At 35.9% G+C, this 144179-nt stretch overlaps 1 protein-coding gene across 1 annotated transcript; it reads right to left on the minus strand.

The window, feature by feature from the left end:
• Nucleotides 1–21705: 21705 nt before the first annotated feature.
• On the minus strand, nt 21706–121314 carry LOC138706205 (uncharacterized). The gene is made up of 3 exons (XM_069835231.1): nt 119494–121314; nt 26068–26249; nt 21706–22557 (listed from the first exon to the last, which is right to left on the minus strand). The coding sequence occupies exons 1-3, from the start codon at nt 119885–119887 to the stop codon at nt 21895–21897; spliced, it is 1239 nt and encodes a 412-aa protein (XP_069691332.1). The 5' UTR covers nt 119888–121314; the 3' UTR covers nt 21706–21894.
• Nucleotides 121315–144179: the final 22865 nt, after the last annotated feature.

Below are 144179 nucleotides of genomic sequence, written 5' to 3' on the forward strand. Positions count from 1 at the left end.
ACCAAACACGTGGACACTCCCGACTTTTCATCAAATATAAATGACTCTTCCCATAATAACATTCATTGGCGTGGATGGCCTATCGGACATCCCTTCTGACATTTCTGGTCCGCCACTGTGTACTACAGAGAACGAACTGTGTCCGTGCGCCTGCACAGACATCGCTACACAGCAGGCGAGGCGCTGCACTTAACTAGCGCCACGGTCAGTTGAGGACGCCTGGTCTACGAGAAGATTCGGGTGACAACGATTGAGTTCGGGATTTTCAAGCGCTGGGAAAGGCTGGTGATTTCTTGTTAGTGACGTTAGTAGTACTGGTCAGTGAGAAGCTGTTGTAATGACGAATGTACAAACCAAGTTAAATTACGAAAACTATGTGTTCATTTGTTCTCTTTCACTATTTTTGTGTCTTTCCATTAATACAAGTTATGCTTTCTTCAATTACATCGTGTCTTGTGTTTTAGGTATAGGCCTATCCTTACGTTTCTATTTTCCACTAGAAACCACAACATATTCACCTCCATTACGACGCACCTCTCATTTCAAACGTGATTTACTACATTTTCCAACAATTTTTCTTCCTCCAAGTATATCGCTATAAAATGCTTACATTTTCAACTGCATCTCAAAAAATTCCTTATAAATTCAAGGATTTTCACTTCTAAAATAACTACAATTGTGCGCTAATTTATGTAATATCTCGTTTTTCAAACATAACACTCGTATTTTGCCTAAGTCCATTCCTTTCTGAAAAATAAAATATGATGAACGACGCTATTCAGCCGAACAGAAAAGACAAACACAATGCAAGGTTATAGTTCGCAATCCGCCACTTTCTGATTACTTGGGTTGTGGACTTCTATCTCTAACCCCTTCTCTCCCTTTACTTCCCCTGCTACCCCTAACGCTCCCAACCCTGAACTAAGGCAACGTTGGATTTGAGACTGACAGCGCACAAACATCCGTGACTGAGGAGAGACTGAATCCCGAAACCGGTAAGGCTAGCGATTTAGCTGTTGCTGCAAGGCCAGCGGATAACGTAAGATTCATTTAAGTAAATAAAAGTGAAGCGAACAGACTGAACTAGAGAGTAATCCATTAGCTACATCCCAGGATTGAAACTATGTGGGACGCGAAACAGTGAATGTTTGCTGTAAGTACAAATTAAAGCAAATTATTATGATATACATTTATACAATATAGCACATGGTGCGCCATTACAGGACTGTATTTGTCGTGGATACTTTGACATTTAAAACATCTCGTAAATATTGAGGATAATTGAAAGTGAAAATAAGGTATTAAGCTACTGAATTACGTAATCTGTACTCCAGGTTGGTATTGTGAGGTTATCGAACAAGTGAATTTCTGTGATAAATACGAGTATAAATGTAGCCGTAGTAGCAACATATCAGAAGACTTGTTTGTTACACCATTGCTGTGTTAAATTCATGAGGATAAAATACGAATGGGCATCAGGGTATATAAAAGATGAACGCTACTTGAGTAAACTCACTCTCGATGCTATTCCATGGTGAAATTTATGGGGATAATTGTGCGGTTAAAAAACTAATGACATTTACTAATGACATTTTAGGTTAAATATAAACTAACTCACTGTTATGAGATAGAAAGGGACCTGTTCTGTATGCCATTTCATGATTAAATTCGTGGTATATATTATGAGGTAAAAATGTGAGGGGGGGGATAAAAATGAACGCAAGGGTTAAGGTAGTGTGATCCACTCGCTACAACGTGTCAGTATTAAAATTAGAGGAAGTTATTGAGAGATTTATGAAGGACAAATATGCTACGGGTAATTTCTTATTCTCTAGATAATTTCTTACAGGGTACTGAAGAAAAATCGCGAATAAGTATATTTGTTATTATTATTATTTATTTTTATTATTATTTAGTCTGTGTATATTATTTGTTATTATTCATAATAAAATTATTTATCGTAATTATTTACATTAACAGCACCATGAGTTTACCGTACTTTGCACATATTAATGGTTAACATCGCATCGCAGTTATCATGTTCCACCATATTTTTTCCGCCGGCGCGTATTTTCGTAAAACACTATAAATACTTCGAATTAAAGGTTAGGTTAGGTTAGGTTAGGGATAGATAAGTGACATGAGACGTGAGGCCTAGGAATGTGAGGTTGGAGTGGGTTAGGTGAAGGTATAATTAACAGACGACAGAGGACTGTAGCAAGGTTAGAATGGGTTAGGTGAGTTGATAGCTAAGTGTGATAAGGCCGAGGAATATGACAAGGTTAGACCACAGTCTAGTTAACAGTGGTCGTCAGCACAGAGCACCCTGGGGCTAGCGTCGCCTACCCGCGGAAAACGCAGTGCACCATGGTGCACTCGTAGCTGCTAGCGTGTATGCTCTCTATCTCTTCCTGCTGCACGACGGTGCACACGGGACGGCACCGCTTACACTTTGCACATTTCAGCGAGTGCTGACGACCACTGGCTCTAGTATATACAGACACGAAGCTCAATACGTAGTAAATATGCATCCATAGATAGTTGCTAACCACTAGAATCCCTAATATCGCCTCATTACAGACAATGCGAAATAGTACCGGCACAGTCAATTTTTCCTAGCATCCTCACAACTCAAGCTTCGTGACTGTATATACTAGATTGTGGTTAGAATGGGTAGATGAGGGGATATGTAACAAAGGACTGTGACCAGGTTAGATGATGGATAGTTAAGTGATAGGAGACCGTGGACGTGGAAAGACTAGGGTGGGGTTGATGAGGGGATAGCTAAGTGGCATGAGGTCGAGGTCGAAAAATGTGAGAACGTTGAGTGGGTTAGGTGAAGGGATAGGTGACATGAGGCTGAGGAATGTGGCAAGGTTAGAGTGTGTTAGGTGAGATAATACTGCATCTGGCCAGAGTTTGTGTCGATAAAGTAAACAAATACCAGATTTGAAGAATATAGGCCATTGTGGATATTCCGGCCGTAGGATTCATCCGTCATTTTCCTCATTGCTCGGCGCTGCACTCTTCTTCCATTTATAATATACTTAATTATTAATTTTTGTTTACAAGCTGAACCTAATTCCTTTTGTATTCTGCTATTTTATTACAGCAAGAATTACTTTCAGCTATTACAAAAATTCATCGTTTGGTTTGAAGTCAATTGTATTCTGCTGTACGTCACATAAATGTCATCTCGGCTTTAATAGCCCAAATTTCACAGCTATATAATAACATAGAAAGGATTATTGTATTGTACAATTTTACTTTTATATTTTTTTCGGATATTAATCGTTTTAGTTCTTTTAAAAAGTTTGAAATTTTACTGTCAGTGTTTCGTTCATTTCAATTTAAAATTCAGACACTTGAATGTACAGTATTTACTTGCTCGATAATCTTGTTGATTAATTTTTTTATTGTCTTTGAGTTTTATCTCCAAACGTCAAAACTAGAGTCCTGCGTTTGGTTACGTTGGATAAGCTACAGTCTTAGAAAAAGTTTTGCCGCTCAGATACTTTATAACTTCCAGAAAGGAGGCATACAACGAAACCAAACTAATTTTATTACCACAACTAGTCCTTCTCTTGTGAACCAGGTCGCTCGTCCCCAGATCATGCGCACTGCCTCTTTTGTGGAACTTATAAAGCATCTGTGCTACAAAACTTTTTTCTACGACTGTACATCGATCATACTACAGTATAAAATAGCTTCGTATGGAGACAGTCGACAGTTCACGCTTCTGTGAACCAGGGAGTCTTCTCTCATGCACCAGTACTGATTGTCTACATCTGTTTATTTGTGTGTGGAAGTTGAACAACAGGAATATATCACTTTTATTTAATAACAACAAGACAAAGTACTGTATATATTTAAAGGCAGCTTATATGGAATAAAAAATAATTTTACTAGGGATAGACGAAACTAAAAAATAAAAAAGAAACAACAGGAGCCAGCCCCTTTATTTTCGGGACCTGCTACATTTCGTCCAGACATACAATAAGCGCTAAGATAAAGATACATATACTGAAATATACTTCTATTAAACAATATCAACTATGTAAGCAGTGCAAACACAGGCTCTCAGAGATGCTCTGAAGCAATATCTTCTATACTAATAATAAATCTGTAGCCAAAATTTTTCTGGTAATTTTCGATTTTCCGAAAATAATTGGTGTTAACATGTATAATTAGCCATCCTGAAACCGAAAATCGCTTTTTTGAAATGTTTGTTTGTATGTCTGTCTGTCTGGTTGTTTGTTACCTTTTCACGCGATAATGGCTGAACTGATTTATATGAAAATTGGAATATAAATTAAGTTCGTTGTAACTTAGATTTTAGGCTATATGGCATTCAAAATACTGTATTTAAAAGGGGGGTTATAAGGGGCCTGAATTAAATAAATTGAAATATCGCTCTTATTATTGATTTTCATGAAAAATATATATTTCTTTAAAAATAATGTTCGATAACTTTTATCCCATGCAAAATTTTGATAGGACTGATATTTAATGAGATAAATGAGTTTTAAAATTACAATAGCAACGCCATCTAAGACGCTCCAACTTCATGAGGACCTGGGTCTCGAAACCATCCAAAGCATCATAATCCGACACATCACTCATCTCTACGGCAGATATCTACAAGAGCATCCAAATCCACTTCTCAACGCTCTTGGAAATTATAACATCATAGGCCCACACAGATGTACAAAAGCTTTACTAGCCAATTGATCCAATAATTTTTGTTGTGTATATGTAACTTTTTTGTTAAAATGATTTTGTATTATTGGAGGCTGGCCTCCTCATGTTTCTTATGAATTCAGACAAGGCAAACACCTAAAGAAGGTGTGTTACTTGAAACAAATTGCATAACTAAAGTTATGCGTCACGTCATGTGATTGGTTGGTTGGTTCTAAGGCGCTGTGCTGAAATAAAAACAAATGACTTCGTCTATAAGGGGCCTTGGACAACAATAATCGAAAGCTATTAAACATAGCCTAAGAGAATGTTTCTGTGTTTGTATGAAGTAATATCGAAAGCTACTTAATTGTTTAATTATTATTTCACCATTGGAAAGTGTAGTTTCTCTAGATGAATATAATTCTACAATGTTATTACAGTAACTTCTGAAACATATAGCAAGTAATATAAAGTATACACATTAAAACTAAATGATATGTCAATCTTCATTAAACTATGGTTGCATGTACTAACAATTAAGAAACATGTTAAAGGAATTGTCATTGCACCAATGAGTGGTCTCTGGACCAAAATGTCCGCATTTTAATTATTTAAGTACAATTTAAATTAAGTAACATATTAAACAATTTATCCTTCTATCAAACAAGAATGTTCCCTGGATCAAACGTCCTATTTTAATTATGTAATAACTTTATATTTATTTCTAACAGGTGCTGCGGAGCGCACGGGTACGGCTAGTAGGACAATATCTTTAGATGCGAAACAAATGTAACGATATTAATTTAAAAAGCATATTCTAATTTCTTCCTACAGCCGCTTTTTTCTTTATATATTAGTCGTAGTGACATAAAAGAAATCAAGGTCGCAAATAGCCATTGCAGCTGACGCGCCCTTTTTAAACCCCACCATCTATCTGAAAGAAATCGAAGTCTTAAACAATTTTGAAGTCAATAAACAATTCAGGCGCCACATACAATTTTTAGTCGTCATGGCTACCTGGCGCCCGGAATTTGTATATCCCTGAGTTTTACAATAAGTAAAACGCATCTAATTACTTTAGATCTAATTAAAGTTTGGAATTAACAAATTAAAAAATACAAATGTCAGCACAAACTTAAATAAAACACAGTATGAGTGCGTGCTTTACGAGTCTTTATGCATTACAATCATTGCCTGTAAACATTTTTTAAGTGTTTCAAATAAACAGTTTTTCCTTCTTTCTGATAAAATACATTTCTTTCTTTCCTAATGACGTGCTAGCTACCAAATTTTTCTGTTGTAGCACCTATTTCCAACCGTCCATCTTTGTTCTTTTTTTCTTATGATCACTGAACAGCAGACCTGAACTAAGTAGAGTTGGATAACATGAAACTATACTCCATACATAACTAACTGTTATGGGCTGTTTAGAGACTTTAGATAACCGAACGCAGGACTTTAGGCATTACTTTATATTTTGCTGTTGAAATTTTTAAATCATCGCCTTTTACAATTTTGTTTAATTTGTGATTTCAAATCTGTAAGTCACCTTCTGAATCTGATATCATGAGTTTATCATCTGCAAATATCGTAGTTGGAAATTTTCATCGCCCTGGTAATTTGAATTCCTCCAATACTCTGCTCTGCAAACTTGTTTAGAATATCATTCATTTAAATACTGAAGATATACAGGGACATCATTTTATTTTTACTAACATTTCTAATATTAACCTGGCTATACCTTTGGACTAACGGTTGAGGACCGGAAACACTATTTGCTACCCCTTTCCATGACTGGAGTTCGATGATACTGGCGTAAAATACAAACAAATCACTTTACTAGGTATAGGAGGGAAGAAAAGTAGTTCATCCATTTACGTAAAGTAGAAAATATCGCGATTTTGAGTTTGATCATTTTTATTGTTTTTTTTTAAATCAAAATACAGTACTGTATAAAAAATAAGTGTTTTTACTCACGAACTGAGCTATCAATTCGGATGTATTCATTATGCAGTGTACATTATACTGTCTACAGCACATTAGCGTACAATATAGAAGATGAAGTTAAATTGAAAATAATCATTATATGGATATTTAAACACTTCCTTTTTTTTACTTTTGAGGGCATTTCCACTTGTCAGCAGTTACCCTGTATTCCCATCTTCCATACTTCACGGTCCTGCCAGTCCCCTTCCTTCAGATTATGTTGCTTCATCGTTTGGACTACACCAGACTTACATGATGCTCTCGGCCGTCCACGCTTTCTTCTTCCAGAAGGTGACCAATGGAGGAAAGTTTTAGGACGTCTTTCACAATCCATTCTATTGACGTGCCCATACCATTGCAGAGTTCGTCTTTCAATTCTCTCGATAACAGTTTCCTCCATTTCCATTAGCTGTCTTACATCTTCATTTCTCCTTCTTTCAAACCTAGATATCCTAGCCCCTCTTCGGATCCCATCCATCTCTACCGCCAATATTCTAGTACTTTTCTGCCTCTCTACTAACGTCCAACCCTCAGCACCATAAGTTAAAATACGGTACTCTCAATGACTGTTTGAAGGATTCTCTTCTTTGTTTGTTTACTAAGATTCCTACTCCATAGAATCCCATTCAGCATTTTTATCGAGCTTCTTGCCTGGAATATTCTTCGATCTACATCAGCATTGCAGCCACAATTTTGAAAATAGTGGCCGTTCATTTCGGTACAGGCTTCAATTCTTTTGTGTATATTATCGCACTCTAGACTATTGTACCTAATTCCAATTACCAGTTTCGTCCTTCGTACTAGTAACTCATGTTGAAATAATTCTGTACCTACTCTATAAAAGTGTACCTTACGTACTGTAAATTCAATATTCACTTCTGCCCGATCCGAATAGATAAAATTACTCAAACATGCTATCTACTGACCGTCCAAATGGTTTTGTCGCAGGGTCTTAAAAAGGAGGAAATCACGTGACAATTAATTAACGAGGCCCATTTATTTGTTATTTCAAACAGTTGTATAATAATACGTAGACGTCCAATTCCTAATAGAAATTAATGTTTTCAGAAAAGAGCTAAGACAGCCCAGCCACTAGCCTTTATAGAGGGGCGAGCAGAAGCGGGTAGGGGAAACCGGGATGCGACATAGGCAAACGGACGACAGTACTTGTGCGAGAATATGATTCAATATTGAAAGTTCTTTCGTCACTGTAAACCGCGAACATATTTCTGGAACGTACTATACTGTGTGTGTTTACTATGCCCTTAAGGCGACTTTGTATACGGTTGGTTCTGTGTGAAGAACGGTTGAAAGTTTACTAGTAGAGGAGGTGGGAGTGAAGTGCATTCAAAAACTCAGGTACGATAAAAATTGAAGTAAAAATAAAATGATGTCTCTGTACATGTCAAAGTACTGTCTGCATTTCTTCGTTTTGAAGAATATTGAAGACGCATAAACACAACCACAACTTAAAAGGTTAAATAATACCGTGTCGTGGTTTCAACATGACCGCTGTTTATCACTGGAAAATATATGGGAAACCCGTTTCATATTGTATACTGTCGACATTTGGAATGATAGTGATAATGGTTTGTCACGGTGAAAGGACTCCGTTTAAAAGCAAGTCCAAGTGACTTTATCACAGTGTTATTGTTATTATCTTCATTTACGAATTGTAAACTGTTTTGAATTCTTAAGTTTTACGGGTATGTTACTATGTCTTACGAAGCCTCACAGCAGACAAAATCCTTTAAAGTGAATTATTAAGTAGAAGAAAATATGCGTTCTAGTTACTGCGTTGACACGCATGTACAGGGACATCATTTTATTTTTACTTCAATTTTTATTGCACCCGAGTTTTTGAATGTACTTCACTCCCACCCCTTCTACTAATGAAGTTCAACTGTCCTCGACACAGATCCAAGACCGCATATACAGTCATAGTAGCCTTACGGTCATAGTAAACGGTACGTTCCAAAAATATGTTCACATTTTCCAGTGACGAAAGAGCTTTCAATATTGCATCACTTTCCATTTGCCTACGTCGCATCCCGGTTTCCCCCACCTGCTTCTATTCGCCTCTCTGTAAATGCTAGTGGCTGGGCTGTCTTAGCTCTTTTCTGAGAACATTAATTTCTGTTAGGAATTGGACATCTACGTAATATTATACCTATACAATTGCTTAAAATAACTTAAATAAAAGGACCTCGTTAAATAATTAACTGTCACGTGATTTCCCCCCTTCTACGATCCTACGACATAACCACTTGGACAGTAGATAGCATGTCGGAGTCATTTTATCTGTGCGAGTCGGGCAGAAGTGAAGATGAATTTACAGTACGTAAGGTACTCTTTTATAGATTAGGTGCAGAATTATTTCAACGTGAGTTACTAATACGAAGGACGAAACTGGTAATTGGAATTAGATGCAATAGTCTGTAGTGCGATAATATACACAAAAGAACTGAAGCCTGTATCGAAATGAACGGTCACCATTTTCAAAAAGTGTTTAAATATCCATATTATGATTATTTTTCAATTCAACTTCATTCTTTATATTGTACGCTAATGTGATGTAGACAGTATAATATACACTGCATAATGAATACGTTCGCATGGATAACTCAATTCGTGAGTAAAAACACGTACTGTTAATACTGTACTGTATTTTGATTAAGCAAAAACCTAATGAAAATTATCAAACTCAAAATCGCGATATTTCCTAGTTTACGTAAATGGATGAACTACTTTTCTTCCCTCCTATATCTAGTAGAGTGATTTGTTTGTATATTACTCCAGAATCATCGAACTTCAGTCATGGAAGGGGGTAGCAAAAAGTGTTTCCGGTACTTAATTGTTGATCAAAAGGTATAGCCAGGTTAATATTAGAAATATTAGTAAAAATAAAATGATGTCCCTGTATAACAGCCATTCTGTTGTCACGGATGTTATATTTTTACTATTTTCAAACTCTATACCAGCGGCCATCAGAACACTGCACTCTCGGGCTAGCGTCTCTTACCCGCTGACAAGACGCTGCCCCAGCGTGCATCCGTGGCTGCTGGTGGGTATGCTGTCTCTCTATCCCTTGTGCACGACGGAGCGTATTTCCCTACCCTGCATGCACTCTACTCTATTCAGCGAGTGCTAACGACCACTTCCTTCCTTTCTTTCCCTTCTTTCTCCTTTTCTTTTTCTTTCTTATTTCCTTCCATTATTTCCTTTCTTTCTTCTTTTATTCTTCTTTCTTTCTTTCCTTTCTTTCTTCTTTTCTTTTTCTTTCTTTCTTATTATTTCCTTCCTTTCTTTTCTTTTCTTTCTTTCGTATTATTTCCTTCCCTTTCTTTTCTTTTCTTTCTTTTTTAATATTTCCTTCCTTTCTTTTTCTTTTCTTTCTTCTTCTTCCCTTCCTTTCTTAGTATTTCCTTCCTTTCGTTTTCTTTCCTTCCTTTCTTTCTTATTATTCCCTTCCATTCTTTTTCTTTCATTTCTTATTATTTCCTTCCTTTCTTTCTTTTCTTGTTCTTTCTTATTATTTCCTTCCTTTCTTTCTTTTCTTGTTCTTTCTTATTATTTCCTTCCTTTTTTCTTTTCTTTCTTTCGTATTATTTCCTTCCTTTTCTTTTCTTTTCTTTCTTTCTTATTATTTCCTTTCTTTCTTTCTTTCTTTCTTTCTTCTTCCCTTTCTTTCTTTCCTTCTTTCTTAATATTTCCTTTCCTTTCTTTTTCTTTTCTTTCTTCTTCTTCCCTTCCTTTCTTAGTATTTCCTTCCTTTCGTTTTCTTTCCTTTCTTCCTTTCTTTCTTATTATTCCCTTCCATTCTTTTTCTTTCATTTCTTATTATTTCCTTCCTTCCTTTCTTTTCTTGTTCTTTCTTATTATTTCCTTCCTTTTTTCTTTTCTTTCTTTCGTATTATTTCCTTCCTTTTCTTTTCTTTTCTTTCTTTCTTATTATTTCCTTTCTTTCTTTCTTCTTCCCTTTCTTTCTTTCTTTCCTTCTTTCTTAATATTTCCTTTCTTTTCTTTTTCTTTTCTTTCTTCTTCTTCCCTTCCTTTCTTAGTATTTCCTTCCTTTCTTTTTCTTTCCTTTCTCCCTTTTTTATTATTCCCTTCCATTCTTTTTCTTTCTTAGTATTTCCTTCCTTCCTTTTTCTTTCCTTTCTTATTATTTCCTTCCTTTCTTTTTCTTTCTTTTCTTCCTTTCTTTCTTTCATATTATTTCCTTCCTTTCTTTTTCTTTTCTTTCTTTATTCTTCTTCCCTTTCTTTTTTCTTCTTCCCTTTCTTTCTTATTTCTTTCTTTTCTTTTTCTTTCTTATTTCTTTCTTTTCTTTTTCTTTCTTATTTCTTTCTTTTCTTTTGCTTTCTTTCTTTCTTTCTTTCTTTCTTTCTTTCTTTCTTTCTTTCTTTCTTTTATTACAACTCAGCTATCGTTGACGAATCAAGCGGAATTACAGTACCGATAGCTGTTTTCTAACGACCTCAATAAGTAGGTAGCATACCCCTTCTCAATCTAACTTACATTGTTTCGTCCGAAGATAAAGATAGAGCCAATCTTCGAAATATTTCGTTTTAACTTTTCATTGCGGCAATGGAAAATGCCCACCATATTACTTGTACCAATGACATAGATCAGACAGTAGCGCGTCTGCTTGCTGACGGGTGTGAGTTCGATTCCCGCTTTAGTCGATTATATGATTTGATATTTTCAAAGGTTTTCCCCAAATGTAAGACGAACATCAAGTAATCGCATGGCGAATCAGCCTTATTTCGCCAAATACCACTTCGCTAACACCAATCTATTGACGCTAAAATTAACCTAGTAATTGTTACAGCGTCGTTATACGACCAATCAAAGAAAAATATCAATGCTATCAGCTATATTTTACAACATTGGTTGTTCTATCAGGGACAAATTCTAATACCAAAATAGCAACAAGGTGAATCGTAATATATTCGTTTCCATTTTTATTTAAAATCAGTCAGAGTTTAAATATAACTTTTTTATCAACTTTTGTTCTAAAATTGTGTACTCTGTCCTTCTAATAAGACGTTAACAACCTTTCCACTCTACTTATTCGTTCCTTGCCATTGAGAATTAGTTTCCACTACTTGAATTATTACTCATTCTGCGACCTCTAGTTAGAGCTTTGACAAAATATATGTAAATTTATACAGACTGACTGACAGGTTATGTTATTTAATACGCTCGACTCAGCTTGTTCATAGAGGCCATGGACAGTTCAACATAGCGCGACGTCGTCAAGCGGGTAGTTGGCTCCGTTGCTGTAACTATACGATATCTATTCCAGATACAAAACAAAGAAAGTCAATGAACATGTAGAAATGTTGGTTTCCGTGTGATTTATGTTTTTGTGATATTCTAGTATTGTTCCTGCTTATGTAACAGACTGTAATCTGTCACGAACTTCACAATTTTAATTTAAAAACAGTTTCGCTTACTTCCTTAAGAATGTTTGAGTCCTATGTCCATCACGGCTACATGTTGCACGAAGTTTCGGCATGTTGTTCTTAGTGGACACATGAGGTCCATTGATTAAATTGGAATTTTGAAGACCTGCACCATCAATTTCCTATTTTCTGTTCATATTGTACACTCTGCACCTTACATTCAGCTCAAGAGACATTTATTTTTATTTAATGTGTTTTTTTTTTCCATCTTTCATCATCAAGCTAACGATTTATGATGACATATTATTTGGTTTACGATTTCGAAATAATGCAGTTACTTTTTTCATGATGTAACTAACTTAATATTTTTCTGCTTAATATTTTATATTTCAGAAAGAAACATATACAGGGTGTATCTATATATGTGTCCATAAATGTGGGGGCGTGTTCCTGACACCAAATCATAACAAAAACTTTATATGAACATGGATCCGCAAACTCTTCGTTAGGGAGTTATGGGTTTATTGGTAATAGTACATGTGATGCATTTAACAACACATATTTACAAAAATTGCTCAAAGTTACCTCCTCCTGCTTCGATGCATGCCCTGAGCCTGCGTTCCATGCTTTGCCGTACTCTGTGAAAATTTGCTACCGTATTCCTATCTGCTAGGCCATAAATGTAGTGCATATCCATCATTTCTCTCACTGAATACGTCTTGTGATGTGATGAATGTTACTGTGAATAACACAAAACAGAACAAAAGGCAATCAGACAAAAAAAAAAGTCATGACCAACTGTAATGAAGAAAGTGGGAAAAATGTAAGTTTGAGGTGAATTACATGATCAGGGGTCACTACAGGAAATTCCTTTCATAACTCCCTAACGAAGGGTTTGCGGACCCATGTTCTTATGAACCTTTTGTTATGTTTTGGTGTCAGGAATACGCCCTCACATTTATGAACACATATATAGATACAAGTAGCTTCTTTTCAAGACAGTAGGTCCACTATTTGTTTTTTTTTCTCTCTGAGTTGCAGTTCTAGAATCCGCATTGCTCAGTATCAACATCTTATCCAAAATATTAAGCCTTATTTTTTTTTTCAGTAGGTTATTTTACGACGCTTTATCAACAGCTTAGGTTATTTAGCGTCTGAATGAAACGAAGGTGATAATGTCGGTGAAATAAGTCCGGGGTCCAGCACCGAAAGTTACCCAGCATTTGCTCATATTGGGTTGAGGGAAAACCCCGGAAAAAAAGTCAACCAGGTAACTTGCCCCGACCAGGAATCGAACCCGGGCCACCTGGTTTCGCGGCCAGACGCGCTAGCCGTTACTCCACAGGTGTGGACCTTATTTTGTTGTTTTTCTTAAAGTTTGAAGGATGAAACTTTGCACACTGTATTCTTTTACTTATTTTTAACTCATAGGTTTAAGTATATTATGAAAAAAAGCATAATCATCATCATAACCCTCCAACATGTGTTAGGCCATGTGGCATGTTACGGACTAGATCCATCTTTTTGCAGGAAGTCCTATTGATCTTTTCCCTGGCCATCTGTAACAGAAGATCATTTTTGGGATACTGCTCTTATCGCATTTCAGCCGCTATTATTCTTCTCTCATCTCTTTTTCTAATTGTCCATGCTTCAAAAAAATAAATAAATACTGCGCTCCTGGTTAATTCATTGGGCGAAAAGTTATATTTAAAACAAACTTTCATATTGCAACCATGGCCGTATTTTCTTATGGACTGACAAGGATCAGGATGAAGAATTGCTACATATCATTGCACTTGCTTGTATCAGTGTTGCCGAATTATATTGACCAGTCTCAGCGAGTGAATAAAGAAAAGAAGGAAATTATGAACTCGAATGAGATTAGGATTGCCTTATATTAGCTCATCGAAATGAGGCCATATTTTAAATTTATTATATATAATTTACCTGAAAACATATGATGAAGGAGGTACATAAGAAATTAATCATATTTTAATTTAAAATTTCAACATACAATATGTAGAATATTTCATATGCAAAAGTAAAGTAACTTATTTTATACAAAATGAGCAAATTATCTCCCGGCCGGAAAACGGCAATTCAATCGGCAGGTGCGTTGCACACGCTTGTTCAGGAGACAGTGCATTATCGGTGTTATTGGCAAACTATAAAAGGTCCAGGGTTCGATCCCTAGTGGTGACGGGATTTTTCTCGTTGCCAAACTTCCAGAACGACCCCGAGGTTCACTCAGCCTCCTATAAAATTGTATACCGGGTCTTTTCAGACGGTAAAAGGCGGTCGGAGCGTGATGTCGACTACACCACCTCATTCTAGTGCCGAGGTCATGGAAAGCGTGGAACTCTACCTCCATGCCTCCCAAGTGCCTTCATGGCGTATGACGGGGATACTATAAATGTGAAAGATTATGAAATATATAAGCCGCTAAAACATCATTTACTCACCAGCATTAGCAACGAGAAGCTGAAATACACCACCTTGTTGTTCCCAGCATTTGCGATGTATCATACTCTGCAGGTTCTATTGAGGAATGGAGCCGATGTTTTACGGATGCCATTTCTAATTTCTTCTAGGGTTTGCATTTTATGTACACATTCTCTTTTTAAAGTTCCTCGGAGATAACGTCGGGGAACTGAGGTGGTGTTACCTACTGACAGTTCTATTCTCGAATACCATACGAGTCCTTCCATTCTTACAGCAGAGTCCGTATAGGCAGTTTCTATCTTATGCTTTTCCAATTCACTGCGGGCTAAAGCAGGGAGATGCACTATCACCTTTACTTTTTAACTTCGCTCTAGATTATACTATTAGGAAAGTTCAGGATAACACAGAGGGTTTGGAATTGAACGGGATACATCAGTTTCTTGTCTATGCGGATATAATTAGGAACATTAAATCCAGACGTTTGAGATGGGCAGGGCATGTAGCACGTATGGGCGAATTCAGAAATGCATATAGATTGTTAGTTGGGAGGCCGGAGGGAAAAAGACCTTTGGGGAGGCCGAAACGTAGATGGGAGGATAATATTAAAATGGATTTGAGGGAGGTGGGATATGATGGTAGAGACTGGATTAATCTTGCTCAGGATAGGGACCAATGGCGGGCTTATGTGAGGGCGGCAACGAACCTCCGGGTTCCTTAAAAGCCAGTAAGTAAGTAAGTAAGTAAGTAAGTAAGTAAGACCTTCCATTCAGCGTCACTAGCCTATTCCAATGACTCGAAACCTTTGTCTAGCGGGGATAGCGACGTCCCTTCCTCACCACTCGCTCTGACATGTTCGGCGACTCTACTTTGCTGCTCTTCAGTCGTGCTGCGGATTATGATCTGCGATATCACTCCATCTTTTGTGGTACCTGTTATATTAGTCCATTTTCGGCTTTTCGCCTTCGAAAATGAAGTTCCTTCAATGAAACGACGAAAAACGAAGTAAGATAAGTGGCCATACCGCTTGTGGCTCACATAGATTCCTCATAATAGACCCAAATTCCCTTGAAAGGATGCGTAATAGAGTGCCTTTAAATTGTTTTTCCTTCTCTTGCATTCCATACGATTGTTTCTGCTGGAAGTGTCGTCGAAGAATTTTGCTGAAAAAAGTACGCCTCCTCAGCGGTAACTCATCAGATTCTCGTTTTTTAATAGGAGTGAGTTAAATGGCGTTTCTAGTGGTTATACCTGTAAACATTAATTGTTTGTGATTTGTCGAATCCCCGATACTGCGCTGTCTCCGTAACCGGAGTGTGGGAGAGTGCCCTCCGCTAAGCAAAGTTGCCGCTTTCCGATCGGGAGATAGTTTGCCAACTCTGTACTTTAAATTCCTAAAGCTATTCATATTTTATGAACTCGATAATTTCCATGTTTTAAAATGTAACCATAAAATTATTCAGTGGAGGACTTTGTTTAATGTTACTGGTAATGAAATTAAGTACGGTGGTGGTTTTTCTCTGAAACATTGTAATAAAAGCATAGTCGAAATACATCGCTTGTTCCGTTTAAGAAGGTAATAATGTACAGTACCTACTCTTTATCAAATTTGTTTTTACTTTCCTTACAATCGAGATTTTAACGATTTCTTTTCCTTTTCGGGTAGAGCACATGCTGAAGCACATAAAATAGGGCCAATTCCAATTTTCGAATGTTAGTAACGATAGTTGGGATCAATATTTTTCATAAAAGATTTTATATGAAAGATAATGGCAATGTAAAATACGATCGTCTACCTGGGTAGCGTAGTTGGTATAGCGCTGGAATTCTGTGCTCGAAGTTGCGGGTTTGATCCCGGCCCAGGTCGATGGCATTTAAGTGTGTTTAAATTCGACAGGCTCATGTCAGTAGATTTATTGACATATAAAGGAACTCCTGCGGGACAAAATTCCGGCACACCTTCGACGCTGATATAACCTCTGTAGTTGCGAACGTCGTTAAATAAACCACAATTTAATTTTTTTTAATACGACACGTTTGCAGCTGTAACATACGTATTATTGCACAGAATATAACATTTATCTACAAGGCAGACTATTCTTCACTGTTTTAAACTTATTGAGTGTAAACAAATCATAGGCGTATGGTGTTGAAGTCCTGTCACACTTCCCCTTCAGAAAAAAATAAGAATACCGTCCATAATATTTTACATGATTCGTTTGTGAAGCTAGAATATACATTTTAGTAATTTTCTATATATCTTTCAAGTGCATTTTGTCATAGCCATTATTTTGAAATAACGTTCATCGTCAATTTAGCCTAAGAAGTACGGAGATCTATGTAGAAATAAAACAGTTAAATACATTTTACAGTGAAATGTCGGTATAACACAATTTCAAATAACCGACAAAGTAACTTATCCTGAAGGTATCCTACAGTCTCAGTGCAAATTCACTTTTCTATTACCATATGAATTCTTCTGATTATCATTCTGTATTATATACATGTGTGTGTTTTATTTCATATGTTCTCCTGAAAAATAATTAATTAACGACGCTCGCAACTGCAGAGGTTATATCAGCGTCGCCGGTGTGCCGGAATTTTGTCCCGCAGGAGTTCGTCTACATACCAGCAAATCTACTGACATGAGCCTATCACATTTAAGCACAATTAAATGCCATCGACCTGGTCCTGGATCGAACCCACAACCTTGAGCACAGAAGGCCACCATTATTCTGACTACGCTACCGAGGCCGACATGTTCTCCTGAATCTTTACTTTTAAGGCGTCCCTCTATTTTCATGCACAGTGTACTTACAGAGAGTAAATAACTTCGTAGACTGGTTAGAGTGGCAGTATTGTGCACTATTTCGATGAATACATTGTACAATGTGGGCCAAGAAATTGCCAGCGTTGAAATCATTAAGTCCTAAAGCTAATTTCACATGAACTATGGAAAATTGCACATCAGATGTCGATATGTGCTCTTACATGTAACTAGTTATTAAAAAAGTAAGGTTACAAGAACTCTCACGGATGACATATTCCCTCTCTTGTTCGAATTTTCCGCCACGGCTGCAGCAGCAGCCCACAGCTTCATCACGCAGCTATTAGATGTTGCGCAATATCAGTTGTAAAAAAGCTGCGCGCACGGAAACATGGTCAAACGTGGAAGTGCGTAGTGTGACCCGGTTTTTGCGTCTGAAGGGCACCTCACCAGCAGAAATTCATAGTCAACTTGTTGAGGTGTACAGTGCGAATGTCGTGTCACGGAAACGGCGCTTCCGGTGGAAGGTACTGGACCATCCTTCTTACAGCCCGAGCTAGTATCCAGTGATTTCCATCTCTCCGTTGAAGAAGCATCTGGATAGCATGCGGTTTAACACGGTTACGGCCGATCATAAAGTCATAATGACATGGCTTCAGGAACTTGACGCAGATTTATTTCTTCTATGCCGGATCGATGCCTTGCTTTACCGTTGCAACAAGTGTTTGGACAAGCATGGTGACTATGTTGAAAAGTAATGGGTACCAGTGCCCTACTACAGTGTATCAGTATATCTGCCTCTGAAATAAAGTTTGTCTATGAGAGCTCTTGTTACCTTACTTTTTGAAGAACTCTCGTAGTTCAGATGAAAACGGTTATATATCTTTTATATGCGCGCTGTAAAACGCGTGATTTCTTGTGTTTTGATTATCGTAATATCGGAAATATTTAGCAAGACAATCACAAAACACACTGAATTACATTGAAGAACACATTCATAAAAAAATAATTCTAGCAGGACTCGAACACGGAAACGGACACGTTATATGGTCACAAGTGTTGTGTACAGCCGCTTTTGACTATGAGTATGATTGCAGATGTTCTACGAGTAGTTGGCAATCTTTTTGCCTGCCTTTTTACAGAATATACAACTGCTACTACATACATCTACATACTGTTTATCAACGAGAAGTGGTTGTTCTACGTGCGTTGTGTAGAGCCTCTTTTAGTTTACACGAAGCATGTTAGAGTGGCGGTGGTTTAATCTACTTTGTCAGCACTGGAAGAGCGCCTGGATAAAACATTTTGCAACGATAAAATGAAAACGATAACCGAAACTGAAAATCATCCAACACGAACAATTTACAGCAGAATTTATATCCTCGAATGCAGCATGCTTAGCCTACACTGTCTGAAAGAGGAAGACTCTTAATGGAGGGGATGTGTGGAATTTTGATCACTTTTGGTGAAAAAAATGGTCAGTTTTTACAATGAAAGGGAAGTAGTAATAATCGGTGACCTTTCATTAATTTATATGTTGACCAAATTTTAACAACGTGATCTTCCTAAAATATAATGCTGTAGTTATATTTCACAATTATAAACAGGCTTTCGTGCTGGAAAATCGACTTTTTATAGTCATTTTATACACTTTTTTTTGGTGCATACTAGTTTGGTCCAATCAAATAGACACCTGAAATATACAGTAGGCCTACCTTTTCGGTTCGGGGTTCATAAAAGGTACAGTACTAGTTCGGTCCGGGGTTCAGAAAGGTACATTACTAGTTCGGTCCGAACTGTGCAGGTATAGACAAGTAATAGATGAGGTAGAATCAAAAAGTGACCTTAATAATTGTTTTATTAATTGAATATGTACAATAAGATTACAAACACTTCATCACTTTTCAACATAGTATAACAGGAACACTTGCATTGAACGTAGTGTTGAAAAGTGATGGAGTGTTTGTAGTCTTATTGTACATAGGCCTATTCAATTAATTAAACAATTATTAAGGTTACTTCTTGACTCTGCCTCGTGTGTGTGTGTATACACCTCAAGTCCACACCTGTGAAGTAACGGTTAGCGCGTCTGGCCGCGAAACCAGGTGGCCCGGGTTGGATTCCCGGTAGGGGCAAGTTACCTGGTTGAGGTTTTTTTCCGGGGTTTTCCCTCAACCCAATATGAGCAAATCCTGGGTAACTTTCGGTGCTGGACCCCGGACTCGTTTCACCGGCATTATCACCTTCATCTCATTCAGACGCTAAATAACATAAGATGTTGATAAAGCGTCGTAAAATAACCTACTAAAAAATAAAAATATATACCTCAAAGAGACTGTTACAGTATATATTATGAACTAGCTGCTTTATCGAATCCGACATGTTTTCATGTTGGTATGATATCGATACTGAAGTGTTTTGATATTGGCACAGTATAGGATTATGAACTAGCTGTCATATCTAATCCGATATGTTTTCATGTTTTATTATGAACTCGATAGTGACGTGTTTTGATGTTGGTACAGTATACATTATGAACTAGCTGACATATCGAATCCGACATGTTTCCATGTTGATATGATATAGTTAGTGACGTGTTTTGATGTCTTTTTGTTGATTTTGTAGTTTGCTGTCTCGAGTCACGAATTTATCCGTCCCTGTCTTATGACAGTCTTAAGCCTGCATAGAATGGAAAGGAAAATGTTTATTTCCAACCAGTACTGCTCTATTTTCGATGAGGGACCGAACTAGTACTGTTACCTTAATGACCCGGGACCGAACTAGCATTGTTTACTTCTTGGCTGCGGGTCGAACTAGTAACTTATATATTTTTGACCATGGGACCGAACTAGTAATCTCCGTTTTATTTTTGCTGCATTTGGGCCTACTAGTTCAAAATAATATTATAGGCTCCAAAATATTTAATGCTAAGAAGTTGACATTTTTACTGCATGTTCTAAAAAATATGGCTAATTAAACTACAAAGTCTTTTTTGGATAAAGTACATACTTTAAAAATTAAAACATAAAATATGATGTCCGGAAAGTGAACAAATTAAAATTTTTAAACTGATTGGAATATTTTTTTTCAGTCATTCTCACATTCAAAATTCAAATTATGGCTTTGCTGTTAAATTATATTTACGTAAAAAAGGCTGTACATTTTTTAGGCCTATAACTTACACTTTATCAGATTTTTCAAAAGAAATTTAATAACTCAAAAACTATTAAACTTAATGGCATTACTATTAATAACGAGATGTTACTGTATACAAAACATAAAGTCTGTAGCTTAAAATATGTATAAAATAGAAAGTTCACCCTAGAACATATATATACCCAGATTGCTCTGCGTTATAGGCTTTGACGGTAATAACTTTTGTCAGGTTTACTATGCTGCCATCTAGTTGTTACATAAGGAGTCACATCGTAACTCCCATTAGCGACTATACTGCCATCTCGTGTTCGTTTACAGCAGACGGATGACGATCCTGGCGGTTGTTCTCTTCAAAGTGCAACCGATTTTAACATAGGAATGAATAATCTATAATATGTGATCTGGGATTTCGTCCATTTCATCCTTTAATCGTAAACTGACTTGTGCTCACCTCCAGATTAATTTTATTAGGCTGACTCCCCCATGCACAAGGCAGTGTTTTAATGCTGTTTCCCACCGATCGCCACATGATTTCAAACGAATGATACATGTTGAATACAAATTCAGTAAAAGGTGTGGCAGCAGCTACTATATGCACCAGAGCGACGTTCTGGGCCTCACATTAGCGATAGTGAGCAGAAGTATTGCTATAAATAGGAGTTTTTGTCGGTGTGATCTTTTCAAGCCAAGTTCGCTGGAGGATACGTATAAATGTCACTATAAGTCTACTAGCGCTGACTGAAGTGTTGCAGTAGATTATTTTGAAAGGGGATGAGCGAAGAATACCACAAAGATGTTATCTGTCTTCAAAGTAACCGTAGTCCACGAAATTATTGACTCTGCTACTCTTTACTCACTTTAGTACAGTGAAAAAATGTCATTTGCTGATGTTCTGTAGTTTTATTTTATTTCCATTTACGTTTAAGACTTTGTGCTGCATGGATTTTTACAATATGGTGTATTATCTTTGATAATTTTATGCAAAAAAATTGAATTGTTTAATTTCAAAACCGGACATTCCAGTTTTTAACACTACTTTTAGGAGAGGAAAGAAAAAAAGCGGTTACGACATCGTACTTCTTTCAAACTGACCCAATTTTGATTCATTAGTTGCTAATTTATATTTACGTTACTAATACTTTCCTTCATATAACATGCCCTATGTGTTACGACGCATGACAAAAAAATTCGAAGTTTGAATTGTCTGGTTTTGAATTTAAACGTTTCAATTCGATCATAGTGGTGAAAGTAACTTAAAATTCAATATTTGGAATTGATATGAGCTTATAATTTTATTGTGTAGGCTATACATATACATTTATCTGAAGATATCGAAAGAAGCTCTCTTACGCTCGAAAAATTTCGTTGTAACAAATGGTCGCTATACCGACATTTTGCTGTATTGAGAAATTGCCGTTTACTACATTTCTAAGAACCGACACACACACACACAATTTAGTCCGTGTATTCTTCCGCGTGCGATAATAGACTTTCTATGCTAAACGGATTCGATCTCTTGGTTACAGGTGGCCTCGCAGTCGGTGAAGGCGACAGTCTTCTGTCAGAAGCCGATAGTTCCTGAGACACCCGCTTGGAGTCATCACGGTAAGAAATAATCACGTCACTTCCTGGTGTAGTTGCTATGCTCTGTTGGTTTGCCACTGTCGCCGCGTTGTTCTGGTTACTCTCCTCGTCGGACGTCACGTTGACGTCATGGTAACGCGTTTCCGGGATGTTTTTGTCCGTCGTGGAGTCGTCCTCGACGTCGATGTCGGTGTCGTCGTCGTCGGGCCGCTGCTGTTGGCTGTCGTCCGCGGACGAGGAGGTGCCGACGCCGACGCTTCCCGATGCCGACGCCATCTCGCGCTTGGCCTCCCACTCGCGGCGCAGCGTGGCGATGTCGACGGCGATGCCCTTGGCCGCCAGCTTGCGCTGCTGGCGCTCCAGCGACTTGAGCAGCTTCTTCTCGCGGCGCTCCCGCTCCTTGCGCACCAGCTCCTCCTCCGGGATCGGCTCCCCGCTGCACGTCTGCGGGTGCGCGTTGTGCGCCGGGCGCCCCGGCCCCTTCTTCGTGTGCTCCTTCTTGCGCCACTTGGCGCGCCGGTTCTGGAACCACACCTGCAACACATGATTTTGTTTTTGACAGTCTCTTTTGTGGGCGGTTTTACCTGCTATGATCGAGACATTTAAGTTATTAGGAGAATTGGTTTTATATTCAGCAAGATTTTGCATGACCTTAAGAAACGCAGAGAACAAGAAGATATTAACATAAAATAGTAACTTAACGTTTTTTTCTTTTTTTTGCTTAAATCATAATATAGTACAGCCTCGCTGATACAAGCCTCGAAAATCCGTTAAATTCGAGACATCTACATCATGCAAATGCATGTTGCCGTGGATCCCCCGATTCCTTTCTATCATAACAATAGCAAGCACCCTGTTACTCAAGCGATGGTGTTACTGCCGCTCAAAAAATGTGCAACATCCTGAAGCGGAAGTTCCTTAAGGACTTCTTAAAAAATAACCTCAATATTGTTGTTCCTTTTTAGATAAAACAATCAAACTGAGTCATAATACTGTAAAAAAGAACAGTTTAATTCATTTCCTTTATTTGTAGCTTCAGTTACTGGTTTTATTTCTTGTCTCCCGATTTTTTCTATAACGCTCCTGTAGTCCTTGTTATTCCAGATATCCGAGGTATCCTGATCCCCATTACCTGGGATTACCAAGATTCTACTGTATGCTATATTGTTACTATTCATATTACACTTTGTATATCAATGCAACGAGAGATGGACTATGACGGTACCTGACGTCTACTTCGAGTACGAAACAGCTGACCAGAATAAACCAAGGAGGAAAACATAACGTGAGGCAGATATAAAACACTGCGGACGAAGGATTAGGGAAACAACTGGTAGTGTCTGAGGTCAGGAGCATAGACAAGACTAATGGAGGAAATGCAAGAGAAGACATGAGAAGAACGAGTGTAGGAAGGAAGCGACTACCAGATATTAGTGATTGTGAGGACTGAATAGATAGGGCGTTGGAGAGGTTATAGCGAAGAAGAAGAGTGCTAAAAAGTGAGTGCAGAAAAGTTAGGGGTGGCAAAAGTGTAAGAAAAGGAACAGAGAAGAAAGTGTTAGTGTAAGAAGATAGGGTAAGAGTGTAATAAGATAAACTATCAAACAATGAATACAATGATATCTGAACAAATGTGAAGTGGAATGAGAGAGAAATTGGAAGTGTAATTTAAGTGAATTAGATATTTGATGTTTTTCAATGTTTTAGATTGGGAGTAGTAGCAGGGGTACTATAACTGTAGGAGTATTATCGAAATAAATATATGGATAGGGGTAATAAAATAGGAAATTTAGGAATGGAAGGGAAACAGTCTAGGTAGGAGGGAGAGAATAGAAGAGGATAGAGGGGGAAGGACATATAGCAATTCAGTCATAATAGAACATTAGAAAGCAATCAAGAAATTCTCGGCAAAGAATACCTTAATAGAAAAGTGTTATATGTATTAAAGGGATGGTGGATCGAAAAACAGAAATGTGAAGGTCCACCATAACTGTGAATTGTAAAGTTGAATGACAAATAAATATCAATATCAATATCAATATTACACTTTGTTTAATGGATTCATGCAGAGTACAAAGGAAAAAAAGTTATTCTGTCATTCGGTAACGAATATTAAATTTAAAGTTGAGTCGTTAAATAAATTGTAATTACAGAGTATTGCTTAAGGAATATTCATTGGACCCGTACTTATCTTTCAATAAGTCATTTAACTCTGTATTTCTAGCGGCTTTAGTCACACAAATCCTAAGACAAGTGGCACGACTATAAAATTGAAATTTAATGCAAAATGTCCACAAACCTATCTTTCGATACCCTAAACCGACACAACAAATCAATATTCTCATACTTGTCTATCAGATTAGATCTAGGCAATACTGCAGTTTAGCCCTGAAAATGACCCGTTGTCTCAGAGAATAGTTTTCAGTTTCACCGCCGGATGTTTATATTGATTAGTAAGTCTTTTAGGGCCGATTTCACCACGTTTCATTAAATCAATCCAAATGAAACATTAAGTAGTGAATATTAAAATATTTAACGATTCACTAAAATGCGAGCTGTTCACCAACCAAAATTTCTTAACATTTAATGAGCATTGAATAATGGCTCATTACGGATAAATAAGTGCGATCAATGAATTTTTCATAACTATATGAGAACATCTTTCTATGAAACCACAGTCTACTATATCGCAAATCATGTACAGTCTTAGGAAAAAGTTTTGTTGTGTCTCTTGGTAGTGGAAATGTTCAAGTTTTGACTCGTGATTTACTGTATGTGCGCTGTCTCCATAGGCTTCAAGCCGAGCACAGTATAACGATAATATATAATGTATTTAAGTTCGGTAAAGAAGAAAAAAGAGTAATCTAGCTATTCCTTTGAAGAACTTTGGAAAGAACAGCGAAAGCAGTGGGAAAGAGTGAAAAATCGGTGAGAAATATAGCAAAAGAATGCGAGAAAGCTAGCATTTCAGGAACGCAGTTTGTGAGTATAACGTAGCGCATTATCCCAGCAATGGATAACATTTTCATATGTAGTAGTATGTGTTACTTCCTTCGAGTCCTCTTTTCTACTACGATTATATCTTCGATGTAAGTTCACGCTCCGAGTTATTCATACATGTTTCGGGTAGGTAGGCTACTGCATTTTGGCAACTTGTGTACAAGCTCTCTCTCTTCCCCTCCACTCCCCGATTCCGCCGTAACACGCATATAAACATGATAGTGTCGCCCTGGAGATCAGCGGTATTCATATTTGCCCCGAGTAATACATTATATAATGCAAACATGCGAGGTGACAAGCGATATTACATATTGAGACTTTAGAGCAGAAGAAAAGAAAGGAGGAAACTCAAACCCACGAATAATTCTATGATAATTCTTCTGCACATAACGAAAGGTACGTAAAATATATCTTTGTAATGCTATGTAGAGTATATTTACTTTTAGAGCTGTCCAGATTTGTTTATGTGCACCTTGTTATTCGCGTAATCGATCGCAGAACCAAGTCAGTGTCCTCGTACTAACTCACGTCCCCGGTCTATGTACAGCTTGATTCAGGAATTTTTGCCCCTGCAAAAAGTAAGTAGATAGACTAAGAGCGAGTTACTCATCACTACTGGCGGGCTGGGTCGCATAGGTCAGGCCGCGCAGTCATAACACCTAACACTTCCTTCTCATCATATCGCGGTACACTCCGTTTTAAAACACAGTATTCTTCCACACGCCCTGTTACTAACCACTACGTCTGTTGACTAAACAATGTCATGATGGCATATTTTCTTGACATAAGTGCCTCTCAGCTACGAGCATATATTACTTTGATTCTTCCTCTTTCCTCTTCCGCTCCTATGCACATTTGTGATTAAATTTATTTCTTATGACGCAACACACAGCTCGCTCACTAGCCAAACAACCAAGGACAGGGGCCAATAACGTTGAATCGAGCTATACCATACTGCAGTCAACTTGTGTAATCGGTCCCCGACACTACAAGCCTAATGATCACAAAGGAGAAACTGCATCCGTGAACGCCATGGATACTCACAGCGACTCGGGACTCCTTAAGGTCCAGCCTCATGGCGAGGGCCTCCCGCATGAACACGTCCGGGTAGTGGGACGCCAGGAACGCGCGTTCCAGCTCTTCCAGCTGCCAGCTGTTGAAGTTGGTGCGCGATCGCCGCCTCTTGCCGCCTCCGCCGCCGACGTCATCTGCGCCCGACGTGGATTCTGCACACAAGAGCATTGCACAAACTTCTGTATACACGATGTTTCATTTACTTTGTTACAAACTTTGGGGATGTGGTAGAGGTGATCAGTATGAACAAGTCTCATATAGGGTTAATCTTAATTCAACCGACAAACTGTGTTGACTGATAAATATGCTCCTGCGTTTGATTACCTAAAGCCTACAAGCAAGTGTGTGTGTGTGTGTGTGTGTGTGTGTGTGTGTGTGTGCGTGCGTGCGTGCGTGCGTGCGTGTGCGTGTGCGCGCGCGAGACTTCGGCCATCCTCAAAAGAGATAAGAAAAGGCTTCATGCGAAGCTGACATCAACAAAGATGAATTTATTACTGGCTATTTCGTTTATATGACGCCATTCCATTTTCGACCAATGAAGTGTAATAATGAAATTTTGAATTCCAACCAGTCACAGTCAGACATCGCGATAATTTCTGCAGCTAGATTTATCGCATGGTCGTTCTTTTGTTTAGTCAGTGTCGCCAACTGTTCCCACGTAAATCGATGAGCATGAATCCATTAATATGCATCTACAAGGTTAAACTTTTCTTTCAACTTTACGCATTTAAGCAATGGAAGCAATATTGATATTTAATATTAATTAATATATTTACTCAGTGAAGACGACGTTCAAAACGGCGCATCATGTAGACACAAAATCTTCCTGCATCTTAATTGAACGTACGTTTTAAACTTGATTCTTTCAATATTCTTCCCAGATTGCATGCATACGCGCATGGAAAATTGAACTGTGTAGATGAAGCTTAGATCCTTTACATACTACAGCGAGAATGCGTTTGTCGAGCTATGGAAAATGCTTTTCTGTAGCACGGAATAACGGTCGAAATAAGGCATAGTTGACATTGGTCCTGCTCCCACAGGTAACCTGACCTAACCTAACTTTAGCCTATCAAATTTGGGAACAACTGGATAATACGCACGGCAGACCAATATCGATAGTCAACTCTACTCGCTGGCCACTAGTCACCGGGCCGTACCGAGCCCTATCAAACAAAATATAATCGAAATGGTGGTAGTCAAATTCGCGACTATATTCTTAAATAATTCACTCCATTAGTCAAGTTCAAGGTTTTATGTAGTACAACGGCGGTTTTTTTAATGCATTAAATGAAAATGAAGATGTAATGAGATAATAAACTAGGTTATCACAAGGAAATTAACAGGAAAAAAGGCGTGTTTCACGTAATACAATTAAAAAGACGGAAAGTAAATTTCCGGTTAATGTTCGCCAAAGCGTAAAGTACGTAATTATGACGGCGTTGCTGTTTTATTTCTGGCCTATAGAAAAATACCTAGCCTTTTACGGAAAAAAATTTAAGGACCATGAAATTATTCACCGCTTTCATTATAGGCCTATTATTTTTTAACAATATTACGAATCAAAAACTGTCATATTATATAATTTTAACCACTACATGGACGAACCAAATCAAGCTAACCTAACCTAACCAAAGCTAACCTAACCTAACCAAAGCTAACCTAACCTAACCAAAGCTAAGCTAACCTAACCAAAACTAATCTAACCTAACCAAAGCTAATTTAACCTAACCTAAGCTAACCTAACCAAAGCTAACCTAACCTAACCTAACCTAACCAAAGCTAAGCTAACCTAACCAAAACTAATCTAACCTAACCAAAGCTAATTTAACCTAACCTAAGCTAACCTAACCTAACCTAAGCTAAGCTAATCTAAGCTAAGCTAACCTAACATAACATAACATAACATAACCTTCGTAAATGCAAGGCCTGTAACCGGAGCAAGAAGGGATCTCAATCATTTAATCTGCAAGTACACGCAAAAATAAATTCAAGTAAGGATCACGCTCCCACTGCATGAGAGGTCCGCGCATGCGCTACAGCAAAACTGTTTCTGTCCCGAGCCTCTCATCTAAGGCACTCGTCATAATTTACTCGCAATATTTACGCAAATACACATTGTCGCTAACAGTGGTGCTATCTCTCAATAATGTTCAGAACGAAGGAGGTAGACAGAGAGAGAAAAAATTTCTCCCGCCAACTACGCCACACACCAACGTCACGTTCTTATGTTGGTGACATTGTGTATTTACTTAAATTTGGTGCTAAACGTAACGGCACGGTTCAAAGTGACCGTGCTAATTCTCCAGTATAGCGCAAATTTGTATTACGTGAATGAAATTAAACAATTAATAGAAAGTCAGATGTTCAAATCAGCGCATATCAAACCCAAAAACCTTGTATAGTATTATATACAACGTCTTTGATCAAACTGCTTTCCGTATGGCGTAATAACATTTGTGTTTTACTTATCTGTACAGAGATGATGTAGCAACATATGTCTCGCTGGGTATGCCGTCTATCTGTAGTGTGAATACATAAGCATTGCTAGCTATCTCCATACATATTACATAGTTCATAATTCTCGGTGTAGTGTGTAACGTAACAATGAAGTACTAAATAAAGTGCGAAATCCTACTTCCACATCTACATCTTCATCTTCTAATTCCATGTCCATTGTAAGCTATTTGAAGAAAATTACACTCCTTCATTCAGATTTGATAACTGCGTTTTCAACAATTCTTCATTTAATTAATGTACTGTATTAATCAGGTTACTTGCAATTATATTATAAAATGTTTAAATTAAATTATTATTTCAGCAGATAATGAAAATGTATTTCTGTTATTATAATTTAATAAGAGAAAAGCGTAGTACATGTAATTAACATTGTTAAACCTGTATTTCACTTTTCGCAATTGGTATTACTGAATAACATCCAGTTTCTTTATTGCAGTAATCGATATTCACCTATTTCAACTTCACATGTCTGAATAGGTTAAGTGTTCGTAAACATATAATTATTAACATTTTGTGAGCGAATTTTAGGGATATATTATTTACATTTCTATTTTATTCACGAAATAGTCCTAATAAATGTCACTCGAGATTACTACAGATTATTTGATGAATTGCTTTTATTAACAAATACAATGCCACTTTATTACTAATGACGGTATAATTAGTAAAGTAGACATAACGGGTGATTCAAAAAGTTGTACTGAAACTGAAAGAGCTTTTAGAGGGGTCGAACTATAACATTTTTGGAATAGGAACTTGTGGTCCCCAAAGTAATTTATCAGCCAGTAAAAGCCCGTAATGCCAGAATTTCCACCGCATATTTAATCATACTTTGTACCTTATTCTGCCACAACTTTTCAATGGGGAGATTTATAACACTTGCAACAAGTTATTTTAGAGTTATTATCTTCAGTTATTGTGCGTCAACAGATGTATATGTAACAGAATGGAACACCAGCACAACTTATTCTTGCTATACTAGACTCTCTAAGTCTCGCATATCTCGTAAGCTGGATCGGAAGAGGAGGTCCCATTTGAATGGCCAGCTCGCTCGCCTGATTTCAAGTCTCTTGGTTACTTTTTTTGAGCATATCAAAAGCCTCGTTTATGTGACACCGGTGAAATATCCAGAAATATCCATAGCTAAAAACTTGCAGCGTCTGATGTTCGGTGGTATCTTGAGTATTTGGAAGAGTGCACTAGAGTTTCCATCGACACTGCAATGCCTGCACTGAATGTGGTGGTCGCCGATTCGAACAAATTTTAGTATTAAGTTCATGTAATTTTTATATATTAAAATGTTTGCACAAATTAGGCTACTATTACTTCATTGATATGTTGTTTGCTATGTAGTTCCTCATATTCACAGTCTTATACTGCCTCAGGATTACTTCCTAGACCGTTAGTTTCTATTGTGAAATTGTTACATTTTAACCCCTCAGGAACCTCCTTCAGTTTGAGCATATGGGTATAATACATGGTGATTCAGTGACTATGTTACAAACTCTTAGGGATGATATAGGAGACAATTATGAACAACTTTTATATAGGAACCTATGTCCGGAAACATTCTGTTTGGTAGTTACAAGCCTAGATATGGTAGTCAGTGTAACCAGCTAGAATCAAACTCAAGACCACCCTTTTGAAGTTTTGTTGCAGAAAACCTGTTCCTGCAAACGTTGGTGATTTCTCATAAACATGGTATAATCTAGTTGGCATCGTAAATTATATTTTGACTGATTAAATCTTGCAAATTTCCTTCCATTATCTTTTGCTCTTCCATAAATGAAATGCATAACAGCAAGTTGCGAGGAAAGTTGCAAGATTTAATCAATCAAAATATCATTACGATGCCAACTAGCTTATACCATGTTTATGAGAAATCACCAACGTTTGCAGGAACGAGTTGTCTGCAACAAAACTTCAAAAGGATAGCCTTGAGTTCTATTCTAGCTGGTTACACTGACTAACATATCTAGGCTTGTAACTACACACAGAATGTTTCCGGACATAGGATCCTGTATCTTCTATCATTCCTAAGAGTTCGTAACATAGTCACTGAATCACCCTGTATTGCATCCGTGAATCAAACCGCTTACTTTGTAACAGGACGTTAACTATGAAAACGGACAGAATTTAAGAATGTAAGTTCTATAATGTATATGGAAGATATAATTTTATTTTAAACTTTTTAATAATTTTTAAATCTTAAATATGGAAATCCGTAAGCAAAAATAAAATATTACAATAAAAATTACAATATAGCCTATTAATATCCGTCTCGTGTGAATTTGCTACTATTTGTGCTTCTATCGAGTGAGGTAACAGAGTTTGACTGCAACTTGTGGTTAAGCAGGCAGGAATGTGACTGATAGTATTAGATACTAAATTATTTCGAAATAAAGTATACAGTATGTACAGAGTTCTCATTTTATGAGGAAACTTATCATCATTCCGCCGCCGGCCGACTTCCTGCTTTCTCGACCACAGTATAGAAAGCCAGTTCTACAAAACATCCCAGCAGTTAGTTAAATGTCTTGTTTTGCCGGTAGTAACGGAACACGCTTCCCGTCGCAGCAAGCACGACACGCAGGAAAATATACGCCGGGGTTCTGCTGTAATCTAGTTTCCTCGTAAAATGACAGCATTGTGGTCCGTCCCAGGAATCTGCAGAGTAGAGAGAAGAAAGAAAACTTCTGTGCAAGTGGTATATGGGAAAGCTAGGACCAAGGATCGCTCTGGGGGGAGATGTTGGTTGGACGAAGCGAGCAATCGCTTGCAGGGAGAGGATCATTTCTACCAGAAATCTACTCTACAATCTGCCATGAGCATCTTTACCCCTTAGCGGCCTCGCTAATGCTGCCCGCAATACACTCCGGCACAGTTAGACTTCGGCCCCATATGCGTGAAGTTACTGTACAGATACCTGGGACGGATCATATATTATGAGTAATGAAAAAGTCTGTGTCAATATTGATAGCACTACTTTTATTTTATTGCACTTTTGAATATAAGTAATGAAGTTGATAATGCATGATGATTTATATCAGTAAACATATACGAGTACATTGTAAAAGCAAGGAATGTAAAACGTGTTTAATAGGCGGGTCTATTTGACACCAATTGGGTCGGACAAATATTATGAGTAATGAAAAAGTATGTGTCAGTCTTGATGGCACTACTTTAATTTTATTACAGTTTTGAATATAAGTAATTAAGTTGATAATGCATCCTTATACTGCTTGTTTGAGGCTTGAAAGTAATGTAGTTTTCCCTAAGATAGGTTACTCTTTTAGACCGAAAAAGGAATGAAGAAATTTTAGAACAATTAGAAGTAGAGTCAGTAGAAGAAAAAATCACCAGATACAAATTCAATTGGCTAGATCATGTAAGAAGAATGGAAAATTCAAGAATCCCAAAAATTATGATGCAATATAAACCTAGAGGACATCGTCGACCAGGAAGACCGTTAAGAAGACTGCTAGATGGGGCCGAAACAGGTCTACAGAGGCCTAATTCGTGAAGGATGATGATGATGATGATGATGATAATGCATGATGATTGATATCAGTAAACATATATGAGTACATTGTAAAAGCAAGGAATTTAAAACGTGTTTAATAGGCGGGTCTGTTTGACACCAATTGGGACGGACTCAAATATTATGAGTAATTAATATTTGAGGAGAAATAATAATATGAGTAATGACAAAGTATGTGTCAGTCTTGATGGCACTACTTTTATTTTATTGTAGTTTTGAATATAAGTAATGAAGTTGATAATGCACGATGATTGATATCAGTAAACATTTACGACGAGTACATTGTAAAAGCAAGGAATTTGAAACTTGTTTAATAGGGGGGTCTATTTGACACCAATTGGGACGGACCAAATATTATGAGTAATTAATATTTGAGGAGAAATAATATTATGAGTAATGACAAAGTATGTGTCGGTCGTCTTTATGGCACTACTTTTATTTTATTGCAGTTTTCAATATAAGTAATGAAGTTGATAATGCATGATGATTGATATCAGTAAACATATAGCCTACGAGTACATTGTAAAAGCAAGGGATTTAAAACGTGTTTAATAGGCGGATCTATTTGACACCAATTTCGCCCATGTATATGCAGTTCATTCGTTTAAGCATTGATCTTTATAAGTGTACGTACAGCACTAATAAGTTATCTAAGAATCTTAGCTATAATTACAGTATTTCTTACCTTGTTCCATTTCACGTGATTTTTTTCTTCGACTTATATTTATTCCGATAAAAAAAGGAACCCTTATTTATCTAACATACAGAACACCAAAACGTCATCGTCACACTTGCGTAACTTGTTGAATTTATTTCACAACCTATACTGAGATAGCCCTTTTAAAATGTGTTCGTTTACTGGCTTCAATTTTTGGTAGTGCGTGCTAATATAACCATATCACTTTAGAGTATCTGAAAATGTATTTGCATGTGACATTGACATGATTCTATTTTCGGAATTCAAATACAGTGTTATGGTCAGTGCCCTCCTTATCTGTTCCGATGTTTCGTAATAGTTACAAATTTAGAAAAACAGTTACAAATATAGAAAGACAATCGGCGTCCATATCAATAATGAGTTTCCATACTTCAGCCACCTACTTCACTTGATACAAGGACACTAAAATTAGTCATGAATTCGATAGTTCAGGTCATAAACCAGCTGGTATCTTAATGGAAATTTTTATCATAGGAATTTCGTATTGTTATAACTTGACACCTTTCCGTTTGTTTCTGGTTACGCTTGTCATCTGTTTCTATATTTGAGTAATGAGTTAAGCTTTAGTAAAGATTACATTAAATCCTGCAATCCTAGGAAGCTCATGCAAGATTCATGGTAGGAAGAGTTGTTGGAGAAACCTTTTTTTTCGGTTATTCGATTTATTTTCAAATTATATACAAATAAAGAATATAAATTTTCTCTTTATTCAGATACAGTATTTCGTTGCATATAAAGCGCTTTCTGTGTGTTACAGGTAAATACAAAAAATACATTAATCAACATTTTTTCCGCGATCATATTTTTGAAATTGCAAATACAATATATTTTGCATTGAAAATTTAGAGCAATATTATTCCAAAACCTTTCCAAAACTCTACTGTAATGGTAACTAAGTAACAATAAGTGCTCTGTAATGAGTCTATTTCAGCATACTTCTATGTTATGAAGAATGGTTTCCCTAGCAACAAGTTTCTGTGTGGTAATTCTAACTTTCATGGCAATGTACTCGTATACGTTTACTAATATTAATCCTAACAACAGTAGCTGTAATACAACAAAAATTACGATCGTGCAGAAATGTTATTTATATTCCTCACAATTACGCACCAAAATCAATCACGACAAATTTTATGCTCGAAATTCAGATTAATACAAGTTACAGGGTTTTGGCAGAGAGACTTTCTTGCATATGAGTTATACTTTTTATTTTTATCATAAACCCAAGAGATCAATTCAGATGAAACAGGAATTACATTGTAAATACTTGTAGAGATATATGCTATACATTAAATAAATACTTACAAATGACTTTTAGAGAACTCTGAGGTTCATCGCCGTCCTCTATAAGCCCGTCATCTGTCCCTATCCTGAGCAAGATTAATTCAGTCCCTAGCTAAATATCCCACCTCCTTCAAATACATTTTAATATTATTTTCCCATATCTCAATCTCTGCCTCCCCAAAGGTCTTTTTCCCTTCGGCCTCCCAAGTAACACACTATATGCATTTCTGGATTCTACCATACGTGCTACATTCCCTGCTCATCTCAAACGTCTAAATTTAATGTTTCTAGTTACGTTAGGTGAAGAATACAATGCATGCAGTTCTGCGTTGTGTAACTTTTTCCATTCTCCTGTAACTTCATCCCTCTTACAAGCAAACATTCTGATGGAGGCAGATAAAAAAGTTAATTTTTTTTCTTCCACCATGTTAATAATGTCAAAAGTAGTGCTTATACAAATTTTTACCACTCGGCTGGAATTACGAGGCCGTCCAGAAAGTGATTTCTATGGGGCCGTTTACAGAAAAAAGCACAATTACATGGAAAGATTTATTGAAACAGATACAGCAATTGTTGCACTATTTTTCAACTTATCCCCCACTGGAATTGAGACATTTGTCATGACATGGGATCGATTTTTGTACCCTTGTGTCGTAGAAGTCAGCCGCCTGGAATCGGAACCAGCGTTTGACAGCCCTCTGCACCTCTCTGTCGATCCCATGGTATGACAAATGTCCCAGTTCCCTTGGAGAAAAATAGCTCAATAATTTTTCCAATGAAATTGTGTTTTTACTGTTAACGGCCACTGGCGAATTTATTTTTTTTTACCGCTCTTGTGTCAATATAGTCGCGACATTGAAATTATTTCATTGTCCAATATCTCGAAACAGATTTTTGGCGCTTGGTCTATTATTGCGTAACTCAGCTAATTCTATCAACTGTGTTTCGCTTCTTTGATTTTCTTCTGTCGCTATTGCTTCGAAGCTTTATGTATGTGTCTTTTTTAATTTCCTTCAAAACCTCCATGAAATGATATAGTATATTAACATCGGAAACATTAAATTTCTGGTCGAATTTACCATGAAACGATTCGCAGCAGTTTATAGTCCGGTCTCCTGTTTTACCAAAATTATCCCACATTTCAGGAAGGAAGTCAGATTCACAACACACAATTCAAGAACCATTCAGGGAAGACTACCGCGTCACCACATCCGGGAGCCGATACGATTGTGCAAGGAGTAATACCGCTCCACCACACCCGGGAGCCGATACGACTGTTCAATGAAGAATACCGCTCTACATCCCGGAGCCGATACGACTGTTCAAGGAAGACTACCGCTTCACACCCGGGAACCGATACGACTGTTCAAGGAAGAATTCCGCTCCACACCCGGGAGCCGATACGACTGTTCAAGGAAAAATACCGCTCCACACCCGGGAGCCGATACGACTGTTCAAGGAAGAATACCGCTTCACACCCGGGAACCGATACGACTGTTCAAGGAAGACTACCGCTTCACACCTGGGAACCGATACGACTGTTCAAGGAAGAATACCGCTCCACACCCGGGGGCAAATACGACTGTTCAAGGAAGAATACCGCTCCATATCTGGGAGCCGATACGATTGTTCAAGGAAGAATACCGCTCCACATCTGGGAGCCGATACGACTGTTCAAGGAAGAATACCGCTCCACACCCTGCAGCCGATACGACTGTTCAATGAACAATACCGCTCTACATCCCGGAGCCGATACGACTGTTCAAGGAAGAATACCGCTCCACACCCGGGAACCGATACGACTGTTCAAGGAAGAATACCGCTCCACACCCGGGAACCGATACGACTGTTCAAGGAAAAATACCGCTCCACACCCGGGAGCCGATACGACTGTTCAAGGAAGAATACCGCTCCACACCCGGGGGCCAATACGACTGTTCAAGGAAGAATACCGCTCCACACCCGGGAGCCGATACGACTGTTCAAGGAAGAATACCGCTCCACACCCGGGGGCCAATACGACTGTTCAAGGAAGAATACCGCTCCACACCCGGGAGCCGATACGACTGTTCAAGGAAGAATACCGCTCCACACCCGGGGGCCAATACGACTGTTCAAGGAAGAATACCGCTCCACACCCGGGAACCGATACGACTGTTCAAGGAAGAATACCGTTCCACACCCGGGAGTCGATACGACTGTTCAAGGAAGAATACCGCTCCACACCCGGGAACCGATACGACTGTTCAAGGAAAAATACCGCGCCACATCCGGGAGTCGATACGACTGTTCAAGGAAGAATACCGCTCCACCACACTCGGGAGCCGATACTGTTCAAGGAAGAATACCGCTCTACACCCGGGAGCCGATACGACTGTTCAAGGAAGAATACCTCTCCACACCCGGGAGCCGATACGACTGTTCAAGGAAAAATACCGCTCCACACCCGGGAGCCGATACGACTGTTCAAGGAAGAATACCACTCCACCACGCTCGGGAGCCGATACGACTGTTCAAGGAAGAATACCGCTCTACACCCCGGAGCCCATACAACCGTTCAGGCAAGAATAACGTTTCAGACCAGGGAGCCAATACGACCATGAAGTGTAACCACGGGAGCCGATGCGACTACACCGTAGCAAGGTTTTGTGCGGTTCTGATCGTTCGAGGTCAAGTACATCCCTTGTTAGTAACGACTCAAATAGTGACCTTCTGGTAGGTGTCTCTTGATGTACGTAGTACACGGTGTTCACCAAGAGATTCTAATATTTTGAAAAGGAATATGTATACAACCATTACGTGCATGAAAATGATAGTTGTAAATGAATGCACTGAAAATGTACCGTACCGGTCCACTGAAGCTTCATCTAATTCATACACAGGGTGTTAAAAAAACCTGTAATGTTTTGAGATGTGGTAGTATTCATCAAAACAAGAAAATAAAAGTTCAATAAATATGGTCGTAAAATGAATATCTTTCTGTTATGAGTACATGTTCATCAATGCTATAGGAAATGCTCATTGTGAGATTCATAAAAAAAGATCTGAAACAGAGTTGGACTAAATAAATTCTAGGATATTTTAATGTGACGTTTTGCAATATTTATTATTATTATTATTATTATTATTATTATTATTATTATTATTATTATTATTATTATTATTATTATTATTATTATTTAGTTATCTTGAATATCAAAGTTTTTTAATTGTTTTGGCTTATTAGTATTACTTGTAAGTTCATTAGTATCTCTTCCAAGTGTAATACAGTCATTAATTTTCGATCAGACGGATATTACGTGGTTCTGACACTGCATTTAAGCAGGTTGTGAAATGTTCCTATATCATAACATTACGTTTCCGGGAGACAGTGTGTTAACACGTGGAAATTATGTAAGGTAATAATGGTATAGAATCAGACGGTCTGGCGGACAGACGGACGCATGGGGCTCGTTATGATGGCCTGAATAAAAGCCTAGGCCGGCAGATGGTAGGGAGAAGGGGAGGATGGCACATATCAATTTGTGTATGGTTTTTGCATGCATTAGTGAGAGTGCAAACAACCTCTGCCTTTAAATACACTGCAAAAAGGCGTTCGAGAGTATTGCGCAAACGCAGAAATGCAATAGCGGTTCAAGTAACAATATCCAGTGAAACCTGAAGTCTAAAGACCTCACATAATGCACATACAGAGTGGTTCAAAAATTGAAAAATTCTATTAAATTGTAGCTGGTGCAAGATGGCTATTTGGTACAGGAAATATTACATAACTTGAAAAAAATGCGTAATCTTTTCAGAGATACAATAATTTGAAGTGCAATTTGAAATAGAGTAATGCTATGATGCGATTTCTGTTACATGGGGTTGCTATTAATTGGGATAATAATGAAAACAACTTTATAACGTCAGTAAATACTTTGTTATTATTAGTTAAAAATATTCGTTCGTACCAGTTGTATTACACCACTGCGGAGCCTTACCTTTGTTTACAAGATCTGTTCAGTATTATGTATCCATAGCGACGCACGCGTGGCAGCTGTTATTGCCCTACATAATGCTTGAAATATGCAAAGATAGATCAATGTCTTAATGAAAATAATATATAATATTACTTACTTACAAATGGCTTTTATTGAACTCGAAGGTTCATTGCCGCCCTCACATAAGCTGTGCAAGATTAATCTATGCCACTCCGGGTAGCTCAGTGGTAGAGCGTTGGTACGTTAAACCAAAGGTCCCGGGTTCGATACCCGGCTCCGGAACAATTTTTCCCTCGAAATTATTCAAATCAACTTTACAGGGAGTTATACCTGAAATCTTGATTTGCATAATACACGTCACTGTTCGTTAACAGAAAACCACAACTTAAGTCACACAGAGTTAGTGTGCACTCGAAGTTGGTTGCTTAACGGTTGTCAGCCCACTTTGAGGTCTGTGGATATAGAGGGAAAAATTGGATCGGTGTCGGTTAGAGTTCCCGGGTAGCTCAGTGGTAGATCGTTGGTACGTTAAACCAAAGGTCCCGGGTTCGATACCCGGCTCCGGAACAATTTTTCCCTCGAAATTATTCAAGATTAATCTACTCTCTATCATCATATCCCATCTCCCTCAAATCCATTTTAATATTATCCTCCCATCTACGTCTCGGGCTCCCCAAAGGTCTTTTTCCCTCCGGCCTCCCAACTAACACTCTACATACATTTCTGGATTCGCCCATACGTGCTACATGCCCTGCCCATCTCAAACGTCTGGATTTAATGTTCCTAATTATGTCAGGTGAAGAATACAATGCGTGAAGTTCTGCGTTATGTAACTTTCTCCATTCTCCTATAATTTCATCCCTATTAGACCCTAAGAACCTTATTCTCAATCATCCTTAATCTCTGTTCCTCTCTCAAAGTAAGAGTCCAAGTTTCACAACCATACAATATTACATAATATTAATAATAACTAAACTGCGCTGGAATTTGGTAATTTATCGAAGTAGTTCATACTGACCATTTTCCACTGAATGTCATTTATTTTGTTTTATTGACAGAGACTTTCATTGAAATGGAGCTTCCGGGCTAAGATGCCGTGGTCTACTGGTGTAGATATTCTCAGACGTTTCGACTACTATTGCGGCAGATATCTTCAGACATCCTAGGTTGAAGTCTTCTGCTAGGGGTACCGGTGACAACTGATACGGTGACTGGTTGCCTGTCCTTATTTATAGAGCCGGGGATTGGCCTTGGTGTTCCCTTGTCGAAGACATGTACCCCTAGCAGAAGACTTCAACCTAGGATGTCTGAAGATGTCTGCCGCAGTATTAGACGAAATGTCTGGGAATATCGGCATCTTATCCCGGAAGCTTCATTTCAATTAGACACCGGCCGTGAAAACCTAAATGCTAAGAGATTTTCATGTTATATGGTTTAATATTTTCTTGCTTTTATAATGATCTCTCTAGATATTTTTAAGGAAGATTTAAATTATACTATTTTACTTGTAATTACTGTACGTTTATTTGCTTGCTTTCTTTGTTTGCTTTGCTTTGTTCGCTTTGCTTGCTTGTTTTGGTTTGCTTGCTGACTTGGCTTTGCTTTGCTAGCTTGTTTAGCTTTGATTCTTACTTTGATTGATTGATTGATTGATTGAATGGTTCCTTCGCTTTGCTTTGTTTTCTTTGCTTGACTTGATTTGTTTTACGATGAAAGAGTAGTGGAACGGAGAAAAATTCTCTCCGGCACCGGGATTTGAACCCAGGTTTTCAGCTATATATATATATATATATATATATATATATATATATATATATATTTGCTTTGTTTTGCTTGCTTGCTTTATTTTTGTGCAGTTAATGCCAACAGGCCTTCTCTTCCGCTCCCCCATAAATAGCCTACAAATACAAGTAAATCATAAACAAAACATATTAAAGAGAAAAGAAACATGTTTTGTTATCCTTACAAATAAGTACATAGGATTTCACCTGGTGATTCAGTAAAACAAGCAAAAATTAAACAGTAAGTAGGGGATGCTCTACTGAACGTCTTGAGATAGGTTACTTGGCGTCTGCGAAGCCAGATGAAGGCGGTACAACTCCATCGTCCTATAGATATTGTTAATAACTCTCAGAATGTCTTTCGTTGATACATAGAATGTTTTGTCATGTGGCAATGTAAATACGATAGACAGAATCACCTTGTGGACGATAGGTCAACAAACAAAACCAGATAGTCCATATTTTCAAATATTAAATGTAAATATTTTCAAATATTAAATGTAAATACTAACGATTTTTGTAATAAAAATTCTTACACAGACGTTTAACTGCCTTATACTTATAACTGCCTTATAAGTTTTTTTTATTACGACTAATATTCACTACATACTTCGTGTATAACAATACAACTGTTACACAGCTACGTCATAGTTTCGTCATTATTTTATAACGAAAGGTAACAGAATAACTGAAATTCTTTATTGCATCTGATAGTGTGCGCTAGTGTGCCGTGTCAAGTATCGACAGTACAACTGAGCCTGATGGATTACCAAGCTATAGTTTGATCAAAGAGTACAGTTACAGCAATATTATTCTAATTATTCTGTGCTCTTTGGTTTATTCTTATGAGGTTACAAGACAACGGTCATCGATGACAATCGATACGAATAGCTGTTAGAGAGGCAGCTTTTCTTTTTATCTGTGTAGGTTACAAGACAACGGTCATCGATGACAATCGATACGAATAGCTGTTAGAGAGGCAGCTTTTTTTTTATCTGTGTAGGTTACAACGCTTAAACAGAGGGTTTCGTGTGCATTACTGTACAACAAAGCAATTCGTGTGTTTAGTAAAACACTGTTTACATATCCATCGCTTGTCAGTGGTTTATTAGTAACGTTTTCTGTTCCAATTCTACATAACCCTCGCATAAAGATTATACACAGTTCATTAGTAAGACCGTAATAGTGTAAATAATAAGTTAAATAATAATTGTGAATACATGGAAAGCAGTAAGCTAGAGTGATAGACATGTTTAAGACTACAACGCCTTGATATGGTTTCGTAGACCCTAAGTTCCGTATCTCAAAATTTCAGTAGAGCATTTCCTATTTCGTGTTCAACCTTTGGGCGGGCGCGCCTTTTCTGGTAACACGACCAGGCGCGCGGAGCACACTGTGCCCCACACAGCTTTTAATTAAAAACCAGCCTTTTCTATAATTTTAACTGAATATTTTTAAGAGCGTTCTTATACACTTTATTATTATTATTATTATTATTATTATTATTATTATTATTATTATTATTATTATTATTATTATATTTGAATAAAATGCGAATACTCGAATGGAGGAATAGGCGCGCGCAGAAGAAATAGGAACTTATCCCCTCCACACAATCGGAAAATCACGACATGGCGTACACCGTGCGCCGCCGCGCCAGCCGGAGGGTTGACTTTTGTACTCTTTGTAATGAATTACCCATTGTGTATATTTTTATATACAAGATTGACCACATAAAGTGTTACAAGTTAGTTTCTCTTAAGTTGACCAGTAAAACTAAATTCTAATTTTTCCAAATGTCGTTAGAATGGGGGGGAGGGGACATTTCAGATTGCATCACGGTGAATCGCCCTCTTGAGACATGGGGGACAGCTTTGATATTTTCATTTATTTAATTTACTCATTTATATAACTGGCTAGCTAGTGAGTACAAATTAAATTTATAAAACAAAAATGTGTCTAGCCAGTACCGTAAGAGCCAGGCTCGTGTACGGTGTGGTCTTAGTCAATAATATAACATAAAATTTACAAGGACAGTTTACTAAATACAATAAGTAACTTAATTGAAACCAATAAATACAACACAAGAGCAAGAATAAAGAAGAAAGAGAAAAAGAGAGAAAAATACACATTTAATATAAATTGACAATTCGACAGAAGCCGGTGATATTCAATAAAAACATGAATATAGTCGACAGAAATAAAAGGTAAAAAATGCATTTGTTAATATTATATATCATGAATAATTTTATAAATTTATTTTTTAAAACCTTCAATTTTAAAATATTTCAAATTTGGAAAATGGTTTGTAATTTTGTTATAAAGTCTGGGGCCGAAACTAGCACCGCGTTTAAGAGCTGCACTTGTATGGCATTTAGGCTCAATTAATGGCAAAGCAGACTGGAATGGAATAATGTATTTTTTTTATTCTGACTTTCCTTCGACAAATCGAGCAATTTTTATAATGAAATTAGGTGAAATCCCATTTAGTTTCATTGATCTATTTAAGAGAAACTAAATTGAAACACTTTATGTGAACCATCTAGTGCGTGTGTTTCTTTTATGACGGTTCCTTGACTATGAATTCAGTTAAGTTTAACTTCGGATAACTAATTTTGAATGGCCCCTATACAGTCACTTCATGTGCGTGATCTTTATGACGTCTTCCGCAATAAGGATGAAAACAGCATTCATTCTTAAATGTTCCTAGATATCTTTATTATACCACGAGTATTATTTATATTTCATAATGTCACTCCTTCTAATTTCTGTATGAATAAATTGTTACATAAAACTTGACAGTTTTTTAATTAGCGCTTTAACTGCTTACTTTATGCAGGTTTCGTCATTTGACCTTCAGGAAAAAATGGTTACATTGCTAATTGAAAATATGTGCTTGTAGCCTGTAATTTTGTGTAACAAATTCTCAAGCCCACATAATATTAGTAGCGTATCAAAATATGACGTCTTGTTTTTTTTTTTTCTTAATTATCTCTGAAACAGTCATAATGACAATGGACTCGATTACCTACCCGTAGTGACCGTTGACCACATTTGGCAGTTTTTATCTTCCTCCAGCTGTTTAAGAGAGAGAAATTGTTTTAATATTCTACAGTATTACCTGTAATTTGTGAATTTTCCATGATACCAAGCCACTGCGAACTGAATATTTATATACAGTATAGAGGCTAACAATGTTGTTGGTACACCTCATATATTATTAAACCGACGTTTGAAATTACCTTAAAATTCAAAATAGGCTATATCAATAACACTAAATTCATTATGTTTGATGAGTTAAACACGAACAGAGTGGCATGACTAAAATTAATTTATCTGTACATACACCTGTTCCTTACATAAAAATTTAAAGTACATATTCTGTGAAATACATATATAGCAGAGCGTCTCGTTTAGACACAGTGAAAACGTAAACAAAGTGCAGGTAACGTGTGGGGGGAGGAAGAGCCATACAATAAACACGAGGTATGCACAAGGTTTTAGTTACAACATTTATGGCGGAGCATTAATTGAAATTATATTTTCCAAAAACACACAAAACAAAACAACACAAATTGCATAGCGTTATCACATACACATTTTAACAAACAAGCAATTGTAACGTTGAAATAATTCAATATAACAAATCAAATTTTGCTACTTACATGATGTTGTTTTCAAGCAGCATTTTTTTACGGTCATGAATTTCATTCTCTGTATGACTAACACAATATCACTACAGTATATCATCTGGATTCTTTTATTTTTATTACAATATTTCCATTCGGTAAGATCTCAAAATTAGGGGTTGCCTCATAAGTAGCTACTGCCAATTGTGCACGAAGGCTGACAACTGTTAAGCTTCTCCTTTGTAATTTTGATTTTGATTTAATTTTGAAAAAAAAATGTTCACAATATACATAGAACCGATTGTGGCAGCAAATGATCTAATACGTGGATATTTAGAGGTGTCAGTATTTTTAAATACATCTAAACCAACTTAATCCTTATGGTTGCTTTTCACAAAGGTGTCATTTTGGAGATCAGGAACTTCAAATTACTGTAACTCTGATCCCTGAGACGTAAACTACTGGGTGTTCATTTCAAAGTGTGTCATGACGTCACTGTTGTTGGGTCACCGATTTGAAGCGAGTTTCAGCTGATATGTTAGAGAAGTTGCCTATTATTTAAGGCGTTCTTCAATCTGAACTTGAGAACGTGTACGGTATAACTTGAACGTCGTAGCAACAGATGGCGGTCTGTATGGTCTGTGTGCTACCATAACCTCTTTCGAACTGTGTTTTGCGCCGGCAAGTCATACGCAGGGTATTTGTTATCATCGGTTGCGTACGGTAACATTCCACAACACAAATCAAATGCTCCGTGTTCATGTTGACCGTCGAAGTTAATGTCAACAAATACGTAAGTAATCGTCTTAACCCTCTCCCCATATCCCGACAGTACGTATTTCCAAACAGTTCACATTCCTGCCACTACCGGCGTTACCGTACGTATCGGCACGTACTCTTCAGAATGAACGCCGTACTTGCTAGCCAACTTCTCTGCCTCTTAGATTATACACCTGAGCTGCGGAAGTGTAGGAAGATTGAATTCTCTAGACTCATCAGCTAGCCACATGACGGCATACAGCGAGCCAAGACACATTTTGAACTGAACACCCAGTATTGACAGAAAATATCCAGATGTGGACAGTCGGGATGTCTATCGGACTAAATAACAAATATTTGATATGTCCTCCAGCTGCAGTGTGTCTTCAAAACAAATAGCAAAGAGCTATATCAATTCAGAACTCAGATTCGCTTGTCAACAACTGTTCTGGGTAAAAAAGAATAACTACAGAAGAGCGCTTACACAATTAATATAATCACAATGAGCGTCACGTAGTTGCCCAACTCCATTCCCTCATGTGGTTTGAGTGACGCAGTGCATAAGTAGGCAATTTGCAAAAAAAAAAAAATACTCCCACGAAATAAAATAATACATGCACTTTTTGGAGTAGTTAAAATCGCAATGATTTTAAATGTATCTAGTTCGCCCCTTAACCCCATTTTGTTCCAAGCCTAGCAATTGTCTGTCTCTTTGAAAATGGACGTAAAAACAATCGACCTAGGTCATTATAATAAAATTTAAAGTAAATATCACAGAGCCACCTGATGGTGAGCGTGCCAACATTACAGGGGTCACTTAAACTCAGGCAGTGAAGGGGATACCTGGTTTTGCGTACACATCGTTAGCAGTAATAGGAGGAAATGCTATCATCATCATTAAGGCTTCATATGATACGAAGAAGTGAAAGAAAGGTGCTTAGGTCCAACACGACGCGCCGTAAATTGAAAGAAAAAACACGCCAGTGTCACATTCTTCTAAGAAACTGTACGTCTAATCTCGTAGGCGGTTTTTATCAGAATTAATCTACGTGCGTACATAGATTTTTAGACACATTTATTTTTATTACGTTGGTGCCATATATTCAACTTGAAATTGCATGACGGCGTTTCTAATGAAAGGAAACAGATGTCGTTAGTTTCGATTTCCTACTTTTGGTTAGCTTTTTATGTATTTTGTAATGTATCCACATAAATACGTTACTTATAGTGCATCCAACATGCAGTCTTTATTTTCAACAGGCTAGATTTATTACACAGGATGTTCATTTTAAGTTTATGGTGTCTCAGTAGCTCAATTTTACCCACAGATTTTAAATATATTCCATAAAGAGGACCTTAAACCCACGACCATTCTTTCGCGTAAAGCAGGCCTGCACAAACAGCGCTCGACGAACGCGCGCGCTCCTTCGGAGCGGGAGAGCGGTGTTTACCGCTCGCCGAAACGGAGAGGAAGATACGTCAGAATGACATAGACTTGCTTTAGGTAGAGGAGAGGGAAACGACCACTCAGTTATCTAGTGAAGTGCAGTGTGTAGGCTTATTCTCAGTAACTAGTTTCACGTTGCTTACCTACTGCTACAGCTGCCAACAGCATAAAACCCCGTTTTGATGTACTGATAAATAAAAATATAACAAAATGATATTGTACAATTAAGTAGCTATAGAATTTCTATTACTTCTATAAAATAAATATTTATTTATTAATTAATAATAGTCCAAGATAGTTTTGTAAACACTGAACGGGAATTCATTTCATAAGCACTCGTAATAGTACTTCCTTTTGTGTATATATTGTACGAGATCCGCCCCTTCTTCCAATCCACTCTTATACAGAGCGCAGCTAATATCTGCATTCCGCTCATGAGCTGTGAGCCGACTCGGAGAGCGCAAACCTTGTGCAGGCCTGGCGTAAAGTAACAAATACTCAGCCTTTGGGTACATTATACCAATGCTAATGCGTCGAATTATGATATAAAATATCAAGGCCTATACTACTTGTACTTATCTCAGTTTTGGAAGTCGCAAACCAAGTGAATGACTTTGTACATCAGAAAGAAACCTGAAGCCAAAAACAATATTTTCAAATTTAATATGTGACACTTTCCATTTCATTTAATTATATTAATTTCTATTCCACCATATTCCAATCTGTTCTATTGTAGTGTACTTTGTTTTGTTCTGTTACATCATACCTTACTGTGTTCTCTTGTGCCTTACTCTGTTCCGTCGTGGCTTACTGTGTTCTGCCGTGCCTCACTCTGTTCCACCGTTCCTTACTGTGTTCTGTTGTGCCTTACGGTGTTCTGTTGTGCCTTACTCTGTTCCGTCGTGCCTTACTCTGTTCCACCGTGCCTTACTGTGTTCTGTTGTGCCTTACTTTGTTCCGTCGTGCCTTACTTTGTTCTGCCGTGCCTTACTCTGTTCCGTCGTGCCTTACTGTGTTCTGTTGTGCCTTACTCTGTTCCGTCGTGCCTTACTGTGTTCTGTTGTGCCTTACTCTGTTCCGTCGTGCCTTACTATGTTCTGTTGTGCCTTACTCTGTTCCACCGTGCCTTACTCTGTTCCGTCGTGCCTTACTCTGTTCCACCGTGCCTTACTCTGTTCCGTCGTGCCTTACTCTGTTCCACCGTGCCTTACTGTGTTCTGTTGTGCCTTACTTTGTTCCGTCGTGCCTTACTTTGTTCTGCCGTGCCTTACTCTGTTTCCCTATGGCTTACTATGTTCCTCTGTGCCTTACTCTGTTTCCCTATGGCTTACTATGTTCTGTTGTGCCTTACTCTGTTCCACCGTGCCTTACTCTGTTCCGTCGTGCCTTACTCTGTTCCACCGTGCCTTACTCTGTTCCGTCGTGCCTTACTCTGTTCCACCGTGCCTTACTGTGTTCTGTTGTGCCTTACTTTGTTCCGTCGTGCCTTACTATGTTCTGTTGTGCCTTACTCTGTTCCACCGTGCCTTACTCTGTTCCGTCGTGCCTTACTCTGTTCCACCGTGCCTTACTCTGTTCCGTCGTGCCTTACTCTGTTCCACCGTGCCTTACTGTGTTCTGTTGTGCCTTACTTTGTTCCGTCGTGCCTTACTTTGTTCTGCCGTGCCTTACTCTGTTTCCCTATGGCTTACTATGTTCCTCTGTGCCTTACTCTGTTTCCCTATGGCTTACTATGTTCTGTTGTGCCTTACTCTGTTCCACCGTGCCTTACTCTGTTCCGTCGTGCCTTACTCTGTTCCACCGTGCCTTACTCTGTTCCGTCGTGCCTTACTCTGTTCCACCGTGCCTTACTGTGTTCTGTTGTGCCTTACTTTGTTCCGTCGTGCCTTACTTTGTTCTGCCGTGCCTTACTCTGTTTCCCTATGGCTTACTATGTTCCTCTGTGCCTTACTCTGTTTCCCTATGGCTTACTATGTTCCTCTGTGCCTTACTCTGTTTCCCTATGGCTTACTATGTTCCCCTGTGCCTTACTCTGTTTCCCTATGGCTTACTATGTTTCTCTGTGCCTTACTCTGTTTCCCTATGGCTTACTATGTTCCCCTGTGCCTTACTCTGTTTCCCTATGGCTTACTATGTTCCCCTGTGCCTTACTCTGTTTCCCTATGGCTTACTATGTTCCCCTGTGCCTTACTCTGTTTCCCTATGGCTTACTATGTTCCCCTGTGCCTTACTCTGTTTCCCTATGGCTTACTATGTTCCCCTGTGCCTTACTCTGTTTCCCTATGGCTTACTATGTTCCCCTGTGCCTTACTCTGTTTCCCTATGGCTTACTATGTTCCCCTGTGCCTTACTCTGTTTCCCTATGGCTTACTATGTTCCCCTGTGCCTTACTCTGTTTCCCTATGGCTTACTATGTTCCCCTGTGCCTTACTCTGTTTCCCTATGGCTTACTATGTTTCTCTGTGCCTTACTCTGTTTCCCTATGGCTTACTATGTTCCTCTGTGCCTTACTCTGTTTCCCTATGGCTTACTATGTTCCCCTGTGCCTTACTCTGTTTCCCTATGGCTTACTATGTTTCTCTGTGCCTTACTCTGTTTCCCTATGGCTTACTATGTTCCTCAGTGCCTTACTCTGTTTCCCTATGGCTTACTATGTTCCCCTGTGCCTTACTCTGTTTCCCTATGGCTTACTATGTTCCCCTGTGCCTTACTCTGTTTCCCTATGGCTTACTATGTTCCCCTGTGCCTTACTCTGTTTCCCTATGGCTTACTATGTTCCCCTGTGCCTTACTCTGTTTCCCTATGGCTTACTATGTTCCTCTGTGCCTTACTCTGTTTCCCTATGGCTTACTATGTTCCCCTGTGCCTTACTCTGTTTCCCTATGGCTTACTATGTTCCCCTGTGCCTTACTCTGTTTCCCTATGGCTTACTATGTTCCCCTGTGCCTTACTCTGTTTCCCTATGGCTTACTATGTTTCTCTGTGCCTTACTCTGTTTCCCTATGGCTTACTATGTTCCTCAGTGCCTTACTCTGTTTCCCTATGGCTTACTATGTTCCCCTGTGCCTTACTCTGTTTCCCTATGGCTTACTATGTTCCCCTGTGCCTTACTCTGTTTCCCTATGGCTTACTATGTTTCTCTGTGCCTTACTCTGTTTCCCTATGGCTTACTATGTTCCCCTGTGCCTTACTCTGTTTCCCTATGGCTTACTATGTTTCTCTGTGCCTTACTCTGTTTCCCTATGGCTTACTATGTTCCCCTGTGCCTTACTCTGTTTCCCTATGGCTTACTATGTTTCTCTGTGCCTTACTCTGTTTCCCTATGGCTTACTATGTTCCTCTGTGCCTTACTCTGTTTCCCTATGGCTTACTATGTTCCTCTGTGCCTTACTCTGTTTCCCTATGGCTTACTATGTTTCTCTGTGCCTTACTCTGTTTCCCTATGGCTTACTATGTTCCTCTGTGCCTTACTCTGTTTCCCTATGGCTTACTATGTTTCTCTGTGCCTTACTCTGTTTCCCTATGGCTTACTATGTTCCCCTGTGCCTTACTCTGTTTCCCTATGGCTTACTATGTTTCTCTGTGCCTTACTCTGTTTCCCTATGGCTTACTATGTTCCTCTGTGCCTTACTCTGTTTCCCTATGGCTTACTAGGGACTGTACTACGTCCCATGAGGCTACAAGATTAGTAAATATTACTGGAGTTTTAAGCAGACGACGCACGTGCTCTAACAAGCGAAGTACTTGATTGACGGCTCACGCTATTCTTGTTTCGTTAAGTGAGGCAGAACAAAACTTGTATCACTTCAACAACTAAAGTAATATTTACAATTTAAATTATTTACACTATGTACACTAGAATACGTTATTTTTACTATTTACACTATAATAAATAATTTAGGTCTACATTGATCGAATATTATTTACAATATTAAGCTTGTGTACAGTGTTGTGTATTGTAATGCAAGGTACGAGTATTTTATTTCATAATACTGTAGCCTACTTATTTTTTAAATTATGTACAATAGTATAAATAATGTTTGCTCAATGTAAGCCTTCAGTCTTTATTATAATGTAATAATTAAAATAGCGTATTTTGGTGCATATAGTGTAAAGGACTGTCAGACATTGACTACTTTCTAAAGCCGATTGTCTGAAAGACTGCTTTCCGTCTCCAGAAAATATATCTTTCTTCAAATATTACTTTTGTAGAATATTTATTTTTAATATATCAATTTTCCTTCATTATGTTAATCATTCTTTGGATCCAAATTGTCTTATATAACACTATTGTAATAGTTCAACACTTAGAATTACATGTAACTAGACACATCTACATTTTGCCCTTATTATTATTATTATTATTATTATTATTATTATTATTATTATTATTATTATTATTATTATTGTTATTGTTGTTTTTGTTATTAATTTTATTATTATTTCATTGCTTTCTGTATTAATGTTATTTATATTTACTTTGTATTTTCATACTGGTTGGGTGGAAGAGAAGGCCTTATAGCCTTAATTCTGACAGTACCAGTAAAAACAAATCAAATGAACAAATAATTTAGTCTTTATTACTGGAATGCATTTTCAAAAGTCTTCGAGGTCTAGTTTTAAATCATTAATAGAACCTCAACTGCAGTGCGCATAAGATGGAAGTGTTATCTCACTGTACATGTGCTACACTCCAATATAGTCTGTGAACAACTAACCTTATCTCCACATGCCCTGGGACAGAATATGGTCCCTAGTAATTACCATATTTCTTCTTCTTCTTCTTCTGTTTAATTTAGCGTTGCATCTTTGAGAACAAAAATGAAATCAGGGATTCCATACTATGAATTTTCGGCAGTAAAAGAACACCGTCCTTAACTGAGATGTATCTGCAGGCTGTTTATAGTCATGTAAAATTCGCTACTATGCAAATATTAGATGCGTCTGCGAGCCACAATTATTTCTGTTGTATAATTTCTCCTGAAAGCATTGCGGCTGAGTCGTACAAAGTAGGAAACAAAGTAGAAATTATGAACGCTTGTCCAGTATACACAGTGTTACCTCCTAGGTAGCGTTGTGGTACAGCTCAAGTCTTCCTTTGTACGAAATAATTTTCGGACACTGGTGTTTACTATATGATATGTGAGGTGAACTAGTCCTAAGAATGAGAATTTTCCATTTATTCTCCTGTTTCCTCAACTTTATAAGTTTAATTCCACCAGCATTTTACATTTCATTTCATAACAGTTCATTCCATATAATATGTACATGCCGATAACCTATACGTATACAAGGTTTTTCAGAAGTAATAAGAAATCTTTATTTTTATGGAAACAAAATATATAACGACTATTTCGTTTATATGACGTCACTCCATTTCTGGCCAATGAACTGTAATGAAATTTTGAATTCCAACCAATCACAGTCATACATCGCGATAATTTCTGCTGCTCGATTTATCACTATCAATTTATCGCATGGCCGCTCTCTTGTGTATTCAGTGTCGCCAACTGTTTCCACGTAAATCGATGAGCATGAATCCATTGTACTAAATAAAGTGCGAAATCCTACTTCCACATCTACATCTTCATCTTCTAATTCCATGTCCATTATATCTAAAGAAAATGACACTCCTTCATAACAATTGCTCATTTAATGTATTAATCAGGTTATTTGTAATTATTCTATAAAAATGTTTAAATTAAATTATGATTTCAGCAGATAATGAAGACGTATGTCTGTTATAATAATACGAGAAAAGCGCAGTACATGTAATTAACATTTCTTAACCTATATTTCGCTTTTCTCAATTTGCATTACTGAATAACATTGAGTTTCTTTATTGCAGTAATCGTTATTCATCTATTTTGACTTCACAATGTCTGAATAGGTTAAGTTTTCATAACTCTACAATATTATTGTCATTTTGTGAGCGAATTTTAGGGATATTATTTTTACACTTTGTTTTATTTACGAAATAGTCCTAATTAAATGTCACTCGAGGTCTCAGATTGGCAAATCTCAGACCTCTTGTGACATTACTATAATATACAATTTTCGTGCAAGTTATGATTTCATCGAGAATATTTTTAAATTACACCCTATATTTTATATTAATATCATCTGGTGCAGTATAGCATTTTTTGTACCGCTCTGCAATCCTTCATTTGTTTGATACAGAAGCACAATGGTAGTTATGGTTATTGTGGCGATTTAATTGTTGATACAAATTCTTTAGTCCTTGTGTTATGAAAGCAGTTTTATTGATGAAGTCGATATGAAACAAATGTTCTTACAGTGTTTAATGTTTTAATTAGCGTCAATAGAAGTGTGTGACTCTGTCGATCCCCGACCAGTGATTCTTATCTTCGGCGACCTTAAAACATGAGGCGAATAAAAGAACTGAAAAACAGCACCCAGAAAATTTGCTTCATTTCTATAAGGGAACTGCAGCTAGTGATACGTCATTTCCTTATTAGATGCCTACAAATGTTTGGATAAGACAGACAATTTCTCATTTTCTTGATTTGATTCAGCAAATGGCATTTTAACTGTTTATATTTACTAATATTTTGCGTTAATAGTTTGTGGCTTCTCAATTGACCGGTATTGCTCCGTCTCTGTAATCAGCTTATGGGAGCGCAACCGTCGATAGCCAAAGTTGTCGCTTTCCGGTCGGGAGATAATTTGATCACTCAATAATAAATCAATAAAAGTTCTGAGCACTACTTTAGAGAAGTTTAGTACTTTGAGAAATCAGAATTTGGAAGTTTTACTATGATTATAGTATCAATTTGCTCCGTATGTTTAGGGGATATGAACTAGTCGATGTCCTTTCACTACGTTGCTGTGGGTGCTGCTTATACGTATTAGCAGCGAAATAAAAACAAAGAGAAACACGCAACTCTCATGTTAAAATATTTAGGTAGTCGGTTGACTTCAGTGCTGTTTAATAAAAAATGTTAGTTTGAGGTCCCCTAATGCTTGACCTGAGGCATAAAGAAGGAAATTGAAATTGTACATCAGATGTCTGTAGTGTCGAGGTAATGCCATAATGTTAACATGGTGGTGTCAAACATTTCACCGACAAGGGTACCGCAAAGAATTCTCACAAAGTCTGTAGTGCAATAAGGAGTTAAATACCACCTTGAATAGAACTTTGTCGAAGACAAGATAATATAGAACATACCTGCACAAACAGCGCTCAACGAGCGCGCGCGCTCCTTCGGAGCAGGAAACCCGTGTTTGCCGCTCGCCGAAACGGAGAGGAAGATACGTCAGAATGACATAGACTTGCTTTAGGTAGAGGAGAGGGAAACGACCACTCAGATATCTAGTGGAGTGCAGTGTGTAGGCTTATTCTCAGTAACTAGTTTCACGTTGCTTACCTACTGCTACAGTACAGTATGGAGGAATCTAAAAGACGGAACATTACATATAACGTTTAACGATTTACAGTTCGAACTTACTGATCTTCAATGCGACCTAAAGGCTAAAGATCTTTTGAATAATACTACTAGCCTGGTTGAGTTTTACAAGACTAGACATTAGCAATAATATCCACGACTACACAGGCTGGCTGTGAAAATGATTGCTATGTTTGGCTCAACATTTATATTTGTGAGCAACTGTTTTCTATAATCAACTTTAATAAATGCAGACATCGAACATCTGTAACTGATGTTTCATTACGATCAGTAGGCTACTGTTCCTTTCAGCTGCCCACAATATAAAACCTCGTTTTGATGTACTGATAAATAAAAATATAACAAAATGATATTGTACATTTAAGTAGCTATGGAATTTCTATTACTTCTGTAAAATAAAAATTTATTTATTAATTAATAATAGTCCAAGATAGTTTTGCAAACACTGAACGGGAATTAATTTCATAAACACTCGTACTAATACTTCCTTTTGTGTATATTTTGTACGAGATCGCCCTTCTTCCAGTCCCCCCTTATACAGAGCGCAGCTAATATCTGCTTACCGCTCATGAGCTGTGAGCCGGCTCGGAGAGCGCAAACCTTGTGCAGGCCTGATATAGAGTATGATTTTTGTTAAGCTTAGTAATTGCAACTTAGTACCGCATCGTAGCATCGTGGTCTAAGGCATCGTGCTTAGGGCGCTGTGCTCATTCGAGTCTTCAAGGGACGGGAATTTTCTCATCAAATTTCGGCCTATGTATGGGACAAGTACCCACCCAGCATCGTAATGAATTTTTGGAGCTACGATAATTAGCGAAATTTGGTTTCGAAAACCGGGGGAATATCGCTCAGACCACACGATACCTCCGTTCTGGTTGGATGATCGTTCACCTCTGTTGATGCATGTGTACGTTAGACCATCAGCCGGTTGGTCAGTCTTGGCCCTTGAAAGGGTGTTTCGCGCCACTGATTATTAATAGTAACTTTGGTTTTGATTCGATGGAGCGAAAGACTGATTGAGTGGTGCTAGTCTGGAGAGGAAAATGTAAATATTCTACAAAGTGTCTGTAAAATATTGTTACAGAGTTAAACTTACATTTTGAAGGCTACGGAACATATTTTTTTGTGTTTAGTACATAATATTAAGACAAACAAAAGATAACAGTTTTCTTATAGAATTTTCACTAGTAGGCCTACTGTATACCTTTTGTCGCTCGAAATTCTAATCGGTAATAGATTTCGACTAATATACATTTTCAGAACTTTTGTACAGTTATGAATGTGTGGTATGTGTTTGTGTTACGAAAGTCTCGGAGATCCTAACGAATATTTATAAACCATGAATTAACAGTAGTATTTTATTCATTGATGCATTCAACTACAGAAGTTGTTCAGCGTCGAAATTCAACATAGATCAAATGGCACACATTTTTTTTCTGTAGCCTTTTATCACAGACAGAGTTCTTTTAAATTTCATAAATCTACGATACATGCCTTTCAACTTTACTTCCCTTCTGGAGGGAGTCATGTTGAGGATTTTATCATACTTTAAAATCCATTGCCATCTGCCGTGTTTGAAACCACCAACCTCTGGTCCAAAAGTATGGTAGACTAACCGCTAGAACTCGACGAATATAAACCATAAAGTGTAGAGAGGTTAAATCAGGTGATTCGGTGGCCACACGCCTGGATCACTTCGACCAGTCCAACGTCCAGGAAGATGATTGTGAGGAAACTCTAACATTCAGAGCGCAATGAGGGTTCTTGAATGTATGATCTGAAATTTCCCCTGAAACGACGAGAAATTTGGTTCACTCAATGCCGAGACGTGTGGAAGCTGTCATCCGTGCTAATGGGCTTGCATTTAGGATACTGAAAATACATGACCTATTAATTATAAACATTAGTATAATGTGCCAAAACTTTTTTTGAATTCAGAAAGTAGATTTTCTTTTCTAATAATTATTTTACGTTATTGTTGTTATGATTTCTGTGAAAGATTTTTAGTTTTATATTATATTAAGGAGTAAACATTTTATTCTATTAAACTTACCCTTTATACAGATCTTATAGGGGAAAACATTAAGCGTGTCAATACTTTTTGGTGTGTACGTGCATGCGTGCGTGCTTTAGATCGAATTTTATAATTTCTGGATACCTTTTTAAAGTGTTAGATACAACTTACAGCAGTAAAATGTTTGGAAATATTCAACATTTTTTCCTCCATTATTGTATCTTATACAAAAATGAAAATTGGTATGTGTGAAACACTATCCTTCTGCTATATGAAAAAAATATTTTACGATGAAAAAATATATTTTTACGTTAAAAAATATTTATATTCGCTTTTTTTTTTTTTTTTTTTTTTTTTTTTTCAAAATTCAAAATGTTTGCAGTTTACTGTGCAGTGATGAAGCGTTTCCCTCATAACTTATAAACTTGTTAACTTTTTCATGTTCTCTCTCTTTTATTTTATTGCTGAAACTCATGTTTACAATATCATGCTCTTTCAACTACATTCCTTAATAAATAATATATTTTTTATTTTGTTTTAGAAGAAAATACTGATATTTGATTTGACCATTTTTTTTAAGAATATATTTTTTATCAGACAATCTATCAAAGGTGAAAAAGTGACCTTGCATCATATTGTAGATATGACACGCATAGATACACACAAAAAATTTCATCACAGAATGTTGGATAATTTTTTAGTTATGAGGGAAACGCTTCATCACTGCACAGTGAACTGAATTAAAAAAAAAAATGTAAATAATTTTTTATAGTAAAAATATTTTTTCATATAGCAGAAGGACAGTATTTTACACATACTAATTCTCACTGTTGTATAAGATACAGTAATGGAGGAATATTTCCAAAATTTTACTGCTGTAAGCTGTACCTAACCCCTTAAGGTCAAGGTATCGAATTTATGTATCTTGAGATATAATTTAATTTTAATTTCTACACACCAAATTGGATAAAAATTTATTTTCCGATTTATTTGTAGATTGCGGGACACACACACACACACACACACACACACAAAAACAACAACACAATTTCTTTCTCTACGATAAACCAGTTTAACATTGTGCATATAGTATTCTTGACGCATATTCCGATATTCAAAGGACTGCAGTTCGTGTTACTCGTACCTCGTCTGATGTGCTATAATAAAAAACAATCGAAGTAAAATTCGCATCTCTGAATGTCACATAGTATGTATATAGGTTAAGTATAAATATAAAATTACGACTGCTACTATTATTCGTGGGGCGCAAAAAGCGATATCGAGTTCTTCAAATGTTCATAAAACACTTGTTGCCACGTAAAGTTGTTGTCGTGGAAATGCGCTGAGACCTCGCCGTATTTTACAGGCAATGAAATGACGCCATCCTGATACTTCACAAGCAAATCTATAAACTTCATGAAGCTAGTTCCGATATTTTATAACGTAACTATATACACAGTGTGTGTCAATGTAATATTTACAAGTTTGAAACAGTAAATGTTCAACTTCGATATTTAAAACAAAAAAAAAAGGTCTACAATTACGTAGGAAAATGATTTCGTAGAGCAATTGTCGATTGCCCTCGCGGTCTGGTAGGCAGCATGCTGGCTTCCAGATCTGGAGGTCGGGGATTCGATTTCCGAGCTGAGTTCTGGGGGAATTTTCCTTTAAGAAAAGTTTCCAAGGTGCCTAGTGTTTGGAAATTTGTATGAATGTGAGTGTTATTGCGGGCATTCCAGGTTATTAATTTTATTAATCAATATTCGAAATATGAAACACGATATCAAGATTGTTGCTGAGCAGAAACTTGAACACATGTTTCAACATCACATTGTTGACACGTAACGCCATCAGTCAGGACGATCATGAAGCATAGAGATGCTAGGGAGTTAACAATGAATTTAAAAAAAAAGAGGAATTATCGCGCCCTTTCTTTTAAAAATGTTGTCTACAGAGTGCAACTGAATGAGTTTTACATATTCTGAGAGAGTTTTTTTTTCCACTGCTACGGTACCAAGTTGTCTTTAGAGAATATTTCTCTTGTCTCCTGGCAGTGCTCATGTGTAACTCACTTCTGAGTTGGGGCGCCTGGAAAATAGAATTACGTTGCCCCGATGTTATAGTAGGGATAATCTCTGCCAGGAGAGGCCATAAATCTACACTTAACCTAAATTTCAGACCATGGACGAACACAGGAACAGTTACCTTTGAGGAAAAATTCTTGCGCTCTAACCGGGAGTCGAGTCTCGGACTTCGTGAACTGTGATCAGAAATTTTGACCACTAGACAACGAGGCTGGTCCCTGAGGGATTGTAGAAAGACAAAAATGGCATATTCCTTTCATTCGTTTTATTTGAAGGTTTTAGAGCCGTAGTGGGCCAAGTGCCATTTATTAAAACAGAGAAAGCAAGGGTCAAAGTTAAGTGAATACCATAGTTTAATGAAGATTGACATATCACTTAGTTTTAATGTGTATACTTTATATTACTTGCTATATGTTTCCATTGAATTATGGTAATAACTTCACTGTTTTCTACGGTTTTAGTAAATGGCGCTTGGCCCACTATGGTTCTGAACCCTTCATTTCATTTAGTGTTCTTCCCAAGGGCAGATCTTTCACCGCAAATCCAGCTTTATCCAATATTTCCTATTTTCTGCCTTTCTCTTTGTTTCCTCATATGATCAATTTTGATTATGTGCAAATGTTCTGAAACGTTAACTTCGAAACGAAAGCAGTGTCAAATAGCATATCGGTGGTGTTGAACAGTAACCTCGTATGGCAAAATATTCAATTTTACAGGAGAGCGAAAATAAAAAACATTTCAATATCTTTATAACGAACAAATATCTGACGCAAAAGGATATTTAAATCTTTTCTTGTAAAATTTGCATCCATGCCTTGACTTGAGATGTGTTTGCAGAAGAAAGAAAGACTCGAAGTCCTACCCGTCAAAAGACGTTTTACGAAAAAATATATAAATTGTATCACTATTTTATATGTCTTATCTTCGCTCCATACTTCATGATATTGAACTATTTCATTAAAAATTATTATTTTTTTAATGTTATATTTAAATATTATAACTAAAAGTATTGCCTTTGCAATTTATGAAGGCTTAAAGTATTGCCTTTACAATTTATGAAGGCTTATTGGAGATAGACTTAAGTACGTAATATATTTATACAAAATTCTACAATACAGAAATAATGAAATTTTGTCTTCCACAAACAATTGAAGAGTGTGGTTTCAAAACACGTTAAGTCCATTTTTATGAAAGGACTGGTCTAGTTTTTTATCAACGGATCTACGGACTGGGCGGGTTTTTAAATGACATACACAATAAGACAAACTTTTAGATAAGGATTGACGTTGTTTTGCAGGAAAACAAGTTTAAAATATAATGATAGATGTATCAAACATAATCATATATATATATATATATATATATATATATATATATATGTTTAAATCTTAAAAATTGCCAAATCAACTGAACGAGTTTTAGGATCACACTCTGCAATTGTATATAAACGTTTAAGTATCAGATTTTATCAAAATTTCTATTGAGCATGAATCATACTCATCCTCTTTCACAATAGCCCTGCCAGGACTCTGGAATTCGCTGCCTGCTAGCATCAGGGACTGTCGATATAAAATTGAATTCAAACGCAAACTTACTAGCCACTTGGTCAGTAATTGAAACTCGTTTAGACATGGTTCCTTGTAAATAGTTCCCTTAATACATTACAAAATATTTCAGTATCCGGTAATTTCACCACTATAAAATTTTGTTATTCTAGGTTTAAATTGTAATTCAGTAAATATAAAATATTCTTTGTTTTTCTATGACTATTACACTTTTACTACGTCACACTACTTTTGACCAATAAAACGGTACGAAAGGACGTCTTTCAACCAATCATGGCTGCTTATCGCACAATTTTATCGCGTCCCTAGCATTTGTTTAATTGTATCGCGTCCCTAGCATTTGTTTCTTTGTTTGCCAACATTTCAAACTGCACTGGTCTGAAAAAAAAAAAAAAAAAAATTACAAACCACTCCAGTCGATGCACAGCACTTTCAAATATGACTCGCATTGGCATTCAAGAACAAGAATGAATAAAGATCACTGGTCATAGCTATACAGTACATCTTCCCTGAAACCCTATTTACAAATAAATGAAGAGCACCATTCGGAAATCCTGAATGAGTTGAGGAATACACCATATACATCAACGAGTTCACTTCTTTTACGCACACGTACAATATAACATCAACTGAACCACCAACCACTAAAACATTCAAATTTGAAAATTGTACTTTCAATAATTGTTTCTTTTAAAATTATTTATGTTTATTTTTTATTTCATCATCGTTAATTAAAACGTTTCTTCTTTATTTCATCATCCCTAATTAAAACTTTTCTAACACTCGTTTATATTATTTAGGTTATGTTTGTTATAGCTTCTGCTATATGATATTATGGATAGTCAAGTATCAGAGATTGTTTAATAGTAAGATTTATTAAAAACCACCTGTCAAGTGACGTTGATTACTGGGATCCGGATAATTGAAGTGGAATGCAAATGTTTTAATAAAAATGAAACTGAATCAACAAAGCCTTCTTGACTAGTAACCGTCCACAGAGTTCAGTGAAGATTCCATAGTTGGCACAACTGATAACAAGAAAACAGCTAATCATATCACACTACTGCCATCTAGCGTAATGTTGAGATGGTACAATAATACATTTAAAGACAGTTGTATTTTCGTAAGTCAATTAATATTTTATTGTATTGGAGTAATTTTTTACTTCTAATCTTTATATACTTTCTTCTAATCGTGTAATATTCAATTAAATCCCACTCGACTTTTGATTTTCTCTAGATAAATCAAAACCTTTAGTGAGATTACTGTTGAATAAGTTATATAGCTTTCATTAGTCAGGTAATCTTTTCGTACTTTGATTTTTATTGTAATTGTAAATTTAATACTAATTGTAATTTTATTCTTCATATTATAGTTGGAATCTCCTGGTAGAGAGGCAGAGAAGGCCTGACGGCCTTATCTCTACCAGGTTAAATAAATAAATACTAATACTAAATTGTCATAAGTATACAAATAGGCATGTTTAGCGCGTTATATTCTTCTTGCATATTACGTTATATTCGAGTGCGTCTTGAAATTTTCAGTTATAATCACAAATGAGTAAGTCGTAAGACACACGATGTACACCCCTGCAGTCTTGGTATTGAGTGTAACTTACTAATGGTGCTGCCTCCCTCCCCTTTTGTGGTAAATACATATTTCAAACAGCGTTGACTAATGAGTGAAGCTGTTTCCATTATTGCGTAAGCGCCCATGTGATTTCACCCATAATTCAATTTCACGTGATGGATTACGGCACAGTGGTGCCAACGTTTTGAATTAAGTGCTGATTAATAGTTGAGCGATATTGGAGTTCTAAGACAATTTGTATAATGTACCTAACTGAAAGGTAATTCCTACAAGAGGCTACATTGTGCAGTGTGTTAACACATTCTATGAAAGTGGGAAAGTTTCGAGTTAGTTCAGGTTCTATATTAGGCAGCTGGATAATACAGAATTTCCAAAATATATTGTCGGACTTTTAAGTGACTTATTTTTAAACAGAAGTGTTAAATTTAATAGAGTTTAATAATTTCATTTGACACATTTCGTTCAATTTTTTTTATTATTTACAGCACAACATTACATCAAAACTGTAGTGTGTCTGAAGCTAAATTTGCTCTCCTATGTCTAATAACACAATCACATCACAGATTGTTTAAGTTCTTACGGAGTCCTTACTTTTTGACTGGAGACTTATTTTTTTTACACAAACCCAGAAAAAAAAGTCCAAGACACTTAAATCAGGTGACGTAGGTGGCCAGTGAATCGACACTCTACCATTTCAGCTACCACGAAAATTCTAAGTAGGAAATTACAAATGCCGTCAGAGAAAAGTCCTACTGCCTCCATCAAGGAGACGGATAATGTATTGGTTATCACCATACATTTTCAACATATTCAAAAATGAATAGCTTGTTATCGTTTTTTCTGCAGACGGAAACGGCCTGATGATTAACCTGTTTAAAGTAGGTCTATAACAAACATTTATGTTTTGGATTGTCTCGCTCGTGTTCTAAAAGTTTGCTGGTAGATCTTGTGCCTCAATCAACACAGTTATACCGATGTACACGCTATGATTATGACTAGACAGTGTATGCGGGATGACTTAAGGAAAAGTGAAGTTGTTTCGTATCAGAGTATATGGCACGTGCCGCGCCGTCCGTCTTTTGTGTACCTGGCGAGTACAGCAGCGTACAAAACGAATGAACTCCGATTTGTTCATAGTAACATTAATGTGTGCAGTTGTGTTATCCTGCTCAAGTATTTAGTACGCGTTGAATAGTGTTGTGTTGATCCATTCATAATGTCGAAGGCAAAACGTTAAATTCGCTCAGAGATACGAAATGCAATTAAGAAGTATGAGAGTGACATTTTATGTATTAACGAAGACAATATCGTGTGTAATGTATGTAAAATTGAAATAAAAACCAGAATAACTCAGGCTATAGAGAAACATTGCAACAGTACATCGCACAGGAAATGCGTTGAAATGAAATCTGAGGAACCATCTACATCATCGTCGTCGTCATCATCATCATCATCATCATCATCATCATCATTTAGTTGTGCAGGTCTAACGATACGTGCAACATAATGCTCAGTACAAATATTCCTCTAAATAAATTGAGTGATCTCCATTTTAGAGGTTTCCTTCAGAAATTCTCTCTATACAAAAAACTGTTTAAGCGATAGGCGAAGACGATTCAGCTTCGACAACTTACGAGAATATATCGTCGTTTACTGCAACGCTGGTAATTGCATCAATGATGACGAGGACTGAACCTTGCAAGGTATGTACTACAGTACGTTATTTTTCTTTTCCTCTGACTGTACGGAGATACAGTAGCATGTTGACGTAGTCTGTTTACGTTTAAAACCTGTTCAGCCAATGGTCTGAATGAAAAAAATGTAACATATAGTAAACGTGCACTTACATTCAAGGATAAGTCATCCCGCATCCACTGTCTAATTATGACTAACCAGTGCAGTATTACGTTGGGTGGAAATCACGGCTATAGGTTCAGATTCTCTGAACTTCATTAATCTCTATCCGTCATTAGTCAAGTGTACCGTGTTGTCTTAGGTGGAGGTCAAACGTCGTACTGACCCTACATCAGAGGTGACCTGGCAAGTTTGTGTCTGGCGTATAAAAGTGAAATTTAGTGAAAAGATAGGACTAAGTCCTATGAAGAAAACATGACCTGTTAGTTTTGATTACGTTAGTTTAGATAGACTGAGTGAAGAGATTTCTTTGTTTGTGTATTTATTTATTTATTTATTTATTTATTTATTTGTCTGTCTATCTGCCTGTCTGTCTGTCCGTCCGTAGACTAGTTACATATTTCACTAATCAGACTTGAGGCGTATGCAACAATTGTTATTCCTCTGACACATATTATCAAGTGAGATGTCCTGCCTAGTAATAGATGTATCAGCCAGAGCCTCAATCAGAGGTAAATAAATGAGGAGTAATTTATTTTACAATATTAAAATATCTCTTGCAAGTTTGTCCTCTAATGTTATGCAATTAGTTACATTTATTGAGTAGTCATCATTCAGATTCTTGGACAAATAAAAATGAGGTCATATTGGTCTCATTTCCCCTATCGATTTTCTATTTATTCGATGCCAGCGTTGACACGGTCTGATGAATGGGGTCGCCCTCAAATGAATCTCATTACTTTTCCAGGGATCGAACGAACGCTACGACGGAGTGAATGATTGCCATTCTCAAGCATCAGAATTCCCGTTTCAAACCCAGATTTCGTTATCTTTCTCTGATTTTCATTTCTGTTTAATCATACATCATTCCAAAAATTAACTGATTAAATCCAACACTTTTTAAATGTGTTCCACAAAGAATGATACGAACTCCTCCGTGCTAGTTATATTTTGTTGCTACTACTAATTAATTTAAACATGTGTATTACAATTGGAACAGTCTTATTCTGAATTTGTGATGTCTGAAGTAAGTTAATAACAAAAACTAGTAAATAAAACTGCTGAAGTGAAATAATTAGAAAAAAAAAAGATTGGGGTCACGATAATGACACAATTTTCCATTACGTTTGTTTAGGCTTTTGTATCAATTCAGTTCCTATATCATGTTGAGAGTGACATTTTCCTACACGCTGTCAACATTTAACTCCTCCTCAACTCCGTCGGAACTTCCTAAAGAGGCAAACCTATTTGAAATTTCGACCTGATAATGTTGCTTAGTTTCCTCGTCTTTTAATTTCGGAATATTGAATCTACTAATATTAACTTGTTGCTCTACTCGTTTGGCTACTGGTAGTCTTTCTCTTAATTCTCCAATGACCAAGTAATGGTCAGAATTACAGTCTGCACCCCTGAAGGTTCGAATTTCTACTATATTAGTATGTCTCCGTTCATCTATCAAGATGTGATCTATTTGGTTTGTATCAATCCATCTGGAGAAGTCCAAGTATATTTATGTATATCATTATGGGGGAATGTTGTACCTTGGAAATTACATTTTTTATGTGGAAAAGCTGACTAACCTAATTCCATTATCATTACTAGTTACGTCTAGGCTGTCTTAGTCGGTTTAAAGTCCTACTTTAGCGTTGAAATTCCCAATAAAATTTTCATGTGATATCTAGAGAACTGATCAGAAATGTGTTCCAATTCCTTATACAAGAGCTATCCTTTATATCGTCGTCTTTCACTTCTGTAAAGGCGTGAGCATTTATAACTACGATATCGCACCATCTACCCTTAAGTATTAAATGCTATAACCTGTCACTGACAAATTCGACCTTTTTTACTGCTGATTTTATTCTTTTATGGATAAAGAATCCTGTTCCTAATTATTGATGATTATTGTTTCCTTCCCCATAATACAACAATTAATACGGTACCCTAAAACGAAAAACATTACTGTTAGCCTATATTTTGTTTCAAAACAAAAAATTTACGATTAGTATTTGCCTAGGATATAGGTTAGAATCGTCTTCATTAAAATAAATACATGTATCTGTACTTAGCTCGGGATGTTTGCCTTGTAATTTCCTCATACGCGATATTTTTGTTCATTTTTTGTGGTATTTCATAGAATCCACGGCGTACAGTCACGGGTTTAATTCATATAATTGAATTAACTCGCAAACATCTTTCCCCGACCATGACGCTATGCTTTATGTGGTTCTTGGCGCCATAATATTTTGGAATCCCATTGGTCAATTCCTTCAAAGAACTGTTAATTCTTCGATCAATTATAACGTGTTTTTGTTTACTTTCAAGACAATCAAAGACTTTCAAAGTATTCAAAGTGATTTGACAATAAATTTGTAAACTATTGACAAGTCTTGTGAAACGTTGAATTTAATGAAAATTTTATCACGTACAGAGCAGCTTTAGACTTCATTATATTAAAAAAAAAAGTATTTCTCTTATTTGTTTAAGACGATACATTGTGGGAACAATAAAATTGTTTAAACTGTTTACTATGTCATTATTTATTCTGCTAGAAAGGATTTCAGAGGATCATAAGTTTTGCTAATGATTTTTATAGCGCTTTAAAGTCCTTCGGCCAGGTTTGAACGCGCAAACTTCGGACCCATCTATCAGCAAGGTAACCTTTGTGTCACTGTGGACGTCTTGAAAACATTTTTCTAAATGGAAATTTGGTTTACTAGATTTCGTCTGTGAAGATTTAATGCCCTCTTTGGTAGAAGTGTCCAACTTTTCTACAAATTATTGTTCTTGGAAAATGTCTTATATTTTCAGCAGCAGTTATATTTAATGGACCCTTACCGACTGAATTGGCCCCTAAATATTAAATATGAACAGAATTCATGCAGCAAGGGAGAAGAACAAGGATGTACGTGGACAGAGGCATGAAACTTACCGCTTACAGTTTCCTCTTAATTTGTAAATAGCCTAAATCTCTTTTGTGCAAAATATAGTGTCCTTATACTTCGCATAATGAAAAATTAATTTATAACATTTTTTGTCAAAAAAAATTGTATACGATATTTACTCGAAAATGATATCCCCTCAATTATAAAACTCTCCTAGTTTTAGAGTAGGCTAAATTTAAAAACTGACAGGAGATTCATAGGATGTCTGTAATTGCGCGAAACCCTTAGACTATTAAGGAATAATTTATATTTCTTTGTATGGGGTTATGCAAAGAGCCTAGTTTACGCAACAGACATCACCACACCTGAAGAATTACAGCATCGGTTTGTGGATATCTTCCAGAAAATGAAGAATTGCTCGAACGCATTCTTGGGTTTTTGCGGAGAAGACTTGACAGATACAATCAAGTCCATGGTCAGCATTTTGAACACCTGCTGTAAAATTCTTCAGTTAACATGTTCATACTGTGCTGTACCTTGTTTATCCACAAACTTCACTGTTGTTCGAACAAAGAAGTTTATTCTGTCTATGTTCAATCACATTTCTGCGGTGTTGAAGCCAAAATGATTAATTTTACTGTCTCGTGATTGATAAATTAATAAAATTGTCACTGCTTTTGTTGGAATTAGTGCTTAGTGTTCAGCGGGCCTCGATCAACACAAAATGGCATTATCTCGTAAACGGTTAATTTGCGGAGCCATATTTGCTGGAACATTTTGCTTCTCTTCGTTTTTACTTCTCATCCCTAAAATTTTTGACCAACGCTTTTGAAACACCCTGTATATTATTAATAATACAATGTAATTCATTATGCTTAAACTTATAGACATGCAAAAATTAAAATTAGGACATCTTGCGCGTTGATCTGCATTTAGGTATACGTCTACCCACTGTTGACAGAGAGGTCTATGCCAGAAAAAAAAAACATTAAAAATTGATATCGATGCATCACTCTCCGTTTTAATAGGATTTATTATATCTAATAATAATTATAGTTTTATACCCAAAATAAGTGCTAGTTGTAGATGCGAAAGAAAATCATAAAAAATATCGATTACACGTTCGATACTATCAATGTCTCTCGATAAATCAAAATTTGTAGAGTATCTCCGTCCCATCTCTGTGATGACAGCGCGGATAATGGCTTAATAATTGCAGGAAGAGGTCGACGAGCCAAACTATTGTTCTGGTGGCTCATTTCATTAAGACTCTTCTTTTGATTTGAACGTTTCATTATTTCCTGTCATTTGTAAAGAGTTATTGAACAGACTTTCAAACAGCGGCCTTGTTTGTATGTCATGTAAACCATGCCCAGTTATCTAGCATGAGCTACTATGAATGTATGAAGCCAGAGCAAGAAAATTTGTTGGTTTATTTTCCAATTTTTATGTGCGATTTATCAGCATAGAATGGGATTAAATAAATTAATCGTAAAATCATGAAAATGTGAGACAGAGCGTACAGATTACTTAAGAGGTTAGGTACAACTTACAGCAGTAAAATTTTGGAAATAGTCAACATTTTTTTCCTCCAGTATTGTATCTTTTACAATAATGAAAATTAATATGTGTAAAACACTGTCCTTCTGCTATATGAAAAAAAAATTACTATTAAAAAAAAGTTTATATATTTTTTTACAAGATTCAAAATGGTGCCAGTTCACTGTGCAATAATGAAGCGTTTCCCTCATAACTAAAAAAATTTCCAACATTCTGTGATGAAATTTGTGTATGTATTTATGCATGTCATACCTACAATATGATGCAAGATCACTTCTGTACCTTTGACAGATTCTCTAATAAAAAATAAATTCATTAAAAAAAATGGTCAAATATCAGTATTTTCTTCCAACACAAAATAAAAAAAGTATTATTTGTTAAGGAATGTAGTTCAAAGAGCATGATATTGTAAACATCAGTTTCAGCAATAAAATAAAAGAGAACATGAAAAAGTTAACAAGTTTATGAGTTATGAGGGAAACGCTTCATCACTGCACAGTGAACTGCCACCATTTTTAATTCTGAAAAAAAAAAATAATAATAACTTTTTTAAATCGTAAAAATACTTTTTTCATATAGCAGAAGGACAGTGTTTTACACATACCAATTTTAATTATTGTACAAGACACAGTTATGGAGGAAAAAATGTTGAATATTTCCAAACATTTTACTGCTGTACAGTAAGCTTTACCTAACCCCTTAATAAAAGCGTTTCCATGTACTGGAGTTCTTAAAACTTCAACGTGAAATAAGTTACTATGAAAATAAGAAACAAGAGAAACTCGATTTCTTAATAATATGGACCTGTGATGAATTGCGAAACGAAGTTAAACCATAGGCCTAAAGTGACTTTCAAACAATGTATACATTGTTGAATTAAGACTTTGGGATCATATTTAGATCAAGTTCTGCAATTATGTATGTCAACTACACTATTAAGAAAGAAATATGCTTCGTCTACCCAGAGAACTTTTTCCAGCCATTGATTATCGAATCTTTGCTAGCACAAATAAAGCAAAATCGTATATTTTCTGCTTGCCAGTTTACTTTAGTGCGAAGACAGATTTAGTTTTATATGGGTACAAAATAAGATTTCTCCTACAGCCTAATTCTTCAAGCTATGCTATACCTCATTTGAGGATACCTGAGACCCTGAACTACCAATTTTATTCGTATTTCATTACTCGTCTGAAGCACCTCAGCAGCAGTGACATCATTGAATAACTTAGGTCTTCTTTATTTTTTTCTTATCAACAACAGATCCATAATAGCATTGAACCAGCTATACCCTAACATTTATTGATAGAATCATGTCTTGAAATTTGACAGTCTTGTAACAAGATGAATGTTTCAACCAAAAAATTGGTAACTCAAGAAATGCAAATAGTAAGAAATGAAAAACTCCATCGTTTGTCCAAGCCAGATGGCTTTCGCTTTTCTACCTCAAGTAGGCTATAATATGTAACGCTTTAATGTTTAAAGTAAGTTTTGAGTAAACTTATACAACAAGAGGTGAGAGAACTGTCCGAAAAGTGACCAGATCTCAGTATGATGAGCCCTAGACAGTTGTCGGCATTTATTGACTCGCGAGTCAATCCTTAATATACAAGGAGGGTGGAAAGATAAGGTATGATCTCCCTCACCTTAGCCTTCACTTGTTCGTTCAAAGTTAAGCAGTTTTGGTATCACTGTCCATCTCTGTGCACTGAAAAGATGCAATAGAGGTGTTCCCCGTCTTCTTCTCTCTTATACATCGCCCCTCCTACCTTCCACTTTGCTGTGTTTTGCGGGCTGCATTTTATATGACGTAATCTTTGCCGATAACTCCCCTAAACATTCAAATGATAATATTTTTCTCGTTTCAGATTATAGCAATCTACTCTTTCACTAGATTATGCAATTCGCTGGCAAAAGTGCAAAACCTTATGAGTCCTGAGAACCGAATTTTTAATCCTTTAATAGTCGTGCTGCAACGTTAATGGTTGCGTGGATCATAGTAATTGTAATCCATATTCTAAGTTTTTTTCACATACAACGTTATTTTTTATCTTTTCTGGTCAATTATTAATAGTTAGGCCTACACATTAACAGAGTCTAATTACTATAGTACTTCTTTCAAAATTGAAGAAACAATATTGTTTGTCCAATTACTATAATAAATTCTGTAAAACAGTAAATTCAGAGACTGGAAACATCTGTGCAGAGCACAGACGTGATCCAAGAACGCACCAGCTTAATTACGCTCCAAGGAAACACTAGCTTAACACTTAAATTACAGCAAATAGCTGAGAGGGTAGACAAATCGATGGCCCGGAACCAGACTGTTCCAAGTCCATTTTACTATTTTTTTTTCAGGAGAGTTACTTTAAGCTCCTGACATTCAAAGCTTCATGAAACAATTTGGAATAGCTTCATAGCAACCTTATGGAGAGGAATATTTACAATTTTGTTCGATTCATGTATGCACACAAGAACTGGAACACAATGAAACACAGATTTGTTTCTTATAAAAAGTTGGACTTAGAACAGTCTGGTTCTCAGCCATCGAAATATACTAACGAAAGGTACTCAGATAACATATACAATAAGTGCTGCCATTTCGGATGACCAATCACAAATAAAGTACTGGATCACTATTGCGATTCACGCGATCACTGGAGAGTTAAGAATGCAATAAGAGTAGTCTGTTAAATTTGCTTCATATATGAATAAAAGCCTGACTTATAAATTATGTGAAATAACTGAGATAATCTTATGAATCATACTTTTGTTCAAATTTAACACTGAACAGTTTCCTTGCATTACTAAAAATGTTGGTTCTCAGGACTTAAGAGGTTTTGCACTTTTTCCAACGAGTTGTTCGTTGGAATATAGCCTGACATAGTGTCTTCTTTCATGTCTGCTAGTACAACTTTTTCCGCCATCACTTTATACGGGAGTGAACTCCATAGTAGTCTCTGTAGCTGAAACGAAAAGGAAGGTCGTATTCCTTTGAAATATGTAATGAATTGTTAGGTCTACAACATTTTTATCGCAATAGTGATTCATAATGACTTGGTTCTTCTTCTGTAATGTAAATGTATAATTTTCGTCTCTGCAGGACATTGCTCCTGGAAACAAATCACAGCTTTGGAAAATAAAATAACGAATGCTGGGCATGAAACGTAGAACACTGCATTGTTCACTTGATAGTAGTTTAATTGATAGCGGTATTGTTTCCATGGCTACTGAATGTTGGGAGTGTGTAGCAAATTGTTTTCCTTGTGTTCTCTCTCCAGTCCGGAACGTACAAAGGTGAGCTCGTGAGGGCGAAAATAACCGCCGATTGCGTGATAGCAAGAAGGTGTTGAACCCCAAGACAATGCTATTATTTTGATGGATTGGGTTCCCGCGGTCTTTTTTACACAATTACAATTCCAGGCAAGGAAACTGCCGTGCTTTGGACGCTGCGGTATCAATTTTCTGGTAACTATGGCCAGACACCACAGAATAATGAATAAGATTTGAATAATTACATAGCGACACTTTACAATGTCCATATTTCGGATTATAAGCACCGTTTATAAAGCAGAATGCGGGTTATCTTTACAACTACAAATTCAGTTGCTCTGATAAATAGCTGGCTTGCTGTATTCCTTAAGGCTCCTCTGCGATATTTTAATCTATGCCAAATTAATTCTGCTTTCAGCTTATCAGCACGTATCTCTAAAATACATTTGAGAATAATGATTTTTCGAATGATGGTAATTTTGGTGAGATGTTAGCCCGTATATACGTGTTAAAAAAGTATCCATTACTTTAGGAGGTGATAGTATGCATCAAAACAAGAAAACTATGTCTAATAAACATGGGTCCTACAACACATACGTTCTAAGATCTGAACACTTGTTCATAGGAGGTGCTCAATGTGACGTCCATTTATGGCAATGCATTTCTCTGCCCTATAATACAGCAGACTACCAGATAATCATACTATAGCTGACACCCCTGGCATGGAATAATGATACGTCGCAAGGAATACTAAAAACAAAAGTCTGGTTGCGGATATGAGCGGGGTTCAGCAGAACTACTGTTGTGAATTTTCGTAATCAGCATGTGTATGCTGATGAAAATCCCCACGCAGTTGAAGAAACACGGCATCAACACCGATTCTCAATCAACTAATGGGCAGACGTTCTTGGCGATAGATTAATAGAGTCATACAGAGATTAACTGGGAATCGTTATCAGGACTTTCTTATTAACGTATTAAAACAAATTTCAAAGAGTGCGTGATTCCTTACGCCGAAGGGCAGAGGAATGCATTGCCATGAATGAACGTCACATTGAGCACCTCCTATGAACAAGTGTTCAGATCTCAGAAAGTATGTGTTGTAGGACCCATGTTTATTAGACAATATTTTCTTGTTTTGATGCATACTAGCACCTCTTAAAATATTGGATACTTTTTTAACACTCTGTATATCCGTAGGCCTACGAAAGTACAAGCCTAGTACGAAATTCTTTTAATAATAATAATAATAATAATAATAATAATAATAATAATAATAATGTTTTATTTTCGCTGGCAGAGTTAAGGCCATAAGGCCTTCTCTTCCACTCAACCAGCCTTAATCAATACAATACATAAATTGAATTACAAATATTTACTCTACACTTAAAAGGTTCTCCAGCAATATTCTTCACTACACATTTATTTAAATTTAGATAAATCTATAAGGTAAAGTAGTAACTTAATTTATGAGCTAATTTAATTCAATGAATTATAATTAATTTAATATTTGAAATAGCTAGTAAAATGATGAAAATTTAATTTAATATAACCTTACTAGGACTATGTTACAGGGAGAATACATATATTTCTATTTCTATAATGAGAATATTAATGTAATTGCCATTAGAGGTTTTGTAAATCTATTTAGAGAAATTAATGATAATAATAATAAGAATGGACAGATGTTAGTTTCATTATAAGTAACACATATTAATCAGCAATTCATCTGTTAAGTAAGAATTTATGTAATTTTGACCTAAATGAAGTTATTGTCCAACAACCCCTTATGTCACTCGGAAGCGAGTTCCAATTTCTAGCAACTGAAACTGTATAGGATGAAGAATATACATACAGTATGATTCATTTTTAATAGAATTCATATCTTATGCGCAACATAGGAACTAAAATAAAGAGTGCCATGTAGAGGACACATTCTTCATCATTTTAACTGAATTATACATTGAGAGGCAAAAAAACAAGTCGACGAAGTTTTTAGTTTCTTGGTTCCTCTCTCATGTTCGAACATTGCAGGACATTAATACAGACTACTGCTTAATGAAATGCAAGACAAGTACAGACATGCACTGGAAAAGCTGAATCGAACCGGAAATCGAACCCAGGTCCGGTTACCACGCCAACCTAGATGATGATTCGGACAGATCTCACTTATTTAAATATGTATCTGTTATTCATCTTTAGTTGAGGTTAAAAGGCATTTCCTTTTACTCGAGCATCGTTGAGATATGGAGGAAATATATCTTAACAAATGACGTTTATACCAAGCATTTCACACCAGATGCATTGAATAAATCAAGGTGAATACGTCTGGCAACATGTGGCAGTCGAGACTAGTTATTAAACACCTTAAGGTACCACGTAAGATTTAGGTGTTAACATGTTCATGCAGTCTTTTGTTTCCCATCTACGTCGTTGCTATGGACAACGGAATGGTTTTATAACAGGTCGGATCCCTTTAGTTTTCTTTTTGCCTTAGTTTCTGGGAGTTTTATCAGATAGGAGTGTAGCTCATTCAGTTGCCCTGTTCCACCCCTTTCTCTCCTTGTTTCAACCAACCCTTTTTCTTTTAATTTCCCACTGGCTGCTTTGCTTTTTTTTTTTTCCTAAACGAGTGTAGGATCATTGTAATAAGGATGTTAAGCGACTCTCACAGAATTGAAATAATTCTTCTCGTACAAGAAAATATTTCTGCTTACATTTCACCAACACCACGACACGGGACTCCTAACATTAATTGAACGGAGTTACGCAATAAGAGACCAAGCGCCAAAAACCTGTTTCGAGATATTGGCCATTGAAATAAATCTGTTTTTTTTTTATAAAACATTTTATGCAAGAAGTATTATAACTTTCATACTATTACAAAAAAAAAAAATAACACAAATAAACCAAAAAAGGCTAACCGATTTTTGATAAGAGACCAGCAGTTGAATTAATTTTTCAAAGAAAATTAATAAATTAATGTTATGCAATAAACGAATTTTTGCTTATAAATAGCAGCAAAATTCAGTTATCGCATTCTTGTTTTTTTCCGAGTTAAATTAGCCTGCCATCAACAGATTTGTGCAAATATCTCATTTTTCAAATTGTTGGTTGGTCTATTATTGCGGAACTCCGTTCAATTCACTCTCGAAGGAATCGTGCTAATGATTTTGTCTCCCTTTAAAATCTATTACCTTACGTCGGGTTTCAATTCGAGAACCTCACATCCAGCAGGAAGTACTGCCTGCAACTGGCGACAGGCGGCGGAAAGAATGGAAATTCAATGGATCACCAGTGTATCATTTCCAATAAATAGTCGCGATATGGCCTGGCATTTAAAGCGACTGTAAAGAAATCTGGAAAATCTGAAAATTATTTGCTATTTGCAGAATTATACCCCTCAATCAAAAGAGGGGCAGGGGGTTTCTGAAATGTCTTGGATTGTGTGAGAAATATTTATTTTTGATAGGGAATCTTTAGGTTAGTTATTCTATTTACTCAATCTGACAGATAAATTGAACGCGGATACTACATCTTATTCTCTATAAAAGAAAATGAGAAAGTTTGCATAATTTGCATGACTGTTTATTTGTTCCTTGATTACACAGTAACCATAATAAAAGCATATTGTTTTAATACTCACAATATAGGTGAGAAATCTTCAAAAATTTTCAAACCTTTAACAGTAGCTACAACAACTCTTAACCTCCATGTTTTTCACGAATTGTCACCTATCTGTCGCCAGCTAAGATCTTATAGTCTGTCAACGACATCCCTATTGGCCCATGCACCGCGACTGGAATGTCCCCATTTGAATTTCTAATAAAGCGTAACCATGGTAACTGACCCGTGTTTAATGCATATGCGCATGATGACGGTTCATCTTGGGTTCTGTCGAGTGTATTTTATATTGTATCTTCTGCTGAGTAGAGAGTTACGTGCATAACTCTGTCTATACGAGTAAATGCAAGTTAAAAACTCATTCAACACACCACAACACTGCATGTAATGACTTCATCGACTCCTTTATTGAGCTGCTAAAGGAGTATTTTCAATTGACCACGACAAAAATTATGATTTAGCCCACAGTTAGAACGTTTAAAAGTTAAGTACATTTGTACATAGTTCTGTTTCTTTATTAACACTAGTATGTATTTTATAACTATCTTTCTGCTTCATGACCAAAAATGACTGTCTTTATTTCATTGAAGTGCCCTGAATCCAAACATGTATTTAGATTTTTTGTATCACGTCACATTTTTCTCTGAATTTTTTTAAAAATAAGAACGGAAAACTTCAAAATGTAAGTGGATACTTATTAAGAAACGTCGGACCAAGTTTATTTTGTCTTCTGCATCCTAACAAGTTTAAACACTGACTGAAAATGGCGAATAAATTACTTATAACTATACTTCGTTCCGTAATGTCTGACAGGAGAAGTAAACATTTCCGGCAGAGAAGGAGAGAAGTGTAATTGCTATTGAACCAATGGCAGAGGCCTTATTCCGACGCTTGTCTTCAAGTTGGGCGGGGGTAGAACGCTTCAGAAAGCCAAACTTCAAGACAAGCGAGGAATTGAGACCTCTGCAATTGGTTCAATAGGAATTATACTTCTTTCCTCCTTTGCCGGCAATGTCTACATTTGCTGTCAGCCATTATAGGACGAAATATAGTGACAAATCAGGAAGATGGTACTCTTAAATGCATTCTACAGCTTACCAGTTCACCTGTACGCGCGATCCTCAGCCTATTTATTATTACTTGCTTTTGGAATCTGTTCTTTGATAGTACACTTCAACAGGAAGTGACTTCATTGAACCTCTTAAGAAACTTTCTTTTCACAAAAGAAACACAAATTTAAGAGGGTTATATCTACCAGTTCCAAGTAAAAGCCACGTACGTAAATAAATGAAGAAATGAAGTAATATTTTTTTCATCTTTTCTAGTAATATCTTGTACGAAAGAAAAATGAATTCAAAGATTCTTTGTTTATAATTCGATGATGTTCGGGTAAAGGGGGTTAAGTCATTTTTTGTGCTAATGGAGCTTTGTTTCCCAGGGGAATACACAAGTTAAATTCTACAAGTGGTTTACAAAAAACAAAAGAATACTAGCATTTGATGTGTTTTGCAGAAAGTTATTTGCAATAAGGCTCCGCTGTTTAATTTTCATTTAATTCTGAAATTATTTTTATGACTTACCGCCCTTTACCCAAACATCATCGAATTATTCATTGTATTTGGCTTTATAATATTTGTTTGATTGGATTGTGTATAAATTACCTTTTACAACAACAACAACAACATAATAATAATAATAATAATAATAATTATTATTATTATTATTATTATTATTATTATTATTATTTACTTACTGGCTTTTAAGGAACCCGAAGGTTCATTGCTGCCCTCACATAAGCCCGCCATCGGTCCCTATCCTGTGCAAGATTAATCCAGTCTCCATCATTATATCCCACCTCCCTCAAATCCATTTTAATATTATCCTCCCATCTACATCTCGGCCTGCTCAAAGGTCTTTTTCCCTCCGGCCTCCCAACTAACACTCTATATGCATTTCTGAATTCGTCCATACGTGCTACATGCCCTGCCCATCTCAAACGTCTGGATTTAATATTCCCAATTATGTCAGGTGAAGAATACAATGCGTGCAGTTTTGCGTTGTGTAATTTTCTCCTTTTTCCTGTAACTTCATCTCTCTTAGCCACAAATATTTTCCTAAGAATCTTATTCTCAAACACCCTTAATCTCTGTTCCTCTCTCAAAGTGAGAGTCCAAGTTACACAATCATACAGAACAACCGGTAATATAACTGTTTTATAAATTCTAACTTTCAGATTTTTTGACAGCAGACAAGATGACAAAAGCTTCTCAACCGAATAATAACAGGCATTTCCCATATTTATTCTGCGTTTTATTTCCTCCCGAGTGCCATTTATTTGCCATTTAAATTTGTTACTGTTGCTCCAAGATATTTGAATTTTTTCACCTCTTCGAAGGATAAATCTCCAATTCTTATACTTCCCTTTCGTACATATTCATACTGTATACTTTGTCTTTTCGGGATTTACTTCCAATCCTATCGCTTTACTTAATAGTAATAATAATAATATAATAATAATAATAATAATAATAATATATTATAATAATATATGTAATATATATAATTATGTAATTGTAGGCCTAATATTTCCTTTTGTATCTTATGATTTTCATTATACGTAGACTATACAGTACACTTAAATAATTTCAATAAATGAACATTTTTTCAGGAATTTCGAAAACCTTGTATTTCTCAAAAATTGAATCTGATTAAACTAAAGTAAGTGTGGGTTTTTTTGATTATCCATAATGCGGAACATAAAAGTATAAATAGTTTCTCTGGAGCAAAATGGTTTCATACTAGTTTAATCTTCGTTTGTTAAAGTTTATTTTTATTTACTTAATATGTATGTTACATTTCCGTCAAATAACTTATCATTAATATGTAATATTTAATTAACACACCGTTTACATTTATTTTGTTAGGTATCATCAGGTTATTTATTAAGTTGCGTATTAAAATTCTGAAAGTACTTGAATATCAGTAAAATTCTAAAACGTCTGTAGTCATTAAATACATTATTGTTTTGTTTCCTTCGATCTATTAAACAAAATGTTGTCACGTACCTAATTATCGATTGCGAATAATTTGAATTTTGAAGTTTTATCACTGCATAGTTTTAAATGTAAATGAGGAAATGACGGAATGTAAATGCACGTAAGACAATAATGAAAATTGTAATTCCAACTTATCGGAGTAACAATATTGAAATATTCCTTGGTAAAAAGATGATGTTCTCAATACAATTGAAGTCCTGATGATGATAATTCATATAGTATCCTACAAGAAAAACTCAGCTCGGACTCCTCGCGGCGCGCATGCTACCCCTCTTACCCCACTACAGTAGGCATGAGAGCATGCTCGGAACGGGAGCATACGTCATCTGCGCTACACAGTCACGCCCTCTGGTAACTGCGCACTGAGTTTTCCTTTTCGGATGCCTATAGCATTTGGTATTAACAAGACCCTTTTCATAAATAAAACTGTTTTAATTATGCAAGAACTATCAAAATGTATCAACAATTAAATTGGTTAACCATAAATGTGATACTTGTGTATAAAACATACGAAGTATTACATAGCGATACAAAAAATATGTGCTCTTTCAGATTATATTATAAGAATTGAAGACTTGTATTGACAAACATCCCAAGTCCATTGAATCACAGTATTCAGGAGAGCATAAAACCTACATATAGGCTTGTCATGTAAGAGTATTGAAATAAATATTTGTAGAATTCAAAAGCACAGGCATAGAGTAGGATTTGGGATAGGCCTATTCTTTTTTGAAAATGGTAGCCTATGCAAATCACAACATTTGTGAGGTAAAAAATCAAATTCGGTAAATATTGTACTTGCAATGTTTGTCAAACCAGATCTTCATTTACAGGAAATAATTTAAATATAGTCTCGATAACGCCATAGCTCGCATAACAATGTAACTTATGTAATGTATTTATTATTGTTGTTATCATCATTATTAACATTATTATTATTATTATTATTATTATTATTATTATTATCATCATCATCATCACCACTTAACACTATCATCATTGCTATCTTTGTTTTTCTTTCTTTTTTTTCTTGTATCAGCGCGATGAGAGCTCTATAGTGTTCTTTTGACCCTGTTAACCTTCTGTAGGGCTTTAATTTAATTTGTATTATTTTCATCAGTGTTTGTATTTTTTTATTTATGTGTGCTATCTGGTAGCGTAGAAGAGGAGGCCTTAGGTCTTAATCCTGTCAGATTGAATACATAAATAATAAATAAATAATAAAACAATGGTCGCAAAAATATTTTTCCCATAAAAACAATTCCTTTCTAAATACAAAGGTTTGGCGTGTCTGGGCTTCTTAACCAATATCCCTTCATTCAATTTAATTACAATTATGAGTTTGTTCTGAAAATTCCTGTATATCGGGTCCAGTAGTTGTATAGTCGAAAACACAGACTGAGAATCGACTTGGCATCGTATTGTCTGTAATCCGTAGAATAATAAAATTCACTCCTTTGTTCATGTTCCAGGCTATCATTAACTCAAGGAGCTAGGAATCTTGCCAAAGATCAAATAATTTTCAACAACCCTGGCCTAGCGGATATGAGCAGTAAATTTTATTGTAATCTACAATCCTACACTACTTCTCTCCAGAAATGCACTAAAATGTTGAATTTTATAACCATAAAAGAGTACTAAATCAAAACTACGTTGCTATGGATACTACGCTAAAAGCTGTAATGAAAATGTTCATTACACCATTTTGTGTAACCATAGTAACATAACTCTGGAGTCCTCATATAATTAACTAATGAAATATTCTTCAGTGAAAACGCCTCTTGTGTTGAGAGACTCATGATCGATATGAATGTGTACTTCATTACCGATATTAACGTAGCAGTATGTAGCTTATTCCATTGTTACATTAAGTGATAACCCATAACTGTGTAATATAATTAGGGCTTAAAATAATATTTTAATGGACTCTAAACTCACTATCGGTTGTGAACATCAAAGGATTAAGAGATTAATAAACATTAAAAAAAGTCTGTTTTTTTATGAGAGGGAAAATTTTGATGTTAAATACAGAACTACATGATAAGTAGGCCTATGTAAATAGTTTTTTTTTAGTTTAATGGTTATGTAATTACTACAATTTCTGAGCATTCATTAAAATGTCTCGCGGTCTTCTTTATACACTATTTATTTCTAATGACGATATCTTCCAAAAGAAACGTAATGATATTTATAATCTAATTACTTACAGTTCAAGCTATATATGCACTGTATTATAATTGACGTAATTAAATTAAATATTACCTCTGATTGAGGTACTGGCTGATATGTATATCTATTAATTTATCAGGCCATACATCTCACTTGACGATGGTACTGGCTGATATGTATATCTATTAATTTATCAGGCCGTACATCTCACTTGACGATATGTGTCAGAGGAAGAACATTTGTTTGTATGCTTCTGAAGTCTGATTAGTGTAATATGTAGCTAATCGGCGATATATGCATTGGAGGGGGAAAAGAACTGGCCACCCTACTCCATTATCTCCTGGCCTAGTTGCCTCATGAGTGATGCGTTATTGGTGTTATTTATGAGGTTCAAACCTGTCTCCGGACAGTTGACTAAACAACAACAACAACAAGGTAAATATACTTTGCGGTTTCGTTATGGTGTGAATAACTTACTTGTGTTTTAAATTATCTTTCCATAATAATTCATATTAGATTATAAGAGCCTTTTTTATGAGTTTTAGTTTCACAGAAACGGCTCATAATATTATAAGGAATTTTTATTTTAGGGATATTGACATTTAGTTAGGTTAGCCTTGACGTTCAGAAGCAAAGTAATTACCACAAAAAAAAATTGTTTTTTTATGACTGTTACACTTTTACTACGCCATACTACTTTTGACTAATAAAACGGTACTGAACGACGTGTTTCAATCAATCATGCTTATTCTAAAAATTTGCCCTACGGCCTTAACTCTGGCAGGTTAAATAAAGTCATTATTATTATTATTATTATTATTATTATTATTATTATTATTATTATTATTATTATATCCTAGCCGTGCATTATATAGTTTTGATGAGTCGACGAATTGGGTTCAAACGTAGGCAAAATCGGATACTAGGCGAACGTGTCTTCTATATTGTACCCTACATCATCATTTGGGTATGAGAAAATTATCTGCTATGTGGATTCCTAAATGCCTGACCAATGATCAAAAATGATTCAAAGTGACGATTATCCAGTTGCTTTTCCTCCGTTTTGAAGATAAATCTTCTAAGGTCGGCAGCATACCGCATCGGACATTCTGTCTTGGACAGAACGGTTTTGTCTCGGACCGTTTGATGTGACAGTGATGACACGAGTTCTTATGAGGCTGTAGCATACTGCATCGGATGAATGTCTCGGGACGAATGTCCGATTCAGTATGCTGCAGCCTCGTAACAATGTGTGTAATCACTGTCAAATGAACGATCAGAGATAAAACCGTCCTGTCCGAGACAGAATGTACGATGCGGTATGCTGCAGCCTCATAAAAATGCGTGTAATCGCTGTCACATGAACTCTCCGAGACAAAACTGTCCTGTCCTAGACAGAATGTCCGATACAGTATGCTGCAGCCTCATAACAATGTGTGTAATCACTGCCAAATGAACGAGATAAAACCGTCCTGTCCGAGACAGAATGTCCGATGCAGTATGCTGCAGCCTCATAATAATGCGTGTAATCGCTGTCACATGAACTGTCCGAGACAAAACTGTCCTGTCCGAGACAGAATTTCCGCAGCCTCATAACAATGCGTGTAATCACAGTCACATCGAATGGTCAAAGACAGAATGTCCGATGCAGTGTGCTGCAGCCTCATAACAATGCGTGTAATCGCTGTCACATGAACTGTCCGAGACAGAATGTCCGATACAGTATGCTGCAGCCTCATAACAATGTGTGTAATCACAGTCACATCGAACGGTCAGAGACAGAATGTCCGATACAGTATGCTGCAGCCTCATAACAATGTGTGTAATCACAGTCACATTGAACGGTCAGAGACGATGTCCGATGCTGTATGCTGCTGGCTCATAACAATGTGTGTAATCACAGTCACATCGAACGGTCAGAGACAGAGTGTCCGATGCTGTATGCTGCTGGCTCATAACAATGTGTGTAATCACAGTCACATCGAACGGTCAGAGACAGAGTGTCCGATGCAGTATGCTGCAGCCTCATAACAATGTGTGTAATCACAGTCACATCGAACGGTCAGAGACAGAATGTCCGATACAGTATGCTGCAGCCTCATAACAATGTGTGTAATCACAGTCACATCGAACGGTCAGAGACAATGTCCGATGCTGTATGCTGCAGCCTCATAACAATGTGTGTAATCACAGTCACATCGAACGGTCAGAGACAGAATGTCCGATGCAGTATGCTGTAGCCTCATAACAATGTGTGTAATCACAGTCACATCGAACGGTCAGAGACAGAATGTCCGATACAGTATGCTGCAGCCTCATAACAATGTGTGTAATCACAGTCACATGGAACGGTCAGAGTCAGAATGTCCGATTCAGTATGCTGCAGCCTCATAACAATGTGTGTAATCACAGTCACATAGAACGGTCAGAGACAAAATGTCCGATGCAGGATGCTGCCGGCGTAATAATTTGAATCATATTGTAAGTATGGACGAAACATGGATCCATCATTATGATTCAGATTGTTTGGAAGAACACAGACTTAGACCAAGATAAACTGTGACTGGAGCGTAACATTAGAGTTAATAAAATTATTAGCAATGTTTCGGGTAAAAATTGTGAAGAAATGTCGTGGAAAAATGTGTTGTTTTTTAAGACAGTGCACTCTTCACCAGACTCCGATTGGGTTGCAGAAATTTCCATCGAATGAAGTAGTAATACATATACAGTACTGTGGAAGATTGGTTTGCAGATCATCACAACAGTTCTTTCAAAGACTTAGAATTGTTTCATGACCATTATGATAAGTGTAAAGTGCTAAAAAATTTATTTAGTTTGAATCAGTAAAAATTTGTTTTGAAATAGCCTAGACCTACACTGATTTTTTCATGTTAGGCTAAGGATTTAGGAAAACTGCTTGGTATTTTAAGTTAATTCTCGTAGAAACTTGTAACATTACAATTTATCATTTTCTTACATTTTAATTACATTTCTATAGCAAATTTTTGAGTCTAAAGTTTTTTATATTTTACTCGTAGTAGAAATTCCATCCTTATTTTCTCGTGTTATAGTACATGTCCATATTACGTTATTGTAATAGGGTTCACGTTCTAAGTTTATTTTCTTAGGAACGTTCACTAGTTTATAATATTGACTTTTTGTATGTAGAGCTGCATACATAGTACCTCCAGCCAATTTAAAATTGACTTTGTGTTGTAAATTAAATTTCCATAGCAAATTTTACAAATTAAAAAATTGGCGTTTATGCTTCCCATAAGCATATTATATTGGAATCGAAAAATTTAAGTATTTCTTTTCTTATAATATTAGTATAGAAATTACAGTACATTACTGCCATAATCTACTCTGTCGTTTTCATAAATATTCATATAATTTTTAATATCAGCGAGCGGAAAAACTGAATGTTAAATATAATTAGAAATTTTGAAAAAATAAAATGCAGAAAATGTTGTAGCCTATTTCGCATTCACTCACTCATGTCACAACATAAACTTACAGATCTGTTTATTATAAACATAACGACGGTGTTGAACAGCAACCTCATATGTCAAAAAATTAAATTTTACAGGAGGGCGAATAACATTTTAATATTTTTAAAACGAACAAATGTGTGACATAAGGGGATAGGCATATTTAAATATCTTCTTGTGATGTTTGTATTCATGCCTTGACTTAAGATGTGTTTGCAGAAGATTAAGGAAAATTTATTTCATGGGAATCAAGTGAAATCTGATTTTGTTAATCTTTTTACATGCGAGGTTACTGTTCAACACCAAGACATAGCTAACTCTATATTAAAACTTCATAAAATACGTGGTCGCTTGTTCAAAATCACCATAGCAACTCGTAATACAATCATGTGGAAAGGTTTAATGATGGATTATATGTACTAATCAGAATATTTAGATGTTAGTTTGAATTGAAAAACTCCAATAATGTCATAAACAAATATTTTCTCTCCTTCCATACCTCTATAGCAACTTATTTATGTTACAATGATAACATTTAAATCGTTATTTAAGAAATTTACCTTTTTTTCCATTTTTATAGGGACTTAGGCCTACATAATTATTTCAATTAGAATTTGTAGCAACAAATTAGCTTTCCCTTGTTTTATATTTCCATAGCAACTTAATTTGTAATTGATGTTTACAGGCTATCCGTACACATTACAATCAGTCGATACTTCAGCAAAATTCTGCCATCTTTTATTTATTATTTCTGTAGAGGATTCCACGTTAAGAAAAAAAGCATTGAGCATATGGGGCTGTTCCATCAAATGACCAGTTTCCATAGAAAGCCTAACTATCACATAGCTTCTAAAATGTACTGAGCAAGGCCCATAAAACCAATGCTTTTTTCTTAACGTGGAAAGGGCTTTCATTTCAAAACTTTCTAGTCTGAATAACTAATTATTTAAATTGAATTCAGTGTAAACAAAAAGACGACAATTTAGATATTGAGGAGAAAGTCTGAAATCAGGCTTAATTGCATTTTATTTAAATTTTATCCTCCATCCCCAGTTTTTCCCACTTTGAAATTTCAAATGTCACTTTTATATTTTTATACTTAAATATGAAAGAGCATTCAATTGTTTATACACCTCATTCATTTTTTTCCCATAATTTGTTTTATATCGTCGCCTGGCAACCTGGATTGTTGTTATTGTTGATTAGAGCTGAAGAGAATAAAGCTACAAAAACTTATTGAGCATTTCATGTAAGTTGTGTATGTGTATTAAATTATTTTAAAATGATGTATACCCTTCAAGAGAGAACACAAATCATCCTTATTGATTAAATTTAGAGAATTACACAAAATAAGCTATGTTTTCATCCTACAATCAACTGATAATAACAAAAATCCAGGTTGTCAGGCGACGATAGAAAACAAAAAAGGCGAAAATAAATTAATGAGGTGTATAAACAATTGAATGCTCTTTCATATTTAAGTATAAAAATATAGGGGTGCCATTTGGAATTTCAATGTGGGGGTGGCTGATGGTTGGAGGGTGAAATTTAAAATGCAGTTAAGCCTGGTTTCAGACTTACCCCTCAATATCTAAATTGAGGTTTTTTTTGTTTAAATTAAATTCAATTTAAATAATTAGTTATTTAGACTGGGAAGTTTTGAAATGAAATTCCTATATACAAACTTTTATAGTCGTTCGTGTTATAGTAATATGCGTTACACGAGCGGTATGTTGAAGTTTTTATGTTCGAGGAAAAGTCTGAAAAAGTGAAACGTAGTTGAGCTTTTTTAATTTCCGAGAATTGAAAGAAAACATACCGCTCGTGTATCGTACATTATTTTGTGCGAAGATAGTTTATTACATACCTGAAAGAAGAATTTCTAATTAGTTGCAATGAAATCTCCATCTTGGCTTCTGTTCAATGACGGAAAATTTGCAAAACAAAAATATCTATCTTCAACATTGTTGCTTTAAAATGTTTTCTGTGCTTACTATACTCCAGCAGGCCGTGATATAAGTCTTTTTTTTCCCCCAGTCTATAAATGCGAACTTAAAACAAATGGCTTCCTTAATGTTACATTCATCACGAATGCAGTAACTTTAGTGGAGTTGTAGAGTTTACTTAATTTTTGCAAATATTTAAAAACAATAATTAACAGTGCAATTTAGGTGAAATTGCAGTGGTAAGTTTCCAATTTATAACTATTACTATATTGAACGTCTCTAAAAATATGTTAAAAGCCTAAATCAGTAAAATCAATATGTCACTTAAGCGGTAAGAAGAGGGAAATTGTTAGGGTATGTGTGTTAGGTTGCGAATACTGAATGTGGAATTTTAGACTTTCCGCGGATTGGTTTTGTGCGGAAACCAAGCAAATACGCACGATCTCGCACAAAATAAATTGTCTCCATTTGTGTGTGAAATAGGCCTATTTGAATACACAGTCATCCTTCCCTTGTTTTACGTTTCCATAGAAATCCAGCGTTTCATGAGATACGACATTCTATTTGAAGTTGGAGTGTAATATTTTAGGCCTACATTTTTAAATGGAAACTCGTGTATCATAATATTTGCGTATATCAGCCACTAAAGAAGACGCCTATTAATTTCGATTTGTCTTAGAATATCCACACGTCTTTCTACATGTAATTATTGATATGTTTGAACCGTGTGCTACATATTTGATCAGAAGCGCAGCAAGTTGTGTGCATGCGTGTAAAATAATAGATTAGCTTTTTGACTGACGCTCGCCGCTGTTTGACACGTGCTGATCGCCTGTCAGCAAACTGCGTGATCTTTGGCTGATAACACAATTGTTAATACATATGCACTAACAACCTGTCAGGCCGTTTTCACTTTGCATCATCGATTTAGTACATAATTGCGATTCAATATCAAAGCCAGCAGATGTTTAGTTTTTCGTGCAACTTTAGTCTAACTAGTTTCAAATGTACATCAGAGCAAGAACAGAAATTCGGAAGAGCCAGAATTAAAATAACTACAAATATAATCCATTTACAATGTTGATATATTCCAGAGCTTTCCAAACTAGGTGTCGCAAACTGTTGAGCTATTAAATCATGATAACTGAAATGAAGTAAGAAAATCGCTGATCATCCCTTGCTTACCTAGCTGCCTTGTAGATACTTTTCTTTGACAGGCGCATAGTTGTGCGTATAGTTGTAGTATACAAGTATAATATTCTAGTCTGCAAGATAAGGATGAGGCAAAATGTCTGCCTTACGACACAAGTTATCAATTTGGTCTCGGAAAGTGAAAGAGGGCAACTATGAAATGTTCCCATATACATCTCACTGTGATTCGAAGAACGAAATAAAATATTGAATTTACAACTATCTGACATTATTCGCAGATGAACTCGAAAGTTACTTCCCAGATCTGAACACAAAAGCTTATGACTGGATAAGAAATCCATTTTTGTCATGTGAAGTTAGTGGAATTTCATTAGCAGAAGAAGAAGAAGAATTGGCAGAGATTAAAAATGATAGGAACTTGGAGTTAAAACACCAAAGAGATGATTTCAACAGATTCTGGATTTCATTTGAAGATTTTCCGCATCTTGCTCAACGGGCTATTGTGGTTTTGTTGTAGTTTTCAACCACATATTATTCCGAAGTAGGATTTTGTGATAACCAATATCAAAACAGTCAAACGTGACAGTTTAAAAATGCGAGTGAATTTATCCCATATTCGTCCAAACATAGAATACATTTGTAAGATTCGCCAAATACACGTAAGGCATTGAAAAACTAAAACCAAGGATGAAAATAACTGTGATTCTTTTCCTCATCTTAGAACTGTATGTAAATGTTTCTTTCGCCTCATATAATATTTTAACAATACTGGAAATATGTGTTTATTTTATTCATTTTATGAAGGGTGTAAATGTAGCCTATTATTGTGAGGGATACTTTCATTTGAGGGATGAGATGACGCACTAAATTTTTAGAGTTTGCTAGGGTGTCACCATGTAAATAAGTTTGGAAAGCCCTGATATATTCTCTCAAAATTCCTTTAAAATTTTAGCTCAACAAACTCTCAAAAGATGTTAATAGTTTAATTTAACATCAGAATCTGAATTAATTTGGTGCATAGCGCTAAAATTTTTTGTACATTTTAGATCGCTTAGTGAAGTACCTTTTTATATTTTTGACGTAAGCTACACATTGAAAATTATGTGACATATGGATAATATTTTATTTAAATAATTATTCACGTAGTATAATTCAATACTATTATAGAATGTTCACGATAACAGGAAATCATGTAGGCTAATAACTTAGAAGTACAGAAGTTTATAATTTTATTTAGGCCTAAAAACAATTTCTTCTTTGGAGATCTTATGACTATCCTGAACTATTGTCCAGAAGTGTTTTTAATTGATTTATTAGAGGATAGTTATTTCAAATTTTATCCTATTCATGTTCAACATTAATTCTATTGTGTTAAGGCATTTTGGTGCAATATGAAGTATTTGAGTAATGACACATTTTGTATCTTGACTCATGTTTCTTTATTTATATTCAGTATTCGATGCATTGACTCTAAGACAATGTCTGTGGATGGGATGATCGATATGATTTAATAATAATAATAATAATAATAATAATAATAATACTAATAATAATAATAATAATAATAATAATAATAATAATAATGGATTTATTTAACCTGGCAGAGTTAAGGCCATAGTTCTTGAGCACCAATTTGTTCTTCATAATCAAAAGTTAGTACCGACTTCATAATTTCTTACTTTTCGAGGTAGATTCTTTTGGAAGTGATACAAGTCTTACAAGTCCTACCCACTCCTGAAACAAACTAGTGGAGTGAAAAATGTGATGGAGCTAAGTGCCAAAATAAAAAAATAAGTTATACTTAGCTAACTAAACTTTTAGTCGCGGTCATTTGCCAGGCTGTTGAGTCTGTGTGTGTGTACTCCCTTGCTAGAAATTTAATTTGACAGCACCCATAGTATATTTGTTTTGAAAATAAACGGCTATTTTTAAGTCAGTTTTGTTGCATACTGTCACTTGGTTCAATAACCTTTTCTACTCTATATATTTTATTATTTTCTAAAACTTTATGAGGATAAGGAAGGTGATAGTTTCTATTTCTTGATCACTTTAAAACTTATTGCCTTGTAAGTATGAGTATCCTTTCAAACATCCCAAGGGAGCGAGATTCTGAATTCTATGAAGGAATTCTGCGGATTTCGGTGAATGCTGTCACTGAAACTTCAGTCTGAAATATTTCTCTCTATTGTGAAAAAGAAACAAGTTCCACTTTCCCCGAAAAATTTGAACTTTCTTTTCAAAGTCCTCCTCTGAGGATGGAAATGTAAAATTCCTCATCGAAATTTTGTCCTTCGGACAATCATTGCTGCAGGATAAACCCTCTAGAATTAGAAGAATAGGCATTAATTTGAGCATCGCTCTCATCAGCTTACTTCCATAAGTAAAAGTGAACTCGTATATGTTGGTTATTGTCGGAAATATCCAGACAATTAGCAAATTTGGCAAACAGTTCGAAACAAAGATATATTCTGAATGATTCATCAATGTCATCGACCAAGAAGAAACAGTATGTTGTAATCTCTTCCAGACCGTCGAGGGCACTTGGAACTACAGATATATAAAGCTGAAAGAGGCTATGTATGTGTATCTGGCCTGTCAAGAGATTGACTTTAGTAATAATAATATAATAATAATAATAATAATAATAATAATAATAATAATAATAAATATTATTTTATTATTATTATTATCATTATTATTATTTAATTATTGTTTTATTATCATTTAATTGTTATTCATTCATTGTTTTGTGCTCAAGGGCACATTTTTCACTGCAAACCCAGCATTCTCCAATCTTACCTAATTTCTGCCTTCCTCTTAGTCTCCGCATATGATCCTTATATCTTACTGTCGTCTATCATCTGATATCTTCTGCTGCCCCAAAATCTTCTCCCGTTCACCATTCCTTCCAGTGCATCCTTCAGTACGCAGTTTCTTCTCAATCAGTGTTCCATCCAATTCCTCTTTCTCTTCCCGATCAGTTTCAGCATTATTCTGTCTTCACCCTCTCATTTTAGCAATGCTTCATTTCTTATTCTGTTTGTCCATTTCACACGTTCCATTCTTCTCTATAGCCACATTTCAAATGCTTCTAGTCACTTCGTCATAATGTCAATGTTTATGACCCATACACTGACACACTCCACACAAAACACTTCACTGGTCTTTTCCTTAGTTTCCCCCCCCCCCCAGAATTTCGTTAAAAGCTTTCTTTACCATTGCTATCCTCCTTTTGACACTCATCATGCCATGTTTACAGTTTTTCTTGGGAATGATAAATGCGATAGTTTCCGGTTGCTTTCCGCACATCACTCTGTATTTCCCATCTTAAAAAGATCCCAGGAAGCTCCAGTCAGCCACCGGCGTAGCTCTGTCGGCTAAGGCGCTTATCTACCGATCCGGAGTTGCGCTCGGGCGCGGGTTCGATTCCCGCTTGGGCTGATTGCCTGGTTGGGATATTTCCGAGGTTTTCCCCAACAAATGTCAGGTAATCTATGGCGAATGCTCGGCCTCATCTCGCCAAATATCATATCACTATCACCAATCTCATCGACGCTAAATAATCTCGTAGTTGATACAGCGTCGTTAAATAACCAAGTAAAAAAGCAAATCTTCAGTCTGGAGGTGAGAAGAGTGTATATGACTAATTAGGCCCTCCGGACTTCACCGAAATTCGCCGCAAGGGTTCAGTATAAGTTCTATGAGGATTTTTGATCAGATCAGAGACCAGAAAATCCCAATTTATTATTATTAGCCTATTATTATTATTATTATTATTATTATTATTATTATTATTATTATTATTATTATTATTATTAAGAGTATTATTTTACTCACGCGCTATATTTACTGAAATTCTCAATAGTCACCAGATATTAACATGTAAAATAGATCCATTATCGTGTGGCTAGTATAATTATAGCCACCCTTAAGATAGTACAGAACAATTTAAGAAAAGAAGCCACTGAAGGGAGACAATTTTCTACTTCTCTCTTTGAAACCGAAGTAGGGCTTGCTGATAGGCAGCCGGAAATGCTACTATAGAATGAATTTCCAGCCACTAATCCAAGTTAAACTTCCTTCTGAATAAATTTTCTTAGCAAAGAATGAACGTAGGCGTTGAATAAAGAAAAGAATGACACGTCTCTTAGTTTGTTTCTCAGCATAATACCACTTGAATACTTGAATAATAGGCCTATTGTTAAGAAAGGATATTGTTTGCAGAGGTGTTTCCAAGAACGGAAGTAGAATTGATTTTTATAAATACCAGATCATTACCACACTTAGTAATCTTTGATCGAGGAACGCTTGTTCCAGTTACTTGCCTAGAGGGCTCTGTCGATTGGTATATGATAACATAATACACCATGTAACGGCGCGATAGTCATTTCCTTTGGTTTCCTTGACACCGCCCCAAAAACAAATGAATTGTCACTGACAAATGACTGAGCAGCAAAGAGGACGTGTAAAACCATACACGGATCAGAGAGATAGCATCATAACTACACAAACATAACCTTTAATCTGTTACTTGTTGGAATTTCAATCTACTAAGAGTTTTCACCTTATGGCATGTATGTTCGACTGATGTGGGCTCAAATTCATTACAATACAGTATAATGTAAATTGCAGCGATAATGTAATTCAGAATTTCAGCATGTCAGTTTTAACTAAGGTGGAACACAACGAGTAAAAGTGTAAGAAAGTAAATTAAAATCTAATATAAGTTGCTATGGAAATTTAAATAAACAAAACAGACGTCACTATTAATAGACCTATATAAATAATGAAGAAACGAGTAGATATGGCTGTGAGAGCGCTGAGTATGTGTGCATGTTATACAGAGTGTATCTAAATATCGTTAACACATTATATGGGTTGTGAGTCACACTCACTTACAAATGTCTTTTAAGGAACCCGGAGGTTCATTGCCGCCCTCACATAAGCCCACCTTCAGTCCCTATCTTGAGCAAGATTATTCCAGTCTCTATCATTATATCCCAACTCCCTCAAATACATTTTAATAATATCCTCCCATCTACGTCTCGGCCTCCCCAAAGTTCTTTTTCCCTCCGGCCTCCCAACTAACACTTTATATGCATTTCTGGATTCGCCCATACGTGCTAAATGCCCTAACCATCTCAAACGTATGGCTTTAATGTTCCTAATGATGTCAGGTCAAGAATACAAAGCGTACAGTTCTGCGTTGTGTAACTTTCTCCATTCTCCTGTAACTTCATCGCTCTTAGCTACAAATATTTTTCTAAGCACCTTATTCTCAAACACCCTTAGTTTCTGTTCCTCTCTCAAAGTGAGTTTCACAACCATACAGAACAACCGGTAATATAACTGTTTTATAAATTCTAATTTTCAGATTTTTTGACAGCAGATTGGATGACAAAAGCTTCTCAACCGAATAATAACACACATTTCCCATATTTATTCTGCGCTTAATATCCTTCCGAATGCCATTTAGCCTATATTTGTTACTGTTGTACCAAGATGATATAATTTTTCACCTCTTGATATATTTTCAATTTTTATATTTCCATTTCGTACTATGTTCTGGTCACGAGACGTAATCATATACTTTGTCTTTTCGGAGTTTACTTCCAAACCTATATCTTTACTTTCTTCAAGTAAAATTTTCATATCTCCCTAATCGTTTGTGGATTTTCTTCTAACATATTCACGTCATCCGCATAAACAAACAGCTCATGTAACCCGTTCAATTGCAAGCACACTATTATCCTGTATTTTCTAATATTTTTAGAGCAGAGTTAAAAATTTAAGGTGATAGTGCATCTCCATGCTTTAACCCGTAGTGAATTGGAAAAGCATCAGACAGAAACTGTCTTATACGGGCTCTAATGTAAGTTTCACTGAGACACATTTTAATTAATCGAACTAGTTTCTTGGGAATACGAAATTCAATAAGAATAGCATATAAAACTTCTCTTTCAACCGAGTCATATGCTTTTTTGAAATCTATGACTAACTGATGTACTGTGCTTTTATACTCCCATGTTTTCTTCAATATCTGTGGAATAAAAAGTGAATCACACTTATAGGCCTACACTAACTTCAGAATTTTTCCATTTGTTCACCATCTTGTTCAACACATGTGAGATACTTATCCATGTGGTTTGCAGAGTATATATGGACAAATCTTGTGGAATTGCAATTACTCTTGTTATTCTCTCTTGTAGATCGTCAACATTATGTGACTTCGTTGTATTTAGACCACACGGTCTTTGAGCATACCCCACCGCCAAAAATCGCAGACAGTAAGATTCGGCGATCGTCCTGGCCATTGCACCGGTCCTCTTCTACCAATCCATCTTCGTTGAAATTTTTCGTTAAGATACGTGTTCGAACATCCCGAGCAAAGTGCGGTGGAGCGCCGTCCAAGATTTTCCATACAGTTTACTTGGACCGACCAGATTCTGCACTGCATGTCTTTTTGCTTTGCTTGGACTACGTAAAAAAGCCTCTTGTACAGCAACTATTTTTTTAAGGGATCGACCTATGCGTGGTCGACCGCTTTTCGCTTTGTAATTATTGTCAGCAACTGAGCCGGTTTGCCATAAATGCGGTAAATAGTTAATCAAGATGGTTTATCACTGTTGAAGTAGGCTTCAAATATTTTCGAACACCGCCATCCATGCCGCAATCTTTCGTCTTTGCTCCGAACTGAATCTTGTAGACATTTTTAAAATAGAGATTTAAAAAATCATTGTAACCATGGAAATACCATGACCTATCTCATTTTGATGTGTATGAATTGACCAAAGCATAGTTATAGTAAAAATCATTTTAGACGACCTAATGTTATAGATTTTCTTTATAAAAACTTAAAACATAAGCTGTGAGTCATCCGATGTAAGACCCGCTTTTAACACATTACCACGCGCACGTATTATATTAACCCTATTCCAACTTCTTAGGCCTATGTTACTGCTTAGTGATTTGAAATGTTTTTTTTTTTGCCTTTGTTCTTGATGTCGAATTTTATAGGGTTTTTCAAGAATAAGTTAAGGCAACTTTAAATCTTTCTATAGTTAAAAACGTTAAAAGTGTTGCAATATTTAAGAGGGTAATGTACCTTTATGACACCATACCGGTGTTGAAACGGGGCCCGTCTGTCATAAAGGTACATTACCTTTTTTAAAATTGTAACACTTTTATCGTTTTTAACTATAGAAAGTTTTAAAGTTTCAATCAAGTGTTAAAGTGAACATAAGACAATAAGGGACCTAATTTTAATTGCTCATATTTTCTTCATTTTCTATATAATCTTAAACATCCTGTCACCGGCGTATTACAAAAAGAAACTATTTTTTGCATCACCACCTATTGCCATAAATTCACCGTAGATGTATATGTCTACCATTTTGTTCTTGTAAGTAACAGCCTCTCTTCAACGCTGTATACTTCAGCTCTGAGTCCGTGTTCTGGAATGTCTGTCGTGGGAACACTATTCCCTTCACATAACCCCACAACCAATAATATGCTGGGTTAATATCCGGATATCTTGCAGGCCAAGTTACAGGAAAGAGCCTACTGTTAACACGATCATCATAACAATCAGAAACAAGCTAACTCGTTGTCATGGTGATGAAAACAAAATCCCATTTCACGTGTAATAAGCCAATTCAATTTAACTGTCTTAAATGACTGTGAACATGTATGTAACGTAAAAATAACATATAAATGTATTAAAACACTTGTACAACGTTGTCTTGTAATGTATTTAAGCATAAGCTAGCTTATCATCCATTGTATAGAGTAGAAAATTTTATTTAAATTTGTGGATTTGTAATGTATAATATTTTAATTGTGAATTTGTAAGGTGCAATTTAAATTGTGGATTTGTAATGTATAATATTTGAAATTGTGAATTTGTAAGGTACAATTTAAATTGTGGATTTGTAATGCATATTTTTAAATTTTGGATTTGTAATGTATAATATTTTAAATTATGAATTTGCAGGGTACAATTTAAATGTGGATTTGTAATGTATAATATTTTTAATTGTCAAATTGTAAGGTACAATTTAAATTGTGGATTTATAATACATATTTTAAATTTGTGGATTTGTAATGTATAAATTAAATTGTGGATTTGTAATCCTTATTTTAAATTTGTGGATTTGTAATGTATAATATTTTAAATTGTGAATTTGTAAGGTACAATTTAAATTGTGGATTTGTAATACATATGTTAAATTTTGGATTTGTAAGGTATAATTTAAATTTGACTCTATCTATTACAATAGTGTATTGCTAGATAACTCTGAACTATTTTACATATATCAAATTCGATTAATAATATAAACATAGTATGTAATATTGGAACACTTGTACAAAATTTTCCTGATAATGCATTTAGGCATAAGCTTTGTAACTGGCGAGCGGATTGATTCTATATAGTACATAGATAATTTAATTGTGGATGTGTAATGTGTATTTGTAATGTATTAATTAATTGTGGATTTGTAATGTACTTAAGCATAAGATTTATAATTGGCTAGTTGATCACATATTGTGTAGAGTAGATAATTTTTATTTATTTTAATTTTTGGATTGTAATATCTATTTTAACCGACTCTGTATATTGCAATAATGTACTGCTATATGAATATCAATTATGAACTATAAAATATGTAACATAAACATAGCATGTAGTATTGCAAATCTTGTATGCAATGGAACATGCTGTTTTAGCATAATAAAGGGAAAAAAAAGCCAATGCAATAATTTTAAGATTGTGTAAAAAATTACGGAAATATGAGCAATCAAAATTACCTCTCGCTTTTAAAAACCCTATACATTCAAATAAAAATGACGACACAGGACACATATTAAATAAAATATCTCAGCTATTTAAAATTATGTTTTTACAATATAAAAAATTTCATTTGTTGATAAATACATTTCACTTGTATGGAACAATTTCACTTAATACAATGCGTTGTCGTGTACTATTTTAAGAAATAATAAAATGAGAAATAATAGTTTTATTCACAGCGTATATCCAAGAAAAAATGTAAAGTACAACTCTTTCTTCCCTTGCGCCTTGATTGCTTCGTTCAGTGTTTACAAGAAGGGCGGTTTTAATTTTGAATAGACTGAAGTAGTAGGCCTACTGAGCTTTTCTCGAAACGTATTCTTTATACAAATAAATAGCACATTAATTAAAAATTTACTAGTTACTACGTTAGGCGTAATACCTGAAGAAAAATATGAGCGTGGTGAATTTCATGATTTGTTTGTGTCAGTGACAATTATTGAGCAAAACAGTCATTGCGGTTACACATTTACACACTTTGTGAAGCTCGTGCAATTAATTAAATTTAGCCGTTATTCCCTGTAGACACATTTATATAAATTCTTCGCTTACGGAAATAATCGGTCTGAATTTGATCCATAAGATTAGGGGTAAATAATTCCATACTGCCGCCGTGTCGCGTCCTATCAGGGTGACAGATCTGAGCCCCGCCTTCGTGAAATTCAATGCTGTATTTATGTGCTTACAAAAACTGCCTTACGTCACTTTACTGTAAGATACGCTCACTAGAATTCCGTGCTAAAGTGACTCAGGTTTATGGAAGGACTTTAATGCTAAGGTACGTCGTTCACACTTCCGACTTAAGTTATTTTGAAGAAATGACGTAAATGGTGTACACTCGGCTTATTAAACGTTAGTGTAACTTTGCTTATAAAACGTCAAATTAACAATAATTGTCCAATTTTAATGGTTCTTACAAACCAGAGTTTTTCGATCGATAGAACCAAATAGCGGAGGCCTACTATAATCTTTTCGTGAAGCAGTGTTTATTTAAGGCCAAGAAATACACAATGTTTCGACAATCTGTAGTTCAAGCTTTATTTTTGCAAATTTAAAGTTACTGTTTGCACCTAATTTTCTGTATTTTTTCATCTGTTGTAGATGTATAAAGACTTTGAGCATATTGAGGAGGAGATTCGACACGAGCTTATAACAGTTCCCATGTTAATTTTTAAATTATTATTAGTGAGAAGAGATTTAATAGAGCACATCAACGACTTTGTCTAGAGAAAGTGAAGATTTTTTTTAAGAAAAACATAGTTCTTGAATTTCTTAACAGCTTGTGTTAAAGTAGTTTTTTTACAGGATCTTTCAAAGTAACGCATAATTCCAATTAAAATTTAATAAGACAACAATCTCAGACACGTCAATCTTTGTATTTAGAACGGAATATTTTTTATGAAAACAAAATATTTTTGTGATTATTTTTATGCGAGTTATATCCACACATGGAGTAAAGGTTAGCGCGTATGGCCGCGAAACCAGGTGGCCCGGGTTCGATTCTAGGTCGGGACAAGTTACCTAGTTGAGGTTTTTAGCGGGATTTTCCCTCAAGCCAATAAGAGCAAATGCTGGGTAACTTTAGGTGCTGGACCCCGGACTCATTTCACCGGCATTTTTACCTTCATCTCAATCAGACGCTAAATAACCTAAAATGTTGATAAAGCATCGTACAATAAAGTATTTTAAAAAGTGCGAGTTACGACGTCGTCAGAAATGACACCTATAGCATTTTATCATCGTCTGGAAGAGCATATTTTTTGTGTCGCTCAGCAATACTTCATTTGCTTTGTACAAAACCATTATGGTTATGGTTACTATGGTAACAATTTAATTGTTGTTACACATTTTTTTAGTCAAACTCTGATAGTTTTATTGATGAAATTAACATAAAACAAGATATTCTTAACAGAAAATGAGAGAATGGAGATCTTGATGATGATGATTATGATGATAGAACTTGGTATCAATAAGATGGCGGGGCTCCTCGGGTGTACTGTTGAACCTGTTCCTGAGCCTCTTTCTACTATACTGCTTGCAATTCCATCATAATTACAAATAAATAACAATTTAATAAAAAATTGCAATAAAACAATTAAATATTAATAAATCAAAAACTAACAAAATAAAATTTTAACAAACTTAAACTGATAGTTATTATAAAACCTACACTAATCAAAAACAATATTCTGTTAGGGAATATCTGAATGAAGTTTTTTCAAATAGATGGATCGGAAGAAGAGGACATGTAGAGTGGCCTGCAAAATCACCTGAGTTTTCTCCACTTGATAACTTTTTATGGGGACATCTGAAAAGTAGGGTATTTGCTACGAGACCTAGAAATATTGACGGGTTTAAGATGAGAATGAATGTAGAGAAATGCAACCAGCAACAATTGAAAATGTTGAAAATAAGTTTACTACGCCTTAGCCATTGCCAGATTGTCAAGTGAACATTTCTAACATCTAACTGAATAAATTCAATGTAATGTTTAAACTCAGATAGGCCTAACGCAATTCATAAATTCAGAGAAATGCCAAATTAAATTCAAAAAGTGAGATACCAATTATAATAATATGACGAAGTGGCTCTACGGTAATATTGTGTATCCGGAAGAATCATAGTATCCAAAGAATATAATTATTGATAAAAATATAAAACAGCTGCATGATTTATAATATTCTCATGTTACTTTGAAAATACCCAAAAGTACGACTTATGAAAGGAAATATTGTCTTGGGCTTTTCTCCTTTCCAAACAAAAGTGTATTATGAACATTTACCCAGCGCAGAGTAAGGTTAATAACAGTCGTTTTCAGTAATATTCTTAACAGTTGATTGTGTTAATTTAATGGGCAATTCGAATAAATAATTTTTATCTCTTAAATTAATTGTCTGACAGAGTTCTCAATTGGTAGGGCTATAATTCTCTAGATAAAAATTAAATTCTTACACAGATTTAGGCTAAATTAATTATAATTCATTGAATTAAATTAGCTCACAAATTAAGTTACTAATTTACCTTATAGATTTATCTAAATTTAAATAAATGTGTAGTGAAGAATATTGCTGGAGAACCTTTTAAGTGTAGTGTAAATATTTGTAATTTAAATTTATGTATTGTATTGATTAAGGCTGGTTGAGTGGAAGAGAAGGCCTTATGGCCTTAACTCTGCCAGCGAAAATAAAACATTATTATTATTATTATTATTATTATTATTATTATTATTATTATTATTATTATGCTAATTTCTTGAAACAATTATATATATATATATATATATATATATATATATATATATCGTTTGTTGCCTGAAAATGCCCTTGATAGGAGATGAAGCTAATTATGTCAATAAATAATTATTTTTACAAAAATCATCTTGGAGACAAATACTCTCTGTATCATTTCATAAACTTTTTGTCTTGTAGGCCTATTTTATCATTCATAAAGTTAACACATAGACCTACGCTAAACAATATGTCCAAATTATGTACTATCAACAATTTCAAATATACAATTATTCTAATAACAAATTTTATGTAATACTAAGGCCCGGTTGCAGAAACACCGATCAAAATATGATTGGCAATCAAGGAGGGTTTGATTGGCCATCAGGTTCTATTTCTGTTGCAGAAAGAACAATCAGTGTTTGATCGGGGATCAGTCTTCCATCAGATTTGACCAACATATTTTTGCTGGTTAAGTCACTGATCATCGATCAAGTAGGCTATTTATGTTGTTCTGTTTATAATGCAGTTACTGTAATTATATAGTAAATAGTTATAGCGTAACAATATTGTTTTCGACATAATGGATTCTTCTGATGAAGAAATTTTAGAATGAAAAAAAAAATATTAAGAAGAAGGCATTTCCGTGATAGACATGAATTGTTCTTACGTATAATGACAGAGAATTTGAGCAAAGATTTAGGTTAAGTAAGGATTAGTGTGTTTTGTTACTTTCAAAAATTGAAACAAATATATGCAGACAGACAAATCGAAATCTTCCACTTTCTCCTATGAACCAAGTTCTATAATGCTGAGATTTTATGCTGTTGGAATTTTTCAGGCGGTCTTGGGTTATCTTGTTAGGGTTCACAAATCAACTATTTGTCCAGTAGTTAGGAATGTTACATACAAAATTGCTTTGTTATGGCAGGGTCTCATAAATCCCCAAACTTCAAACAGGGAACGATTTGAAATCCAGAGAGAATTTTCAGTCATGTCAGGATTTCCAAGAGTAGCCTAATATTGGTTGTATAGACTGCTCACATCCCCATCCAATCACCTGGTTGAAATGATGCCGAACTTTATCGAAATAGAAAAGGTTCCTTTTCTGTGAATATACAGGCAATATGTAGTCTACACCATCATTGAAATTCTGGAATGTTGTAGCCCGTTGGCAGGGTTCTACACATGACAACACAATATTTTTAATGAGTAGGTTACGAGCTACATTTGTAAACAGAGATATGGGAAATGGAATTATTTTGGGTTATGGAGGCTATGCATTTCCAATTTCTTGTCGACTCTCCTAGCAAATCCCACAACAGAAGCCCCCTCATGTTTATTTTTGTTTCGCTATATTGTAGTCTATATACAAATAGAATCCGCCTGTTTCCTTTCTACAAAAAGCAACAAAACAGCGAAACATTCACTTGAACATTCACTTGTTTTCCAAGTCACCGCCCACTTGATGCATTCGTTTCGCGACTTTCAAAGAGCATCAAATTGGCTATGGTTGCTAAATAGCGCTGTTGTCAAATGTATTTCTTTCTCAAATCAGCAATTAGTAAATTGAGACAAGTTGATTGAAGATTCACGTTTGTGCAACACAATAAACAATCAAATAAATCAGACATCAACTGATTGGCGATCAGGGACTGATTTGATTTGCGTTTCTGCAACCGGGCCTAAATGTTGTTCGGTCTAGCCACTTTCATTTTTGGCCTTACAGGCCTATTATAAAAATAATGAAGAAAAGGCTCGTGTTCGGGTAAATAACTATTTTCTGTTTTGTTATTTTTAATAAACACTTCGCAATTTTTTATATAAGGGATTAAATTTTATATGCATCATTTTTGGTTTAAATTGTTTTATTCCTATAGAATATGAAAAAATTCCGCCCAATAGTTAAGAGACATTTCTTTGCAAAAATCTAGCAGATATCTGTCAGGGATACTAAAAAATCATCTATTTCCGTGAAAATTTCGAAATACATAGTTTTATAACGTTAGAAATATGTCTTTTAATATTTTCTATAGTGAAAGAAATTAAAATCATAGGTTATAGACGCCCTTTTAAATTGATATTTATGAAGAAATTGGAGTTCTCCTTCACGGTAATATTTACACTCAAAGAAAGATTGTAATAATTTTAGTTATCTTGATGCTTACATGCACTTGGCAATCCTACGTGAGGGTGTTTAATATTTTGTGATATAGGTACAGTAGAAAGAACATTTTCGCGGTATAAAACTTTTGTTGGAACAACAGAGACGAAAGTAAGTGTTCGTAATTTAGGCATACTAAATGTGGCCTATAGCTTGCAGTGAATTTTTTTTTATTTTTTAAGTTTCTATTTTTTATATATCCGGACTTTGGTCATAAGAAATATGTTTAAGCTAATAATTTACTTCTAAGAAAATAGAAGTCATGTAAGCTACTATAAGCCATACAGATGTAATAACAGCATGCACAGCATAATTTTTCATACGCAGTCACTATGAAGCATTTCTATTCGATTCAAAATGGCGGACTTATTAATTTCTTACGTAGGTACCATTTAACATATGAATTACGAAATATTCTGTGATATTTACATAAGGATTATCACGTTCGTTGAAGATCTTTGTTAAAACCTAAAAACATCAGAATATCAAAATTTCAAATTTTACCATGAGATTTCTATCTGTTTGTAACTGGAAACTTGATACCGGGAATATAAGCCTAGTGGAAATAGACTACATTCAAAATTAATTACTAATAAGAAATATACACTAATATTCCTAAGATTGCGGAGATTGATGGTAAAAAACCTGTTCTGTGTGCAGTGTAATTTTTAATATTTGTTGAATTAGTTTTACATGCCATTATTAATATTAACTATAATATTTCGGGCTTAAAGTAAGTTTTTTTAAACTTAATTTTATGCGATTGCTAGAAGTCTTTCATACAATAACAGTGAAAGTATACGACAAATTTAATAATAAATTTACAGTAATATTCCTTATAGCCTAGATCATTTTGCGGTTAATCTTTGTAAAAAAACTGTTCTTTGTGCTTTATGATATTTGGACGGAGTTACGCAATAAAATACCAACCGACAATTTGAAAAAAAAATTAGATATATGCACAAATCTGTTGATGGCAGGCTAATTTAACTCTGAAAAAGTCAAGGATGCGATATCTGAATTTTTTACTGCTATTTATAAGCAAAAATTCGTTTATTGCATAAAATTCATTTATTTATTTTGCTTTGAAATATCAATTCAACTGCTAGTCTCTTATCAAAATCGGTTAACCTTTTCTGGTATTATTTGTGTTATTTTTTGTAATAGTATGAATGTTATAATACTTCTTGAATAAAATGTTAAAAAAAAAAATAGATTTATTTCATTGGCCAATATCTCTAAACAGGATTTTGGCGCATGGTCTCTTATTGCGTAACTCCGTCCATTTAATCTCTATTGAGTTCATTTCGTAAGCATAATTAATTACACTTCGACCTTAGATACAGTATTCTTAAGTCGCATTAACACAATATATCTATATTAGACCTATATGTGATTGCTAGAATAGGAAATCATATTAATAATGAAACTCGTTCATTGCATTTTGTTAGACAGCTCAAGTCCCTTGAGTCTGTTTTCCTGTCTGTAATGTAGCCGTGAGCATTGGTGCAACCCCAGATCTTCATCACCCTTTTATTATGGAGTACAAATGATAGGCCTATAGAAAGGTTATTATTGGCCAGCCTCCTCGACTGTGTAACTAATGATGCAGTATTGATTGCCTCACAAACACTGCTTTATAGTCAACACTCTCGTGTGTGCTCTATCATTCGTCCACACTACAGGCCTATCACGTACTGTAAATTGTTCATACAAACAGTTTGGTTTGTAAAGAATTCAGATAGAAAAGAATGGTAAATGAAGTCTAAAAATGTTTTGTTAATCGTTCAGAAGAGTGCTGCTAACCAGGAGGTTTATTATAGATCCTATATGAGCCGGCTATTAACACATTAATCCATATAATAATAATATATAATTTATTTCAAGAAATAGTCTGCCCAGGCATCCTGGGTTGCCAAAAACACAGAATAACACACATATAAGAATAGTAATGATTACAGTAAGATAGATGAGCCAAATTTAAATGTGAACTAGGAGCTTAAGTTTAAGAAATAATAAATTTGTACATATATTTGTAACAATCACACACTAACGAATAGAAAAGGGGGGGGGGTATTATGATATTCCGTATAAATGATTTTTCAGAATTGCCACAGACCCTTTAATGGTTGAAGTAATTATTTTTGGAATGATGTCATGGATTCCAAATGTTTTGATAGTGTTTACAGTTGATCGTGGGATGGTGCCCCTCGCTCCGATCATTAAACCATGTACTTCCCAGATGCCTTCCATCTGATATTTTTCTCGAAACTACGGAATAGTAGGCTCATAAATTTGTTGTTTTTCTTTGTTGACCTCGGATGGTTGGGTCTGGCTCATCTCAAATCTAACAGTTGGGTCCAGTATAAAGCCTTTACTATTAGTCTTGTCTAGAGCCACGATGTCCGCTCTTCTAATTCCGCCGCCTTCAGACGCAACGCAGTGCACCTCTTCATGGACCTCGAAGGATTTGTTTCTAAGGGCTTGTGCTATTAGTTTTCGGATGTTATGATGGCGTGAATAATAATAATAATAATAATAATAATAATAATAATAATAATAATAATAATAATAATGGTTTATTTTAACTGGCAGAATTAAGGCCATTCGGCCTTCTCTTCCACTCAACCACTCGAAGGATTTTTATAGTTATTTATTGTTAAATGTTAATGTTTCTGACTTTTTTCAAAAGGAAAACGGCTCAAAATTTAAAGTTTTGATAAATCAGTAGCATATAACTTACATAATATTTATTTATTTATCTATTTATTTATTTATCTATTCATTTATTCATTTATTTATTTATTTATTTATTTATTTATTTATTTATTTATTTATTTTTCTCTGAAAATATTAAAATATATCTGCATGAAATTTTTCCTGTAGACTTATCAGAGGGGAGTGAAGAAGTATGGAAAAGTAGGCCTACATTGAAATTCGTTAAATAGTTTGTTCACAATAAAAATATTAATTCTGGATGAAATTTTACGCAAAAATTAAAACAACGTTACATTAAAATACCATTGTATCAGATACCCATGTAGATACAGCTATAAAAATTTGCATGACATTTGAAAATGATAATAGTAATAATAATAATAATAATAATAATAATAATAATAATAATAATAATAATAATAAAAGCCGTAGGTCCCCAGTGGGCACAAGGCCTCCTGCTTGGGCAGGGGTGGCTCGAGTCTTGACCATCAGAAGAGCCGACCTGATGGTCATTGATAGAATCTTAATTTTTGCCATTTTCATGTAGGCCTAATGTAGCTGTGAAAACTTGCATTCCAGAATTAATACTTGTTGATTAAATTTATTAATTTATAATTATAAAATTTGATTAATTAATGTTACATGTAAACTGACCTCGATAGTAGTAATTTTAGGCAGAGTATAATTTTCTCCTAATTCTTGATAGAAAGAAATGAGAAACTCTCCCATATGAATAATATATAGCCTACAGAGATAGGCCTATTGGTACTTTCCTGCAGCGTTGTTTTAATTCTTTTTAAAGTTTTATCCAGAATTAAGACTTTCATTGTGATGAAAATATTTAACCAATTTCGGAAAAACGTAATACGGCGAACGCTAAGCTCCGCCCACGATCCCTTTCCACTTTTCCCCTACAAGCTCACCACACACTCTACGTGATAGGCTAGTGTTGTGTCGAATGCACATTTCATGTGGGTGGGGATAACTTCCCCTGCTGGCGTTCGCCGTATTACGTTTTCGCCCCAATTTCAATGTAGGCTAATATTTAATATCTATTCTCTCATCCATGCTACGAATAAATATGTAAGAAAATTTTCATGCAGATATCTTTGATATTTACAGGGAGAGAAAAAAGAAAATGTAGCCTATATCTATGATGAAAATGTAGAAAATTCACGCCTGGGTGTTCTTAAAGCTTCATGTTGCTGTCAAAATTCAAAGGATCATTGAAATTACTCCAAACTCTGTTACTGTTGTACATATAGGGCCTACTATAAGTTCAAGTCAGAGTGTGTTAATTAGATTTTTCACAGCAACATGAAGCTTTAAAATGCAGTTTCCTCAAAACTTTAAATTTTGTGTTGTTTCCCTTATGAGCTGGCCCGTCGAATATATGGCTTAAATGAAAATTCTATACATCTTCCCTCCCTTTCTGTTATTCACTGCAGCTTGTGCTTTTGTGTGGCTACGATGTGAGTGCTTGTACCGTTTTCTTGTGCTTAAGTGAATTTTGATGAAAGCAAGATGAATCTGTATAAGTACACCATTCAACAAAGTCTTTGACTGTGATTCATGTGTAGCTAACGGAATCGGCAAGTGAAGTTCAGAGACAGTTCAGAATTCAATTCCTTGGCGTTAGAATTTCATACCGTCCACTACATACAACTTGGTGAATAAATTGCGAGAAACTGGAAGTAGTAATCTAAATAAGAGCGAAGAATTAATAACGGAGGAGACTTTCGATGACATTGGCTTTTAACTGGAAAATTCCCCTACCAAATTGTTTCAAGGCTTTCGCAACAAACTGATATTTCGTATGGTTTTGTACAAAATAGTTGTCCAAAGTAGTATTCGCCTGCATTCATACATTGCTGATATCTTTTGATGAAATTGATATTCACACGCAGAAGTTGTATTTTCGTAATGTTTGCAGTTTCTCTTGTATTGTTTCTATGTTCTTCTATAATGTGGAGGATATTCATGCATACTGTATTTTAATGGGTTAGTACTCATTATGAATTAAAAATATAATTTGGGGAGGCCGAGATGTGGATGGGAGGATAATATTAAAATGGATTTGAGGGAGGTGGAATAAGATGGTAGAGACTGAATTAATCTTGCTCAGAATAGGAACCGATGGCGGGCTTATGTGAGTGCGGCAATGAAACTTGCGGGTTCCTTAAAAGCCATTTGTGAGTAAGTAAGTATTATTGTGTACATGATATTATTAATTCTTGAGTAAAAATAAAAGAGATTGCGGATTGATAATAATGCAGTTTACTTCGGCCATGCAAGCATGTCTGATGCGTGTGTCCCCGACCGGGAGGCGAGCTGAACTTTTGTTTAAAGAGTACAGATTTATTAGAAAGTAATTATTAGTTTTCTCTTCGACTATTTTTCTTATTTTCTTTATATTTCTACTGTTTCATTGCGCCTTAATTCTTCACCTTCGCTTTTGTCCACTTTTGCTTTTCTCTCTTCCATTTTTTCATTTTTCCTCTCTTTATTTTTCTTTACATCCTTAGGCTACTCTCTTTTGCTTCATTTTTTTCCAAATCGTACACTTAGGAATAAGACAGATTACTTGAAGGAAAAACTGAATGATGTAGAAACAAATAGTAAGAATAAAAACATTAGAGATTTATGTAAAAGTATAAAGGAATTTAAGAACGGATATCTGGCAAGGGTAAATGTGATCAAGGATGAGAATGGTGATTTGCTTGCAGACTCTCATTCAATCTTGAACAGATGGAAAAACTGTTTTGGGCAACTACTAAATGTACATAGGCCAAATAGAAATGATCGGGACGAAATTCAAATACAAACTGCTGAGCCATTTATACCCGAACCCACACTTCCTGAAGTAGAAATTGCGATAGAAAAATTGAAAAATTACAAGTCTCCAGGCATCGATCAAATTCCAGCAGAATTAATACGAGAGGGTAGAAGCACATTATCTACGAAATTTATAAACTTGTACTTGCTATTTTGGAAAAGGAAATTAATAATAATAATAATAATAATTATTATTATTATTATTATTATTATTATTATTTATTTATTTATTTAACCTGGCAGAGTTAAGGCCATACGCTATGGCCTTCTCTAACACTCAAGCAGAAATTGTACCAGTGCAATGGAAGGAGTCCATAATCGTACCTATCTTTAAGAAAGGGGACAAGACTAACTGTAGTAACTTTCGAGGAATATCACTTTTGTTGACGTCGTAAAAATTTTATACAATATTATTTTGAGAAGATTAACTCCATAATTAAATTATTGGGGAACATCAGTGTGGTTTTAGGCGTAATACATCAACTCTAGATAATATTTTTTGTATTCGACAGATATTGGAGAAAAATGAGAGTATAAGGGTACAGTACATCAGTTATTCATAGATTTCAAAAAGGCATATGACTCGGTTAAGAGAGAAGTTTTATATAACATTCTTATTGAATTTGGTATTCCCAAGATTAATTAATTCGATTAATTAAAATGTGTCTCAATGAAACTTACAGCAGAGTCCGTATAGGCCAGTTTCTATCTGATGCTTTTCCAATTCACTGCGGGCTAAAGCAAGGAGATCACCTTTACTTTTTAACTTCGCTCTAGAATATGCCATTAAGAAAGTTCAGGATAACACAGAGGATTTGGAATTGAACAGGTTACATCAGCTTCTTGCCTATGCGGAAGTCGTGAATATGGTAGGACAAAATCCACAACCATTAGAGAAAACACAGAAATTTTATTTGAAGCAAGTAAAGCGATAGATGAAGTATATGATTATGTCTCCTGACCAAAATATTCTACGAAATGGAAATGTAAAAATTGGAGATTTATCTTTCGAAGAGGTGGAAAAATTCAAATATCTTGGAGCAACAGTAACAAATATAAATGACACTCGGGAGGAAATTAAACACAGAATAAATGGACTTATGGGAAATGCGTGTTATTATTCGGTTAAGAAACTTCTGTCGTCTAGTCTGCTGTCAAAAAATCTGAAAGTTAGAATTTATAAAACAGTTATATTACCAGTTGTTCTGTATGATTGTGAAACTTGGACTCTCACTTTGAGAGAGGAACAGAGATTAAGTGTGTTTGAGAATAAGGTTCTTAGAAAATATTTGAGGCTAAGAGGGATGAAGTTACAGGAGAATGGAGAAAGTTACATAACGCGGAACTGCATGCATTGTATTCTTCACCTGACAAAATTAGGAACATTAAATCCAGACGCTTGAGATGGGCAGGGCATGTAGCATGTATGAGCGAATCCAGAAATTCATATAGAGTGTTAGTTGGGAGGCCGGAGGGAAAAAGATCTTTAGGGAGGCCGAGACGTAGATGGGAGGATAATATTAAAATGGATTTGAGGGAGGTGGGATATGATGATAGAGACTGGATTAATCTTGCACGGGATAGGGACCGATTGCGGGCTTATGTGAGGGCGGCAATGAACCTTCGGGTTCCTTAAAAGCCATTTGTAAGTAAGTATGTTGACATTACCAGAAGAGAATTCGTGCTTGTCAGCTATTTGTAACATGATGAGCAAAGTTGCATTTCAATTATCCCAACTCTACTTCTAAGTTCCAAAAATTTTAAGTAATTTTAATACAGTTCTTTGTGTCTGTCGATATTGTCAAAGATAAATCCTACAGTTTCTATTTTCAAGCAAATCTATAAGGATGCTCAAGATATAATTTATTACAAATATTATATTGAACTTAAAAGTTATCTGAGAATCAGAACATGAAAATACCTAACAAGAAGACTCGTGCTGAGGATTACAGAGAGAAAATGTCGGTTTGGATAGGCCTACTAGTCTCTAAACTTATTTCAATTAAATTGATGAAGTTTCTCTGCTTTTAGATGTAGCCATAGCGTGGGCTATAGAATGTCATACAGATATTTCAATAATTGTATTTAAACAAGAAAGTTAACTTCCAAATTAACTTACTCTCGTAGCTCAGGCGGTAGCATGTTTACCTGCTGATTCGAAGTTGCGCTCGATATGGATTCGATTCCCGCTTGGGCTGACTAGCTGCTTGGGTTTTTCCAAGGTTTTCCCTAACTGAGAAACAAATTTAGGTCATCCTTGGCGAATCCTCGGCCTCATCTCTCCTAATAGATCTACCATTTCACTATCACTAGGCACTATCACCATTTCTTTCGACGTTAAATTACCTAGTAGTTGATACAGTCGTTAAATAACTGACTAAAAATAAATTCCAAATGTTATGTGACCGATGGAAGGAATATTAAGAAAAAAAAATAAGTGACACAGTTCTGAATTTGTATGAAAAAATGAATGTGCCAACACAGATGTTACAGCCAGAATGTTTGACTCCTGTCGATCAACGATTGATTTTATAAAAGCAATTCCTTGGACGTAAAGTGGATATCGAGAACCGCTCAGAGCCGAATTTAAAATATTCAGTTTAATTAGTAAATTATTAGTAATCTATCAGTAATAGTTACACTCCAATATGAAGATAACGACATTTTAAAGGTAAAAATTACCTAGAGTAGTTTAGAGACATCTCGACACACTAAGGAAAATGTTAATTTTGGAACCAATTTATGCAGATTTTATTATAATTTTTTTCTCCTAATATGTGTGGATATGTTTTCCGTATATTTTACATATCAGGAGCCAATGTGATCATTTTATATCTCTGTATTTAAAAAATACAAATCGATGCCGAAGTGTCGACTTCTACCATAATGGGGAAGATTTCGACATAGTATGACAAACTTAGCAAACACTTTAAAAGCCAACATTTACAACACAAATTTTGCTCCTGAAATATACCTAAATATTTCATAATAGGCTACTCTTACTCGCGTTGGTTACATGTGAATTTTTCATCGGTGCCATTTTCCACTCATTCCTCTTGAAATAACATTACCCAACGCGCTGAAACCAAAGTTCTGTAGCATTGGACATTGTAGTAATACCCAATATACGCGGAACAATAATTTTTTTTGGATTGTCCAGATTGTTTGATGAACTAGCTTCCTCGCCCTGCACGTCGAGCATTAGACGGCTTGCATGTGTGGGAAAGTCTAACTTCTTTTTGCTGTTTAGTCTCCTTCAGCTGTTCCCTATAGTTTTCAGGCGTTATTACATCTGAGTCTTGCAGTTTTCTCATTCTTTTGCCACCAGATGAAGTGTTAGCAGCGGAACTGGCGACAATTCTTCAAAGAAACTTTAGATGAGGAATTAGGCAAGCCTAAATGTCCTTGTGCAGATGGTGTCTGTGGTGTTCTTGGAGGAATGGTAATGTCTTCCAGGCGAATTTCACATCAATTCTGTGGTGTTCGGGTGCAGATGGACTTTTGTTCTCCAGATGAACACACAAGTTAAATTGCACAAGTGAGTATGCAAAAATCAAAAGAATACTAGCAGTTGATGTGTTTTATTTGAGTAAAAAATTATTTGCAACAAGGGTTCCAAGTTTAATTTTCATTTATCTTCAAACTCATTTTTATGACTTATCTCCCTTTACCCAAACAACACAGAATTTTCTGCTAGAGCCAGATTATACTCAAACATGTTATCCTACAGTACGTTAGAATATCAATTCTCTTACGTCTTTAATTGTTAGGTTTTAGAATCAAGACGAATGATACGCGGAACTAATTGTTCTTTCATGTTTGTATCGAGAGTTGTGTCTTTTCCATTTGCCCGATATCAATGAAAGTTAAATTATAAAGTTTAATTAAAATTGGTTCAGTGGAAGATAAGTAGTTTCATACATGCAGGGCAGAATTCCACAGGGAAAAAACAGATGGACTGAGGAAATGACACTAAAAAGTCCTGTGAATGATTGCGAACTCTCCTAAGACAAAAAAAAACACAATTTTGATAGAGACAACCCCACAGGTCATCTAAGAAGGACCACAAGTGAAATCGACACATGTCGAGATCTTCCCAAATCACAGTGTCGAAATATCCCCGAGATATATCTTCATTGAAAAGATCATAGCACCCTCGAAATAAAGATAATTGTTTGGAGGTAATCAATCACTTTGGGGCCTTTACTAACCTTTAAAATATATTACCATATACAATAATTTGTGCATCTACTAATATCAGTCATGTCCAGTCAAAGTATAATAAACTAAAGATTGTATATTATATTTCATGACCAAAGAGGAAAGTGTAATTCACATTTGTTGTGTGTATTGCCTTCTGTGAACGTAAAACACAAGTTCAAGCCACGAGATGAGATTCACTTCCACAGAGATTACAAACACAGTCAACACAGATCATAGGCCTATAGTTCGAACATTTTTCACTAGGAACAATGCTCGTAGTGGTTGTTATTAAAAGTGTCGAGACCTCCCAAAATGACCCTAATCAATATAAATATTATTTCACTGGTATTGACTTACGGACGTAATATCAAGGGGAAGTTCAGTTAGACGTCAGAATGAACAATGTTAAATATTTCCTACAGACAGAGCGGTCTAGCGAAACTATAGTCCCGACGCTGTTATTTCCGGAGTGATTCCGCCTCTTTGCTTACGTCTTAGAAAGTGAAGGCTCTATAAAGTCTAGGTAGGTAGTATCGTTCGCCATTTTTGTTCTTACGTTGCCGAGCTACCATACGAGGAATCTATTTGCCACACCGTTAAACATTATCATGTCATAGCTCCTATGATAATAAATCAAACGCAATGTAATTCAGAAAATAATTGAGCGGCAAATAACGTCTTTGTGTGCTTTCTGCGAAGCCAACGAAAGAGCTAAAATAGCGGGCGATTATGTTAAGTATTTATCGAGCCTTAAGAAATGAATCAGCGAATCACAAGACGCACACGTTTAAATGTAGCCGACCTGCAACGCGATTGGCTGCCGGAAATTAGAGCGACGGGACTATAATTCTTTCAGTTGCCAACAATGGAGGAGGATGATGGTGATGATGGCGGCTGTGTCAATATACAGGCACACATAATAGGCCTATTCTTAAAATAATTAAAAGGCAGAAGTAGGCTTAAGGCTCATTCAGATCGCTTACCGGAGCATGACTAATGTAGAAGGAAGGATTGTCGCCAGCGTCTTTGCTTGAATGACTGCCAAAGAAAGTAGGGTAAAGTTGCCTATTTCCGTGATACCCCTAATCCCGTGATACTTTCTTTAAACTGAATGTCAGTCTAAGCTTTGCTGTTCGACCATAGCGCCTGATATCTTTCTCGAAAGAGTGCATCTTTCGCCTACTTTTGAGACATCGGTGAACTTCCTAGCAAAATACCCTACCCCGTGACAGTCAGTGAAAAAAACCTATCACGGAATTAGGCAACTTTATACTATAAGTTAGCAATAAATGTTTTTGTGATGAAACAAATCTAAATTCCCTTCCAAAATTTAACCTTTCACTACCGTGTGTATTGACTAGACGGAACATATTCACGTCTGGACTTTGCATCTCCAAGCTAATCAACTCAAATCAAAATCATCTCATAAATTGCAAAGTCTAGACCAGGAATGTTCAACGCGGGCAATTCTAGCTTTTGAACGAGGTGCAACAGTTGACGTAGAATCTCAGAATCGCATCCAGCACACACTTAAAAGATATTTTACGTCACTGTTTCACCTCGTTTAAAGGCTAGAAATGCCCGCGCTGAATACGCTTGGTGTAGACAAATCAGTTTACATTTTATCGCGTTTTACGTGTCTTCTTTTTTCGTCATGGTGTCGTAAAATGATCTTGAAATATATAGGCCTATTACTTTGGTCCATTGTGTGTTCCATACAGCAATTGAAACGTTTGACCGAATAACGGTCTATGTTACAATTTTTCAAAATTGAGTTTTAATGGAATAATGCTCTGTAGACTATAGTCTTACACAGCTATCACAATAATTTGTTTTTCAATATCTGTATCAGAGACGCTTCTACACGAGTTACAACCATGAATTTCTAGGTTGGAACAACGGTCTATGTCACTAGTCACTTACAGCGTATTCAGTTGTTTACATCGTATGGGAAGTTACTGCACTGGAGTTTCTCTTTACGAATACTGGGTACTTGAACTCTGTGTATCAGGTTTCAGTTGATCTATTACGTAAAATGGACGACTGCAAGGCAATGACGATTTCTACAGTAGATATTGACCGGCTAAATAAATCTAAAAACAAAAAAGGATCCATACAAATTAATATTAATAGCCTATGTTGAAAGAGTCCACACCTGTGGAGTAACGGTTAGCGCGTCTAGCCGCGAAAACAGGTGGCCCGGGTTCGATTCCCGGTCGGGGCAAGTAACCTGGTTGAGGTTTTATCCGGGGTTCTCCCTCAACCCAATACGAGCAAATGCTGGGTAACTTTCGGTGTTGGACCCCGGACTCATTTCACCGGCATTATCACCTTCATTTCATTCAGATGCTAAATAACCTAAGATGTTGATAAAGCGTCGTAAAATAACCTACTAAAATAAAAAAAAATTGAAAGATGTGTCACGAAAGTCGCTGAGAGATAGTGGTCTTGAGTATACAAGAAAGGAAGACGAAGTCGCAAGTTAGTGCGAAAGGTCCCCAAAATAATATAAGTTTTTGTCTTATTTTTGCAGTATTTTCTTTATTCATTTGTTATTGTTACAACATTCGTTAGTTTAATGGTGTTCCTAAATCTCAATACTGCAGTTATTTTGTAATAATAGTATTATCATTTGATCAATCTTGTATATTTAGCCTATTCATAATATGACATTGAGCGTAACTTTAATAATTTACATGGTGTTAATTCATATTAATATATAGCATTTAAAAATAAATGTCATAATCATTTTGTTCATAATTTAACTCTTTTATTGATTTTGTATATTTCTTAATATTGTGATTATATAAAACTGTTTATTGTCTGTATTCCTCAGTTACAAGATGTGTAATATGACTTTCAATAACATACAATCGTATAGCTACTTCGCTCAGTGTACAAAACATATTGATGGAAGAACGGTCTATGTTGCCCGTCCGATAGTAAATTTATGAGCGGAATTTCTATGTAACATTTTTGGTCCTCTGCACAGTTACCCGATTGTAACATAGACCGTTATTCGGCCCAAGGCTTTAATTAAACATGCAACCCAGATGCAGGTGCCAAATTTTCATAAGGCCTACTTGATTTAGTCTAACTACTCTTACTAGCCTATCTTCAAGCACAGTAGTCAAGTAGAGGTTCTGTCACTTCAGTTACTGGACCGACTTTGAATACAGCAGGCCCTCTATATTGATGAAACGGTTATAGGCCTACCGCCTGGCTCGGTCGTCAGAGCCTCGTTAGGAAGGACAGAGCGTTCCGCGAGAAGCCGAGGTTGACAGTTGGACTGAATAGGCTGTGTAATGCACATCACCATCCGTTACCCGAAACGTTCAAAAGTACGAACAAAACAACTGGCTCCACCACTTTTAAGAATGGCTAATACTGCACAAGATTAGACCTATATTCTCCTAACGAAGTATAAGCTACAATATTGCGAAGACGATTTCTACGACCGCTGAAATATCTTTTAAATGAGGTCAAAATAGATCTAGTTAGATCTAATTGATAATAAAGAAAGAAAGGAAATCCTTTAGAACAAAAGTGAATAGAGAGGTATTTTTACTAGATTCCATCAATTGAATGGGTCATCCCAACGTTGTAACAGCCAAAAGTTATAAGGTTTAGCATGTTGGAAAAAGTATTTTTTAACGGAATGTCCACTTTCTAGAAGGTTTAGTTGAGTACTTACTTACAAATGGCTTTTAAGGAACCCGGAGGTTCATTGCCGCCCTCACATAAGCCTACCATCGGTCCCAATCCTGATCAAGATTAATTCAGTCCCTACCATCATATCCCATCTCCCTCAAATCGATTTTAATATTATCCTCTCATCTATGCTTTGGCCTCCCCAAAAGTCTTTTCCCTTCAGGTCATCCAACTAACACTCTATATGCATTCCTAGATTCACCCCTACGTGCTACATGCCCTGCCCATCTCAATGCCTGGATTTAATGTTTTTAATTATGTCGAGTGAAGAATACAATACATGCAGTTCTGCCTTGTATAACTTTTTCCATTCTCCTGTATCTTCATCTCTCTTAGCCCCAAATATTTTACTAAGCACCTTATTCTCAAACACCCTTAATCTCTGTTCCTCTCTCAAACTGAGAATTTAAGTTTCACAACCATACAGAACAACGTTAACATAACTGTTTTATAAATTACAACTTTCAGATTTTTTTATAGAAGACTGGATGATAAAAACTTCTCAACCGAATAATAACACGCATTTCCCATATTTATTCTCCGTTTAATTTGTTCTCGAGTGCCATTTATATTTGTTACCGTTGCTCCAAGGTTGAATTTTTCCACCTTTTCAAAGGATAGATTTCCAATTTTTTTATACTTCCATTTCGTACTATGTTCCGGTCACGAGACATAATTATATACGATATTTTGTTTTTTCGGGGTTCACTTCCAAATATATCTCCTTAGGACTACTTGCTTTAAGTAAAATTCTCGTGCTTTTCCTAATAGAATGTGGATTTTCTCCTAACATATTCACATCATCCGCAAAAACAAGCAGCTAATATAACCCGTTCAATTCCAAACCCTCCCTGTTTTCCTGGACTTTTCAAATGGCGTATTCTAGAGAAAAGTTAAAAAGTAAAAGTGACAGTGCATCTCCTTGCTTCAGTTCGTAGTGAATTGAAAAAGCGTCAGACAAAAACTGGCCTAGGCCTATACGGACTCTGGTATATGTTTCACTGAGACACATTTTAATTAATCGAACTAGATTGTTAAGAATATATTTAGTTGAGTATTATAATTAAATCTATGTAGTTCGTGGATTTAAGTAACTGCAATGCACAACTAAACCTTCTAGAGCGTGGATATTTCGTTAAAAAATACTTTTCCCAATATTCTGAACCTTGTAACGTATGGCTGTTCCAACATCGTTGAGGTGACCCATTCAATTAAAGACATTGGCGCAGCATCTACACATTGAATTATCAGTGATAAGTTTTCTATTACTTCAGGTTCTTCTTCACACAACAGTGGTCTATTGGCGTACCTAATTGTCAGCTAATGTCAATATCTAACGTTTTATTTTATGTAATCGGAATTATAAGGGAATGTAACTTAATTATGGACATAGACCCTATAAAATGATCATGTAGGAACTGAGCGCAATGATATAATTTTGAACCTTGTAATATGGCCGTGTAGGAAACATGACCAAATTGCAATCTTTTAAAGTTGTAAAATGTAATAGGCTAGAGTGATAGAAGTAACTTTTTAGTGGATACGACCTAAGCTTATTTATATACATTATCTTAAAGGTCACGTAACTTAAATAGAATGTTTTCATGGACTTGTTATATAGTACAGTGCAATCCTCTTAATTTCAACTCCAAGTGAAAAAAAAAATATATATATGTATTCGAATTAACCAAAGACTGAGTTTCAGAAAAACCAGTTGTATAATTAAAATGGAATTAATCTTAACATTCATTGAAAAAATTATGAATAAAAGTTCACATAAATTAAGTCGTCGGTAAAAAGTAAACAAAATTGTATTATAGCCTATCGTTAAATTATACGCTGTACAAAGCCTGAGTTCGCTTCTCGCTCGGTCTGATTACCTGGTTGGTTTTTTTCTGAAATTCAATACAACCGCAAGGCGAATGTCAGGTAATCTATGACGAATCTCGGTCTCATCTTCCCAAATAACACTCGCTATCACCAGTTCCATCGACGATAAATAATCTAGTAAATTAAGCTAATGTTTTTTTCTTTCTTTTTTTCCCCCTTTGTCCTTAAAAAATCAAAGTCACAATTTAAAAAAAACAACAATATAAAATGTAACTAACAAAATCAAGTAAAAGACAATATTAAATATACATTATGCTAAACGTTTCCAACACCATTAGCCTATTATCATAAGGACATAGTGTGACTAAATATTCTTTCACCAATTTCATAAAGAATCTTTTCTCTCTGACTTGTTTAATATTTTCAGGTAGATTGTTGAACAGTTTTAAACCTAGGACCATGACTGATTTACTGTATATAGACAAATTATGTTTCGGTGTTACATATATGTTACACTTTATTGTATTATAATCATGACATTCCCCACTGGAATTATAATCAGTGATGTTGCTATATACACATTCGATCAAACTTAAAAAATATACACACCATATACTGTCAAAATTTTGTAATATTTAAAATAGTCCTTCACGAACTCCTAGGTGGTATTTTAAAAATACAACGTAGAATGCGTTTTTGAATAGCGTCATACAGCGTCAGTAGGCCTAAATAACAAACTGAATATAATAGTATACTGAATTGTACAGTAGAGCCTATACAAATTCAAACGAGGCTACACATTGAATAAATTTGTAGGCTAATAGGCTGTAGCTCTATAGGCCTGTTTGTTTTTACACTATATCCTAAAGGCCTGGAAGGGTAGCTATAGTCTATTTGTGAGCAATAGCGCTGAAGAATTTCGTTCTTTAGCTTAGGTATCCATCTGTCAGTCACTAAAATGCGGAGTAAATAAAATTCTCAAAATTACCTAGGCCTAATAAACATTCGAAGTAGGTCCATATGCTGTATAAATCTATTAAAAGGAAGTACTACGGTACATAACCAATTCCCATTTTACGTACACGTTTCTAAGAGTTAAATTATTTTCCGGACTATAGACAAGATTGTATAAGGAATAAGCTTACCTTTGATTACCAATTTTTATTACGTGTTCACATCAAATTATTCAAAATTTCTCTTTTAAGAATTGGATTAAATCTTACACTGTAACATTGGTTTAAGTAGCAATTTGAAGGAGAATATTGACTACTTCTAGTCTGATTGAATAGCCTAATTCGAATTGTGAAACTTTGAATTAACCAGCCTCCTCTGCAATTTCTTAGTTATCGAATTAGAAGTAGCCTTCTAAAAACCACCCTAAGCCTCTTGTACCTCCTTTGCTAAAACACGGCTTCATTGCTTCCAGGAAGAAGATAGTAGGCCGATAGTGCAGAATTGTTTCATTAGGCCTATTATTGGTGGAAGCTTTTTCATACTACCAGTTTACCATAAGGCCATATTTGAGGTTTTCTCGACATTGACTAGTTGATAGCGCTATAAGAATGCAATGTTTTTCGCTACCAAAATGCCGAGACTATACTCTAACATAGCATTGACAACGATGAACTCCTGTGCTTTAGGTTGGACTTGAATCCGTGATCGTGGCTCCTCCATACAACGTTATCTATAGGCCTAGCTGTTTACCATTGCAACTGAGCCAAGCATAGGCCTATCATCATCATAATTACCAGCAGCATTGTCATCATCCCCTAGCTACAAGAACTGATCAACTACGTTCCTCCCAACTTGTGAGGAAACTATTAAAAACAGTAAACAGTCAAAAGTAGTGAAACTTTCTTGATAATATGACTAGCATAGATGAAGATCATCTCTTAATACGACATATATATGACAAATAAAATAGAAAGAAAACACATCCAACTTCTCTGCCATTGAGATAAATCTTAATTTTTCTGCGGGAATCAAACCAGGGACCGTGGAGTTCTTACAAATAGGCTAAAGTTACCACATCCTAAAAAAAAATTACCAGCCAAATGAAAGTTAATTTAATTAAAAAATGTTGTATGAGTTAGAGCCTACATGTTTTTCGGCGGCCGGTAGCTCAGTTGGTAAAGCAGCTGTTTACGGACTGGGTTCGATTCCGGGTAGTGACGGGATTTTCTCAAAACTTCCAGAATTGCCCCGACGTTCATTCAGCTTGCTATCAAATTAAGTACAGCTGATGCCAGTGTTTTTGGCGTGTGTCCTAGAGTATAGTTCCCAGTTTGTGAGCATGTTGCTAGTGCAGCTGAGAATTGTACCACTTATTATACAAGTCACATCAGCCATTTGCCAAACACAGTTGTCAGACTGACTATGGTAAAGGTAAGAAACTTGCACTTAACGTTCCCAATACTTATTTCACACGCCAAAAACGGTGACGCGGACTGTAAAAGGCAGGCGAGAGTGCTGCCGACCACAGCATCTCATTCTAGTACCGAGGTCAAAGAATGCTTGGAGCTCTACCTCCGTACCCCCATGTGTCTCGTGGCATGTACCCTTTACCTTTTACATGTTTTTCACGAAGATATTGTCCTCCGTGATATTATAAAAGTTACCATGTTGTCACTGGGTATGAGCTTTGTATGTTGAGACTAGTCCCAGGTGTATGGATTTTTAACGACGATCAAATCCTCAGCACGGCTTGCCTAAAAAAGAACTTAAACTGGGAGGCCGGTGTTGTAGGCTACATTTCCAGCAAGTAAAACACCCGTGTCCATGAATTAGACGGCTCCAGTCAAAATGTACTTCCTGTTTCTCGCTCACATAACATTAAACTTTGGATTTTGAACAACAGGTTCCTGTGAATGGTCTCAAGTATGAGTAGGCCTATATTTATTCCTCCTGCACCTGGAATCTAGACCATTTCACGAAGATCAAATTATACTATCATAGGCCCTATTATTTACCACTGACGTAGGTCAGACGTTTGCCTGCTGATCCTGAGATGCGCTCTTGCATGGGTTCGATTCCCGCTTGAGTTCACTATCTGGTTGGCTTCATTGCCGAGGTTTTCACTCCAACTGTAAGGTGAATGTCAGTTAGTTAAATAGCGAATACCCGGCCCCATCTCGCCAAATAACATCTCGCTATCACCAATTTTATCGATGCTAAATAACGTAGTAGTTGATACAGCGTCGATAAATAACCGACTAAAAGTGTCGTGATAATCAGCATAAGTTACCTAGGACCTTCACAAGTTTCGATCCATGCCGTCTGTTTCTCTAAGTGGATGGTTTGTCTCTTCAAAATTCTGCCAATTTTTCGCTTTTATTTTGGCTTTTATTGTGAAATTATATAGGCTATGGGCCTATTATCTAAATTAATAAATCCATCATTATTATCGTTGTCTTGTGAAGTCTTTATTTATTATGACTTAACTTTTAGGAAAGACACAGGCTAGATGCCCATCAAAGCGCCTTCTTAAAGTGAACAATTTAACTTGGGCCTGATAATGAGTTACATGAACGTAAGTTATAAAATAGAAGTGTGCATATGCTACTCATTAACAATAGAAATAAAAGAAAATCAAAACGTAATAGGGAGATGTGGCTTACAATGAATCAGTATTGACAAAAGATCAGAAATATAGGCCTAATTAGTTAAATCGATAATAAATAGTAGGATCAAAGCAAGGAGAAACACTGAACTATCATGCCAGGAAAAAAATAAAACTGAATGTGTTATGACATGAACAACATATATAACGCCTATGTACATTAGCAGCTTTGGAATAACTTTTCTATCCCGGAAAATAAACCAATTTTCTCATTCACTGAAATGAAAGTTACTTAACATTTTGATTAATGGTGAGTTTATATGAAATACACTTCCCAATCTCGATATATTAAATAGCAAATTTCTCCCTACTAGATTACCATTAAGACTGCCGATTCTTACCCTCTCGCCACACTCTGGGACGGTTTGTCCTATCTTGGGGTTGAATTAATTGAAATAGCAAATTTCTTCTAGGTCTAACTTAACTGGAGGAATATAAAATGGAATCAGTTTAAGTATTTTAGTGGGATCTATATTACTGTATTTGTTAATAGTTTTCTTAGAAATATCTAATTTAGGCTACTAACTGATTATTTTGTCAAAGCAAAGCAAAAGTTGATCTAAAAAAACCCAGTTGGAAACTGGAAAATCTATATAGGCAGTCATTCGCAAGAGCGGAGTTTTCTGTCATACGACAGAAACGGCGAATAACAGCCACTTGAGACAAAAAAACACGTATTTAGTACTAGTCTACCTACAGATGAAAGATAAATCACCACCTCTGGCTTAATTTTGTTTCATGTTACTATTGAGCCATAACAAAAATTAGTAACGCATTTAAACTCACAAAAGTAGGTACTTAATAATACTTCTTTCGTGAAAAAATTAATTTTTGTTCAGAGATCGTAAAACAAAACCGTTAATAGAACTCAAATAAAAACTTATCAAACACTCACCTGAATCCTGCCTGTCGTCAGGGCTGGGTAACACACCGTCCCTGTCCCTGTCGACCCTTCTGAAAGCGCGGCCCTCGTCTCTTCGGGCCCTCGCGACATCCGCGACGTCTTCAGCGGGTCGAAACACTCCACTGAAGCAGGGCTGCTGTGGAGGCACGGCCGCCGCCTTCTGGTGCTGCAGGAGGCCGTTGCTGTAGCTCTGGTAGCGGTGTTGCAGGAGCAAGGCATATTGGAACGCCGAGATAGAAGGCAGCCCGCAAGGCTGAGCTGCCCCTGGTACAAGCGCGCCCGCCGCACACATCCGAGAAAACAGGTGCCCGAGATTGCCGCTAGGGGGCTGGGTTCCAAAATTTGGGGGCGGTGGATTAAAATGTCTGTCCATAACCAAGGTCATACTATTGTAACACTTGTGATATCTTAAAAAGTGAGGTTAGGTTCTTATAATTTGTGTACCTCCTATACTTGGTTTTAGAATTGTTGTTTAACAAAACACCGTCGTGGTGGTTCCATGCACTCACTTATCATAGTAATTTGTGTTTCAAATTCTACAGATTTTAAAGTGAGGTTAGTTTCTTTCTTTTTTCTTTTTCTTCCTAGTTCTTTTTTGATTAATAAAACACTGTTGTCTGGATAATAGACAATCGCGTGGCACGCTTAATGTTTTAAATTTTTCAAATGTTTTGGTGATACTTATATTACATTTAGATAATTATTTTTCTTGATAATCTTGAAGATTGTCTCCAATGTATCTTATTTTTAGAACAATATTTCTAATGCAATATACAGTATAATTTACACGTAATACGTTAAGAAATGTTTATTTAGTTTAGTAGACCTACTGTTACTTTATTTCTATCGAAGAGAGAGAAAGTAATATTCAATTATCTTTACCTTGTCTATAATTAACTTGTAATGGTGTCACAAACAGACAAAATTGTTTTCACTCAGCTACTCCTTAATAGTTTTGTTAAATAATTATATTCTTCCCACACTCTTCTCTTGTTAAAATTTTTATCACTGTCTCAAACACTTCTCGGAAAGGTCGTTATGAAGAGAATCACTATAGAGTTAAAAATTGAGGTTAGGTTTTCTTATTACTTTATGTTTCTGTCTTCTAATTAGGGAGTATAGCCATCCAAACCATCGGAACAATACCCTCAAGATTTATTTTAAATCACACTCGACTGTCTACTCTAATCTTTGAGTTTAATCTGATGTTGTAACAATTCAGATTAAAATACTCTTACAGAGTTAAAAATAAATTATTTTGGTAGCCTATATGAAAAGTTAATTGCTCTTACACAATAGACCGTTGGACATCAGTAAACTACTTAATATTTGGTTGTAATGGATTCCTTAAAAAAAAAAAAAAAGTTACATGTTCTGTGACCTCTAAAATTTTTAACTAACCTTTCGTCAGAATTTGTAGTCTATATCGATGTTCAAATTTTCTCTAGAGGATTGCCACTGAACATATTTACTCATACAATTTCTTCATCGCTATGAAAACAATTTTACTGCCAGTATTTCTTGCTCGTGTAGTCAAAATCGTACATGTTTAAACTTTACATATCGGATACTCTTCAACACAGTTATATAGTAATCACCAGTCGAAACAAAATAACTGTCTTGTTCACAGAGTCTTCAAATCTTCGCCTCCTCTAACAACTAGCGACACGGAGATTCGTTATAAAAATCGCGAGGTGCGTTTCGCTTCTGTTTTTGTCACACGCTACACATGTATCGGCACTGTCTCTTTTTTTACTTGTAGCAAGGCCTCCTAGAGTCTCCCGCTGTTCTCCACACCTTTGCCACGGCCTGCCTACGATTCTTGTTTGATTTCTGAGCCATCTGTTCTTGATTCTCCCCTCCAAAACGCCTTCAATCATCCCCCTCTACCGCGTTCATACTCCGGCCTATCGTATTGGTGGATGGGCGGAGTTGATGTTTTCTATTGGCTATCGCTTAGCAACCACTCATCATTGCTGTCTTTATAACCACGCCCAGAGAGCAGTAAGTATCAAGGAGGCCGTTCCTACAAATCCTAGTCCATCATTCCATTTTATTTATTTAAAAAACGTTTTGCTATCTCTTTTTATATTATATCTTCTTGTTTTTTTTATTTTTGCGTAGTGCTCTTTCCCCCTTAGTGGTTATACAGACGATGATTTCTGTAATGTTGCAAGGCAGAAGGGTTGCTATGTGATATTTTGAGAGGTCTAACAAGGCAATTTGGAAGATAGCTTTATTGCTGGAGCAGGGTAAGGGGTGGAAAAGGGGTGGCTGGAATTACATCCCAGCTTTATTTTCAATTTAATAGCGAAGAAAAACGTGAAAGCGATACCGCGGGGAATGGACGCGTGTTCGTGTCTCTCTGATAGAGATTCCAGTCTCAACGGACTTTGGATCAAGTCCCGGAAATGTCACACACCCCCAGTAACAGTAAATGAAGTAATAAAACATCACTCGCTCCTACATCTCCTTTAAGACCTATTAGCTTTGTACAACATTTATAGACTATTGAACTGGAAACTAGTTTATTCTATTAGATTAAATATATTATCTCATCATTGGCTTAGTTGCCTCATGAGTGATGTCTTATTGATGTCACTTATAAGATTGCAACCCGTCTTCAGACTGCTGAATATATTATATTATATTACATTATATTATATTATATTATATTACATTATATTATATTATATTATATTATATTATATTATATTATATTATATTATATTATATTAGGCTATATTATATTATATTATGCCTATATTATGAGTGTTATAATACTCATTTGAGTAATAGACTACAAAAAAAATTAAATAACATTGCAGTGCAGTCTTTAGAAAAATTGAGTAAAATTCGTGGACAGTTTCAGTCCGAGTCGGTCATCTCGTCTCTAGCTCTTATCTTCCATCCAGGCGGCCTGGCTTCGACCCAAGGCCAAGTCGTGACGTAATTTGTGGTGGGAAAAGCAGACGTCTCAGAGTTTTCTCGGGGTACTCCCGTTTCTCTTTCATTCCACGAACACACTCAAACTTTGTCATTAGAAACCTGGGACCTAAGATTGCTCGTTTGAAGATGTGACCTAGCTCCATCAGGATTGAGGTAGGATGACCCATGAGTCAACATCGAATTAACAAATGCCGCTTTCTTATCGGAATTGTACAAGCTTTGCATATACGTAGACCTATAGCCCTCGAAAAACCAAACAAAGCGAAAGCAAGCCTAGCTGGGCTATTCCTTCAACTCTAATGTTGATCTCTTTTTAATTAAATTTAGTCGGATAGGCTTATAGGCCTAAGTTTTTTTTTTCTGACTGGAAGTGTTAGTAATTTATTAAGAACTTCGAATTTTACCTAATAGGCCTAGGCCTACCTTTGTAGGCTACAACGTTTATTAGTGTATTTAATTTTGCTGTAGGCCCTCGGCCTATAGGCCTAAGCTTAAGGATCTGAAGAATTGAAAATTTCAAAATTTTCCGAAATTATTGAACGACACAATATTTTGCGTTTACCAAGTTAACTCCATCCTGAAAATTGTTAATAGATTTTGTAGTTTTAGTCGTGGTAGCCTATAGCAAAAACCGACATCCGGAGGACATCATTTTATTTTAAAACACTTCGCGGACAAAATGAGCAGTTCTGAACACGAAATGTAGGCCTATTTCATTTACGATACCACACCACATGTTGCTCCATCCTAATAGTTCTCACATGTTCTGTACAATTCGTCTTGTAGCTTTATGAAGATGATCTGCAGGGTAGGTCTAACATTTGAAGGGGTGAGAATGAGATAGTCCAGAGCCACACTTTTAACAAAAATGATTATTTGTGCGACTTCATTTCTTACACATCTGGAGAAGCTAATAGTAAAATAATATAAAAATTACTGAACAAATGACGTATGCAGTCTAACTTATACCCTGAAGAAATTATGATACCGCACCTAATAGCATTGGACTCTAAACCTTTAACACACTCTCCTGTAAAATTTTGTCTAGGTATGTGACTTTGGACTACCCATAGCTTATCATTCTCACCCCTTAGTTTTTTTTAATAATTCGCGAAAATTATGAACTCTTGCATAGGCCTGCTATAGGCTACTTGTATCATCTGCAAATAATATGGGACGACCTAGCTACATCTTTTAGGCTATTAGGAGGGCGTAATTCGTAATACTTCGATGAGTTTTTGCGGATTTCAATAACTTAAGCTATGGAATTTCCCCAGCAATATCCGTTCCTTGATCAGACGTCAAAATTTGTTTCGTTAATGGATCGTCTTCATCATTTCTGCTACCAAATTTTGATAGTATACCCGGTTGTGTCGGCCCTTTTCCACAATCTTTTACGCCAAACAAAGTAGATTCAATAATGGAATTGATTTTTGGGAGGGGACACTACGACCCAGCACTGCGACCTTTCAATATAGGCAATCCATTACAACCAAATATTAAGTAGGCCTAGTTTACTGATGTCTAACGGTCTATTGTGTAAGATCAATTAACCTTCAAGCTAGGCACATTCCCAACCCACACCGGCTGACTACACTGAGGTTCGCTGCTTACCTAGGTTTGGAGCAGGCAATCCCACTCGTTCCAAGGCCAGCCCTCTCCTTGCCAGCCGGCGTTAGGGGAATGCTATGGAATGATGACGAAATAGAGAAATGTTGACAGAATGATGTAGGTGCCTAATATGGAAAAACGGGAGGACTTTGAGAAAAACCTGAACTGTGACTTTGTTCGATGAAAAATCCCAGGAAACGTAGGTTTAGTAACGATAGAATATTTAACTGTGCTTTGTCTGAAGCGCTCCATTACGGATAGAGTTATTTTATGTGTCATAAATCTACGATATGGAATCACAGTTCTCTTCCGTCACGAAGAAAACCATGCTAAGCATTTTATCGCCCGGTGAAAGTTCATCGCCAGCGAACCCTAGGTCCAAAAAATGCCAGAATGGTAGGCCTAACTATTAGGAAACTAAAAATTGTGTCAAATGTTGTTCAGCCCTGGTTGCAACGAGTGATCTGACGCATTGTGAGATATTGTTATTCTTATAGTCATTATTGCTATTATTATTATTATTATTATTATTATTATTATTATTATTATTATTATTACTGCTATAACTCAATTTAGCAATACTATGTTGAAATACTTATTCTACAGGGACATCATTTTATTTTTACTAACATTTTTAATATTAACCTGTCTATACCTTTAGAGAACCGGAAACACCGCTTGCTCCCCCTCCAAGGCTGGAGTTCGATGATACTGGCGTAAAACACAAATCACTCTACTAGGTATAGGATGGAAGAAAAGTAGTTCATCCATTTACGTAAACTAGGAAATATCGCGATTTTAAGTTTGATAATTTTCATTAGGTTTTTCTTTAATCAAAGTACAGTACTGTATTAAGAATAAGTGTTTTTACTCACGAAGTGAGTTATCCATGCGAACGTATTCATTATGCAGTGTATACTATCTACAGCACATTAGCGTACAATATAGAGAAAGAAGTTAAATTGAAAAATAATCATAATATGAATATTTAAACACAATTTTGAAAATGGTGGCCGTTCATTTCGATACAGGCTTCAGTTCTTTTGTGCATATTATCGGACTATAGACTATTGCATCTAATTCCAATTACCAGTTTCGCCCTTCGTACTAGTAACTCATGTTGAAATAATTCTGTACCTAGCCTACTCTACGTACTGTGAATTCAATCTTCACTTCTGCCCGACCCGAAAATATAAAATTACTCAGACATGCTATCTACTGTCCGTTCAAGTGGTTATGCCGCAGGATTGTAGAAAGGGAGGAAATCACGTGACAGTTAATTACTTAACGAGGCCCTTTTATTTAAGTTAAATTAAACAGCTGTATAATATTACGTAAACGTCCAATTCCTAAGAGAAATTAATGTTTTCAGAAAAGAGCTAAGACAGCCCAGCTTTTACAGAGGGGCGAGCAGAAGCAGGTGGGGGAAATCGGGATGCGACATAGGCAAACGGACAGTAGACTACCTGTGCGAAAATATGATTCAATATTGAAAGCTCTTTCATCACTGGAAAAGGCGAACATATTTCTGGAACGTACTATACTCAGTAACTCAGTACTGCTTACTATCTGCGGTCTTGGTTTTGTGTGGATTTGGAACTTCCTTAGAAGAAGGGGTGGGAGTGAAGTACATTCAAAAACTCAGGTACAATAAAAATTGAAGTAAAAATAAAATGATGTCCCTGTATAAGCAACGTAGTCCACTTACAGCTGATAATCGAATAATATTTTCCATTGGGCTTCAAGAATGGAACTGTACTTTACACATTTCTCAATAAGAAGTTATAAATCAATTAAACCTACACTTAGGCCGTATGTATCAGAATAGTGAATCAATAATAATATTAGCAAAACTACTTTTAATAAAAATTCATTGATTTACAACTTTTCTTGCACATTGTATTGCCAAGCGATTTTTGCATACCATCAGAAATTATAATTACGTGTAATTAAAAATTCCTGGTTTCCATACAAACCATATTATACAATACCAGAAGGTCAACTGGGTTCATACTGTGGTGTCTACTCTCCACGCATTCTACTCTTTCCTCCCCCTCAGGCTGCAATTTACGATAAAACTCACATTTTTCGCTCGGTTTGATTCTCCAAATAGCCGCACTTCCTGTTGTGATTTGAGATCAATTTGTTTTGCTGTGAAAGAAACCTTTATTCATGTTTCCAAGGAGACGCGAATTCCAGTCTTACTAGAAAACAGATGTTACATTTTTAAAACATTCAATACAGCCTGTACAGAAATATCTTAAAACTTTACGCTTTACGCAGTTTGAAGTCTAAAAGTTATCTAGCCTACTTGAATTACTATTCTTAGTGTTACTTCATTGCGACACACTGCACTGCATAGCCTAGGTAGGCTACTTGGAATGAATGTATGTATGTATTTATGTATAGTAATGTATATATGTATATATGTATGTATGTATGTACGTATGTTATGTTGGTCTAGGACGTTTCGTCACAAATGTTTCGTAACAGTGAAGTTTCGTCCCCGATAATTCGTCGTCTGCACTGTTCGTCCCCACATCAAATGTCCGTTAAAATAAAGGTTGGGAATATTTCATAAAAAATGAGACACAGTATCAGTAAATGGCTCTTGTAACTTGAATATATACACAAATTTAGAAATTGTCTGCAACATTGTGCCCAATGGCCCACAAATATCCCAATACGTTATCTTCATTTTTGTAATCGTTATATTTTTTCCATGATTCTTAGTATTCTTTTATCCAAATCAAGGTATTTCTTCTTTTTCTTGCGTGCAGATTTTTTTTCCTACTTTGTCGTATGTTTCTCTGAATTGGTTCTTTTTTCGGAAGTTGCATTGCCTCCTCACTGGATACCCTCCCAAGATGTCACTGTATGATTTGAGATGGAGTCTCTGCCGATGTATTTGCAACTGCCTTCATCATATTCATGCACATTGCTACTTGAACTCTTCCTTAGATTCCCCATGTTGATCACAACTCCATACGATGCACCTTTTTTTGCATCCTATTTTTCATATACGTGATATTTCTGTAGGCTATAATGAACTTCATACCCACACGTTTCGTTGAAGTGAATCTAATTTTACTCTCTATTGCTAAATAATACTAAATTTTATACAGTGGATGTAATTTCACTCTTCATTACCAAATATTACTAAAAATTTTTAGCAAGTAACCATGAAAACCTTAGTTATTTTTGTCCTACTTAAGTAACAAAGTCAATTGGAGTGGAAACTAACAGAAAAATCAACATGTGACAAATCATCCGATGAAAAAAGTGTAATCTGTGACAAACCTTCCGGTGACGAAAATGTAATGTGTGACGAATCGTCCGTGAGACCAATCATTCGTAACGAATGATTCGGATGCCATGTCATGTAGGTATGTAGGCTAGGTATGCAATATCTGGTTTCGAAAAAAAACGATTATCGTAATTAAAAAACACAAACAATTAGAAATGTTTGTTTTAAAGCATAGTCTACAGACAATTTGTTTATTGGATGAATTCATGGACTCCTCTAGGCTAAAAAAGAGAAATAATTCTCACTTGTGTCGTGAGCAGAATCAGAAAAGAGAGTAACACTCGACAATCGGCAAGTATGACGTCATAGCTAAAAAAAAAGACACGCATAAAACTCGGGGATTCCTTGGGAGCTACACCAATCAGAGTTCGGATTCTTTTCGCGATCATTAATTTAATACACTCTTTCATTTACGCCCTTCCTCAAAATATATCGGAGAGGATCTTTCATGTTCAGACGAAAACATAAAGTAAGAAGGTTAGCCTATCGCACACCTGTCGTCACAAACGGCTAAATAGGAAGAGTGTCAAGAAATATCACTTGACTATTCTTTGTACATTCTTATTTTCCAAAACTACCTTTAATTCAATGCAAAATATGGCTGTTCTTATCTTTTTCATCGCCTATTATGTATCCGTTTTTAATTCTGAACAAAAGTCTATGACCCTATTCTAAACATTTTTATTTCGGCCTGCGGACCACTGTTTCATAGCCCAGACCGCCGATGCCTCGGGCTTATTTTTCCCTACTTTCCTGATGCAAGCTTCAGGCCATATTCTAATGTAATGTACGACAAAGTGCCTCCATAATTGACACAGTGTTATTAAATAACTAATCCATCAATAACATTTACAACAGCACCCTTCATCGCCTCTCCGTCGAGTGGTGAAAAAATGATCAGGTAATTCACTCCCCGGGGCCTGGACTCAGTAGTGCAGGGTCCAAAGAAACCTGGTGCTTGTGGGGGGACACTGGGATTGCACTATCTAATCATAGATGGACTGTGTAATAATAATAATAATAATAATAATAATAATAATAATAATAATAATAATAATAATAATAATAATTGAACAATTACCCAGACCGAAAATTGAAGGGTAAAGCGAATAAACCAATTATTTAAACAGACGATCATATTCTGAAGACAAAATGTCACAGTAAACACATTCTCAAGGAAGATGAAGGCAGTCGGTGATGATAATTATGTAACACATTTGAGGAAAGGATAGACAGTAATAATAATAATAATAATAATAATAATAATAATAATAATAATAATAATAATAATAATAGTAATAATAATAATAGTAACACTTAATGTTTATTCACCCTTGCCGAATAATACAATATGTTCTATCAATTAAATCAACAGTAGATAATCATGTTTACGATTAAAACATTCATTTAGAGAATACAATGGTCTAGCAAGTAACCATTGTTTAATTTTCTCCTTGAATGCTGGTATAGTCAAAGTTCTGATATTTATAGACGGCATATTAAAACTCTTTAAACCAGTATAGACAATAAACATTTTTAAAAACAGCTTAAAGGATAACTTTCTTAGTAATTCACTGCAATCGTACTGACTTAAACTATCACTGACTAAATTGTTACTTCTTCCTTTAGACATCATCCTGATAGCGCTGTATTTTCAAAATTGTGTTATAATAGCTATTTCTATTATCTAGCATTATTTGAAATGTATTAAAATTCTATGTATTTTAGTTTAATTCTGCTACACAGTTTGTATTTCATCGTTTAATTAAGAGTTCATAGTATTTTGCTGTTTAATTCATAAATACCTCTTGTAACTCTTACCTAAATCAAATTGTTGAATTCTTTGTAGCTTGTAAGTTCATACATAGCTATGTATGTATACTTTTTGCTGGTTGAGTGGAAGAGAAGGCCTTACGACCTTAACTCTGCCAGCTAAAATAAATTATTATTATTATTATTATTATTATTATTATTATTATTATTATTATTATTATTATTGCCTATTATTATTACTATGCATAACTATGTACTTGTTTTTAGTCATAGTATATGGAGCGGTATAGCCACCCTCGCGGCTCAGTCGGTTAAGGCGCTTGTTTGCCGGTCTGAAGTTGCGCTTGGGCTGATTACCTGGTTGGGTTTTCCCCGAGGTTTTCTCCAGGTAATCTATGGCGAATCCTTGGCCTCATCTTGCCAAATACTATCTCGCTATCACCAATCTCATCGACTCTAAATAACCTAGTAGTTGATACAGCGTCGTTAAATAACCAACTAAAAAATGCAGCGGTATAGGCACATAACAAATAAAGGCTTTCTTGTTTCATAATAGCTACTGTGTATAACTTACATGATTTTTAAGTGAATAACGTTCCTCATTATGCTTATTATGCTACATTAGAACCTCATAAATATATAAACTCTACACTGTCGTAATGTTTTCTTGAATGAAGTGAGGTCTACACGATGCTTTATAAGAAGACTAGACTAATAAAGCTTAAAGCTTTCTTCTTCAATGAAAGAATATTCATAGTGAACGAGAAGCATTGTTTCAAATCATATTATGTCCAGGAGATAAATTTGTACAGTAATAACTAAAAATTGAATTATTCGTAAACTGGATAAGTTAAAAAAAAAAAAACGAAAACTTTAATGTTATAATGATCCAGACCTATGTATAAGAACTTGAAAAAAATGAAGTCATTTTCTATGTAGGGGTCTACTTATGTTTCGTGAAATTAAAGCAAAAGTGCGTTGGACATAACACGTTTTGATTCATAGGCTACATTATAGAAAAGTGCTTTATACAGAAATCTATAATAACACAAATAGACCTACATAAAGTAATCTTTTATGTTTGTTATTAAAGAATAATATGACATATTAATACCAAATGACAATGTAAAGTTTTAAAATCTTGTTAACTTATACTGCAATCGGCAGTCTAGATTAATGAAAACTAAACCTTCTTCACATTTTGCTCGCATTTCCCCTTTTCCTCTAGCTAGTTACAAACTATACAACCATCATCATTCTCCTTAACTGTAACAGCAGTTTTTGAATCGATATTATCAAAAAACCTAAATTTATTATGCTCCTCAATTCATTCCCAAAATGTTTGCTCGCTATCTCATTCACATCATTCTCCTTTGTTTCACCCACTTCTGTTTGGAGCAAATAATGATGGTTCAGAAATAGTCTTTGTGGGGGCCTACTGATGGGCATGGCTAATTTCGTGATACTAAGATTTTGGTTCAAAAATGAGGTTGAAACGTAAAAAAAGTATACATTATTAGGTTTCAGGACGTTACATGTCAGCATTTTTACTTCAAATACATTTATACAATAGCTACAAACAAGCAATACAAATAAATAAAAAAATTTAGGACTGTGGAAGGATTGGTATAATTTCGTGATAGTATAAGGGTATTTTTGTGATAGTCCTTAAATTTTAAATATTTAAGCATATTCAGTCAAATTTTTAATTCGTCAGATTCATATCTACAACCCAAAGAGAGATAAGTCATAAAAATGAGTTTTTAGTTAAATGAAAATTAAACATCGAACCCATATTGCAAATAATTTTGTAGACAAATAAAAAGCATCAATACTAGTATTCTTTTGTTTTTTGCACACCCACATTTGTAGAATTTAAGTTGTGTATTCCTTTGGGGATCAAAACTCCATTTGCACAAAAAATGACTTAACCTTCTTTATCCGAACACCACAGAAATTCAGTTGGTTAGTTTGGACCGTTTCTCTCGAAAAACGTTGAAAGTCAGGAAACAATTGAAACTTGCTTAATTTGAAATCTCGATAATTCGATATTTAATGGTCCCTTCAACTTTGAATTCACTGTTCCATGACAACCAGAAAGACCTAAGCTCATGCTTAGGAATGCACTTCATAGCTTTGCTTTATAATTTATGACAACAGTTTACAATAACTTGAAATATTTGTATTATTATTAATTTTCTTTATTAGAATGCCTTTTGGGAATTTCTTAAATGTATTACATATTTATCTACTATTCTGATAATTTTGACTACATATTTATGTACAGCTTCGAACACAAAAATGACCGCTCTTCTGTAGCTTGAATTTGTTCAAGTCCACTTCGAGCAGCGCCTGGTTCAAACGACTAGGGAAAGGATGTTTATTTTACATAGAATTTACTTCTTGAATACTTCTGTAGCTTGAATTTGTTCAAGTCCACTTCGAGCAGCGCCTGGTTCAAACGACTAGGGAAAGGATGTTTATTTTACATAGAATTTACTTCTTGAATACTTCTGTAGCTTGAATTTGTTCAAGTCCACTTCGAGCAGCGCCTGGTTCAAACGACTAGGGAAAGGATGTTTATTTTACATAGAATTTACTTCTTGAATACTTCTGTAGCTTGAATTTGTTCAAGTCCACTTCGAGCAGCGCCTGGTTCAAACGACTAGGGAAAGGATGTTTATTTTACATAGAATTTACTTCTTGAATACATCTTCGTTGTACTAGATTATGCATAACACTTGACCTATAAACAGACAGGAAAAACAACAAACAAACAAAACAAGGAAAAACAGAGCGGAGTCGTGCATAAGAAATTCTTTCACTTGTAAACCTAAGCTTTCACGGAATCAACCGAAGTCTTCCCAAGGGAATCCAGTGCATGGCAGTCAGTCTTTTTTTGTCTAAAAGTGTGCATATTTCTTACTTTAATATACATAATGAAGACCATGATTGTCGCAAGAAAAATAAAGAAGGTAAACTTGCGAATTCTAAATTAGGCAGTAGAGCAAGTGAACAGCTTCAAATACTTGGGATGTAGGCCTACTACTATAAGCAGTAACATGAGCTGCAGCCAGGAAGTCAAAAGGAGGATAGCAATGACAAAGGAAACTTTTAATATAAAAAGGAGCATCTTCTGCTGACATCTGGAAAAAGAAGTAAGGAAGAGACTAGTGAAGTGCTTTGTGTAGAGTGTGGCATTTTATGGGACAGAAAAATGGACATTACGGCGAAATGAAGAGAAACGAATAGAAGCATTTGAAATGTGGATATGGAGAAGAATGGAGCGTATGAAGTGGACAGACAAAATAAGAAATGAAGTTTTGTTGAAAAAGTGGGTGAAGAAAGGATGATGCTGAAACTGATCAGAAAGAGGAAAAGGAATTGGTTGGGTCGCTGGCTGAGAAGAAACTGCCTACTGAAGGATGCACTGGAAGGAATGGTGAACGGGAGTACAGTTCGGGACAGAAGAAAATATCAGATGATAGACGACATTAAGATATATGGATCATATGCGGAGACTAAGAGGAAGTCAAAAAATAGGAAAGATTGGAGGATGTTGGGTTTGGAGTGAAAGATCTGCCCGTAGAAGCCTGGATCTACTAATCAGTCACGTCCGCAAAGTGGATGTTCTGTCAAACCCTATACACATTACGAAATTTCATCACTCATTACCTACTCAAGCGGGCGCGGGTTCAAATCCTGGTTGAGACAAGTTACCTAGTTGAAGTTTTCCGGAGTTTTCCCTCAACTCATTAAAAGAAAATCCTGGGTAACTTTCAGCGCTGGACCCTGGACCCATTTCGCCGGCATTATCATCTTCATATCATTCAGAAGCTAGATAACCACAGAAGTTGATAAGGCGTCGTAAAATAACCCACTAAAAATCACCCACGCATGCGCGATATTCCAACGCGTCGTATTAGTTTTTCTACATCATATTTTGGAGCGCAGGGAGTATTAAACAATGAAATAGGCCGCAGTCGTATCCTGGGGACAGCAAGTAGAAATCGTACTGCGAAGCTGCCCTCAACTGTGGTTTGAATCCCGCAACCTACCTGGTTGCATTTTACCATAGTTTTCCCCAACTGCAGAGTGAAGTTCAGATACTCTGGTAAAATTTCGGACTAGTCTCACTAAAATGTCATCTCTCCGAAACCAATTCTGCCCACGCTAAATAACAGTGCAGTTGATGAAGCGTCGTTAATTAGGAAGCTCAAGTTACAATAAAATAATATAAAAGCTAATACCATCTGTAATTATTTGAGTATGTAATATATTCATTACTCGTAATAGACCTGTCAAATGATGTCCCACGCCTGGCGTCGCGGTCTAAGGCATCCTGCCCAGGACTCGCGTTACGGAATGCGCGCTGGTTCGATTTCTCATGGGGCAAAAAATATTCTGTGAAATTTCGGCCGGTGTATGGGACCGGTGCCCACCCAGCACCGTGGTGCACTTGGGGAGCTAAGATAGGTAGTGAAATCCGGTTGCGAAAGCCAGCTATAACGTCTGGGGAATCATAGTGCTAACCACACAATACCTCCATTCTGGTTGGATGATCGTCCACTCTGCTTCGGGATGTGAACGTGAGGCCAGCAGCCGACTGGTCTGTCTGAGCCCTTCAAGGGCTGTGACGCCACGGATTATTATAATATCAAATGATACTTAGGGGAGGAAAATATTATGTAGCCTGTATGAACATAGACCTGCATCGCTGAAGGACCTCAGAGCTTCTGTGTAATCAGGTTGAAATGAATACAAAAACAGAAATGCTTGAAAACCATATGAAGAGAAAGCGGGAAGAATGCTTCATATCACATGTCTGTGGTGTTGAGGTAATTCCTGGTATTACGTGGACATGAAGCATTCTTCCCCCTGGCGGCCAACTATAAGAAAGCGACTTCTCGTAAGACTCGGATTGTTTTTTCGTTTCTTGCTCTAGGCACGTGACAGTGTTTTCGGCTATGGCACTTGCCTGTCGATCCGGAGTTGCGTGGGTCCGATCCCCGCTTGGAGTGATTATTTGGTTGGGTTTTTCCGAGGTTTTCCTCAAGCGAATGTCAGGTAATCTATGGTAAATCCTCGGCCTTATCTCGCCAAATAACATCTCGCTATCACCACTTCCATCGACGGTAAATAACCTAGTAGTTGATACAGGGTCGTTAAATAACCAAGTTAAAAAGTATAATTACATTATGTAGATTACAACTAGAATTATCATATAATCATCTCTCAGTATTGTGCATAGTTTCAAAGCGACAGCAGATTAAGAAATTACATACATCGCCATAATTTCGTTTTTAATAACCTCAGCAGTTTAAAGAGCAGGCTTAATATAGAATAAATGTGTTTCGTTAGTGACAAATATATCATGGGATGAACTGTAATAATATTTAATTTTTTTATGGTAATAATGTTATCAAGATGGCCGGGTAGCTCAGTTGGTAGAGCAGCTGGCTACGGACTGGAAGGTCCGGGGCTCGATCCCAGGTGGCGATAGGATTTTTTCTCGTTGCCAAACTTCCAGAACGGCCCCGAGGTTCACTCAGCCTCCTATAAAATTGAGTACCGCGTCTTTCCCGGGGGTAAAAGGCGGTCAGAGCGTGGTGCCGACCACACCACCTCATTCTAGTGCCGAGGTCACGGAAAGCATGGGGCTCTATCTCCATGCCCCCCAAATGCCTTCATGGCATGTTACGGGGATACCTTTACCTTTTATAATGTCATCAAACCTTCTCAAGTTTGTAGTTTTTAAAATCCGATACACAGCTGCAGTCAGAAAATTATACACCAGAGACTCAGACCTGTAAATTATGCAATTCTAGTAAGTCTTGAAATGTTCTAAAAAATTACACAAATGAAGATCGACATATTGACACTATGTCAGGGAATCTGAGCTCTAAATATGTCAGCAATGCTGCAGATCATGGCCTTCGTGTAATATTGCGTATTGTAGTGTGTTTTTTTTTTATTCTGAAAAACCATTAGTTCTTAAAACTAACTGAAGATGGATTTTGGAAAATAGGAACATTATGTAGGAAAATTGACATTTGACTGAAAACTATTATTTTTCCGCACATCTTTAGTGCCAAGCTTCAAAATGCGGAGTCATTCATTAAAATCCATTCAGCTTTTATTCTGTAATTTCCATTGCCAATTCAAATTATGTATATATATATATATATATATATATATATATATATATATAGAGAGAGAGAGAGAGAGAGATGTGTCAGCCCTCTGTCGTTGTATTTCAAGCACGTTTTCTCACATAACAACGGCAAACCTTGTCTGAAAGGTGCTGTCATTGTGCATGTCACTTGAACACTCGCTCAGTCTATATAATGGTGGATACAAAAACTAACCCAGTTGTTTCATAAAAATGAACTGAACGGGTTTTGGGATCACAATTCTGAATTATAGTTACTACTACGAGTATTTAGTCCCTTGTGCAGACGCTTGTATTTCCCTTTTTTAACTATGCTGACATTTTACTGACTGACCTCTCCAGCGATAACAAAACGAAACTTCAACTTGCTCATAATTTGTGTGTACGTTTTGTAAGCAATGTTCGTAAATGTGATCATATTACCCCATCCCTGGAAGCAACAGGTTTGCTTAAACTAGATAAGAAAAGAAATTTACATTCACTTCTCTTTCTCTTCAAAATCTTGAACTCTTCTATTCCTTTGTACCTATCGTATCGCTTCACTCACTTTTCTTCCCACCATAATCTGAACACACGCTCTCACCATGAAACAGTACTAACAATACCATCCCATCGCACCTCCTCATATTCATCCTCTTTCACAATAGCCCTGCCAAAACTCTGGAATTCGCTATACTGTTTTTTTTTTTAAGGTGGGACATGACAGGAGCGTCGCGATCGGAAAAAACAACTGAATGTCACATAGCGTGGTAGGCCTGTTGCTATGGTAACAACGGTTGTGTTGCCAAACTTACAGTTCCCACGTGGCCAGTGCTTAATAGCTCTCTTGGCGACATTTATTGTGCACACAATGTTAGCATTGGCACGTTTCGTCTTTGATTCTCTGTCGATATTTGTATTATTTTCTTACCTTCGCGTCAATTGTCAATGAATGTTTTAATGTCAGCCATCTTAACGACAATTGCTAGCTCCATCAGCTGGCAGAATGGTAGTCCATATTGGCAACATGGCACTGTAGTTCCAAGCTCGGCCGCTTAACTGTCATGTCCCATCTTTCAGAAAAACAAGTATACCTGCTGGCATCAGGGACTGTCGAAATAAAATTGAATTCAAACGCAAACTTACTAGGCACTTGGTCAGTAATTGAGACTCGTTCAGACATGGTTTCTTCTAAATAGTTCTGTTAATCTATCCCAAAATATTTCAATATCCGGTAATTTCATCACTATACAATTTTGTTATTCTAGGTTTAATTTGTAATTCAATAAATGCAAAATATTCTTTGTTCTTAACTTCTATGATAAAGTGTCTAGCTTTCATTAGTCAGGTAATCTTTTCGAACTTTGATTTTTATTGTAATTGTAATTGTAAATTTAATATTAGTGGTAATTTTATTCTTCATATATTATAGTTGTAATCCCCTGGTAGAGGGGCAGAGAAGGTCTGACGGCCTTATATCTACCAGGTTAAATAAATAAATACTAAATACTATTTCACCTTTTGTAAAAAGAAAGTCTGTAGCTTCATATTCACGTTAAATAAAGGATTACGAATGTCCTATTAATATCTTTGACTAGGATACTGTAATTGAAAAGCTAAGTTATTTATAGAATTACATTTACAATTATCAACTCATTGCCTTTGAGTAAAGCCTCCTGTTTAAAGAAGACATTAAGTAAATAAGTTATCGCATTGCCTCCGAATATCACTTAGACATATATTTTAAGAGACATAGAATAATGAATCGCTTTGTTGAGAGGTACACTTTCAGCTGGAGTTCGGTTCACAGAAAAATCTTGCATCAGACCTCGCCTTCTTGTGATATCGAGCGTCTTTTGTCTCCGAGAGGGTGTCACGGGCCGCCACTGGTTGTCATGGCAACAAATCGCGCCCAGAAATTAATTCCTCTCTTTATACTCTGGTATCGCGTTGGAAGGCAGTGCTATAATGGGATTCTTGATTTATACAAGTGCAGCTTCTGAATGGTGCACCATTACGTTTTGAGGTTATAATAAGTTCCCTCTCCGTCCGCCTGGGGGCACTGCAGTCGTAATGACAGGGTGGAACTCCTCCACGACTAGAGGGGCGGATGGTCCCCCCGTTATTAAATATTCATTAGCACACGGCACTCGTCCACTTATCAAAATTCAAGAAAACGGTTTTTATATGCTAAAAAATGTACATAATATAAAAACTTTACAACAAACACAGGCACAGCGCGTTTCAAATGTTTCAGTAATAAAAGATTGGCCTCTGCCTTCACAGCTGTCACTTTTTAGTCTCACATTGTATGAAGTATAAAGACAGGGTAAAAAATATCTATAGCGAGATTTACACTGAGATACAAGTTTTTACTATTCTGAAATGGGAAAATTGATTTTTAGATATAGGCTACTAGTTTGTCATCAGTTTATACACAGCGGTTTCTAGCAAACTGCCGAATATAAGTACTGTTGATTTTTGTAGCTATTCTGGACTAAATTCATCCAGGAAAGATACACATGAATTATACTGTCCTACTAAAGCAAAATGTCGTATATCAGAAAAAAAATTGTGTTTTTGAGTTAAAAAGATGTAGGCCTATGTGCTTAAAGGAAACGTTTTGATTCACATTGCTCAGCCAGAAAGTTGTAACTGAAATTTAACTTGAATTTAATTTATCTACAGTAATCTCACTAGAGATTTTGATTTATCTAGAGAAAATCAAAACACGAGTTGGATCAAATTGACTATTACACGATTAGAAGAAAGTATATAGGCTAAAGATTAGAACAAATAAAGTACTTTAATAGAATAAAATATTAATTGACTTAAAAAACTGTCTTGAAAATGTATTATTGTACCATCTCATCATTACAAATATTCCGCTAGATGACAGTGTTATGAAGCTGTTCTCTGGTTACCAATTGTGCCAACTATACAATCTTTATTGAACTCTATGTACGATTACTAGTCAAGAAGGCTTTGTTGATTCATATATTATTATGATGTACCGAAGTACATATGATATTTCCGTGCAGAAATTCTGCGTCATCATATGATGAAAGATGAGTAGAACGGAGAAAAATTCTCTCCGGCACCAGGATTTGAACTCAGGTTTTCAGCTCTACGTGCTGACGTTCTATCCACTGAGCCACACATGATTCCCATCCCGGTGTCGGATTGAATCCTCTCAGTCTCATATGATGACGCAGAATTTCTGCACGGAAATATCATATGACTTCGGTACATCGTAATAATAACTTATATGATATGGAAAAATAATCACTTAGTTATTAAGACGGCGCTTATTTCGTCGGATCCTGGCCACTTAGTCACTCATAACGAGTGCACCTCTGCACATGTATAGACATTATGCCACTGTCATACATCTATGACGCAGTGCATGAGGGTAGGCCACTAGAGGGAACCCAAGAGGTGGAACTTAAACTGAAAGGATTCAATCCGACACCGGGATGGGAATCCGGTGTGGCTTAGTGGATAGAGCGTCAGCACGTATAGCTGAAAACCCGGGTTCAAATCCCGGTGCCGGAGAGAATTTTTCTCCGTTCCACTCATCTGTTATTATTTGTTGATTCAGTTTCGTTTTTATTAAAACAGTTGCATTCCACTTCAGTTATCAATATATACTAAACAATCTCTGATACGTGACTATCCATAATCTCATACAGCAGAAGCTATAACATAACGTAAATAATATAAACAAGAAAAATTCTATAAAAGTTTTAATTAAGGATGATAAAATAAATATGAATCATTTTAAAAGGTACAATTATTGAAAATATAATGTTGGTAAACAAAGAAACAAATGCTAGGGAGGTGATAAAAATTGTAGGATAAGCAGCCATGATCGATTGAAACACGTCGTTCCGTACCGTTTTATTGGCCAAATGTAATATGACATAGTAAAAGTGTAATAGTCTACACAAACTGACTGTATCCTAAACAAACACATACACATTTTAATTTAAAGACACAATTTTGCAGATGCGACCTTTTGTTTTAGCAGAGCAGTGATAAAATTAAATTACAAATGAATAACATGAAAAGGGGAATTACTCAGAATCGGTTCAGAATATTTCTTTGTGGATTTCTTTACACAAATAGAAGTAACAAATCAGTTATAAGTTGTAAGTTATGTCTCAAAGAACGTTTGAGAGAAATTAGCCTATTACATACCTGTAGAATATATCGAAACCAATGCATTTTCAGGCAGAAGTATTAGCTTAGATCTTAGAAATATTATCTATTACATCTTCTCAGAAGATTTTACTGCAACTATGCTTGGTCAATTCGTAGGGATCTAATGTAATCCAAAATTGGTGGAAGTAGCGACAGACTGCGGCCTTAGAAACACAAGGACTACTGAAAATTCACTGCTATTAGCCAATGATTGATTTTATTCTAGATTGGTGGATATAACCTCATTCTCTAAAATAGATGATCTTCCTGAGAGTGGTTCAACTTCAAGGTTTAGATTTCCAACATTGAATTGCTTAAACCAGTTTAATGACGTTTTACAACAATAGATTACTCCTTCACCTATCTTCACCCTTCATACCCATTGGTGATATAGCCACGACACATGATAAAGTCACAGGACAGATCTCGCCGCCTCTACTATAGGCCTACTTACTTTTTACGCACTAGTGTTTTAAAGGCTCATTTTACGCACTGATAACTTACTTGTGGCTTTTAAGGAACCTGGAGGTTCACTGCCGCCCTCACATAAGCCCGCCATCGGTCCCTATCCTGTGCAAGATTAATCCAGGCTCTACAATCATATCCCACCTCCCTCAAATCCATTTTAATATTATCTTCCCATCTACGTCTCGGCCTCCACAAAGGTATTTTTCCTTCCGGTCTCCCAACTAACACTCTATAAGCATTTCTGGAATCGTCCATACGTGGTGCGTGCCATGTCCATCTCAAACGTCTGGATTTAATGTTCCTAATTATGTCAGGTGAAGAATAGCCTACAATGCGTGCAGTTTTGCGTTGTGTAACTTTCTCCATTCTCCTAAATTTCATCCTTCTGAACCCCAAATATTTTCCTAAGAACCTTATCCTCAAACATACACAATGATGACAGTGGGTAAAATGCAACTTTATGTATTGTCGTAAAAACAAATTTAAATATTTTACATTAAATAATATTAAACACATTAAACATTAAAACATAAAATTAAGTTAAATCAATTCAACCCCGTAAGGGCAACGCTGGTGTTCGAAGGTTCAGTATTCATTATAGATAGGAGCGGAAAGAAGAAAAGATGAAAGAATTTAAGTAGATAATAAAAATCCTTAATGAACTTTTCTTCTGACGACCAGCTTCAAAAACAAATAGGAGTATATCGGAATATTCCAAACCAAACATAAAATCAAGATTTGTTTCCTCATAAAAAAGATAAATTGAGTAGGCCTGTGTTAGTAAATGCACGAACATATGTATAAATTCATACATACCTACATGATATGTAGGATAAGCTATATAGATTCAATTTTTATTTTTTCTGCTGATTTTTAACATTCTGGACTTCTGTATTAATACTACTGATATGACACTTTTTGTCGGCATATTACATGGTGTCATGAAAGACTGGTAATAGTTTAGAATGCTCTGTTGTTTTAAGTGCGGGCTCCTCCATTATAAAACAGCCTTCTCTTGTTAGTAAGGTGTGCATATCATCAGTTGCCAATGGAAACCCTCCTCTTTGTCATGGTCTTTAGTAAATGGCACAACAGAAAAAAAAATGAAGTCCACAGTTTCAGAACAGCTGTCACTTTCCCGTCCCCCCTGCGACATCAGTTTCATCGTCATTTTTTACCGTTGTTCCGTCGATCGAAAAGGAACTGGCTATGCATTTAGTGAAGTACGTAGAACTTTGTAAAGTATCATTCCTTATCAGTTTCTGTGATAAGAGTAAAAACCAGAATTGTACGGTTAATACTTAACGAGTAAAACAATGTTAACATTCAGGGGAAATGTATTTGTATTCAGAAATGTATCAATTAGGGACTAATGTGGCATTAGAACTTTGTTGTGCTGTATACAAGAAATAAGCTGCACATTTATACTGGGTGTTCAGTTCAAAGAATGTCATGGCTTGCTGTATGCCGTCATGTGGCTAGCCGATGAGCCTAGAGAATTCAATCTTCCTACACTTCCGCAGAGGCGTATTACCTATGTGCCAGAGAAGTTGCCTAGCAAGTACGGCGTTCATTCTGAAGAGTACGTACCGATACGTACGGTAACGCCGGTAGTGGCAGGAATGTGAACTGTTTGGAAACACGTACTGAGGTAAGTTTTTTTCTTACTATCGGGATATGGGGAGAGGGTTAAGACGATTACTTACGTGTTTGTTGACATTAACTTCGACGGTCAACATGGACACGGAGCATTTGATTTGTACTGTGGAATGTTGCCGTACGCAACCGATGATAACAAATACCCTGCATATGACTTGGCCGCGCAAAACACAGTTCGAAAGAGGTTATGGTGGCACACAGACCGTACAGACCCCCATCTGTTGCTACGACGTTCAAGTTATACCGTACACGTTCTCAAGTTCAGAATGAACGCCTTGAATAAAAGGCAACTTCTCTAACATAAAAGCTGAAACTCGCTTCAAATCGCTGACTCACAACAGTGACGTCATGACACACTTTCAAATGAACACCCAGTATTACTTCCACTCTGTATAATACGAGGTGCGAAAAAATTCTGTCCAAAAATTTAAGGATGAAAATTATTATGTTCAAATTAAAGTATTTTGGGGATAGGAACTGGGGGTTACAGAAGCTTTGTTACGACGCTACATGCAATTTGAAAGTTGACGCATGTAGCGCCGCAACAAAGCTTCTGCGAACCCCTATTCTTATCCTAAAAATACCGTATTTCATTTTGAACATACTTTTCGCCCTTAAATTTTCTGTACAAAGTTTCTTTCGCGCCCTATAATTATAGGCTATCGATGTATACAAACTTCCAACATGTGACCGAATTGACTTGTATAGGACTGATGATGGACAAACTCCGATCAAAAAAGATCATAAACTTGCAGACATACTTGCAGAATATGATGTAAAACCTTCTGTTCTATTTCCAAAAAAATCACAAAATCGATTTCCTTTGAATATCACAATATTTGTATTTTATGTATTGGTATACTTCTTTAGCGATAAAGGGTATTATTATTATTATTATTATTATTATTATTATTATTATTATTATAAGCATAAGCATAAGCATGGGCTTCATTATATGTAGCCTATGTACACACATACGTCGAAATTTCAGGGTGCAGCTACAGTACATGTAACTCTTAATGCAATATTCTTGACTTCATTTGCCCGTACACATACAAAACTAAGTTACTGGTTTTTAAGGAGCCCGGAGGTTCATTACCGCCCTCACATAAGCCCGCCATCGATCCCTATCCTCTGCAAGATTAATCCAGTCTCTATCATCATATCCCACCTCCCTCAAATCCATTTTAATATTATCCTCCCATCTATTTCTCGGCCTCCCCAAAGGTATTTATCCCTCCGGCCTCCCAACTAGCACTCTAAATGCATTTCTAGATTCTTCCATACATGCTATATGCCCTGCCCATCTCAAACGTCTAATGTTAATTGTTGTAAGAACGTGTCAGCTGTACTGCCTTACCTTTCGCTTGTGGCTTTTTACTGAAACAAGTGACAAGTTGCTACAGATATAAAAGAAAAATGAAGGAGTTGTGAGTTATTTATGTTGGAAACAAATGACAGCGGATAGAGATTTGTATAAAGCTTAATGGATTCAAAGTTAGTCGATAATGCTGGGTTAAAATGAGCACCTTGTCAGTAATTTATGTGTGAAGTATGTATGCAGTAATCAATTACTTTAGTAACCCTAGGCAGTGGAACATTAATTTACGCACAAATGTTCAAGATTTATACAAAACATGTTTCGATAAAACTGTATTTATACTTTCACACTAATTATTGATAAAATGTTTCTATGTAAGTATTTCTGATATAGGTACGAGTAGTCTAATAATAGTCTGGACACAAATTAAGCTTTTACTTGTTTCCCAGATGCTAACAAATGGTGGACGGTAAAGACAATACAAGTCGAGTTGTTTCTTCATTATTTCTCCGATTTACCTTTTCTCTCCTTTATCCTTTTTTTTCGGACATATTTGTCTTTCTTTCTTTCCTATTTTCATTACTTTTCTGCGTCCTTCATTTCTTTCTTTATTTTTTCCTTAGCTGGAAATTACAATAATACAATAAGTCACAGCAAAATCAAAATTATTTACACTGGCTACTTGCTTCACGAGTCTCTGCACGTTACGAGTGACTGTTAGCATTTCAAGTGTTTCAAATTAAAATTTCTCCTTTCTGATAAAATGCATTTCCTTCTTTGCTAATGAAGTGCTCACTACCAAATCCTTCTATCAGAACACATACTCCAGCGCCTAGCTTTGTTTTGTTTCGGCATGTTCGCTGAACAGCAGATCTGAAGCGTGTAGACTACGCAGCGCTATATTCCATACATACCTACACTGTTGTGGGTTGCTTGGAGACTCTAGGTGACCAAACACAGGACTCTAGATATGATTAACATTCTCAGTTTCTACTATACGTCCGGTGCTGTTACTTCTATTGTCCTGTCGACCTGGTTGGCGAGTTGGTATAGCGCTGGCCTTCTATGCCCAAGGGTGCGGGTTCGATCCCGGCCAGGTCCATGGCATTTAAGTGTGCTTAAATGCGACAGGCTCATGTCAGTAGATTTACTAGCATGTAAAAGAACTCCTGTGGGACAAAATTCCGGCACATCCGGCGACGCTGATATAACCTCTGCAGTTGCGAGCGTCGTTA

The sequence above is a fragment of the Periplaneta americana genome, chromosome 9 (assembly GCF_040183065.1).
Source record: "Periplaneta americana isolate PAMFEO1 chromosome 9, P.americana_PAMFEO1_priV1, whole genome shotgun sequence".
NCBI classification, from domain to species: Eukaryota; Metazoa; Arthropoda; class Insecta; order Blattodea; family Blattidae; genus Periplaneta; species Periplaneta americana.

What these genes read in the sequence shown, in the direction of transcription:
- LOC138706205 (XM_069835231.1), bottom strand. Translation starts at nt 119,887, where the DNA reads ATGACCTTGGTTATGGACAGACATTTTAATCCACCGCCCCCAAATTTT. An exon ending in TGACGACAGGCAGGATTCAG is followed by an intron (nt 26,250 to 119,493) that starts GTGAGTGTTTGA and finishes TCTTGTGTGCAG; the next exon opens with AATCCACGTCGGGCGCAGAT. An exon ending in TTAAGGAGTCCCGAGTCGCT is followed by an intron (nt 22,558 to 26,067) that starts GTGAGTATCCAT and finishes CATGTGTTGCAG; the next exon opens with GTGTGGTTCCAGAACCGGCG.